The sequence below is a fragment of the Oncorhynchus tshawytscha genome, linkage group LG25 (assembly GCF_018296145.1).
Source record: "Oncorhynchus tshawytscha isolate Ot180627B linkage group LG25, Otsh_v2.0, whole genome shotgun sequence".
NCBI classification, from domain to species: Eukaryota; Metazoa; Chordata; class Actinopteri; order Salmoniformes; family Salmonidae; genus Oncorhynchus; species Oncorhynchus tshawytscha.
In genome coordinates this window covers 23444398-23587047 of record NC_056453.1, presented here as the reverse complement: position 1 = coordinate 23587047, position 142650 = coordinate 23444398, and the positions used below count along the sequence as shown (strand labels likewise).

At 43.8% G+C, this 142650-nt stretch overlaps 8 protein-coding genes across 17 annotated transcripts in view; 4 read left to right on the top strand and 4 right to left on the bottom strand.

Moving 5' to 3' along the window:
- The window catches only part of lrrc45 (leucine rich repeat containing 45), a 20105-nt gene extending 13335 nt beyond the window's left edge, over positions 1-6770 (bottom strand). The window contains exons 1-8 of one of the 2 annotated variants that reach the window (XM_024388037.2): positions 6658-6770; positions 5284-5748; positions 4955-5016; positions 4769-4839; positions 4340-4518; positions 2499-2627; positions 2248-2360; positions 2007-2071 (exon numbers count right to left, since the gene is read on the bottom strand). In XM_024388037.2, the coding sequence (XP_024243805.1) occupies positions 2007-2071; positions 2248-2360; positions 2499-2627; positions 4340-4518; positions 4769-4839; positions 4955-5016; positions 5284-5515 (851 nt within the window). In that variant the 5' untranslated portion in view covers positions 5516-5748; positions 6658-6770. The remainder of the gene's footprint in view (positions 1-2006; positions 2072-2247; positions 2361-2498; positions 2628-4339; positions 4519-4768; positions 4840-4954; positions 5017-5283; positions 5749-6657) is intronic. The other variant, XM_024388038.2, reaches the window with a different exon arrangement.
- Positions 6771-36560: 29790 nt separating this feature from the next.
- Positions 36561-46102, top strand: fam20a (FAM20A golgi associated secretory pathway pseudokinase). Of its 2 annotated transcripts, none has more exons than XM_024388043.2 (12): positions 36561-36623; positions 37671-38154; positions 39747-39925; positions 40090-40140; positions 42085-42163; positions 42286-42378; positions 43539-43654; positions 43828-44008; positions 44210-44319; positions 44522-44603; positions 44693-44752; positions 44946-46102. In XM_024388043.2, exons 2-12 carry the CDS (start codon positions 37760-37762, stop codon positions 45223-45225), a joined length of 1626 nt encoding a protein of 541 aa, XP_024243811.1. In that variant the 5' UTR covers positions 36561-36623; positions 37671-37759; the 3' UTR covers positions 45226-46102. The 2 variants fall into 2 exon arrangements, with proteins under 2 accessions (XP_024243811.1, XP_024243812.1); XM_024388044.1 differs by having other exon boundaries at positions 36570-36623; positions 37847-38154.
- Positions 46103-46977: 875 nt separating this feature from the next.
- LOC112224476 (cAMP-dependent protein kinase type I-alpha regulatory subunit) lies at positions 46978-57985 on the bottom strand. 3 transcript variants are annotated; one of them, XM_042306148.1, is made up of 11 exons: positions 57754-57985; positions 54471-54708; positions 53911-54078; positions 53574-53665; positions 53378-53439; positions 53225-53271; positions 52648-52806; positions 52323-52383; positions 49877-49998; positions 49714-49795; positions 46978-49474 (listed from the first exon to the last, which is right to left on the bottom strand). In XM_042306148.1, the coding sequence occupies exons 2-11, from the start codon at positions 54642-54644 to the stop codon at positions 49302-49304; spliced, it is 1140 nt and encodes a 379-aa protein (XP_042162082.1). In that variant the 5' UTR covers positions 54645-54708; positions 57754-57985; the 3' UTR covers positions 46978-49301. The 3 variants fall into 3 exon arrangements, with proteins under 3 accessions (XP_042162082.1, XP_024243823.1, XP_024243822.1); XM_024388055.2 differs by lacking the exon at positions 57754-57985 and adding an exon at positions 56133-56217; XM_024388054.2 differs by lacking the exon at positions 57754-57985 and adding an exon at positions 56063-56214.
- LOC112224474 (WD repeat domain phosphoinositide-interacting protein 1) lies at positions 57248-65658 on the top strand. The gene is made up of 13 exons (XM_024388051.2): positions 57248-57336; positions 57433-57605; positions 60999-61081; positions 61755-61924; positions 62049-62145; positions 62238-62335; positions 62590-62682; positions 63276-63346; positions 63491-63598; positions 63785-63949; positions 64049-64156; positions 64348-64496; positions 64643-65658. Exons 2-13 carry the CDS (start codon positions 57529-57531, stop codon positions 64759-64761), a joined length of 1338 nt encoding a protein of 445 aa, XP_024243819.1. The 5' UTR covers positions 57248-57336; positions 57433-57528; the 3' UTR covers positions 64762-65658.
- On the bottom strand, positions 65478-82584 carry LOC112224471 (arylsulfatase G). 3 transcript variants are annotated; one of them, XM_024388045.2, is made up of 13 exons: positions 82510-82582; positions 78415-78606; positions 74899-75141; positions 74419-74606; positions 74243-74290; positions 73985-74102; positions 68586-68732; positions 67737-67933; positions 67573-67653; positions 67346-67454; positions 67073-67193; positions 66851-66941; positions 65478-66675 (listed from the first exon to the last, which is right to left on the bottom strand). In XM_024388045.2, exons 3-13 carry the CDS (start codon positions 75126-75128, stop codon positions 66395-66397), a joined length of 1611 nt encoding a protein of 536 aa, XP_024243813.1. In that variant the 5' UTR covers positions 75129-75141; positions 78415-78606; positions 82510-82582; the 3' UTR covers positions 65478-66394. The 3 variants fall into 3 exon arrangements, with proteins under 3 accessions (XP_024243813.1, XP_024243814.1, XP_024243815.1); XM_024388046.2 differs by lacking the exon at positions 78415-78606 and having other exon boundaries at positions 82510-82584; XM_024388047.2 differs by lacking the exons at positions 78415-78606; positions 82510-82582 and adding an exon at positions 75956-76051.
- LOC112224468 (monocarboxylate transporter 7) lies at positions 75570-85787 on the top strand. 4 transcript variants are annotated; one of them, XM_024388042.2, is made up of 6 exons: positions 75570-75762; positions 82901-83155; positions 83556-83699; positions 83803-83931; positions 84162-85175; positions 85356-85787. In XM_024388042.2, exons 2-6 carry the CDS (start codon positions 82918-82920, stop codon positions 85664-85666), a joined length of 1836 nt encoding a protein of 611 aa, XP_024243810.1. In that variant the 5' UTR covers positions 75570-75762; positions 82901-82917; the 3' UTR covers positions 85667-85787. The 4 variants fall into 4 exon arrangements, with proteins under 4 accessions (XP_024243810.1, XP_024243809.1, XP_042162080.1 ...); XM_024388041.2 differs by having other exon boundaries at positions 75571-75762; positions 82877-83155; XM_042306146.1 differs by lacking the exon at positions 75570-75762 and adding an exon at positions 76012-76094 and having other exon boundaries at positions 82877-83155.
- Positions 85788-93195: 7408 nt separating this feature from the next.
- On the top strand, positions 93196-95333 carry LOC112224485 (protein FAM104A). Its single transcript, XM_024388065.2, has 3 exons — positions 93196-93930; positions 94443-94566; positions 94653-95333. Exons 1-3 carry the CDS (start codon positions 93914-93916, stop codon positions 94887-94889), a joined length of 378 nt encoding a protein of 125 aa, XP_024243833.1. The 5' UTR covers positions 93196-93913; the 3' UTR covers positions 94890-95333.
- Positions 95334-99214: 3881 nt separating this feature from the next.
- LOC112224475 (neuronal pentraxin-2-like) lies at positions 99215-106684 on the bottom strand. Its single transcript, XM_024388053.1, has 5 exons — positions 105898-106684; positions 104545-104764; positions 102749-102993; positions 102277-102456; positions 99215-100462 (listed from the first exon to the last, which is right to left on the bottom strand). The coding sequence occupies exons 1-5, from the start codon at positions 106351-106353 to the stop codon at positions 100226-100228; spliced, it is 1338 nt and encodes a 445-aa protein (XP_024243821.1). The 5' UTR covers positions 106354-106684; the 3' UTR covers positions 99215-100225.
- Positions 106685-142650: the final 35966 nt, after the last annotated feature.

Sequence of the window (142650 nt, the reverse complement as noted above, 5' to 3'; positions counted from 1 at the left end):
CGTATTTAGACTTGTCATAACAAAAGGGGTTGAATACTTATTGACTCAAGACATTTCAGCTTTTAATTTTCAATTAATTAGTAAAATATCTAAAAAACCTAATTCTACTTTGACATTATGAGGTTTTGTGTGTACGCCAGTACAACAAAATCTCAATTGAATCCATTTTAAATTCTGTCCATAAAACAACAAAATGTGGAAAAAGTAAAAGGGTGTGAATACTTTCTGAAAGCACTGTATGTCTATAGATTGTATGTACAGTGCATTCAGAAAGTATTCACACCCCTTACCCTTTTCCACATTTTGTTACATTACAGCCTTATTCTAAAATGGATTAAATAAAAATAAAAAACTCAATCTACACACAATACCCCATAATGACAAAGCGAAAACAGGTTTTTAGAATTATTTATTTTTTAAACAGAAATACATTATGTAAATAAGTATTCAGACCCTTTGCTCTGAGACTGGAAATCTAGCTCAGATGTATCCTTTTTCCATTGATTATGGAAACAGGATACGTTTCTACAACTTAATTGGAGATGTTTCTACAACTTAATTGAATTTACCACACGTGGACTCCGATCGATTGGACATGATGTAGAAAAGCACACACCTGTCTATATAAAGGTCCCACAGTTGACAGCGCATTTTTTTAAAAAACAAGCCATGAGGTTGAAGGAATTGTCCGTAGAGCTCCGAGACATGATTGTGTCGAGGCACAGATCTGGGGAAGGGTACCAACAAATTTCTGCAGCATTGAAGATCCCCAAGAACACAATGGCCTCCATCATTCTTAAATGGAAGAAGTTTGGAACTAGAGCTGGCCGCCCAGCCAAACTGAACAATCGGGGGAGAAGGGCCTTGGTCAGTGAGATGACAAAGAACCCGATGGTCACTCTGACAGAGCTTCAGATTTCATCTGTGGAGATGGGAGGACCTTCCAGAGGACAACCATCTCTGCAGCGCTCCACCAATCAGGCCTTTATGGTAGAGTGGCCAGACGGAAGCCCCTCCTCAGTAAAAGGCACATGACAGTCCGCTTGGCGTTGGCCAAAAGGCACCTAAAGGACTCTCAGACCATGAGAAACAATATTCTCTGGTCTGATGAAACCAAGACTGAACTCCTAGGCATGAATGCCAAGCGTCTGGAGGAAACCTGGCACCATCCCTACGGTGAAGCATGGTGGTGGCAGCATCATGCTGTGAGGATGTTTTTCAGCTGCAGGGACTGGCAGACTAGTCAGGATCGAGGGAAAGATGAACGGAGCAAAGTACAGAGAGATCCTTGATGAAAACCTGCTCCAGAGCGCTCAGGACCTGAGACTGGGGCGAAGGTTCACCTTCCAACAGGACAACGACCCTAAGTACACAGCCAAGACATCACAGGAGAGAAGTCTCTGAATGTCATTAAGTGGCCCAGCCAGAACCAGGACTTCTCTAATCAAACATCTCTAGAGAGACCTGAAAATAGCTGTGCAGCAACGCTCCCCATCCAACCTGACAGAGCTTGAGGATCTGCAGAGAAGAATGGGAGAAACTCCCCAAATACAGGTGTGCCAAGCTTGTAGCGTCATACCAAGAAGACTCGAGGCCCTAATCTCTGCCAACGGTGCTTCATCTGAGTAAAAGGGTCTGAATACTTATGTAAATGTAATATTAACATTTGAGTTTTTTTATGTCTAAAAACCAGTTTTTACTTTGTCATTATGGGGTATTGTGTGTAGATTGATGAGAAAAATAAATAATTTAATACATTTTAGAATAGGGCTGTAACACAACAAAATGTGGAAAAAGTCAAGGGGTCTGAATACTTTCCGAATGCACTGTAGCTACATGACCTATGTTAGCCTGGGTGCCAGTCTGTTTCTGCTTTTAAGCCAAGTTGTCATTGTCTAGCCAGACAAGTCCTGTTGGCAACACAATAACGTTGCTATTGTTGTTATTATTTTTCTTATTATTGTTGATGCAGAAACAGTCAAGGCTAGTCTTATTGTACCACTCACGCTGACCTGGTGCTTCGGCCCATCTCGTCTCTCTGTTTGTCTATGGTCTCCATCAGACTCAGAAACTAAAGGGAGAGAGGGAAAGGCAACATAAACATCTTGTTCATCTGCACACACATTTCTAAACATAAAATGGTAAATAATAAACCAAGATACAGTATATTATGTGCAGTGCTATTCCCTTGTCTCTCCCCGTCTTGTTCTACATGGAGGAGAAGTCTATTTCCCAGCAGCTCCATACCTGGCGTCCCTTCTCCTCCTTGAGGATCTGGATCTCCTTGCTGAGGACCTGGGTTCTGCTGCGGCTCTCTCTCACAGTGGACTGCCTGTCCGAGTTATGATCCATCGCCTGCTCTATGGAGGGGGGAGACCATAGGTGGGGGGTGGTTACTTCAATCAAAAACATTACAATAACAGACGTTCAGCAACACACAAGCTTAGACAGACTGACTGACACTGAGACAGACAGACACACACACACAAACAGCTTACCGAGGGCTTTGAGTGTGTCGCTGGGGATGTTGTTTCCAGCCATCTCCAGGTGTGTCAGGGTCCTGTTCTGCTGTAGAGCCTCCAGGAAGGACCGGCCACCCAGCAGACCAATGTTGTTCCACCTCACATCTATACAACCACAACACAGGCAACAGACCAGATAAGAGAACCATGACACCTTTGCTGTCTAGGCATCAAATGGTACATTGTTCATGGACCCAGTCTCCCAGAAAAAAATCTAGTTCGAGCCTGTATCCTTGCCCCCAAAAATGTGATATTTTCGGTTCTGAAGGTATTGAATCAGTCAGTGTAAGCAGTATGGTGATGACCTTGCTTTCTCATGGGCTCTGGGGACCATAATGCTTACACCTACCTGGTTCTTTCAAGTTGTGAAGACAGTGACACCGAAGGTGTAGGGGCTAGGAGAATAGCTTCTGGGTTGTTTTCAGACAAGGCTTTGGTCTACTCCACAGGGATGTAATGATTCACAATACCCATTGGTCCCGGTTCAAATGTTTAAGACATGAGTGCATCGGTCCGGACCCCAAACCGATAGAAATGTAGCATGCATCAGTCAGGAAATAGATTCAAACATTACAAATCGCCAGTTCACTAAAATGTTTTGGACAAATGACTTTCTTTCTACCTTCTGAAAATACCGCTCATCTTTTGTGACAACTGCATCCTCTTCTTCAGTGTGGAACTAAGCATGTCATTGTGTTAACAGTCATTGATCTACAAGTCATTGTGTAATGCCGAACACCCCCAGGCCATATCAGTAGCCTGGTCAAACTACGCGTTAATTTCAGTTTATGTGACAAAACAAGCAGTCATTGTGTAGAGAATCATTGTACCATCTAAACAGCTGCGTTTCCATAACCAAAAATATTGTATTTTCAGCTGGTGTACAAAACCGAAAGTAAAAGACTCAAAAATGAAACTAAAGAACGGGAAGCATAGAAATAGTGCGCATACAACCAATCTAGCGCTTCTTAGACTTGCTTTCAATGAGAATGACAGATCTACACTGAGTATACAAAGCATTAAGAACACCTGCTTTTTCGAGGACAGACTGACCAGGTGAAAGCAATGATCCATTATTGATGTCACGTGTTAAATCCACTTCAACCAGTGTAGATGAAGGGGAGGAGACAGGTTTAAGAAGGATTTTTTTTAGCCTTGAGACAATTGAGATATGGATTGTGTGGGTGAATGGACAAGACAAAATATTTAAGTGCCTTTGAACGGGGTATGGTAGTCGATGCCAGGTGCACTGGTTTGTGACAAGAGCTCAACAGTTTCCAGTGTGTATCAAGAATGGTCCACCACCCAAAGGACATCCATAGACATACACAGTACATAATTTACACACACACAGAAGTCAGATCAGACAGATACAGCTCAGAGGCTCAACCTATGAGCTCCATCAGCAGCTGATTTTAATTTAGAATGAAAAATGAATGTGTTTATGCAACAAATATTAGTACATCGAATCGTATCGCACCGAATCGATTCTTTCCTCTAATCAAATCGCATTGAATCGCTTCAAACTAAAATGTATTGTTCCCGTATCGGTGCCCATGCATCTAGATACATATTGAATCGTCCTGAAAGGGAAAGATGCACACCCCGACTACTCTAGTTGAATCTCAACTCTAGTGATCTTGGCTGTATTGAGTCATTTCCCAATGCGTGGTGCTCCTTTGTGAAGTTTTCCCTACGTACAGATGTAGGATCAGCTTCCTCTACCCACATCCTAAACTTAACTATTTGTGGGGGAAATGCAAAAACAAATCTGCATCTAAAAAGTAACTTAACCCTACACCTGCAAACCCACTGACCCAGTTCCTGCAGGGTGCTGTTCCGCTTGAGGGCCAGGCAGAGCTCCGAGGCCCCCTGGTGGTTGATCTGGTTGTTGCGCAGGTCCAGCTGGGTTAGACAGGCGTTGGTGGCCAAACCCTCACAGAACACTGAGAACGCCTCCTCCCACATCCCCAACGCATTCCACTCCAACACCAGCCTGTGTCCAACACAACAACCTTAGCTTGGGTTATGGTTCCCTTAGCAATGCAGTATCGTTGTGTATGCACAACTCATGCTGGTCCCAGAAGAAAAGAGGGATTCTTTTTATTTATTTAAAAAAATATAACTGAAATAATCTTAACATACCTGAACGCTTAGCCACATTTTATAGACATTTCAATAGAAATTTCAAACAAAAAGTTTTCATTGAATGATCTAGCTTGCTACTAGCTCACTAACCAACTCACCTGCACAGTGTCTTGTTTCTCACCAACAGCTTCCCTAAAGCCTCAGCTCCTGTTGATCTCAAGTTATTTCCCTGACAACAAATAGAAAATATATGATCAAATTGAAATTTGTCAAGTCAGGCTGGCCACCCCATCTCAGACTGGTCAAGTGGTCTGTGGTGTGTAGAGGCCTCTGATGGTCCTTACCTTCAGATCCAGGACTTTAACAGTAGTGTTGGCACACAGCCCATTCAGGAGCAGCTTGGCACCTGGACATGACAAAGACAAGTGGCAGTCAGGAGCAAGTGTTATCAAAGCGTTGCTATAAAAAGTGTTATCTAAGCATTATAACAATGTAACTAAACTGCAGCAACAAAGCAAACAGTTCTAGCTATATAATCTCTGTGCAGCAGTAGCAAAAGCCCTACAGGATTCATAGTACATCCATGGCTCAAATATACACAGTATCACACAGTCAGCACAGTAACAAAAAGACAGAAAGATCCCCACACGACTACCACCCAACAAACACATACCTTCCTCAGTGAGCATGCAGTCACTGAGGGCCAGCTCGGTGAAGAGTGTGTCTTTGTGAAGGACCCTCCCCAGCACGGCACAGGTGTCTACAGACAGGCTGTGTCCCCTCAGGTCCAGCCTGGATCCTGCTGCGGCTCCCCTGGTCTCCTGGAGCTGAGCTAGCACTGACTCCTGGGGATCCACGCCCCCCTCCTTACACAGACGCAGGTAGGTCCGTCTGAAATCCTCCATACTGGGCCGTACACTGTCTCAGAGCTGTTTGGATTCCTTTTGAGCTCCTCTGTCGTTTGTTACTAGTATTCTCCTCCTCTCTTTCAGTCCCTCTGTTCCTCTCCGGGTTCTCTGTGCAGCTTCAATCCCTCATCCGCCCACTCACCCCTTCTTTTCCTCTTCAGTTTTTCTTTGTTCCTTCCCGGACCCTCCGATCCTGCCCAGCACTGTGCTGTCGCCCTGGCCTGATGGAGCTGTGGGGTGAATTGGGAGACAAGTGAGGAAACCCAGCTTAGACTATGTCTGTCTGACATTCAAAATAAATTACTTATAATTTCTAGGCTCTTTACTCTCTCTCTGGGGTTTGGATGTCTTTAAAAAAAATCAGCTCAAGAGCTTTGTAAAGATGGTCATTTACATCATTGAGTAACTGGAACTGGCTACAATAATCAACATTGCATAAATTACAGCAAGAACTATGATTAACAAGCTAGCAGCTGGTGCAGAATTGTCAAAGCCTACTTTTGACCACTACATCAATTAGGATGCATTCAGAGCTAAAAATGACATCAGGCAGGCAGCAATCATCTCTTTCAGTGATTTTGGCAGACAATGCATGGCTGAAGAAGATGAAGCAATCCAGTCCACTATCCAATTAGTGATGATGGCCCTTCAGCAACTGCCACTGACACCATTGCTGATTTATCTAGCTAACGTTACCTAGCTATTTCCCTAACTAGCTAGCTATTTAAATAGTAAGACTAAGGTTGCAGCACACTGTCTATCTGGTTAACCAAACCATTGTTGATGAAAATGGTTGGATGAGTAGTAACCCACCTTATTGTTGTTGACAAATGAGCTTATCCATGACTGACAGGCTAGCTGTTACAGTAGTACAGTAAAGTTAGCTAATCTGTTAACATGGGTAATGGCTAATAGACTAACTGACACTGTTTCTCTTAGTAAACAATGAGATTAACGTTAACTAGCTAGCTACATTACTGTAGTTACTGGCAGCTTGTTTAGCTAACTAGCTAACGTTACCTGTTCACCTTCCTGCAATATATTGCTTCCTAGTTTAAAAAAAAAAAAAGTCAAGAGAAGAAACGAGAGGAATTTACACCGTAGATCACATCGCTATAAGGTTTTTGCAAAGATCAAACCTTGTTAGTTGTTGTTGACTGGTGCAAGTTTTCAAGTGACAGTTGAATTAGCTGGAAGGTAACCAGGAAGTGGGATTCACGTCGGATTGATATGTACGTAAGCGCAGTGCATGTCGTTACGTGTAGTTGTGAGAAGCGCGCGCGATGGAGGAGTCTTGGCGCTCAATTTGGAACATTATAGACCCTGTCTGTGCTTGCCTTTCATCATGTTTTCTAAAGAAATGGCTCAGTTGTTGCTTAGTCGCTCGTTTTGTTCAACATCTATAAACTGAAAGTAATGTTAATAGGGGCAGGAAGCCTAGCAGTTAGTGCAGAGAGACAGCAACAGGAGGGTTGCCAGTTCGAATCCCAGGTCTGACAGGAAGAATCTGCCAGGAAGTGAGCTGGCAACCAGAGAGTTGCTGGTATCAAAATCCTAAATGATGTTGCTTGCTGTTGTGCCGCTTGAGCAATGCACTTAACCCCCCACAACAACAGTGCCCAGTGTGGCAGCCCCCGCACCTCTCCAAAAAACATGTATGTGTGTCTTTCAGAGGGGTTGGGTTAAAAGCGGAAGTCAAATTTAATTTGGACCTTGTGTGCAATTCACCAATAAAGTGATCTCATACTTAATCTTAAAACTAGCTAGCTACATTATCAACCAGCCACAGACTGTTGGGCGAAAGCTAGCTATATAGTTCACTGTGGCTGCTTGAATCAGAAACATCTCAAAAGATCCGACTTTCGTCATCTCTTCTGATTAAGTGCTTCAGTTGTTCTTCAGTCGATCAAATCCTGAAAATAATAACACTTAGTGGCCTGTTCTTTGAAATGAATTTAACCTTTGAAAACCGAAGTAACTTTACAACCTTGTAAACAAATGCGTCAGCATGTTGGTGGAAGTTGTGTGTTACAGATGACATATTGATCTGTGGATCTGAGCATTCCACACCTGTCTGAGAATAAGCAGCTTTGTTTGACCTGAAATTGGGTTTGTCCTAAAAGACAGAGGGAGAGAGAGAGGCAAAAACTCTTATTTAAACCCAGAGGAGGAAAGAAAGAGTTCCCAGATGGGGTTTAGGCTGTTGTGAGGAACTGAGTTCAGTTTGTGTTTCAGCATCCTTCACTCGGACACACAAACAGAGGAACTTGGGCCACAAGCTCACGAGGAGCACATCTAAGGAAGATTCCAGAGGGAAAATGTAAATGTATGACTGAGGTTGTTTTTAGAGCTTGGTTCAGAGTGAAATTTCAGTCTGTTTAGCAGCACATAATCGACGTAGCTCTCATTTGAAGGACAGACAGAAAGGTTAGGTGTGTAGGAATGGATGACCTAAGAGACAGCAGCTCTTGGTGAGTTTTTTTTATGTTTTAAGAACAATAAGAAGGAGAATGCACTTTATACTCCATTGTGATTGAGTCTTTGTTAGGCTATCTATTTTTAGTTTAGATCAGTGTTGAAGTTATAAATGCTGTCTAGTCTATATACACATTTCATGTTTAGCATTGTGTTTAGATACCTTTCATCTTCTCTATTCTAGTTCAGTTTTGTGGGTGTGAATCCTGTGATTTCATTCTACAGAAAATCAAGATATCAACATGTTTTTGAAAAACCTAGCTCTCTAAGTAGAGCAAATGTACATCTTAGTTCTAAATCCAAACCCTTTTGGAGTAGAAACAGTTTCATTGTCTCATTGACTGCATATCCCTGCCGGTGAGTTGATTGCGAGAACTGCCCCTGATCTAAAAGGAGCACTCATGCATGCCTAGATTAACCAGGACGAGAGAGGAGAATGTGGAGATGTGACTGATTGTCCCGTGGTTTCCCATGGCAACGGGACCAACAAGCCTGTCCTTATCATGGTTGGCGACACACGAGACGGGGGTTTACGGGCACCCCTATGCCTAGCAGTCTCCCTCACACCGTGAAGTCTCTCTTCAAGTACACTTTAAATACATACAATACAAGGAAACTTGAGTTTCAACCTCAATAAAACAACGCTTTTTACCGCATTTGTTTTTTGTGACTTTCACACAGTAATTTCAAGGAGGCCTACCACATGAAATTGGTTAGTTATCTGGATCCAATTACTCTAGTCTTTGAAATTGGTCACAATGTGTGCAGTCTTACTGCTGCCAGAGGGGAGTGCTACATGTTCATATTCTGTAAGGCATTCATATTATGCCTTACAGAATGGCCACTACAGTATTTATGGAATTTATATCTATCCAATAAACACGTTGTGCCTATCTATAATTGACTGTTTCATATGTATCTAAAGTGTCTACTGCAATGGGACAGTAAATATTTCCCATTTACAGGGATGCAGGCCAGAATGCCTGTCTTCAGGAGGAACTAGAACAAAACATGTTTTACTTGTAACCTTTATTTAACTAGGCAAGTCAGTTAAGAACACATTCTTATTTACAATGACGGCCTACCCCTGCCAACGCTGGGCTAATTGTACGCCGCCCTATGAGACTCCTAATCACAGTCGGATGTGATACAGCCTGGATTCAAACCCGGGACTGTAGTGAAATCTCTTGCACTGAGATGCAGTGCCTTAGACCGCTGCGCCACTTGGGAGCCCTAGAACTAGACTAGAACACTTGCTGTTGCTGAGGGACGCAGTTACCAATCACACACCCTCGGACAAGGGTCCCGGCGGAGTTGGAGAGGTGCATGGAGAGACGGAGGAGGAGAAGGAGGGATGAGTTCTGTGATTGGTCCAGACAGCCAGGGCAGATGGATGGAAAGGGTCTTTAATGAGGTAACATGTGAAGCCGTGCTGCTGCTCCAGTTTCAACTGTTCTGCCTGTGAGTGGGATAATGTGTGAATGAGTTAGCAGACACACACACCACACACACATAATCTTATGTATGTCCCCAGCTGGCTGGAGACCCTGCAGAGGAAGGGGTTAACAGAAGGAGGTTCAGGGGCTGGACCACTGATTCGTCTACATGCTCATTGTCCACAAGGACGCTGTAGCAACCAGCAGCAGGGACCTCCACTTTGTTGACGTGTCCATGACCAGCCGCTTTAAGGACGTCCACTTGTTTGGTGTCTAGCTGACTTTTAACTGTTAACTTTTTTTAAACTCAAAGTGTAACTTTTGCTTTTGATTTGATAAATTGAAGTTCCATTTTTGACTGAGTGTATCTTGTTGTCAGTAATGTCCCAGTCTCTCTCTGCTACTGGTATGACACAAATGTACAGCTGAAATTCCTAATTCTCTTTGTGCTAAAATAAATGTCCCATCTGAACATTTGACCAATCTGGCCACTATTCCTCCCAGTCACCAGGGCTGCACTGTTTGCTGCAATGGGGAGATGAGAGGGGAGGGGTTCATCTGTTATGGTTCCTCAAACATCACACTGGGCTGTTTGAGAGCCACTTCAGTAAGGACAACCACCGAAGAGAATCTACATGCAGGTAGGCCTCATTATCTCCATTTACTTAGTGCTGGGCTAGAACAAAACCCTGCACACCTTGCAATGACTGTATAATTGCTTGCTGCATTACAAGCTCTTCCAAGGGAGTTATTTGTCTTGGCACTGTGGTTAGCATGCCTTCCTTGGGACCAAAAGGGTATGGTGTTTTTCAGGCTTCTTTCCTAAGTGAGCTACACCCCATAGTTCTCCCGGACCAGGGTTGGTGACAGGATACAAATTGGTTAACTGGCATTATGGGTGAGAACATGTCTCCTACCAGGATATTGGTGACTTCTACCAAAAAATCTCTGCAGTCCAACAGGAACCAATCAACAGGATCAGCGAAGCCTCCTCAGTATTCATCATGCATGTCTCACTCAGGAGCAAACCCTAAGTGTGGAAAATCAATAAGGTAATAATATTACATAGTATCTACATTATTATGCATATTTATTGTGTTGTTACTATGGAGTAAGCAAGGTAGAAAGTGCCACCATTTCTATTGGATGATACAAAAAGCAGTGGGTAGCTGTTATTGTACCACACAGCCTTATTCTTTATCAGATTTTGACAGCACTCAAGGTTGGGTTTTAATAGACAGAGAAGGTCTGAGTGACCTTGACCCAGGTCAAGTTGAAATGTCAACTCTGACATAATCAGATTCTCTCATGGTAGCAATCTACACGTAGTCATGGAGAGTAATGAATAACATCAGAGATCAACCGTCACACCGCAGAATGATGAAACTCACCTGGTCAGAATTATTTAGAGTAATAACTGTGTTTTATCTAGGAATTAGATGTTGCTCACTGTCGTTGACTCCCACCCTATAACCAATGTAATATATATATAATGGCTTTTACTGGGGAGAAAACATGTGAAGAAGTCATTCAAGTGGGAGGGGATGTTTTCTATTAGTCGTTATGGCTTCTGAGAGGGCACATTTTGTGCTGCAATAAACTGTCTAGCTTTGGTCAGTTGAACAATGAAGCCATCCTCAACAGTTCCCAATTATAAACAAATAGGAAAGGAAGTATTTTTAGAATTTTTAGTTATGCTACATTTTATTAAGTAACCCATAAATCCTAACCTCCCTTTCCCTATGTCTGTCTCTCTTCTGCTGTTCTCTCTCTCCTTCGCCCACCCTCTCTCTCCCTCTCCTCCCCACCCTCTTTCCTGCTCTCGCTCTTCCCCCCCTCTCTCCCTCCTCTGCAGGGTGTGACCTGTTTTGACTTCAGCAGATCTCTTAACCAGTTGGTGACGTGTGGTCTGGACCCTACGGTCAGACTGTGGAACCGCTTCATTGTAGTTAATTATTAACTTTTCTGTGCTAAACCATGTAGAACATTGGCCTGTTGGAAACTACAACTCCTTACTAAATCTCAAAGTTCGGCAATGATCTGATTTATCTCTAGAGAAACTGCAGCGCAATGTGAGCATTGAGTTCAGAAAAAAAGGAAAGAAATGGTTTCAAATAATTGAACCGACGTAGGAAAATAACTGACATTTCAGTTAATTGCTCATGTCACGATCGTCGTAAAGAGGAGACCAAGGCGCAGCGTGATATGAATACATGTTCTATATTTAATGAAGAAAGAACACTGAAACAAACTTACAAAAACAACAAACAAACGTGACGCTATATAATCTAAATGTGCAGACACAGGCAACTAGACATAGATAATAACCCACGAAATACCCAAAGAAGATGGCTGCCTAAATATGGTTCCCAATCAGAGACAACGATAAACACCTGCCTCTAATTGAGAACCAATCTAGGCAACCATAGATATATATAAACACCCAGATGATAAACAACCCCATAAACCTACAAAACCCATGTCACACCCCGACCTAACCAAAACAATAAAGAAAACAAAGAATACTCAGGTCAGGGCGTGACAGCTCAGCACTATTAGAGACAAAAGGGATTTGACACTATCTTTTGTGAAGGGTTCTTTTTCAGAAATTTGCTAAAAACCTGTATGCCACCCAGCCAGCATAGATGTTATCTGCATATGAGAGTTTGGGAGCCCCCCTCTCCTGTGCCCTCTACAACCACATACTGAAACAGGAGTGTATGGAATCTTATACACATATACACTGTCACATGTACACATAAACACACGAGAGTGTGCATACTGTATGTGTGTGTTTATGTCTGTGTGTGTGTGTGTGTGTGTGTGTGTGTGTGTGTGCGCGTGCCTGTTTACATCTGTGTGTGTGTGTATCGTGTGTTTTTCTATGTGTGTGTAGGTCATCGCCGGATGTAATGACTTGTCTGTATCACTGTGGGACGTAGAAATAGGGACTGAAGATCACCAGTGTTCACGGAGAGGAAGAGATGGGGATAGACTCCTCCCACAGAAGACTCATCACTGGAACACACAACAGAACCAGAACTTCTCAAGGACCCTGTTTGCAAATGATCAATTAATCTCTCTCCATATTTTTTTGTTATCACTGAACTGACAACCTGGATTGGTAAAAGCAACTGTAGCTTTATGCAGTGGAGCCTGTGCTTTCACCCATCCAACCATGTTACTGATGTCTGATAACTATTTTAAGAAAAGGAGAAAAGCAGGATACATTCTCCAAGTATCTTTTAAGACCTCCTTTATTATTTTTATTTTTATTTAACCTTTATTTAACTAGGCAAGTCAGTTAAGAAGAAATTCTTATCTACAATGACGGCCAACCAAAAGGCAAAAAAGGCCTCCTGCGGGGATGGGGGCTGGGATTAAAAATAAAAAATGTATTGAATATAAATATAGGACTAAACACACACCACGACCAGAGAGACAACACAACACTACATAAAGAGAGATCTAAGACAACAACATAGCATGGTAGCCACACAATATAACAACAACATGGTAGCAACACAACATGGTAACAGCACAAAACATGGTACAAACATTATTGGGCACAGACAACAGCACAAAGGGCAAGAAGGTAGAGACAACAATACCTCACACAAAGCAGCCACAACCGTCAGCAAGTGTCCATGATTGAGTCTTTGAATGAAGAGATTGAGATAAAACTGTCCAGTTTGAGTGTTTGTTGCAGATCGTTCCAGTCACTAGCTGCAGTCAACTGAAAAAGATGCTTTGGGGACCTTTAACAGAATGTGACTGGCAGAACGGGTGTTGTATGTGGAGGATGAGGGCTGCAGTATATATCTCAGATAGGAGGGAGTGAGGCATAAGAGGGTTTTATAAATAAGCATCAACCAGTGGGTCTTGCGACGGGTATACAGAGATGACCAGTTTACAGAGGAGCATAGAGTGTTCTATAAGGAGCATTGGTGGCAAATCAGATGGCCCGAATGGTAAAAAAACATCTAGCAGCTCGAGAGGACAATCACCTACCGATCTATAAATTATGTCTCTGTAATCTTGCATGGGTAGGATGGTCATCTGAATCAGGGTTAGTTTGGCAGCTGGGGTGAAAGAGGAGTGATTACGATAGAGGAAACCAAGTCTAGATTTAACTTTAGCCTGCAGTTTTGATATGTGCTGAGAGAAGGACAGTGCACCGTCTAGCCATACTCCCAAATACTTGTATGAGGTGACTACCTCAAGCTCTAAACCCTCAGAGGTAGTAATCACACATGTGGGGTAGAGGGGCATTCTTCTTACCAAACCACATGACCTTTGTTTTGGAGGTGTTCAGAAGAAAGATTGTTGGACACTAAGAAAGCCTTGTCGTAGAGCATTTAACACAAAATCTGCGGAGGGGCAAGCTAAGTATAAGACTGCATCTTCTGCATATAAATGGATGAGAGAGCTTCCTACTGCCTGAGCTATATTGTTGATGTAAATTGAGAAGAGCGTGAGGCCTAGGATCGAGCCCTTTGGGTACTCGCTTGGTTGACAGACAGTGACTGAGACAGCAGATTTTTTTTACTTTATACTAGAGGTCGACCGTTTAATCGGAATGGCCGATTAATTAGGGCCGATTTCAAGTTTTCATAACAATCGGAATCAGTATTTTTGGACGCCGATTTTGCCGATTTAAATTATTATTATTTTTTACACCTTAATTTAACTAGGAAAGTCAGTAAGAACACATTCTTATTTTCAATGACGGCCTAGGAACGGTGGGTTAACTGCCTTGTTCAGGGGCAGAACGACAGATTTTTACCTTGTCAGCTCAGGGATTCAATCTTGCAACCTTATGGTTAACTAGTCCAACGCTCTAACCACCTGCCTCACGAGGAGCCTGCCTGTTACGCGAATGCAGTAAGAAGCCACGGTAAGTTGCTCGCTAGCATTAAACTTATCTTATAAAAAAACAATCAATCAATCATAATCACTAGTTATAACTACACATGGTTGATGATATTACTAGTTTATCTAGCGTGTCCTGCGTTGCATATAATCGAAGTGGTGCGCATTCGCGAAAAAGGACTGTCGTTGCTCCAACGTGTACCTAACCATAAACATCAATGCCTTTCTTAAAATCAATACATAGAAGTATATATTTTTAAACCTGCATATTTAGCTAAAAGAAAGGTTAGCAGGCAATATTAACCAGGTGAAATTGCGTCACTTCTCTTGCGTTCATTGCACGCAGAGTCAGGGTATATGCAACAGTTTAGGCCGCCTGGCTCATTGCGATCTAATTTGCCAGAATTTTACGTAATTATGACATAACATTGAAGGTTGTGCAATGTAACAGCAATATTTAGACTTAGGGATGCCATCCGTTAGATCAGTGGTTCTTAACCTTGTTGGAGGTACTGAACCCCACCAGTTTCATATGCGCATTCACCGAACCCTTCTTAATTGGAAAAATAAAATATGATTTTTTTCAAATTCAAAACATAGGTATATATTTTACTGGTGCACAAAATGAACCGTGCATCAACATCACTGTGTTCAAAGAACAAAATCTTCAAAACATGATTTTCACACAAAAACAAAAACATAATAATGAATATTTACTGCAAATCAGTGTGACTTCTGCTGTTGCCTTTCAGAGACCAGTTCAGAAATGCGCGGCTTCACCTTGGCAAGTGCCACTCTCATGTCTCATGATGTCATGTCTCTCATGTCATTTTCACAACAAAGTCTGTTACTTTTCTTCGTTTTTATGTCCAGCAGCCTCAAAAAGGATTGCTCGCAAAGATATGTTGTAACAAACGGTATGAAAATCTCCAGAGCTTTCTTAGCAATAACAGGGTACGTTACCATTTGTTGACACCAAAACGTTGAAAGCGTTGTTGTTCTGAAGAGCTGCTATTAAACCTGGCTCTGCTGAATTTCAATGATTTCATCGAGGTATTCATCATTGACATCTGTTGTCTCAACACTAAACGTGAACGGCTGTCTCACCCATGCTGGATATGACTCTCTTGTAGGGAAGTATCCGTCGAGAGACTTTGCAAGCTCATCTAAGTGCGTGGCAATTGCTTGCTTCAGTTCCGCTGGTACAGAAATGTCTCCGATTCCAGATACATCTTCGATCTTACTTACACAGTCGTCCAGCAGGGGAAAGTTTGCGAAGTTATCGTTCTCTGTTCATCGTTTCCATAACAGTAGCTTTTTTTGAAAAGCCTTCAGGTTTTCCTCCGCTTCGATGATGTTGACTCCACCGCCCTGCATCTTTATCACGTCGTCTTTCACATAGCGCACGAATACAGCAAGCTGGCTTAGATTGGAAACGTCTGTGGTCTCATCGAGTTGAAGGCTGAATTTTGCCGGGCTTGAAATCAGATCTGCAACTACTTGAGCCAAGATGTCTTAGCTCATGTCCTCTATTCTGTTGCTGATAGTGTCATTTGAAAGAGGAATTTGGGATAACTTAACTTCAGCCTCTTTTCCCAGCATGATATTCGCCATCTTCAACACAGCTGGTTTTATGAGTGTTTCACCAATGGTGTGTGGTTTGCCATGCTTTGCGATCAGGTAAGCAACTTCGTACAATTCTGTGAGGATCAGTTTGTTGATAGGTACAAAGCCAAGAACAGGCAGAGTAGCCTTTTCATCGAATCTGGCTCTCTTCACCTTGAATTCAGCGAGCGTTGTGTTCTTGTATTTTCCATCTCCACGCAGCTTAAGGAAGTGTTCTCTTAGTTTTGCCGGTGCTAGACTAGAATTGCTCAACTTGGCATTGCAAATCATGCAGTTAGGACGCTGACTCCCATCACGGTCCGTTATACATGTGAATCCATATTGTACATATTCGTCCGACCACTTTCTTTTTTTGCTCGACATAGTAAGTATGAAGGGATTAAAATATTAATAAAGAAATCACAAGACATACCATCACGACAGTCACAAGTCGACTACTGAGCGCACCAAATTCCCTGCAGCACAGATAGGCCAAGCGATGTAGCGTGATCACCTGCAGCCAATGATGGCGAAGCGGGGCGTGTCATCACGAATCATATGAGTCCGATGTGTGTCTTGACCTCCGCCGAACCCCTGAGACTGACTCACCGAACCCCTGGGGTTCGATCGAACCCAGGTTAAGAACCACTGCGTTAGATAAAATACGTAATGGTTCCGTATTTCACTGAAATAATAAACATTTTGTTTTCGAAATGATAGTTTCCGGGTTTGACCACATTAATGACCTTTTTATTTTTCCTTCATTTAACTAGGCAATTCAGTTAAGAACAAATTCTTATTTTCAATGACAGCCTAGGAACAGTGGGTACTGCCTGTGCAGGGGCAGAACAACAGGTTTGTACATTGTCAGCTTGGGGGTTTGAACTTGCAACCTTCCGGTTACTAGTCCAACGCTCTAACCACTAGGCTACCCTGCCGCTACCCTGCTGACCTAAGGCTCGTATTTCTGTGTGTTATTATGTTATAATTAAGTCTGATTTTACAGAGCAGTCTGACTGAGCGATGGTAGGCAGCAGCAGGCTCGTAAGCATTCATTCAAACAGCACTTTCGTGCGTTTTGCCAGCAGCTCTTCGCAATGCTTCAAGCATTGCCAGCGAGATTAGGCTGGTGTAACCGATGTGAAATGGCTAGCTAGTTAGCGGGGTGCGTGCTAATTGCGTTTCAAACGTCACTCCCTCAGATACTTGGAGTAGTTGTTCCCCTTGCACTGCATGGGTAACGCTGCTTCGAGGGTGGCTGTTGTCGATGTGTTCCTGGTTCGAGCTCAGGTAGCGGCGAGGAGAGGGATGGAAGCTATACTGTTACACTGGCAATACTAAAGTTCCTATAAGAACATCCAATAGTCAAAGGTATATGAAATACAAATCGTATAGAGAGAAATAGTCCTATAATTCCTATAATAACTAAAACTTCTTACCTGGGAATATTGAAGACTCATGTTAAAAGGAACCACCAGCTTTCATATGTTCTCATGTTTTGAGCAAGGAACTTAAACATTAGCTTTCTTACATGGAACATATTGCACTTTTACTTTCTTCTCCAACACTTTGTTTTTGCATTATTTAAACCAAATTGAACATGTTTCATTATTTATTTGAGGCTAAATTGATTTTATTGATGGATTATATTAAGTTAAAATAAGTGTTCATTCAGTATTGTTGTAATTGTCATTATTACAAATAAATACAATAAAAAATTGGCCGATTAATCGATATCTGCTTTTTTTGGTCCTCCAATAAATCGGTATCGGTCTTGGCGTTGAAAAATCATAATCGGTCGACCTCTACTTTATACACTGCACTCTTTGAGAGAGGTAGTTAGCAAACCAGGCCAAAGGCCCCTCAGATACACCAATACTCCTTAGCCGGCCCACAAGGATAGGAATGGTCTACCGTATCAAAATCTTCGGCCAAGTCAATAAAAATAGCAGCACAACATTGCTTAGAATCAAGGGCAATGGTGACATCATTGAGGACCTTTAAGGATGCAGTGACACATCCATAACCTGAGCGGAAACCAGTTTGCATACCCGAGAGAATACTATAGTCATCAAGAAAGCCAATCAGTTGATCTTTGACAACACTTTTGATAAACAGGGCAAAATAGAAATAGGCATATAACAGTTAGGATCAGTATGATCTCCCCCTTTAAATAAAGGACAAACCGTGGCTGCCTTCCAAGCAATAGGAACCTCCCCAGAAAGGAGAGACAGGTTAAAAAGGTCAGAGATAGGCTTGGCGATGATAGGGGCAGCAACCTTAAAGGAGAAAGGGTCTAAACCATCTGACCCAGATGTTTTTTGAGGATCAAGTTTAAGGAGCTCCTCTAGCACCTCGGACTCAGTGACTGCCTACAGGGAGAAACTTTGTAGTGGGGTAGGGGAAAAAGAGGGAGAAGCATCGGGATAGTCGCATTAGAAGGGGTGGGAAATTAGGACATTCTGGACGGGCAAGGAGGCATGGCTGAGTCAAATAACAATCCTGAGTTAATGAAGTGGTGATTAACGAGCTCAGCCATGTGCTTCTTGTCAGTAACAACCACATCATCAACATTAAGCGACATGGGCAGCTGTGAGGAGGAGGGTTTATCTCCAGGTCTTTAACCGTTTTCCAGAACTTCTTGGGGTTAGACCCACAGAGAGAGAACTGCTCCTTAAAGTAATTAACTTTGTCCTTCCGGGTAGCCTGAGTGCACTTATTTCTCATTTGCCTAAACGAGAGCCAGTCAGTCTGAGTATGTGTGTGCCGAGCCTTTCGAAAAATTTAATTCTTGCGGTGGAGTAACTCTACAAGTTCACGGTCAAACCAGGGGCTGAACCTGTTTTTAATTTCAATTTTCTTTATGTGGGCGTGCTTGTTAACAATAACACTGAAAATATCAAAAAAGAAGGTTCAAGTGACTTCGACAGAGGGGATCAAGCTGATTCTATATACCATTTTACAGAGGCCAGTTTATGACTGAAGGCTTTTTTATTAAAGTTTTTTAGCATGCGTCTATGACAAATCAGGACAGGTTGTTTCACTGAGCAGCCATTACGAACACAGGCTGTAAAACAGTGATCATTACAGAAAACACCAGACTGATACCTATCAAGATTATTTGTGAGGATACATCGAGGAGAGTAGCCTTTTCTGTGTGTTTGGAGTCACACCTTGTGGGATTGGTAATAATCTCAGAAAGATTTAGGGAGTCCCATTGCTTTAGGACTTGGTCAGGTGATTTAAGCATGTCCCAGTTTAGGTCACCTAGCAGGACAAATTCAGACTTAGTGTAAGGGGCCAGAGAGCTCTGCAGTGCTGATTTATGATATCTGAATGTGCATCAGATGGCAACAAGATCATATTGTACAGCAATTTCATCAGGTAACATGAATACAAAGCCGGTGAGACATGGTTAGAATAGGATGGGAGGCCAAAAGTCTATGTAACCAATAGAGTGTCAGAGTCCTGAGTGTGGGAACAAACATAGTCTGTCCCACAGTTGGGTAAAGAAAGTTTGTAGTCAACGAAGCATGCAGGAGTCATAAGGCAAACAGCAAAATGCACAAGAAAAAAATAAAATAAATAACAACTTGGGGCTAGCCATTGTAAGTTCAGAGTCACTCGCCCCAACAGTGTGTGTCTGCTGGAGGCGAGCGAAAGCTCAGGAAAGAGGGGGGAGTGTGGTGGGGGTACCTGTACCAGACAGAGGGAGACAGGCCAGGGCAGATGGTGAACAGATCGCCAGGTGGAATCCAATCGAGAAGCTGTTATTTCTGGAGGCAGATGTCTTGTAGAAAATGCCAGTGAATGGTCTTTGAACAGCAGGAGGGGGCTTCAGAGGATGCTTCAAAGATTCCTGCCACTTGTTGGGCCCAAAGGCCTCGACACCTTTTACTTCACACCTCAGTGCTAATTGAAGTTATATCTGGTCTGTCCTTGCAAGCCTGGCAGCCTTAAATAAGCATTCAGTCCCTATAAAGTAAAATATATAATTGTAATGTACTTTATTTTTCATTTTTTAAATGTCTTTTTCTTCTTGGCTTTCAAAATAGCATCAGACCAAACACTGCTCACTCAGTCCCAGGTTGGATGGTGTTCTCAGGTTTCTGCTGTTTGTTTGCTTGAGCACCCTCCGTATAGCTTGGAAAAAGGAAACCTTGGTAGCAGTAATCTCTCCGGTTAATTTTGGTCAAAATGAGGTTGTAGGTTTGGAGTTTTGATCTGGAGCGAAGGCCATGCTGTGGAGGGTAGCATCCTGCACATGTCCTTGCTGAAAAATCCAAGTTTATCTAACTCCAAATCTATCCTTTTGTAAAAAACATGCTGAAAAATATGAGAGCTCACATGCAGCTGTGTCTTTCTCTCTGAGGGGGGTGATTTGACTAAGATTAAGTTAGAACAACTTTAGATGGACACAGATGTAGTTTACTGTGATGTGATTTTTCTGTCTGTTAAAAGGTGTGGAACCTACTGAGCGGCCTCAACCTACACAAGCTAGAGCATGCCACCTTCTCAGAGGTCACAGGGATCACCTGTCTCTATGACAATTAGCTCCTGGCTGTGGGTTGGAGCCAACAGATCGCTTAGTATGACATCACAGGGGCTAAGGTACATTCACACACACATTTTCCTTGTCAATGAAAAGTGCATGTGTTCCAGCCAGTATAAACACCTATACTGCACTCTCTGGTGAAAGAGTCCACCACACCTCAACACCAGTGTTATCTTACACTACCGCCAGACCATGTCTGCTCCATGTGGTTCCACTCAGAGGTACCAGACACATACCTTCCTTACAAGAGAGCTTTCATGAATGAATATCTATTTATATAGCATATTTAGTTCTGAGGTTTCTTATTGTAAGACATCAGCAGAACCTGGTGGGGTTTTGAGAACAAATCATTTTTATGCTATAACAACTTGGCTAAGAGGTGGTGTATGTAAACTATATCAGTGAATCAAATCAAATCAACCTTTATTTGTAACATGCGCCGAATACAACAAGTGTAGATCTTACCATGAAATGCTTACTTACTGGGCCTCCCGGGTGGCGCAGTGGTTAAGGGTGCTGTACTGCAGCGCCAGCTGTGCCATCAAAGACTGTGTTCGCGCCCAGGCTCTGCCGTAACCGGCCACGACCGGGAGGTCCTAGTGTCGTCCTAGTGTCGTCCCGGTTAGGGAGGGTAGGGATGTCCTTGTCTCATCGTGCACCAGCGACTCCTGTGGTGGGCTGGGTGCGGTGCGCGCTAACCAAGGTTGCCAGGTGCACAGTGTTTCCTCCGACACGGCTGGCTTCCAGTTGTAGCGATGAGACAAGATAGTAGCTACTAAAACAATTGGATACCATGAAATTGGGGAGAAAAAGGGGTCTAAATAAAAATAATAATAATAAAGAAATGCTTTTAACCAACAGTACAGTTGGTTGATTCAAAGTACGATTTCTGGGTCTTGTTATACTCACAGTATCACTCACTAGATGGGTAGATATAAAGTCATACTACATACAGAGGCAAACCTGGTTTGTTTTCCAATTTTAATGGATGCCATGTTGGCATGTTGGCACCAAGGTTCAAATTAGTATGTTATTTTGGTGAACGTATGGTTCCAATATGGCGTCCAATATGTAGGATGTGTATGTGAGGGCGGACATGTTGTTATATGGCCTCTTTTGTGTGGTGTGTCATATGGGATGTGTAATCTAGTCTTGGGAGTTGGGTCAGCAACACAGAGCTGACATCCTGGCGGTTGACCACTGCCCTGCCCTGGGGGTCGTTGCTACGGGTAACCAAGATGTAGAGGTCATCATCTGGAGCTGGGCCACACAGAGACCTTTGGTTTGCCTGCAGAGGGACACACACTCACTGTGAGTCTGCTGTGTGTGTGTGTGTGTGTGTGTGTGTGTGAAACAATTGACCATGTTTTCCTTTGTACCTCAATGCTTCATCGTAAATGTAAATCAAATTTTCATAATGTGTTTGCTGTCTGTGTATGTGATGTGTGTGCATATGTGTTCAGGACAGCGCCCCTCATAGGGAATAACCTGGTCACACACTCACTGTAAACTGGTCGCCCACACGGTAACCAGAACACACACAGAACACACGGTGAGAGAGGGAAGGAGGGAGAGGAGGTGGCAGAGGGACAGGGATCAGGGGAAAAAAGGAGTAGCTAAGGAAGGAGAGAGAGAGAGTTTAGTGGTGGGCTGTAGTAAATCTGAAAGTGATTATGATGACAGTTGTGTGGTGGTGCGGTGTCATCCAAGTGGAGGCGAAGAGGAATGGGGAGTCAAGACAAATTATATTACTCATGATATCAATCAACTTATTTATTAGAGCTGGGAATTTCCAGGGACCTCACGATACAATATTATCACGATACTTAGGTACCGATACAATATGTATTGCGATTCTCAAGATTCTATACGTATTGGGACTCGATACTGCGATTTTATTGCTATTCGATGTTCCAAAAATATTGATCACCAAGTCTTCTGCAGGGATGTGAGAGCCATGAGAAAGTGAGTTTTAATCAGTCATGGAAATAAAAGGGCTAAAAACATGTTAGCTTGTCATTTAGAAACAAGATGGCGAACAAGCTATAGAAGGAAAAATACCTGAGTTTTGGCGCAGGTACAGCCAGCTAGCCCAAAAATATATTGCGATATTGTCAAAAATAATACTCCCCCATCTCTACTGTAGTGGGAATTTCCAGGTGAACAAAAGGAGAGCAGTCATTGATCTAATTAATAAAAAAATATCTCGGATTAATTACAAGTTGCAACAGGGAGACAACCTCCAGCATAGAATCATAGAAAAAGTCTAACTTGCCTTCTCTAAGCAGGCCCCTTATATTGTAATCTCACAGCACCAATGTTCTGTGACACCCGCCTAGAGACTTGCAGGAAGTCACAACATCAGCTGCTACATAATCACAATGTGACAGAATACAAAAACATAAAGTGTCCTCGGTCCTTGTACATCCAGTCCAGTCTAGCGTTAATCACTATCAACAGATATGAGAACCCATCAGGCATGGCGCTATACCGGGGCTAGGGGGGCCCCTCAAGCATTTTTGTATTTTTAAATAAGGAAATATGTAAAAATGAATAACCAGCCATTCTGTTCCCAATCTGATCCCTGGCTGCGTGCTCGTGCCGCGCGTGTGCCCTATGGCATGTGTGTGTGTGTGCGCACGTGTGTGTGTGTGTGTGTGTGTGTGTGTGTGTGTGTGTGTGTGTGTGTGTGTGTGTGTGTGTGTGTGTGGGGGGGGGGAATCATGAAAATGACAGAAAGAGGGGGAGGTATGCTAAGCATTGTGTTAATTACTCTAAAATCAATAAGAACGTTATTCACCTTAAATTTCACAACTACAGCTAGTATTTATGTTCTCTGTCCTTGTGTGGGTGTGTGAATACTGTATGTACCAGTGGAGACTGCTGAGGGGAGGAAGGTTCATAATAATGGAATTCATTCCATTCACCCCATTCCAGCCATTATACTCCGTTCTAGCCATTATTATGAGAAGTCCTCCCCTCAGCAGCCTCCACTGGTATGTACTGTACAGTATGTCTCTCTCTGATCGGGGGTACACAGTATTATCAGGATCATCACCTCTGTTTTTAGGACAGTACATGCAAGTTTAGGATACATCTCTTTATTCATCTCTGTTTTATGTGTTTTACACTGTACTCTATCTTCAGGTGTGTCTACCTGTCTGTTTCACCTCCCCAGCCCTCCTCCAGCCACCCTCCTCCCCTGCAGTCCTGGAGGGCCCACGAGTGTGGAGGTGCTGGTGTACACAGAGTGACTTTTCTTCCTCTCTGGCCCTGTGAATGGGACCACCAGACTGTTGACGGGGGAGGGAGGGCATGTAGGTTCCTTCGGAACAGTAACTACAGTAACTACAGCCTCAATGACGCGGCCACTTACCATACTTACAGATACTGAACTGAAGTGGTCTTTAGGTGCTGTGCAGTACTCTTTCTGTCAGTATTCCATAAATGGCCCATTTGGATACACATCACTCACAAAGTTCTTAACATCTACTGTTTTATGGATCTTGGAGAACATTATGTGCTGAATTTAAGTGATTGAATAGTTCCCCCATTACAACTGTACAAACCTTTCCCTGGGAGATTGAGTTGGATCCATTTTTTGTAACTTATTTTTGTAACCTCTAGGCCTACCACAGTCTTTCTCAATCTGCTCCTTTTGCAGAGGATTGTAGTCTTTTATATATAACCCTAAAAAGGCTGCCATCATATATCACTAAATACCCCAGAACAAAGCAGTCTGGTCTGGTGTGCCGCTGTTGGCTGGAGAGTATTTCTGTAAGACCGTGGTGTATTTAAAGGCACTGGGAAAAACGCACAAAATTAGAGATTTGCATCAAATAAATGAGGATGTTGGAATGTTGGAGAGGCTTTGTCGGGGGCATAGAAAACAGGGCTAGGCTGAACTGTAAAGACTCACTGTATACACAGTGTGTGTGTGTGTGAGTGTGTGTGAGTGCGTGCATGCGTGGGTGGGTGTGTCAATTCTGATGGGAAGCAATGAGAAAGACATCCTGATGAATTGGCTAACTGTTTCAATAACCACAATGGCTGACTTCTGTTGATAGTTTACTGTAAGCACAGCTGAGTTAAACCAGATGGAGTTTGGTTCGGTTTCGACAGTTTTCAGTAGGTGTGTGTGTGTGTGTGTGTGTGTGTGTGTGTGTGTGTGTGTGTGTGTGTGTGTGTGTGTGTGTGTGTGTGTGTGTGTGTGTGTGTGTATGCATGTGTGTCTTTTTGTGTCTGTCTGTGTGTGTGTGTGTGTGTGTGTGTGTGTGTGTGTGTGTGTGTGTGTGTATGCATGTGTCTGTGTGTGTCTGTGTGGACAGAGAGAGTCACCCGTAGCGACCGTTTGTTGTTGTGGGGATGTGGTGAACAGAACATCATCAATCTTCCCATGATGTTGAAACCCAAGGAAAAGACACACACATGCACACACATGCACACACACACCTACTCATCAATATGTTCTATGAGGGCATAATGACTACCATTTCTGAGAACAGACCTGATGTGAGTGACACTGTGTGTGGTGCTGGTTTTAGTGGTTATGAGGTCACTGTGGTGCAACCCCAGTATAGGCTGTGTAGGATAAAAAAACATGTCATTATATGTCTGCTGGCCAATTAAGCTCCCTAGAAACATAGGTTTTCAAAAAAGAGATCATTATTCTAAATGTTTTTCACAAAGTCTCTCTTGAAAGTGATTTATATCAATGATAATTAAAGGTTACATGTAAGTTTCATCAAACTTTTCAACAGCTATGTTTTCTATACAAAGACCAGCTGAATGACATGAGAGAGGAGGAGAAAGAGAAACTGAAGAAGAAGAAACTGTACTACGAAACAAAGATTAATGATATAAAGAATGATAGTAAAGAGCTTTGGAGCACCTAAATTACATTTTAGGCATGACAACAACCAATTCTGAACCTACACATCTATGCATAACTGACCAAATTCCTTAAAGTGATTGTGGAAGATGTGAAAAAATACTTGTTGTCTATCAACAATAACAAGCCACCTGGGTCTGATAACTTGGATGGAAAATTACTGAGGATGATAGTAGACAAGATTGCCACTCCTATTTGCCATCTCTTCAATCTTGCCTACAGGAAAGTGCGTACCCTCAGGCCTGGAGGGAAGCATAAGTAATTCCGCTATACCAAGAATAGCAAAACATCCTTTACTGGCTCAAACAGCCGACCAATCAGCCTGTTACCAACCCTTAGTAAACTTTTGGAAAAATTGGTGTTGGACCAGATATAATGCTATTTCACAGTAAACAAATTAACAACAGATTTTCAGCACACTTAAAGGGAAGGGCATTCAACATGTACAGCACTTACACAAATGACAGATGATTGGCTGAAATAAATGAATAATAAAAAGATTGTGGGAGCTGTTATTAGACTTCAGTGCAGTTTGACGTTATCGATCATAATCTGCTGCTGGAACAATGCATGTGTTATGGTTTTACATCACCTGAATATATTGTGTATCGGGAGTTACCTGTTTAACAGAACACATAGGGTGTTCTTTAATGGAAGCCTCTCCAAAATAATCCAGATGGAGTCAGGCATTCCCCAGGGCAGCTGTCTAGGCCCCTTATTTTTTCAAACTTGACTAATTTCCTGCTAATGACTCTTAGTAAAGGCTGTGTGTCTATTTATGCGGATGACTCAACACTATACACGTCAGCTACCACAGCAAGTGAAATCACTGCAACACTTAACAAAGAGCTTCAGTCAGTTTCAGAACAGGTGGCAAGAAATAAGTCCTAAATATAATATTAGTTAGTCCTAAATATTTCTAAAACTAAAACGCATTGTATTTGAGACAAATCATGCACTAAACCCTAAACCTCTACTAAATATTGTAATGAATAATGTGGAAATTGAGCATGTTGAGACTGTCATGGTCAAAACATCTTGATGCAACAGTAGATTGGGAGAGGTCTGTCCATTACAGGAGGTTGGTGGCCCCTTAATTGGGGAGAACAGGCTCTTGGTAATGGCTGGAGTGGAGTTAATGGAATGGTATCAAACAAATAAAACACATGGTTTCTATGTGTTTGATGCCATTCCAATTACTCCGTTCCTGTTACGGTTTTCTTCCGTCGAAGGAGAGTCGGCCCAAAATGCAGCGTGGTAATTTACATACATGTTTAATAATGAAGAAAAGCGAACAATACAAAAACAACAAACGGAACGTGAAAACCTATACAGCCTATCTGGTGAACAATAAACACAGAGACAGGAACAATCACCCACGAAACACTCAAAGAATATGGCTGCCTAAATATGGTTCCCAATCAGAGACAACGAGAATCACCTGCCTCTGATTGAGAACCGCCTCAGGCAACCATAGACTATGCTAGAAAACCCCACTAAGCCACAATCCCAAAACCTACGAAAAACCCCCATACATAAACACAACACAAAATAAACCCATGTCACACCCTGGCCTGGCCAAATAAAGAAAGAAAACACAAAATACTAAGACCAGGGTGTGACAGAACCCCTCGCCAAGGTGCAGACTCCCGGTCGCACACCAAAACCCATAGGGGAGGGTCCAGGTGGGCGTCTGTCCACGGTGGCGGCTCCGGCTCTGGACGTGGACCCCACTCCAACCAAGTCTTAGTCCCCCTGTAACGCGTCCTTTGATTGGCGACCCTCGCCGCCGACCTTGTCCTAGTAAACCTCACCAAGGACCCCACTGGACTGATAGACCGCTCGGGACTGAGGGGCAGCTCGGGACTGAGGTAGAAGCTCGGGACTGAGGTAGAAGCTCGGGACTGAGGGGAAGCTCGGGACTGAGGGGAAGCTTGGGACTGAGGGGTAGCTCGGGACTGAGGGGTAGCTCGGGACTGAGGGGTAGCTCGGCACTGAGGGGAAGCTCGGCACTGAGGGGAAGCTCAGTACTGAGAGGAAGCCCAGTACTGAGAGAATGCCAAGTACCGAGAGGTAGACCAGTACTGAGAGGAAGCCCAGTACTGAGAGGAAGCTCAGGCAGGTAGTTGGCTCTGGCAGATCCTGGCTAGCTGGTGGTTCTGGCAGATCCTGGCTGACTGGCGGTTCTGGAAGATCATGGCTGACTGGCGTATCTGAAAGATCCTGGCTGACTGGCAGATCTGGAAGATCCTGGCTGACTGGCAGATCTGGAAGATCATGGCTGACTGGTAGATCTGGAAGATCATGGCTGACTGGCGGATCCTGGCTGACTGGCGGCTCTAGCTGCTCTGGCTGCTCCATGCAGACTGGCAGCTCTGGCTGATCCATGCAGACTGGCAGCTCTGGCAGCTCCATGCAGACTGGTAGCTCTGGCTGCTCCATGCAGACTGGCAGCTCTGGCTGCTCCATGCAGACTGGCAGCTCTGGCTGCTCCATGCAGACTGGCAGCTCTGGCTGCTCCATGCAGACTGGCAGCTCTGGCTGCGCTGAACAGGCAGGAGACTCCGGCAGCGCTGGAGAGGAGGAAGGCTCTGGCAGAGCTAAACAGGCGGGAGACTCCGGCAGCGCTGGAGGAGAGGAAGGCTCTGGCAGCGCTAAACAGGCGGGAGACTCCAGCAGCGCTGGAGAGGAGGAAGGCTCTGACAGCGCTAAACAAGCGGGAGACTCCAGCAGCGCTGGAGAGGAGGAAGGCTCTGACAGCGCTAGAGAGTAGAAAGGCTCTGGCAGCGCTGAACAGGCGAGGCGCACTGAAGGCCTGGTGCGTGGTGCTGGCACTGGTGGTACTGGGCCGAGAACACTCACAGGAAGCCTGGTGCGGGGAGCTGCCACCGGAGGACTGGTATGTGGAGGTGGCACTGGATAGACCGGACCGTACAGGCGCACTGGAGCTCTTGATCACCGAGCCTGCCCAACCTTACCTGGCTCGATGCCCACTCTAGCCCGGCCAATACGAGGAGCTGGTATGTACCACACCGGGCTATGCACCCGCACTGGAGACACTGTGTGCTCCACAGCATAACACGGTGCCTGCCCAGTCTCTTTATCCCCCCGGTAAGCACAGGAAGTTTGCGCAGGTCTCCTACCTGGCGTAGCCATACTCCCTGTGAGCCTCCCCCCCAATACATTTTTGGGGCTGACTCTCGGGCTTCCATCCGCGTCGCCGTGCTGCCTCTTCATACCAGCGCCTCTCCGCTTTCGCCGCCTCCAGTTCTTCTTTGGGGCGGCGATATTCTCCAGGCTGTGCCCAGGGTCCTTTTCCGTCCAATATCTCCTCCCACGTCCAGAAGTCCTGTGATCGCTGCTCCTCACGATAAACAGGGGGAGATTTGATTTGAGTTGGCTCAGGTCTGAAAACTGACTCTGCCACACTCTCCCTGAGCCCCCCCCAAGACATTTTTGGGCTGACTCTCTGGCTTCCTTCTGCGCCGCCGTGCTTGTCTCTTCGACTCCATTCTTCTATAACCCTCTTCGCACTGCTCCAGCGAATCCCAGGCGGGCTCCGGCACTCTCTCTGGGTCGACCGCCCACCTGTCTATTTCCTCCCAAGTCGTATACTCTAAACTTCGTAGCTCCTGCTGCCGCTGCCTGTCACCACGCTGCTTGGTCCTGTTGTGGTGGGTGATTCTGTTACGGTTTTCTTCCGTCGAAGGAGAGTCGGACCAAAATGCAGCGTGGTAATTTACATACATGTTTAATAATGAAGAAAAGCGAACAATACAAAAACAACAAACGGGACGTGAAAACCTATACAGCCTATCTGGTGAACAACAAACACAAAGACAGGAACAATCACCCACGAAACACTCAAAGAATATGGCTGCCTAAATATGGTTCCCAATCAGAGACAACGAGAATCACCTGCCTCTGATTGAGAACCGCCTCAGGCAACCACAGACTATGCTAGAAAACCCCACTAAGCCACAATCCCAAAACCTACGAAAAAAACCCATACATAAACACAACACAAAATAAACCCATGTCACACCCTGGCCTGGCCAAATAAATAAAGAAAACACAAAATACTAAGACCAGGGCATGACAGTTCCTGTTACGTCCGTCATTGGAATGAGACCAAAGCGCAGCGTGGAAAGTGTACATCTTTCTTTATTTTAGATGAACACCAAAAAACAACAAAAGGTAAATGAACGTAACGTTCTGCAGGCTACACAGTAACTAAACAAAAACAAGATCCCACAAATTCAGGTGGAAAACAGGCTGCCTAAGTATGATCCCCAATCAGAAACAACGATAGACAGCTGCCTCTGATTGGGAGCCATACCTGGCCAACAAAGAAATAGAAAACTAGAATGCCCACACAAATCACACCCTGACCTAACCAAATAGAGAAATAAACAGGCTCTCTAAGGTCAGGGCGTGACAGTTCCAGACATTATTATGAGCCGTCTTCCCTTCAGCAGCCTCAACTCCTGTCCATAATAAATCACGCCTCTGCTTTCTTAAGAACGCTATCAACAAGGCAGGTCCTACAGGCTCTAGTTTTGTCACACCTGGACTACTGTCCAGTCATGTGGTCAGGTGCCACAATGAGGGACTTAGGAAAACTACAGTTGGCCCAGAACAGGGCAGCACAGCTGGCCCTTAAATGTATACGGAGAGCTAACATTAATAATATGCATGTACATATCTCCTGGCTCAAAGTAGATTAGAGATTGACTTCATCACTACTTGCATTTGTGAGAGGTTTTGACATGTTGAATGTACTGAGTTATCTGTTTAAACTATTAGCACACAGCTCAGACACCCATGCATACACCACAAGACATTCCACCAGAGGTCTCTTCACAATCCCCAAATCCAGAACAGACTATGGGAGGTGCACAGTACTACATAGAGCCATGACTACATGGAACTCTATTCCACATCAAGTAACTCATGCAAGCAGTAAAATCACACAATGAAAACCTGCACACCCAGTGGCCCTATGACAGGAGTCTAACATACAGTGGCAGTATTGAGGAAGGAGAAAGGTTACTGTAAAGCCAGACAGGTCATAGCCAGACCCAATAAAACCTGATGCTATAATTCAATCACCCTCAGTTTAACTGATTTATGAAGCATGGAATCTGTACATTCTTGACATTCTTGAACAGGAATTGGAGCAGGAGTTTAGTACATTTGGTCAACGTTTTACTCAGGACCCAGAGGCTGAAATTGAAGTGAAGAAATGAGCAGGTGTGTGTGTGTGTGTGTGTGTGTGTGTGTGTGTGTGTGTGTGTGTGTGTGTGTGTGTGTGTGTGTGTGTGTGTGTGTGTGTGTGTGTGTGTGTGTGTGTGTGTGTGTGTGTGTGTGTGCTCATGTGTGTGTAGAACATTTCCTACACTTTCCTCTCCCAGTCTGTCTATTTCCTTGTCCCTGCCAAAATAAGCAATTAGCTGTGCTCCCCTTTCCAGACACACAAATACACACACACTCATTCACACACTCACACACACGGGCACACACACACATTAAGCAGTTTCCTCCCTGCAAGTCCTGTAGAGTTAGCCCCAACACCAGAGAACCAGACAGGGCCTGTAGAGGAAGCCCCAACACCAGAGAACCAGACAGGGCCTGTAGAGGAAGCCCCAAAACCAGAGAACCAGACAGGGCCTGTAGAGGAAGCCCCAACACCAGAGAACCAGACAGGGCCTGTCGGCACCCAAGAAAGCCCTGCTTTCCACACACTAAGGTAAGGCTGACTCCAACACACACACACACCCTGCATTATTCTGCTTTCAGGTCATGTAAACTCAGAGATTGTTCAGACCATGTTGACATATTCAGGAGAGGGTAAATCATTGACTACCAGATATGTTCTCATGTCACTAATACTGACACACACTGATACTGACACTGACACACACTGATACTGACACTGACACACACTGATTCTGACACTGACACACAATGACACTGACACACACTGATACTGGCACTGACACACAATGACGCTGACACACACTGATACTGACACACACTGACATTGACACTGACACACACTGATACTGACACACACTGATACTGACACACACTGATACTGACACACACTGATACTGACACACACTGACACACACTGACACTGACACACTGAAATTGACACTGACACACACTGATATTGACACTGACACACACTGATATTGACACTGACACACACCGATATTGACACTGACACACAGTGATAATGACACTGATACTGACACTGACACACAGTGATACTGACACTGATACTGACACTGACACACAGTGATACTGACACTGACACACAGTGATACTGACACACACGGATACTGACACACACAGACACTGACCCACACTGATACTGATACTGACACACACTGATACTGACACACTGATACTGATACTGACACTGACACACACGGACACACACTGATACGAATACTGACACACACAGACACTGACACACACGGATACTGACACACACAGACACTGACACACACTGATACTGATACTGACACACACTGATACTGACACACTGATACTGACACACTGATACTGATACTGACACACACTGATACTGATACTGACACACACTGATACTGACACACTGATACTGACACTGACACACACTGACACACACTGACACTGATACTGACACACACTGACACACACTGATACTGACACACACTGATACTGACACTGATACTGACACTGACACACACGGATACTGACACACACAGACACTGACCCACACTGATACTGATACTGACACACACTGATACTGATACTGACACACACTGACACTGACACACACTGATGCTGACACACACTGACACACAGTGACACTGACACACACTGACACACACTGACACTGACCCACAGTGACACTGACACACACTGATACTGACACTGAAACTTACACTAGTAACAAACAATAACAGCACTACAGACACAGCATGACACAAAGGAGCTTGGAACTCTCTCTCCCCCCACTCTCTCTCTCTCGTTCACTGTCCTCTCTCTCTCTCTCTCTCTCTCTCTCTCTCTCTCTCTCTCTCTCTCTCTCTCTCTGTTTGCCATTTACAACCAGAACCTTATTTCCCTCCCTCCTGTCCCTCTCCCCCAGGTGTCTCTGTGTCACCAGCTGTATGGGGACATCCAGAGGATGATGAAGGCGAGAGGAGGCAAGTGTTTGGGAGTGTGTGCACGACCTTCCAAGCCCTGGCTGTGCAGGTGAGTCAAGGTCAATTGTCACAAACCAGCATTCCCTCCGAGCTATAGTTGATTAATGTATTGCATTACATTGTATTGTTACTGGGTTTATACACATTTGGTTGCTAAGGGACTTGACATTTAAATCTGGGTTACTTACACCAGTATTATAATAGCTATTACCAGTAATATAACTGAAAAAGACCAATGATCAATGCAGAAGGAATTTTACAGCATAACTCCACATCCTTTAGGCAAATATTCCGTGATCAGAAGGACTGGAGTAGAAAAGGGAGCGGAGGAGGAGGAAGAACATTTCTGTTCTATTTCGGAGAGGTTTTTGGGGAGAAAATGTATTTTTCTGCACTGACGGAGTTTGGATGCAGTTTCTTCTCTCTCACCATATTTCTTTATTTCTCCTTCTCTCTCTTCCTCTATTTGTTTCTCCCTCTATTTCACTCTGTCTCCCTGTGTTTGTTGTGTGTCTGTTGCCATGCTCTGCCTGAAGTGAGGGATTTTGACCTGCTGACTCAGTGATGGTCAGTGAGGGAGGAATGGAAAGAGCAAGATAAAGAGAGGTTTGAAAAGATTCTCAGGCTTAGAGGGAATTATTCCAACAAAGAATGGCAGAAATGTTTTGTTCTTCGAACGTCAGTCCTCAGCCTGCATGACAAATGTATTCTCAACCTGAACTTTGAACCTCACACTCTTCCTTTAACCTCCTCCCATTCCCTCTCATCCCCATATCACGCTTCACCTGGCCATGCTGCTGCTCCAGTTTCAACTTCCACCTGACTGTGCTGCTGCTCCAGTTTCAACTGTTCTGCCTTATTATTATTCGACCATGCTGGTCATTTATGAACATTTGAACATCTTGGCCATGTTCTGTTATAATCTCCACCCGGCACAGCCAGAAGAGGACTGGCCACCCCACATAGCCTGGTTCCTCTCTAGGTTTCTTCCTAGGTTTTGGCCTTTCTAGGGAGTTTTTCCTAGCCACCGTGCTTCTACACCTGCATTGCTTGCTGTTTGGGGTTTTAGGCTGGGTTTCTGTACAGCACTTTGAGATATCAGCTGATGTACGAAGGGCTATATAAATAAATTTGATTTGATTTGATTTGACTTTACCCTCCTCCCCTCTTTTTCTCCCTCTTCCCTGTCATCCTTCTCTCCCAGGACTGTCAGGTGTTCTAACCGGAGGATTTGCCTATGAGCCAATGATCATGGCTTTTCCGTGCCACTAGTGTGAAGTGAAGTAGCTAATTTGATGCATGGCTTTCAGATCACAGACATTATAAATATAACACAACGTCCAGGATACATATAGATATAGCGAGTTACAACTAAATAGCTAAGCGAAATGTTACATTGAAATGAAACAAACCAATGCATGGCATAGTCAGCTAGCTAGCTGCTAACGTGGTCTGAAAACAACAATGAAAACAAGTATTCCATAGTAGCTATGACACTTGCATACATATTTGCAACTAAATAGCAAACGCAACATATCACTTAAATATCTAGCAAGATATATAAGATATGTCTTACCTTTTCAGCCGGTCGGTTTTTAAACCCTAAATTTAGCTAGCTAGCAAGCTCTCTCCACTTTGTGAATGCAAATACGAGGTTCACACTTGACACTGACACAAAAAGTAATTCCCATTCCTTAAGTCCACAAAGCAAAAGTAAATGTCCAAGATGTGTAAAAGTCTGGGTAAAAAGTATTAACTGATAATGACTTTTCAGACAAGTGGACAATCTAGTACTCATTTCTTTAATGCAGTTTAAGCACATTTTTAGATTTTTTTTCCATAAAAACGACCAGAATCAAAAAACATGAAATAAACCATAAAGTATTCAAATGTGTTATATAATGTAAAAAAATATTTGGCTTTTCATAACAGCTTTTTTTTACGAGATTATCACAGGGTAAACACAGTCTACCCTTACTGCACGTCACAGGGTAACGTTACTATGCTATGGCAGGGCTGGCGTCCATAAAGGGTAATGCGATATCACTTTGACCAAACTACTGCAAGGAACTCTAGAGCATCCAAGGTCAGTCGCTGTGTCCTTTTTTTCTCCTCTCGTCCTTTCTCTACTTCTTCATTGGTTTTTATCTGTCCCATTTCTCTGTCCCTTTCTTCCCCCACTATCTTATCTCTTTCTCTCTCTCTCCCTCTATCCCTCTCTCCCTCCCTCCCTCTCTCTCTCTTCCTCCCCTTCTTCCTCCCCCCTCCCATATTTTTCCCATCTCTCTGTCTGACCTGTTTGGCACTATCATCTCCCACAACATGTTCTGGTTCTCATGACATCATCGCAACGACCAAATAACAGGAATCAGGATGAGTTGTGATGACAGGTGTACATAAAATACAGCACCCACTGGGCACAGATGTCAATTCAATGTCTATTCCACGTTGGTTCAACGTAATTTCATTGAAAGGACGTGGAAACAACGTTGATTCAACCAGTGTGTGCCCAGTGCGCAGGCTTCACTGTGTAAGAAGAAAAGGGTAGAGACTAAACCTTTATCAGCACAATTACATGTTTTACAATATTATCCATCCCATCCTCATCATGGCACATTTTAATTATAGAAGTAAAAACAATGACGTACAACCTGGGGTAGTTTTGTTGTGTTGTTTTCTTATTCTATTTTCCCCCTATTAATTGCCTGTGTGTGTCCTCCTTGTGTATGTTCCCCAAAGCCAGAGTTGTGCTATTATACACTTGGTTTTCTGGAGAGAGAGGGAAAGGACATTTCTAGTAGGTGTAGAGCAGTGTTTGTGTCGGGGATAGAACACAAACAGACAGGGTCATCTTAAAGCAAGTAAACAACTCACGGTTCATACTAACACAGACATTATATGTTGATTTCAGGAATTATCAGATGATAATCTGGAGGTATTATGAATTGAACCCATATGATCATTTAAAAAAGGATTTCTCTCTATCAGTGTCAGGCTACCAAGGTTTATTTTAGGGGGACTGTGACAATAGCCTTTTAAGGAGTCACATGCAAACAACAGTTTAATTAAATGGAAAGCTCAGTCTGTTATGAAAAAGAGTGGTCGTCGTCTGTCTAAATAAAATGCTTATTTTTACATCAAACATTTAGGTTTGTTAGAACAACAATAGCTGCTCATATTTTCATAGTTGTGGTATTCCTAGCACTTCTAGGGAGTGTTCACTTCACTCATTTTAGTGTCTTCACACAGAAGCACTTTAACAGCTAAAAGGTCAGGTTACGGACACGTTTCGCTAATTTCCAACATCAATCAAGGAGAGTCTGGGTCCATTTTCTCCTTCTCAGAGAGAGAGTGAAAACCCTCAGAGAATGAGTTCCACACACACACACACACACACACATACACCCAAACACACGACAGATGTTTCTAAAATACCACAGTAACAACAACACACAGATGGAGTCTGGGAAATACCCTCTGAGTTTCTTGCTGCTCAGGGAATTAGAATAACAAATGTTGTCTACTGTGACTTTTAGTAGTGCCATTGAAGAACCTTTTCACCCACTGAAACAGCAGAAGCATAAAAAGAGTGTATGAGTGTGAGTGTCTGTCAACGCTGTCTTACTCTGTGTGGGTAGACGTATTCTAGCTCTCTTCACCATGCTCTCTCTCTCTCTCTCTCTCTCTCTCTCTCTCTCTCTCTCTCTGTCTCCCTCTCTCCCTCTTGCAAGTATGACAGAGTAAGGGAGGAGTGTGTCCGTGTGTGTGTGTGTGTGTTCATGGGAAGTGGGATGGGGAGGAAAGTGCTGTTGGAACAGTGCCTAGGAGCTGAACATAGTGAAGCAGAGACGAAAGGAGGGAGGTGTGTAGAGGAGAGGAAGAGTGCGGCAGCAGTGTAGAGGAGAGGAAGAGGGCGGGAGCAGTGTAGAGGAGAGGAAGAGGGCGGGAGCAATGGAGAGGAGAGGAAGAGGGCGGGAGGGTGCAGTCTAGAACAGAGGAGTAAAGGAGAGAAAGACCGAGAGGAGCAGAGGGGAGAGGAAGAGGGGGAGTGGATCTGACTAAGGAACAGGTGAGAGGAGTTGAGATTACAGGAGATGGGTGGAGAATAATAGAATAAAAGAGGTGGAAAGGGGGAGGAGTGGAGAGAGACGAGAGAGAGGTGGAGAGGAGAGAGAATGGAGGAGAAAATAGGAGAGAGGGTGTTGAGAGTGTTGTGTTCACACCCGACTCACCCAACGGAAGAGAAGAGAGCAGGAGACAGATGACCAGAGACAAGGCAATCCAACTGAGACGGTTGACTTAACACACCCACCAACGCATACACATGCCACACACACATACCACATATACACCACACACACACACACACACACACCACACATACACCTAAAGAGAGCAACTCAGCCACATGCACAAAGACTTGTAAATCTGTTCAGACACATGTACAAGCAAACACACAGACAAACACACAGACAAACACACACAGACTTTCACTTTTCTCAGAGAACACTGTTTGCCAGGTCCAGATGAAGAGGAATGTGTTCAGGAGGACGAGAGGCGACCAGGAAACACACACTGGACTTGGATCTGCAATCTCCCACCAACAGGCGTGTAACAAACACACACACACACACCGTCAGAGCAAGACCAGGAGGACAGAAGCTGGACTGCACTCTACATTCTGCTGTGACAAGAGATAGACACACGCTCTCTTCACACAGCCTCTGCTTGGAGCCACTAAACAACCTGTCACTTGGAGTAACACACTGTCTCTCATCTGATCTGAGCCAGAACGGAACCAAGCACCTGGAACATTGACTGTGTCCAGCACATGCTTTGGGCATAGACCACCTTCATCCAGGAGGATTGCACACAGACAGAGACCTGGATCTAGCCTCTGACCTCTCACCTGCAACCTGTGGCTGGCGGTGTGACGGCTTGTCTACTGTGGAGCAGCACCTACTCTATTTCTCTGTTCTCTCTGGTCTCGCTCCTTACATGGTCTCGTTCTTTAGCCTCACTGTCTAGTTTATTATATTTGTCTCTCTCTTCTGTCTTTTAAAACTTCTTTGGTTACTCTCTACATCTTCTTGTTCTCTCCCGTGTCTCTCCCTAGCCACTATCTCTCTCCTCCAGTCTTTCTCTCTAGTCTCGCTTCTGTCTCTCCCCTCCATCTTCCTCTCTGTCTCCTCACATCCTCCCGCTATGATGCTGAGGAGAGACCGTCTGCTCCTGTCTGTGACCCTCACAGCCATCTTCACTGCTGACCTCTACTTCGTCCTGCTCCCCAAGCTCCGCCACAGACAACCAGGACCAGATGATGGAGGCTGCATTTGTCCCTCCTCCAGGGGGACTAACTTCACCCTTGCTGGGTACAGCGGCCTCACCACCCCCTGGCCCTCCAACACCACCTCCATGGACCTCCAGGGGATGGGGGTCAGAGCTACGGACAACCTTACAGAGTTGGGCTCGAAGCTGGAGAGGCTGTTTGCTCAACCCCTGTATAACATCCAGACACCGGAGCTGGTGCGAGAAGAGAGGCTGTTACAGTCTGAAGAGGTAATGGGGTATTACAGGAGGAAGGTCTCGCGCTGGGAGAGGTGAGTACACTACACACAGCCCTGAGTTTAGATAAATCTCAATGTTTTGTTATGGTTGTGATTTAGTTTTGGTGGGACTAGACATGTTATGAGACGTGTGTTTCCCTACTGTGGCTTCGATGTGGTGGAGGGGTAAGGTCCCTGACATTACGGCTGTGGATCCCTGGCACATGCATAAACACACCGTTCTCTTTCTCCCTCTTTCTCTTATTCTCTCTCACACACACACACACAGACACGCACAGACACTCAAGCATAAGCACGTCGACGTTTTCTCTTAGGCAAGCAATTTTTCCATAAAGACTAACCCCATAAAATGTCTTTAAAGTCGATGTTGTAAACAGCATTTAATGGTGGTCTGGAACCAGTACTCAAACATCATTTGAGAGCCTATGTCTGGATCTCCCTGTGCTAGGTAAACAAGACCCTTAAACCTGATGAAATCCTTTAAACCTGTGAGAGCTGAACAGACTGTAGCTGTCTTGGCTCCTGTCTAACAGTGTCCATCACAGCTCAGTGCATTCCCCTCAGAGAGATCCTGTTTGGGCTTCACTGGTGGAAAAACAGAAGAAATATGAAGAGAGGAGATTTCTACCCCCTTGGCTTACTTCTAAATGGCACATAACAATAGATACCCCAGGGCTTAGGGTCTTGCAAAAATCTTGCAGCAGCCTGTTAACAGAAGAGAAATGGACTTAACAAGAGGATGGATGGTTTTCATAGGGACATCTGGGGAAATTTTTGACTGTTTTATTTGGAGGCTGATATAGAGCAGTTATAGTTTACTGGCTTACAAGTCAACCACTACGATTTATGGTGTGTGTGTGTGTGTGGCATACAACAATAGTTTGAATCAAGACCACTGAAAGAGGAAGGCGATGTGGTGTTGCAGCCAGCCGCTTGGTTCCTAGTTTCTAGTTTCTGGGTTTGTGGTCTCTGGTTGTGGTCTGTGGTCAGCCTTCCTGTGACGACCCCTCCTGTCATCTGACCACAGCAACTGATGATGTTTGAGCGTAGAGAAGCAACCAACCCTCCCACCCACCGCGGTCAGAACTGGCACAACGGTGCACCAATGCCACATGCTTCCCAAACCTCCTTAATGGTTTGTATGTTTGCTTTGGATCCGGGGTGATTCCTGCCCTTACTTTAAGTGTATGTTTCTGTGGGGAAGTGTCAGGAGAGGAGGAGAGGAAGGAAGGGGGATTTCTAAGTGAGGGCGAACAGCTCGGAAGCTTCGAGAGGGAGTCAGAGAGTCCAAGAGAGAGGTGGCGACTGTTTACTAGGCTTTAGTTTGTCTGGAATGCTGCCACTACAAATGTTTTCCTCTGAGAATAATCTGCATATGTCTTTGACTGATTACCGCTGACTCTATTCTCCTCTGTGGAGATACCCTAAAGGTTTGGATGATTGTTTGTCCGGTGAAGGAACTGTTGTCCTCACCATGGTTGTTGCAAGTGTATTTTTAAAGGCGCTTTCAATAAAGTATTATTTGATTTGATACTGTATGTGTCTCACAGGCTTTCAAGGATAACTCCACTGTTTTGCATACCCTAACTCTGACCTCATTTTGACCGCTTCTCTCACCCCCCCAGGCATATGAAGCTGTACAGCGAGGCAGCAACGTTGCTGGAACACCAAGCGACCTTTGACCCTGAGGCCAGCTGGCTGAAGTTCCACCTGGGCATTAATCGCTACGCTCTGTATGCCCGCGAGGACCCCACAATCACCCGCCTGCTGAAGGACATGCAGTCCAACGCCGTCATCAGCGCAGGTTGGACCTGTTGTATGAGCGTTATAACCATTCATATAAGCGGTACTCATATGAGTGTTGCATTATAGTCACTGTCAACAGTGCATGCAGGTGCTATAGGACCCGAAGCTTGAACCATTTATATGATTGTTATAGGTATTCATTGCAGAAATGTCTTTATGCAGATTACACTCAAGACGAAAAGGCCCTCAAAGGAGCGTGTGACTGTACCCGGGGTAAGGTCCAGTGCTGTCTTGTCTACGTATCTGCTCTGTTTTGTTCCTCTATGATTTATGTGTTTTGTGTTCTGTGGAGGAATATTCTATTCAAGTGATAGAGACTTGTTCATTTCTTCAAACAATCATCTTTATTCAATATCGATTAATTATTGCAATAATTACACTGTCGACTCAACAATCTTGACTGTTGGGTCGAGATCGTACCCTTTACAGACCATGCTGTTCCTTATATACCAGATACCAAGATTGCTCAGTCATAGCTGTTTCAACTCCCCCATATAGATTGGGGGCACCATAAGCCACTTTGGGTTCATCCTGTGGTCACCTGCTTCTGGTATTGTCTCCCAGATGCCAGGATAATTAGGACTACTGAGGCATTTGTTCTGTTCCTCCAGGCTATCTCTATCTCAGTGACACCCACCACATCTGATCTATGGTACGCCAGCTGTAGGTTTTTATCACCAAGCCATCACTTAATCAGTTGCCAGCCCAAGCTCCATAAAGGCTCCTCTCATTTAACTCAGAAAGGAGGGAGAACCTTACTCTATTAAATAAAACAACCATTTGGTGCATAAATATAACATCATCTTACAATCCTGCTACCACAGTTCTAAGATGCATTCCATTTGCCTAAAAAAGTTTCCCATGAGGACAGGGAGAGAAAAGGGAGAGAAAAGAGAGAATCAGTTGACACAGTCATCTTCATGACTGGTTCTTTTGTAGTTTTGCTCCCTCTGTTATTTCCTTTGGTGCTCAGCCGTGCTATCAGAACCGAACACCCAGTCGCAGGACTGACAAGACTTTTGTTTTCATCTGGTTCCAAGCCCCATAAATTAGCATCATTTTAATTTCTCACACTCTCCAGATCTTTATAAGTCACATCCCTGGAGACAGAGAGCAGAGACCGACTCATTTAGTTCAAAGGAAGAGTGTTCTTTAAAAAGCTTTATCTCATGAAGCAGGAGAGTGGGGAGTTGTTACAACAGCCCACACACCGGCAATCTCCACAGCTTTGCTATACCTTCCAGCAACAAACAACTCAGACCATGGATACACACTCACACGCTCACAGAGAGACAGACAGACACACACACACAGCAATCTCATCTAACAGGGCCTGCAGCCGGCTGCATTCCAAGATTTGTAGAGCCTCCAACCACACTCCCTAAAAACACACAGGTGTCTCCAACCTCAGCAACAACACAAACACACTTCCAAGAACCCAAAATCCCTCTATTCCTCTGTCCCGCTTAAAAAAATAAAAATAAAATAAAGGCTTTTTCAACCACTTCTTCTTGAACAGTTGAAATAGCGACAATGTTCCCTTTGCACTTCAAAGCTTGTTTGTGTCTGTTTGATTTCCCTCCAGTTAAACACAGCGGAAAGAGATTGTAAACTATTAATAAGCCAGAACTTCAGAAGACTGAGCTGAGTCAGCTGGAATCAGGAGGAGAAGTGTGTATCTTTATGGTTACTGGTTAGCCTTGCTTTCTGCCACGGTATGCTAAATACCTTGACATACTAGAGAAACCCTACTGAGTGTAGTTCTCCATCTGTGGAACCATTACAGCCTCTGTCATGGTCTTATCACTGGGAACAGGTCCAGGCTGAAACAGATCTAGTGCAGAGAAAATAATATCCAACAGAATCAAATAGAAACCCCAAGGATTCGAGCTGCAAAATAAACTTGGGTCAGATTTCCGGCCAACTATGTGTTTTTTGGATAGGATTTTTAGCGAGCTTAGCTTTGCCAAGCTTTATCTCTGTACGAGACGAAGAGCTGCCGAGAGAGACACAGAAACTGAGGGCAGGTGGTTGGCTGAGTGATTGGTTAGAGAAAAGGCCTTGTTTAGTTAATTTAATTTCTGATCCATCACTGTCTCTCTCTCTTTATCTTTCATGTTCTTTCTCTATCTCTTTCTCTCTCTTTCTCGGTATCAGTGGTAAAGCCCAGTGGATACCACCTCAAGCTGGCCCTGAAGATGCAGAACTATGGCAAGGCCATGTTCAAACCCATGAGGTGATTGTTTTTTGAGGAAATCAATCAGGGGGAGTGCTCTGGTTTGTAGTGATATTTTGAACAGTACTGTAGTTATATGAACCACTCGTTAGCAACTCTCTCCTCTCATCTCCTTCTCTCAGACAGCAGAGAGACCAGGAGACTCCTGATGATTTGTTCTACTTCGTCGACTTCCAGAGACACAATGCTGAGATTGCTGCCTTTCACCTGGACAGGTAACCTTGGCAACCTGTACTCTCCTCATATTTATTTAACTTTGTTTTATTCAACCTTATCTTACCTGGAACTCTCTCGCCGATTCAATCTATTTTCTCAGAAAGCATATAAGAACCCTTCAAATTGAATGATTTTCAAGCATACTGTATTTCCCAAGTTGCCTCCCAACAAACAGATCCTAAAATGTGTACCTCTGTATACCTTTGACTGTGAAAGAGTGTCCTTGGGGAGATTAAGGCCTTTCCACTATTTCAACATGTCTCCTTCCCAAGCCAAGCATTTCATTTCCACAGACTTAGGTGTGATTACTGCTGTCTACTGTAAAGCCTCTCTAACCTCCATGCCTCCAGGTTACTGCACATTAACTGAAGTGAGTCATCAGTCACATACAGTCATTTGAGTCACAGCTTATCAACCCAAAACCACACAAGACAGCAAGTCAACGTGGTTGATATACCTTAACGCACGACAACATTATGGATGGGTGTACATGGGTGTCGGCAAATAAAGCTCAAAGAAGTTATCAAGTTATTACGTTCCATACATTTTTACCTCACAATATACCATTTAGTCCATTTCAAATTTCACAAAGTGGAAAGGAAAATAAATAAAACAAAGACTAAATGCTCGGTTATCATTCATGAATTGAACACTGTGACTGTACACTACAGTACTGTCTAAAACTAGATACTGTATGTCTAGTATGTCTGTGTGTTGTGTCTCTGTCTCTGTGTTGTACCAGAGGCTTTATCATTATAAGGCCCAATCAGCACGTGAGATATGCAGCACCTCAATAACATCTCCAGTATTTAGTCTCAGATACACACACTGATGACTGTTACTGAGACACACAATTCTGTCAGACAGTAAATATGGCCCTGGGGGCTGTTGCCACATGTCAACAACTGCTAGACTACACCGCGGGGAACAGAGGCAATTACATAGGCGTTATTATGGATAGAAATCTGTAAAATTCAATTCAATTCCTGTGACTTTGTGTATGTCAACTGAGGTGAGAGATTGCAGCAGCTATGAGTTCATCTGACTTTCTATTGTTTGTTCTGTTCAGAATGGAACTCTTTCTTCTCGAACTCTGAGTAGTAGAAGATGTATGAGTTTGCGTTCATCAGAATGGGACGCTTATCTTTCTTTCATCTAGAATCCTGGACTTCCGGAGGGTACCGCCGGTGGTGGGCAGGCTGGTGAACGTGACGGGGGAGATTCTCCTGACCACTCACAATGAGGACCTAAGGAGTGTGTTCTTTACCTCTCCAGGTAGGCATTACCCTACTAGAGCAATATAGTTCCATAATAAGACAATTTGGCTTGAGAGTCTACACACCTGCTACTTAGATCTTAATGAATCAGTCTGTGATTAAAAGGTGAGGATGAATACTGATGGTTTAAACTAATCTACAGTATATCTATGTATATTCTCTTTCAAACAGCGAACAACACGTGTTTCTTTGCTAAGTGTCTGTACGTGTGTAAGACGGAGTATGCAGTGTGTGGGAGCCCTGACCTGCTGGAGGGCTCCATGTCAGCCTACCTCCCCGGTCTCAGCATTGCCCCTCGTATCTCCATCCCCAACCCGTGGATACGATCATACACCTTCACTGGCAGGGAGGAGTATGCATACAACCCTTACTTAACCCTGAGACCTACTGTCATCTCTTCCCATAATACCAATTTGGAGCCTCTCATTTCCGTTTTGAAAGTTATCCATTTGACTGTATTTTGATAAGGTAATATGACAGACTGAACATCTTGGTACAATGAATATCTTGTTATACTATCTTGTTACAATCTGCATGTGTCTGTCTCTACCAGGTGGGAGGTGAACCCCTTGTACTGTGACACCATAAAGCAGCTGTATCCCTACAACTCAGGGAACCGACTGCTCAACATCATAGACATGGCCATCTTTGACTTCCTTATTGGTATGTACGACCACCCATCACCCCTGATGGATCCCTGTCCTTGTTCCATATGACACCCTATTCCCTATGTAGTGCACTGCCTTTGTCTATACATTGAATAAACACACTGTGTCACAAATGACTCCCTATTCCAAATTACAGTGCACTACTTTTGTCTGTAACCCTATGTGAGTGAATATTTGTTCTTGGCACTCTCCCTCAGGTAACATGGACAGGCACCATTATGAGATCTTCACCAAGTTTGGCGATGAAGGTTTTCTTCTTCACTTTGACAACGCCAGAGGGTGGGTACTAGAGTTGCTTTATAACTTCAGTCATTGCACAATGGAATATTTCTAGTTCTCTTATGATGACATCACTTTCTGTGTTTCAGGTTTGGGAAGCATTCTCAAGATGAGATGTCCATACTGGCTCCACTGTCACAGTGCTGCATGTAAATATGGAGAGCATACACTATAGTCACTAACACAGATGAACTAACACCAACATTGAACCTGTATTCATATTTAACTTGGCATGGCAACTCTCGAGTCAAGTCTCACTCTCTGCCTATCTCTCCCTCATTCTCTCTCCCCCTCTTCACCTCCATCCCTCCCCTCCCTCTACCCCCTCTCCTCACCTCTCAGTATAAAGCGTTCCACGTTACTGCGGCTGCAGCTCCTCTCCCAGGACCGCTACAGGCTCAGTGACGTGATGAGGGAGTCCCTGGGAGGAGACGCACTGCAGCCGGTCCTTACTGAGCCCCACCTGCAGGCCCTGGACCGCCGGCTGCAGCGCGTCCTTAAGACAGTCCACAGGTGTGTGCGCAGGCTGGGAGAGGCTCAGGTGATCACCACAGACTTTGTTGATACCTCCGTCATGCCTGAGTCTGTTAAACCAGTGTCTGCGCCCAACAAGGAGAGGTAACTAAGGTTAACAAGGAATTCAAAAGAAGTGCACTATAATAGGGGAATAGGATGACATTTTGGACGTATCCCCAAGTCCTACAAGGGGAGGTAACATAAGACCAAGGACAGCCTGAGGACCATGATGGCAGGTGACCTCGTCGTGTAAAAGCAGGAACCACAGGGTCTGGTCCCTCTCACTGAGTAATGCATTCCGAACTAGTCTTTGAAGTCAAACCTTTGGAATGATACGGTCTGCTTTGACAATAGACAGCAGCACTGCTTTCCTGCACTGTCAAAATGTCACACATGGCCTTGGGCTATGAGGTCACCTGAGGTCACCTTCCACCCTCTCTGGAGATCCCCTCTGCCTTGCAGTGCATTGAAATGGACCTACTGTATCAGTGCGTCAAAGGAGCCAAATGACTGTGGAAGAAGCACTGGATAATTTAAGATGATTTCTGCTTTTTCACGATTTCACACCCTTCTTCAGTACTCTGTCATTTCAATTTCATTTCAATGATTGCACATCAGTTCTGTGAAGTAACCCTTGTGCCAACAGATATTTAATCAAATATACATTTGTAAATAAAGGTTTTGATTTGGGGTGATCCATTGAACAAAACTTTAATAAGAAGAAATGATGACACTTCAATACTCCTTACATTTCTACTGCTTTCTGTTGTGTAACTGTTTTGATTGATCTGGATTCACATTAGACACACATAGTGAAAGTTAAAAGGAAAGACAAACTGAGAGAAAGTGCATGGATGAAAAAGAAAGTGTGTGTATGAGGTGTTTCTTCCTACAGGAAAGTGTTACCTATTAAACCTCCATTGAAACGGCCCATGGTTTTTCCAGATAGCACGTAGATGTCTAATGCCCGTCTGTCTGTCTCATCAGGAGGTGTCTGTCTGTCTTTCTTTCTGACTCATCAGGTGTCTTTCTGTCTCATCAAGAGGTGGCTGTCTCTATTTAATCAGGTATCTGTCTGTCTGCCCTTTAAGCACTTTCACAACCATAACACACCATGCCATAAATACCTCATCATCACAGCTACAGTACTGTATGTGTACATGCAGCTTATACTTTGTTCTAACTAGTCTGAAACAAAGTATTGTCTTCAAACAACATTCTGTTTGATGCCATTTCATCTCAACATGTCTGGACCTTTTGCTCCGAGCTGTTCTCATTGTTGTCCTGACTACAAATCCAATGCATCCTGATGTTTTTGAAGAGGGAGAATAACCACAACTATTTTAAAGAGCCTGAGTAAGTGAAATCACACCAAATGAAGTTGGGCTTCTGTCCAACAATGCTGGAGGGAGCTTATGGAAGACTGTTTTATAAGGTGTCAGCAGCAAAAACGCTCAGAACATTTATTGGTTGTGCAACAGTGACTGATCTTAAATGCATGCAGGAGTGAGTTCTGGGTTTACTAACTTTATGAGCTCTCCAATGAAGTGGGTGGCTTTCTTTCATCCACCGACAGTTAAACATCTAATTTCACCAAACACCAATAGGCTACAGTGGAGTCCTTTTCTCATCTCTTTTCTTCATATGCACTGAACCAATAAAACAGAATGTCAAGAGGCCCTCCTGGAGATTTGCCTTCACCTGTCCTGTTCTGTCGGATCAATGTGGGTATAGTGAGTAAAGGAAACCACTGAAGAATATTGAGAAGAGGTACTACACTGCCCTCCAGAGTTAGGACTATTCATTAATATTATCGTATGGACATATTCAGACAACCAATGAGTAAATGACTCAGCCGGTGATTTTACCTTTTATTGCTTAAACTGCCATCTGGAACAATCTATACCAAAAGGATAAATGTCTTTGCACATACAGGAAGTCAAACCGAGTACAGTCATTGGGTAGAATATAAAAAGAATGGTCCTCAGATGACCTGCAGCTCTCAGAGCCTGCTGCAGGCCGCACAAACTTGCTGAAGGGCTAGCAGGAGTGCCTACGCCCAGGTTACATAAGCTAAGGCAAACTGGGTCAATTGCAGTGTGCCTACTAGTTAGTAGTAATCTTGTGGTGTGTTTTACCACATCAGTACTTCTATGTTGATTGCTATGTGACAGAAGAAACACAAGCAAATCATTGGTGGGAGTTTGAACAGTCAGCAAATAGACGACTGCAAAATTCCATAACATCAACGGAATCTGAAAGCACGACAAAGGTTTTGGACCAAGTAGGCAACACTGCAATCGACTCAGGATCATGTTGATTGGTTTGGACATACAAACAAACGGTTACACAAGTCAATCCATCCATCCTATCAGCCATACTGTTTTGTACACAAGATTAAGATTGGAAACATGACAGAGCCTAAACAAGGAGAACACCTCAGAAAGGGATAATAGCATTACCGTATGTAAAGGTACTTTCTGTAAGAAGGGGGTGAGGGGCAAGCTGTGGGGCAGGAGTGCAAAGGAATACAACCTTGAGACTATATATTTCTGCAGGAGTTAATAGGGGAAAAAAATGCTAAATACATGTCAGAATTACATTGCATTCTTAAGATTGAAGGGGTGAAACTGTTTGACCAACACAGGGAATACCAGTTTGAGAATACGCTTTCATTCACACCATCTCATCACCTTACATTATGCTGTAGGTGAGCATAAAGTAGATCACAGATTGCTTCAAAAACACATTCAAATCATTCTCACAAAGCTTTAACAGCGAAGCCGCTTTAAAATAAATATATAATCTTAAAACGCAAGACAATTTCATCTGATGTCTGAGTCACCAGTCACTGGGATTCTTTTGCTTGTTTAACTTCAGTGCTCAAATACATAAATAATTGAAAGTCTTAAACCCATAAAACAATCTACAATTTGGAGACTTAAAATGCTAATTATTTTAAAGCCCTTTCGCCTACTTTTAAAAGGTTAACCCCTTACATTTTTCACAATACAACTACATACTGTTTTGTCAGTTGACAAGAAGCATTTATTTACGCTGTGGCACTGAACACCTAAAATAGAATTTATGGAAAAATAAGCATTTACAAAAAGACATTTAAAACGTACTTAAGATTACCATCACTCCAAACCATATAGCGTAACATTAGTTTGTTCAGTCAATAAAGATAATAATACCTTTAATAATAATTGAATAACTATAGAATAATTCTGTTTAAAGAATTTTAGTGATGAAATTATTTGGTGTATACTGAAAAATGATGAATACTGAAATACACTAATACTCCATGTTTTCCCCCCATTGTAGCCAATAATGTACCAACCAAACAGAGGTGAGTGTTAACATGGTGATAGATACTTCCTGTTTTGAGTTCCACTGTTTCGGACTATAGAATAAGAATCTTCTATGGGTTCCGAGTTGTGAAAAGAATTATCAACATTTGGCACTAGTTTGATAGCTGTACAACAGAAAACCTTCTGGTTGCATTAAGTTGTACAAACGCTCTCAAACTAGATAAAACAATAGTGAATTAGATTGATGGCACAATCAATGGAAACAATATGAGAAATGTAAAAAATAAATTTGATTTAATGTAGCAATGGAGGATAAACAGGAGATCATAACATGAAAGCTACATAAGAAATTAGATGGAATCCTTATGCTTCCAGCATTCTTTTCATTCTGAAAGGAAAAATGTGATAATTGTGTGAGAATGCCAAACTTGACACTTTTATATGGAACCAAAATACCTGCATAATATTCATCATGGATCCTTACTTCACCATGTTTGATTGTCCCATCTTATCATTGGCCTGTCCTAACCTCGGCCAATCCCCTACTAATCACCGTTCGTGTTTAAATTAGAGTAAAAAATATATATAAATATCAGTGAATGCAGTGAAGGCATACTGTATGAAGCTGGTATATGTAACAAACTAACATAACTGTTCCTGTATGGGTGACTAGGATGGCTAGCTGATGGGTAGCATAAAATGAATATGAGTTTAAAAAAAAAGCTGAAGCAAATGGATGACCAAATTAATTAACATTGAAGTAACATTGCATTGGTGGAACCTGGGTCTAAAAGAGGGGGGGGTTATGGGGTTACATAGGGGATTAGGGGTTACAGGGGATTAGGGGTTACAGGGGAGGGGAAACCCCTCAGACAGACAGTGAAACAAAGCTGTTGTACTGTTGGATGTTGCGTTTGAGAATGTCCGAGCAGGGTCCAAGGACGCGTTCGAACCGTGGTCGGTCCAGCTTCACACACTTCAGAGGACCGCGGGCGACCACAGTGGCAGCACGGGGACGGTTCATCAGCAGGGCAATCTCACCTGGACGAACGGAGTACATGGTCAGTACAAAACAGGCGTCACAAATTGGGTTAATTTCTGCTAATATAACATCTAAATATTTAAGAGGCTTGCCAAATCAGGTTAGAGCTTTGTGCTTTTCTCATCATATCACCTTAAAAATGTGAGATTCAGGCTTATATAGTGCATATACAAACAAATGAAGAAAGACAGTTGATGAGAAGAGAGGGAGAGCTGAAGCCTGAGCAGGTTCTTCTTACCAAAGTAGTCAGAAGGTTGTAATCTCCCAACCTCCACAAACTCCTCGTTCTCAGAGCGACGCTGCAACACAGCTGCAGAGCCCTACAGAACACGGACATCAGGGTAGTGTTCAGTAGGGAGAACCAAAACAAACTAAATGAAACCCTAGAGTGACGTACATACCTCCAGTATGATGAAGAACTCGTCGCCAGGCTCTCCCTGCACCACGATCTTCTGTCCGTCATCAAACTGCACCGGCTCCAGAGAATCTGCCACCGTCAGACGCTCCCATTTGTCCAGAGACTCTAAAGGGATGGAATCATAAGACAGGGACATAAGTGACATCACAATAAAGAAACCACACACTGTACAGTACACCTAGGTGGTGGACGAAGAGTTGTTAACGTGTCTTGAAAGCCACTGTATGCATGTGGCTATAATCAGGGCCTAAAATTAACATCTGCCACCTGCTAAATGGAGGGTAGATTTGGGCATTGGTGGGTAAGATGTCCATTTCACTAATCACGTTGCCGGGTGGTCAGTCCTCCACAATGCAAGCATTTCACTTGCATTTGTGAATAAAAATGGTCAAGTATGATCACATTTATAGTCAAATGCTGCAGTAGATTTTATCAAAGTATTTCTGCCATGTTTCATAGATGGGGAAAATAACTTTAAAAAGTAAAAGTACTATGAATCCTATATAGCCTATCCCACCTCGCGCTGCAACACTGCCTGGCTAGGGGCTGTAAGCACATGAAGAGCTGAGTCAAATATTCATTTTTAGAAGCGCAGGCATAAAAGTTGGTCTAATTTACTTGAAACGAAAGTCTACTGAAGTGAGACTTTGTCATTGTGTTTCTTGGCTATTTACATAGTTTTGTTCACAAGCTGGGTTGTTTTTCCAATGTTTGAGTTTCAACTGCTAGGGAAAAAAAGATAACGTTATTACCTGTCAGACTCAATCTCACAGGCACAAACATGACTGGAGTTGCATTACCACGGTAACATCCTGCCTTTTTGTGTCATCTAATATTTTGGTTAAAAGACAGGTCACAAAAAAAATGTATGAAACAAATACCACATTTCTTCTTACGAATAATACATGTATTATTTTAGAAACATTACAAAGCATGCTCATCTGTTTTTTGTGTAACTTTAGCAGAAAATAATATATTTTGGCTGGTAAAAAAATCTGAGTGAATGGTAGATTTAAAAAATATATATATTCTTGGGTATGATGCTACAAGCTTGGCACACCTGTATTTGGGGAGTTTCTCCCATTCTTCTCTGCAGATCCTCTCAAGCTCTGTTCTGTTGGATGGGGAGCGTCGCTGCACAGCTATTTTCAGGTTTTTCCAGAGATTTTCGAATCCGGGCTCTGGTTGGACCACTCAAGGACATTCAGAGACCTGTCCGAAGAAAACGCAGGTGTGGCTTGGCTGTGTGCTTAGGGTCGTTGTCCTGTTGGAAGTTGAACCTTCACCCCAGTCTGAGTGCTTTTTCCATTAAGGAGCTCTCTGTACTTTGCTCCGTTCATCTTTGCCTCGATCCTGACTAGTCTTCCAGTCCCTGCAGCTGAAAAACATCCCCACAGCATGATGCTGCCATCACATGCTTCACCGTAGAGATGGTGCCAGGTTTCTTCCAGATGCGACGCTTGGCATTCAGGTCAAAGAGTTCAATCTTGGTTTCATCAGACCAGAGAATCTTGTTTCTCATGGTCTGAAAGTCCTTTAGGTGCCTTTGGCAAACTCCAAGTGGACTTTCATGTGCCTTTTACTGAAGAGTGGCTTCTGTCTGGCCACTCTACCATAAAGGCCTGATTGGTGGAGTGCTGCAAAGATGGGAGAACTTTCCAGAAGGACAACTATCTCCACAGAGGATCTCTGGAGCGCTGTCAGTGACCATCAGGTTTTTGGTCACCTCCCTGACCAAGGCCCTTGTCTCGCGATTGCTCGGTTTGGCCGGGTGGCCAGCTCTAGGAAGAGTCTTGGTGGTTCCAAACTTCCTCCATTTAAGAATGGATGGAAGACAATGTGTTCTTGGGGACCTTCAATGTTGCAGAATTTGTTGGTACCCTTCCCCAGATCCGTGCCTCGACACAATCCTGTGTCGGAGCTCTACGGACTATTCCGTTGACCCCATGGCTTAGTTTTTGCTCTGACATGCACTGTCAACTGTGGGATCTTATATAAACAGGTGTGTGCCTTTCCAAATCATATCCAATCAATTGAATTTACAGGTGGACTCCAAGTTGTAGAAACATCTCAAGGATGATAAATGGAAACAGGATGCACCGGAGTTCAATTTCACATCTCATAGCAAAGGGTCTGAATACTTATGTAAATATCTGTTTTTTTTTTTTCATTTTTAATACATTTGCTAAAATTTCTAAAAACCTGTTTTCGCTTTGTCATTATGCGCTATTGTGTGTAGACAATTTTAGAATAAGGCTGTGACATAACACAATGTTGAAAAAGTCAAGGTGTCTGAATGCACTGTACATGCCAGTGGCTGGTGGACCAATTTTTGTTAACAGTGGCTATTATTATTATTATTATTATTATTATTATTATTATTATTATGAGCAGAAATGTCAAAAAGCTAAATAAACAGTGAACCTTACCTAAGATGGAAACTTTGCTGAGGAACTCCTCGTACATCTTCCTCTTCCTCAAAGTGCTTCCCTGTAAAGAATAACAACAAGTCATAATGTTTATTCCTGAGTTCTGACAATTGTTGTAAGCCTTCAAACATCATGCATAAACTGGTCATACGGCTTGCCTTTTGTAGTTGTCTGTATTTTCAATTCGTAAAATCCAGCAGTTATAAAAATACAATTTAAAAATCGCAGCAATTCTACATGTCCCTACTCATCGTTAATCACTCCAAATGTAAATCAAAGCATGTCAGTCAGGTGAAGTGTCAGAGCAGAGCAGGGCGAGGCTCACCATGAGTATCCTCCTGTAGCTGTCTCTGTCGATGCCCCACAGTTTGACGTTGCTCTTGGCACGGACAGTGGCAGCCCTGGGGGTGCCGTAGATCAGGGCCAACTCTCCGAAGCTGCCCCCCTCCCCGATACTGGTCACACACTCGTTGTTCACATACACCTGGCAGGAAGGGGGAGAAGAGTATTTAGACATTAAGATCAGGTAACGTCGGCGTGTCACTGTCTCTATTAGATGTTGTTCACTGCCTATGTGTAAGTTGTTTCTTGTATTATATAGAAATATTGCGACGTAGCCATACAATTAGAATGCTAGATCTATGAGAGTAGGCATCGCTAAGGTAACAGATAATAGGGATCTGAATAGCAAAGTAACATATGACAACAACAAAAAACAGTCTAAAAAGACAGTTGCAAAAATAAGCCTGTCACATTCAGGAGGGAAAAAAACAAGGCAAGCTTTCAACTTAGGGGCCTGTTTTCTATCAAACTGGAATGCTTGTGTGAGAATGTTGGTTTATTAATACAAGAGTCATTGTGCAAAAAATGTGTGTGTTCCTAAAATACATCAAGAGACTTACATCCGTCTCTCCTTGGTCGATGACGTAGAAATTATCTCCCTCATCACCTGAGAGAGAAGGAAGACATTGTTCATCTTTTCTCCGGAATAAAAAGACACTTCAGGTCTACTTGAATTTCCACTGAATCTAAAGGACAATGAGAACCTACTGTACCTTGCATAATAACAGTCTCTCCAGCGATGTAGGTAACTGAAAACATGGCGTCAAAGATGTCGCTGTGAATAAAGATTGTGTTTGTAAAGTTTCAGGTTTGTGTCATGATTAGTGGGATTGATCTAAACTCACATTGACAACCAATCTTCACAGACAAATCAAGGAAAATTAATAACAAATCCTGTTAACAACATACCTCCTCTCATTGTCATCCAAGTGAGAGAAAAGCACATTCTTTTCGATAGCTTTAGCTAGGGCAGCCATTGTTTTGTAGTCTTTAGGAATGACCTTGAAAACAAAAACCATCCATGTTTAAGCAAATCACTCTAAGTATTCACAAAATCTCCAGCCAGCCTATAGATATGACTGTAAGTAGAGAATATTGTTTTGTGGGCTGGTCTAAATGACTGCATTTTGTCAGATGCTTTGTTGTTTTAGTAGAGCCATGCGTTTCAAGATGATGTAAGTTTTTATGTGTGCAGTTGTGTGATGTATGCGTACGGCATGTTGTATGAGTGTGTGTGCATCCTCACCTTTCTGACATAGGATGCAGCGTCCTCCTCTGTGTAGACCTCAGCACTGATGGCTCCTCTCCGCCGGCGACCCTTGACAACAGGGTTCATGGGAGGAGATACCTCCTCATCCCGGGAGTCAGAACGGCTGCTGGCCTTCTGCTGGTTCAGGATTTGCTTGGCCTCCTCCTGCATGGTTCACAGGTCAGAGGTCACACACAGCCAATCAGCTGCCAGGGCAAGACTTTACAATATAAAGGCACTACAATTTTAAAACTAGTTTCATGTAAGGCTATGGGCCTGGAGGCACACAGCTGGATGAAGCACACAGCTGGATGAAGCACACAGCTGGATGAAGCACACAGCTGGATGAAGCACACAGCTGGATGAAGCACACAGCTGGATGAAGCACACAGCTGGATGAAGCACACAGCTGGATGAAGCACACAGCTGGATGAAGCACACAGCTGGATGAAGCACACAGCTGGATGAAGCACACAGCTGGATGAAGCACACAGCTGGATGAAGCACACAGCTGGATGATGCCCACAGCAGGACACACACTACCCGCCCAGACTCACCTTCTCCAGCCTCTCGAAGTACTCTCTGAGGAAGGCCATGGGTCGTTCAGGCCTAGAGGTACACAGCTGGACGATGCAGTCCTTCAGCAGCTGCTGGATGTTGTGTTTCTGCACGTACAGCTCACACTCCCTCAGACTCCTCTCCTCCTCGCTGCTCGTACTGCCCGACGCCATCACGATTGAAGACACGTTACTGCTCTGCTACGACCTGGTGAACTGGCGAATTCTGGCCTCGAAACTAGAGATTGAGAGAGACAACTTGGATTGCTTCTATTACACGTGTGTATATATATATATATATATATTTATTTTAAATAGTTACAATCTTCTTCTAATGTGGTTGTTATAGTCTTATAACATCTGATAACTGGCTAAAATGCAGATGCGAGAGAGAGGAAGAGAGGGAGGGACTAATTGGAAGGGGTTAGAGGAAGGGAGGGAGAGTGTGAGACAGAAAGAAAAAGAGATAGGCATTTCAGGGATGCTTGAGGGTAACTTGGTCATATGATGTGATTAAGTCTTAAGTGGTGGTAAACAGATAAGCCCAAACAACAAAACAAACTGTATCCTTGTTTGATGGGAGAAGAAAAGTTACATTTCTTATCAGTTTCATCATGCTGAGGTCTGAATTACTGTATATCATTTGCCATTTAAATAGGACCATGTCATTACTAATCTGTCAAAGTAGATTTAGATTTATAATATTGACCAAAAAAAACGGAGCCAGTAGCAAGTATGACATGCTGCTTTACTACAAACGAGAGGATCTGGTGCACAATGCAACCCTTTGGTGGTGTACCCAAGTACATATCATGAAGAGTCAAATGATAGAAACAACCATTTACATCAAGTATCAATAAAATAAATAGTTAACCGAGCTACTGCTGATTAGGATTTCAGACAGTTCTTGAATGTCCTGCTATCTAGCAATGCTTTTTGCTCTGGCGTTTTCAATACTGCCCATGAACTGTCTCCTGGAATAATATGACAGATCCCCCACCAAAAAGAAAAACATTCAAAATGACCTTGCTTTCAAAACGTTGACTGGAGCAGTAACGTTACAACTTCGTTAAATTAGAAGGCAAACTATGGTTGGCTACCAACAAACATGGAAAACAAGGTACATTTCGGTTGCATCAATGCTAGCTAGCCAGGCAACTCTGATAATATAGTTGTTAAAGATACAACGCTACGTTAGCTAGGAGCATAAGAGATGACAGCAACCAATACCTAACTGGCCTGGCCTATAATACTCTACCGTTAGCCATCTAACGTTACTATAGTTAGTACGCATCAGATGGCTGTTTGATCGCACCTTACTGGTACGTTAGCTAACTTAAATAAACATAATCATGACGAAGCTAGCTTGCTAAAACTGTATTGATGGATATCAAATCTATCAACCAGCTAGGTAGCTAGAAACCTAGTTGGCATTTTGGCCTGCAAAGCCAGTCAGTCCAGAGATACTTCAGTTCTGGCCAGTCTTGCCAATGACGCCATCTTGAGCTCTATCATAAACAAATACAAGGCGGAGGCTACATATCCCGCGATCGCAATGGCATCAATTTCAAACTATGTGGCGCAATACTTACAAGAATCCGCAAATTATTGGCGAGCACTTTGACACTAACTCGGATTTGGATGTTATTTCCACAAGCTCACCAAATATCTCCCTTCGATTTTTCCAAAAACTTGGACCGCTGCCCCACCGGATATGGGTTTAGAACCAATCACGAGCCGTCATTGACGTCAATTCGCCTCATTCTGACACGTGAGCCGTAACCCTTGGCAACATTAAAGGGGAACGCATGGAAATCATGACGTCAATGGGAAATCAATAGCAGATATAAGGACCTGATAGCCTCATATTAATTTCCCATGAACGGTGGAGCGTCCTCTATTCAAATAGTACTGTAATGAAACAGGCAGGGAGCAGGTCTCGAACCCTCGACCTTCTAGCCCGAGGTCCGGCGCGCTATCGACTGTGCCGCAAAAGCATGCTCCTGTCGATTTCCGCGCTTATAAACCTAGGGTCATTACAGTACTCGATGCATGAATATTTTGGGAGGATATTGTTGTTTTATGAAGATGTTCTGCACATTGTGCTTCAGCAGTTTAACCTTAATATAAACAATAGATGGCTGATCGCAGTGCCATTGGATTAGATTATGTTTAATGACTGATCAGCCAAGGAATATGTCAAATGCAGTGTTGTACAGATGTAGGATCTTAATTAGAGCCAGTTTGGTACAGCAGTAAAATAATCATGGAGCAACAGGAAATGTTAATTATTCAGTGGATTATAATTCAAGTACATTTTTGTAGGGGTCGACACCCTTTCGTTAGGGCACATCAAGTCTGACATTTCAAAGTGGAAATTACAAACTTTAGAAGCCTTTTTAAAACTCAAATACACTACAAATTTGCATTTCCTGCATAGCAGGAAAATTCTCTGCAACAAAACAGTGATCAATTTAAGTAAAATCCTATATATGTATGTATTGCTTTTGTGCAAACTCTGCAAAACTTCACAGAGAGATGTAGCAAAAATGCGGTCAGCAAAACACTTGATGGGTCCATCCAATCAAAACAATCAAAACAATTCCTCGTGCCCGAAGAAGGTAAAGTGAACCAATCGCAATCGTGTAATGGGCGGTGCTCTCTGCACTGTTTTCTTGTAAACCAATCAGATACAAGCTATGAAAAGGTCGGCCAATCTGAGTGATGCAGAGGTAATGTTCTAACCAGCCAATAGAAAACGAGGCAAAAGTCACGGATACAGCCCTCAGCGGTTTTGTTTCACTTGTTGGTCTCCTATTGATGTTAAGGATAAAAACAGAGCAATTACAAGCGCCTTCCTCAAAAAGTAAAAAACAATAACAGGGAATTATAGTTTCAGGATTCAAACCAACTGTTTGTAATTTGTATAGCATTTATTACATTGTATTAACTCATCTCTTAGCGCATACGTGTGTAGAGGAGCTGGGTTACAGAGTGATCGATCAGGACCCAGCTCTCCAAACTAGGGCAGTGGAGCTGGAGAATAACCGTGGACGAGATGGAGGACCGGGAGACCTTCGACGGTCGAGGAGGGCCTCAAGACTTGATCAGCTCCTCGTTCAACCAGGACACCACGTAATCTAGCGGATTCTCCTTGTCATACTGCTAGATATATTCTAATTGCATAATCTAGGGCCGAAGTAAATCCTTATGCTTCCAGCTATAATATGGTCTGTAGCAGAAATATGTTAGTGTGTGAATTGTATCTTCAAACCTCACCCACTTGTGCAGTTTGTTTATCGCTGTTAATCCAATTGTCCCATGGCGTCTCTTCAACACTGTTCCTAAAATATAGGTTACTAGCTTGTGAAGTAGGCCACCACACTACTAAGGCCTATTGATAGCCAGATAAAAGTAGCCAATCTAGATTTGACCTACAGTGGAGATACTGGTCAGCAGACTACACACTAAAAACACATGGTTCTATATAGTGCCAAATCAGGGTTATTTGGCTTCTAACATATCCACCTCATTCTCGAACGCTTTTAAAACACTGAAGCCAAACGCGGAAACTATGGATACAACTCCACGCTCGTGCATTATCATAATTAATATGTGCGCCACTAGAAAGGGGATAAGGGATTTTAGAATCACTTAAAATAAGGGTTGTGTTTCCTGTAGACTTATCCTGGCGTGACGTTTTGATAACCATGTAAATCTCTCTCGGATAAGGTGATTTATCAATATATTCGTCTGTATTTACTCTCAGATTCGAAAATGCTAATTAGCATCAAAAGAGACATCATGCAAAACTACAAATCCATGTAAGCTCCTGCACGTCATCTCTAGCTGACACTTTTGCTAACATGTATTTTGTCAATTTAAAACTTGCACGAGACAGTTCACAGAATTTTCCATGTAAAGAAATGTAATCAATGTATTGATTAATACATTAGCTACCATATTAGATAGTTAATCCAGAGATTTTTACCTTTGTCTCGATTCGGCAGTCTTGTTGTCCAGATCATCATGGCATTTTTAGTTCTTTATGATAGCCACATTAGCAGCTAATCAGCATTTAATGTTTTTGTTTTTTATGGGGGGGCCAATATCATGCAATCTTGATAAAAGTCACCTTGCCCTGGAGAGATTTACGTGGTAATCAAAATGTCAAGCCAGGGTAAGCCTACACGAAACACAGCCCTTATTTTAAGTGTTTATAAAATACCATATGGGAAAAATGAATGGTGGAAAAACGATTGGAACCATTTCCCTGTTTGACTGCTATGTTTTATGGGCATTATGACTCTTACTGTGGTACTCTTTTATGCTGTAATTTACTTGAATGGAGACGCCTGTTCTATTCATTCTTATTTCAATTTTAGAGCCGTACAAGTTTTTTACATTTTGGTTTAATAGCCATATTATATTATAAAATTCCACAGGTTTTATTATGTTTATTAACAAGTTAAATTAGGTGTGCTAGCTGTGGAACTGCTGGGGGTCCCTGGGGAGAAAATTGAGAACTACTGACTTAGGCAACTGTTCATAAAACACGGTCACTGGCCTAAGTCATATACTGTATAACATATGATAGCATAACACAACATTTTAGATAAACTGCAATGACACTCACTCATGGTTGCACAGAAATATCTGTGAGCAAACCAAGCCCCAAAATATTCAAATGAGCTGCCATCCCTACATTTTAATTATCACAAAAAAAAGGAAATAACCTTTTTTTGAACAGCAAATAACTATTGAAGGGCTTAAATGGTTCTTTGGGTCAGTATGGTTCCACTTAGAACCATCACTCTTCGCCAAGAACACTTGAGGAACCCACATTTTTTGTGTGTATTGTGCAAGTCTGGTATTTGTCTCAGATGAGGACACATGCAATGAGTTTTGGAACTGTCAATTACTTAGGCTATCACAACTGCATGCATGGGGCGGTTGGATGTATTGGATAATGGCAACATTAGTGTGAGTGAGAACGGAGCATCCAGACATTGTTGATCTACAGGTCAATTACAGGTGTAATAACAGCTGTTTGGCTGGGGTCTGGTGTCATAAACAATCCAGGTGGTCAAACAGACACATTGACATTAACTCTCTCCCATTTTCAATCATTCTCAGCAGTTAGGCTATTTGTTGCCTGGCTGGGCAAGCCTATATCCCACTGAACCACACACCTGATCAACTCTGGGTAGCAGTTGCCCTCAGGCACACATCTAGGATCAGCTCACCCTCCCGATAGCGCAACCTAAACAATAAGGGAGGAAAACATTAAACTAATCTTAAATCAGTGTCTATTCTAGAATTAATATCCTATACTCCATCCTATTCCATCTGTTGACAGATGCCAGCCCCTCCTTTTCTCTACACAGTATTTATGTGTATGCCCATAGATAGTGTGCTTGATTATCAGTGCTGTTTGAAGTGCTTAGGGCGATCACATCCTTTCGCAACAGCGAATGGGGATCCTAAAAAAAGATATAATAATAATACATGACCTGACCAACTCTTGATTCAACTCTTGTTGTGTTGGCTATACAGCACACTGTGTATACTTAATTTCCCCATGACTGCTATATATAGCTCACTGGGTAGTGAGGCATTGCACGTATTGCCTACACTTCCCGGTTAGCCAAGTGTGTGTATGACTGTCCTTAGAAAACAACATCCTCTGCCTTCAGTGGTACGATCAGCCTTTCCACTCATAAACATTGTGTCATCTCATTTTTTATTGTATGGTTTTTCTGTTATATGTGCATTTATCTCCGTAGCTTAAGACCCCTATGGTATATGATTTACATAGATTATGGCACCACAAGTTAACATCTACAGTACCAGTCAAAAGTTTGGACACCTACTCATTCAAGGGTTTTTCTTTATTTTTACTATTTTCTACATTGTAGAATAATAGTTAAGACATCAAAACTATGAAATAACACATGGAATCATGTAGTAACCAAAAAAGTGTTTAAACAAATCAAAATAGATTTTAGATCCTTCAAAGTAGCCACCCTTTGCCTTGATGACAGCTTTTCACACTCTTGGCATTCTCTCAACCAGCTTCATGAGGAATGCTTTTCCAACAGTCTTGAAGGAGTTCCCACATATGCTAAGCACTTGTTGGCTGCTTTTCCTTCACTCTGCGGCCCAACTCATCCCAGGTCATCTGATGCAGCACTCTATCACTATGAGCTGTTCTTGCCATAATATGGACTTGGTCTTTTACCAAATAGGTCTGTCTTTTGTATACCACCCCTTCCTTGTCACAACACAAAGGATTGGCTTAAATGCATTGAGAAGGAAAGAAATTCCACAAATTAACAAGGCACACTTGTTAATTGAAATGCATTCCAGGTGACTATCTTATGAAGCTGTTTGAGAGAATGCCAAGAGTGTGCAAAGCTGTCAAGGTAAAGGGTGGCTACTTTAGTTTGGGAAACTCTGATAAAGAGTAAACACATAGTGGGCGCCATCATGGATTTGTAATAACAGTTGGGTCTCTTTGTGTCTCAGGTCTCTATCAGTGGGCACTAAGTCAGGCTACAGACTCTTCTCTGTCACCTCGGTGGACAAGATGGACTGCATCCATGAAGGAGGTGAGTGAGTTTCCTTATAGCCTGTGTGTACTGGTAGCTAGTAACTACAATTAAACACTGGCAGATGTTCACTAAACTGGTATCATAAGGACAGGGGCAAAACAAGCACCTAGTAAGCTGTGGTCAGGTCAACCAGCGTGGTTGTACAGTAGTCTCTGTAACCAGAGAACAAGTTCTAAGCTGACACAGTCCACCCTCTCCCACTTATGTAAACAATGCTAGTGAGTAATGTGTTACACCATAAACCTGTTCCCAGTAATGCATTCTACAAGTATTTTATCAGTGTTTCCTATCACGGTGAGAGGAAAGTGTCAGCGTATTCATGTTTTGGCTTGAGTGTCAAATACAAAAATCAAATACAATTTTGTCACACGCGCCAAATACAGCAGGCGTAGTAGACCTTACGGTGAAATGCTTAATTACATGCCCTTAACCAACAATGCAGTTTTAAGAAAAATAAAAGTTCAGAAAATATTAAACTATGAAATGAATGTGATGGAATGTGCGCCTGCGGAGTGTGTACGTGTTTGCGTGTCTGTGCATGTGTGCTCTATGCACATGTTTACCTGTGTGTGTGTGTATTCAATGCAAAGTGTTGTTTTTATATAAGCACATCTATGTGATTTAACCCTTCCCGCCCACTTCCTTCCCTCCTTCCCTCCCACTTTCCCAGCGGAGTCTCCAGATGTGTACATCGTGGAGCGGTTGTTCTCCAGCAGTCTGGTGGTGGTGGTCAGTCTCTCCATGCCCCGACGTATGAACGTCTACCACTTCAAGAGAGGAACAGAGATCTGCAACTATAGCTACTCCAACAACATCCTCTCAGTCAGGCTCAACAGACAGGTAATGGCCATCGGAGGCCCCATTCCAAACCCACTCCTCACCCCAGATTGAGGCCCACCTGAGAGGGATTCCCATTCCAAACCTTATAGCTCTGCAGTAACGTTTCTCTCTCCGTCCCCTGTAGAGGATGGTAGTGTGTCTGGAGGAGTCAGTCTACATCCACAACATCAAAGACATGAAGCTGCTCAAGACACTGCTCAACATACCACACAACCCCTCAGGTACTGAATACACACGTAGGCACACACAGACACGATGCGTACCCTCAACTATGCTCCGTTTTTAAACACAGACACACCCTCCAACCCGTCAGGTCTCTGTGCCCTCTCTGTGAACCATGGTAACTCCTACCTGGCGTACCCTGGCAGTCAGACCATCGGGGAGATCATGGTTTATGACGCCAACAACCTGGTAAGACCTGACATTCAAACTTCTTCTGCCACTGCTGCTATTCAAGTCAGTCTACACAGCACAACGCAGGGGGTATTCATGTTGATCTCAATGGCAGCTTGCGATTTATGAGTGGAAAGGCTGACTAGAGTGTTTGCAGTGGTAGTGGAAATGCCTTAATACTTTTGAGTACATGGAGTACAGTCATTGCATGTCACAGCTGTTGAAGTGGTCACAGGTTAATGTCAATGACGTATGACCTGTGTGTTCCTCAGAGCACGGTGACGATGATCCCAGCCCATGACAGTCCCCTTGCAGCTCTCACATTCAACGTGTCAGGAACCAAACTGGCCAGTGCCTCCGAGAGGGTGAGTCTGACTGTTCCTCCCTCTGTCTTTCTGTTTATCTCTGCATGTCTTTCTACTGTATCTCTCTATATATACACTGAGTATACCAAGCATTAGGAACACCTTCCTAATATTGAGTTGCATTCCACAGGGATGCTGGCCCATGTTGACTACAATGCTTCCCACAGTTGTGTCAAGTTCGCTGGATGTCCTTTGGGTGGTGGACCATTCTTGATACACACAGGAAACTGTTGAGCATGAAAAACCCAGCAACGTTGCAGTTCTTGACACAAACCGGTGCGCCTGGAACCTACTTCCATACCCTGTTCAAAGGCACTTAAGTCTTTTGTCTTGCCAATTCACCCCCTGAATGGCACACATACACAAGCCATGCCTCAATTGTCTCAAGGCTTAAAAATCATTCTTTAACCTGTCTCCTCCCCTTCATCTATACTGATTGAAGTGGATTTAACAAGTGGCATCAATAAGGGATCCTAACATTCACCTGGTCATGGAAAGAATAGGTGTTCTTAATGTTTTGTACACTCAGTGTGTCACTCCCTTTCTCTGTGTACAATAGTTCTGTCTGACCATCTCCTCCTCCTCCTCCCCAGGGTACAGTGATCCGTGTGTTCACCATCCCAGAGGGACAAAGACTGTTTGAGTTCCGCAGAGGGATGAAGAGGTCAGTTTATGACAGACAGACTACAGAAACACACACAATAGTACAGCTGATAGACACAATACTTTAGAATGTCTCAACAAGGTTTTGTAGGGGTAGGTTTGGTCTCTTGAGGATGATGACTTTTACCATGTGTGTTTGTCTCAGGTACGTGAGTATCAGCTCATTGTCCTTTAGTTCAGACGCCCAGTTCCTCTGTGCCTCCAGCAACACCGAAACGGTCCATATCTTCAAACTGGAACGTCACAGCCCCAGGTACACACTGTTTACTCTCTTTTGAGTTTGTTGTGTTGATTGTGTTACAACCTGGCCCTTTCTGGACCTCAGTGTTTCGTTGTCAGGAGTGGAAGATGCTTTGTGTTACAGTTGTCTTTGTAGTCAGTTGGGAAGAGGAGTGTGATTGACTTGTTGAGTGTGACTATGTCTCTTCTGCCTGTCTAGTCGAGAGGGGGGATGTCCTACGTGGGGTGCATACGTGGGAAAGCTGTTCACAGCAGCCAGCACCTACCTTCCCTCCCAGGTCTCTGACATGATGCACCAGGACCGGGCCTTCGCCACTGTACGACTTAACATGTTCGGTCTCAAGAACATCTGCGCCTTGGCCACGTAAGTTTGTGTGTGTTTGCGGGGGGATGGTGTGTGTCTGTGTGCATTTCGATGTTTGGTAACTCTTTATTTGACAGTCCTATTTGTTATGATTTTCAGGGTTCAGAAGCTGCCTCGTCTGCTGGTGGCGTCATCAGATGGACATATCTACATCTATAACATCGACACACAGGAGGGAGGAGAGTGTGTGTTGGTCAGGAAACATAGGTGAATAAGTGTATGAGCCTCAGGGTTGGGGTCAATTCCATTTAAATTCCAGTAATTTCTCTTCATTGCTTTTCAATCAGAAATTTGGTTTACTTTCTGAATTGACTGGAATTTAAATAGAATATACCCCAACCCTGGTGTGTGTGGAAGCATGTGTGTATTTGCTCTCAGGCTCTTTTTGTTTGCTCCAGACTATTTGAAGGAGATAAGGAGCCACAGGAAGAACAACAGGAAGAGGAGGAGCTTGAGGATAGAAGGTCCCTCCCACCGTCAAACAGCCCATCATACGCTGCCACTGTGGCTCTCCCCTCGACCCCACCCTCTTCTACCACTCTCACAGGTATTACGTGGATGTTTGGTTATGTGTATGGTTTGTGTGTATGGTTTGTGTGTGTCTTACCTTGTGTAATTTAGTCTGGTGATGTGACCCTTTGTCATCTCTCCTCTCTTTCCATCTTCTTCTCCATCCCTCAATCCTCCTCCCAGGCTACTTAGATGGAGGGGCTAAGAAAGGTAATGTGATCCCTGAACATGAGTTTACCAAGGGACCCGTCTGTCTGGATGACAAGAACGAGTTTCCTCCAGTCAACAACCAGAGCAACTGACCCAACTTTTCCCGGGAACCAATCAACTGGAGCCATTCAAGCTAGAAGGGATATCAGTATTCAGAGAACTCCCCCCCAGGTCCCACCCCCATGTCCCCAATGAGGCAATCAGATGGGAGAAATGTAGAAGCCACAATGGTGATTGGTTACTATCATGCGCCACTCAGAAGTAGAGTATGGATAGACAGTAGACCTGTCTCTGTACATTGTCTTATACCTGGCCCTGAAGGTCAATATGAATACAAACATTTCATTCCCTAACTATCAGAAGGAAAGGAGGTCTGGGCACTGAAGTTGTAGCCTACCTCTAGTCTAATATTAACCAATATTAACATGGTTAAAAAGGGACTTTAATATTTAATTGCATTCATATACAGCTATCGATAAGTGTTCAAAGTGCTTAACATTGTCAAAAGGGGAAGAGGCAAAACCATTCAATTGTACTTTTATAACCTCTTAGTATCGTTAAGTGATATATAACACTGACTGGATAGTGAAGTCTGAGTCCTATTTTGCTGCTTGATGCAGATTGGCTAGAACCCAGTGTAGGGTGGCAGAGAGGGGCCCAGAGACTGAGGCTTATCAGTGGGCTCTAGCTGTGGCACACCCTGAGAGAGAAGGGGGAGGGAAGAGAAAGAAAGAGGGGGGGCTTCTATCATGTCTGAAGCGATAGTTTTCGAACAGCGCTAAGAAAATAAGAGTCAAATACTGAAATGTGAAAAACTGAATAGAGAACTGTATTATAGGATCGTACAGGTCCTTTTATTTAATTGATTTCATTATTAACACCATTGACTACATAATATTGAATATTGTAACATTTCAGACATGACAGATCTTTTTACTTTGTAAAAAAACTATGTTGACTTGTATTAAATACTCTTTTGGAAAATGAAATTAGTATTATTCATCAATAGATCTTTTGGTTTTGGCGGAAAGTGATTATTGTTTGTGTATATATACATTTATACATATAGTATGTAAATAGCACACCTATTGTTATGATCCTGTGACTGATTTGCCAAAGGGTGGTGCTTTTTGTTCTTCAGATGTTTTGATTTTGGGTTAAAGTGAAGTTATTCGTGGGAGAAACTAAACTGGTCTTAGATCAGTGTATTGGCAACTTCATCCTACTTATTGCATGGTCATATACTCCCCACCAGAGAGTGCTAGAGCAACCCAGAAGCCTCTGTTATATAACTGTACAAAAAGCCTGTGTACAGGAAAACACTTAATATTGGTAATAATACAGTAAATTGTCCTTGCTACGCAACAGCAGCTGTCTTCCCATGTTTCCCCTCAGAGCAGCAGTGAGCAATGTGTCTCAGTCAATCCCCAGTACTGACCTCCAGGAGAATGACCCACAGTCCGGCCTCCTAACAACAGGCTGATGCTAGTTCTAATATTTGCTTTTCTTCTTCACTCTGGCGAATGTTTCTGGTTGGTCTCTGGGGTTGTTTACATTAACCCAGATGTAGGCTACAGGTCTGTGATTTCTACATTCCCATGGGCACGCATATACCTCCAAGAGCAAACAATTATTGGACTAAAACTAAAGTGTGTGTGTGTCTGCGTATCAGTCGGACTTTCTGTGAATGTCAAACTGTGTGTAACACTGAATGTGTGTGTGTCCTCAGCCCAGGGTGAGGCAGCGGCAGGCTGTGTGCCGGGGGTCACAGCAGGGGGCTGCTGATTGGTCTGTGGCGTAGTCGGCTGTGGACACTGATTGGTCAGTGGCAATGTCATAGAGCAGCGCTTCCCTCCACCTCCTCACCCTCTCATCCACCTCCTTGTACTCCTCCGTGGTGGGGTCCAGGGGTGTCTCCTCGCCCTTGTCCCCAGACAGGTCAAATATCATAGGGGGGTCGTGGAGCTCCTGCCTCCCTTTAGACCCCCCACATGCCTCAGCCGCACCTGTAGGGGCAACATGTACTACAGTAAACTAAACTATCAATACTACTATTTCACTAAACTTTCAATACTAAAGCAGACCAATCAAATCTCAGTCAGTCACTCACTGCACCTGACCAAGCATACCAATGAAGTTTATCCATATCCCTTTTAGCCGTTACTTTAACGGCTGTATTACCCGTGATGTAGAAGGCCTTGTGGCACCCCAGTCTGACAGTCTGCAGGTCCCCATACTTCCCTGCAGCGCCACTGTTGGGGTGGAAGAGGAACTGCAGGTAGGGAGAGGAAGACAAATGAGAGACTCGTTTCAGAAATCCATCCGATCATATTCCTGTTTCAGAGTAGTTCTACGTCACTACATTTGTGTTAAGACTAGCTCTTATAGCTCAGTGGGTCATACCTCATTTCCTGTTTCTTTGCCGTGTAGGAGGACGTCTGTGGCGTCGATACCGTCATAGCGTCTGTCTGATGGGGGGTTCACTCCAGCTAGGGAGAGGAGGGTGGGGAAGATATCCAGACCACTTGGAGAATGGAGAGGGAAGAGGGAGGGAGATCAGGAGAAAGAGGGGGTCAAGTTTGCACGAATAACGCAAAAGTGTAATGTTCATTCACCTGTGTTTTGTATCTGAGCTGGGGGTAGCTTCAGATATATCTACTGTAATGATGACCAAACCTGAGCAGGGCAGAGCTGGTGCTGTTGGCTGGTACTCTGCCAGGCCAGTAGGACACTGTGGGCACCCTGTGCCCCCCCTCCCAAGTGGTCCGCTTGGCAGAGCCCCCACCTGACAGACAGGTAACCGACCAATACATGGACCATTGATGTCAATATCCATAAGGTTCGTAATTTAGTTCAGTGAGTTGATGCACTAGAATGCAAGTGCTGACCCCGGAAGAACTTACCTCTGCTGGTCTGCCACTTCCCCAGGAAAGGACCCACACTTCCTGCATACTGGCACTTTTGCTCCCAGGGACCATTATCACCTGAAGAAAAACACATAAAAAAATACAGTGATGTTCAATGATCCAAATGGAAACATGATCGCTGGTAGTTAGTGATCACTCACCAGTGAACCAGATGAGAGTGTTCTCCTTGTCTGAGGCATCAGAGGCATTCTTTATTGCCCCCACCAGACCGTCCATCTCCCGCAGACTGGCAGCGTAAACACCGCCCTCTGAGGGGTGGGGGGCGTAGGAAGGGGGGGACAGGGGGACGTGCATGTGTGCCAGAGCTACATAGAGCAGAAAAGGTTGTCCCCGTTCCCTATGAAGAAACATGATATCATGATATTGATAACATAAAAGATCCCACATTTAAACTTTTGAGCACTGTGAAGAAAGGTATATTTGAGCTATGAGTATGGTAGGCTACTGTATATGCCTATAGATAGCCACTTGACTTGCTAGAGAAAGGGCAAGCTCTTCTATTTGGCAGAGTGAGAGTGTATTAAGCCACCACGAAACCTGATACTGTAAGCGATGGGCACTTCAAACAGGTGTGATGCAAAACGAGAGAGTCAGACTTACAGAATATTGTTCAGCCCAAATAACCCCCCCTTAACACACATTTCTTACTGTTTAGGCAGCTGTGCTCTGACATGCGAGAACGGAACACCATCTTTGCTTTCTGAATCAGAATGTTGCCACAGACCGATTGTGAAATTGGGTTCTGAAAATAAACAGCACGCGCACTGACAAAAACATGTTGTTCTAACAATCTGGGCTACATTCGTTCAGAACTATGTTCCCTTTGCACTAAACTGTAAACATATCACGCCATGACCAACATACAACTGTCTCACTGAGTATGTAGGCTATATCACCCAAGTTACAGTACTGCATATGAGGGTTTTGTTCTATTAAATAGCTGGATGTTTTTTTCCTGTCACATATATGTTTTTATGGGCATATTTTACCTGGCTGTGTGTATGACATTGAGTGCAGTGGATGTGTATCGCTGCGTTAGCCTCCACAGGTCCAGAGGCTGCTCTACAATGGTCCTGTTCTCAAACAGAGGCAGAGCCACTTTGGTGTAACAGCTGCTGTAGCCACTCCTCTTCAATCTGTAGACAACACAAATATTCAGTATTAGGAGAATGCAGAGTTCTGACTAGGGCTGTTACGGTGACCGTATTACCTCCACACCAGCGGTCAAGAGTCATGAAGGCAGTCAAATTCCACGTGACCGTTTAGTGGAACATTCCCGCTAATAGCCTACTGCCATGTGCTCATTGCTGCGCTTATAATGTGAAGAAATAGCCTTATAGTTTATCAACATTTAAGCTAAAAGTTCTGATCTGTTGCATCAGCCTCATTGGTTACATTTTTTTATGCTAGTGGTTGTATTCATTTGGGATATGTCACATCCCACAACTGTCCCAGACTATGTTTGGAATATGTATTTCTCGCACAGAACAGAATAGTTCAACTCTTGTACTATGGGGGATAGTAGATTGACATAGGCTAGTGCTTTTGCTGTTCGTTAGGCCTACTCATCTAGTTGGCTGACAAAAATTAAAGACTCCCCGATGAGTCCCCGATGTGTCTGTCATCACTTGTAGCCTGTGAGAAAGACCCGATCACGTGACGAGCCATGTGAGTGAGAGGTGATTCGGAGCAAGCAGCACATAGGGAGAAGGGAATTAAAATGATTATATTCAGCCCAAGGGCACAATGGCCACTGGCCATAAAATGCATAGATTTTGGGGGGGGAATTAGAGTCAAAGGGGATACCGCCGGGAAATTCGAGGCATTATGAAATGTTTGTCACATTGTGAATGAGAGACTGATGAAGTGTGTACAGCCTGCGCAAAAAAACTAAGCAGAGCTCATGCCTTTCATGCTACTTTTTTCCAAACATCACTAGAGTCGCATAATGCAGCCTTAGAATGTATAAACATCATTCAGCCTTAGAATGTATAAACATATGGCCCAATGTTTGTATCACAACTAAAGTTACATTAATAACTCTAAATTAAGCGTATAGGAGTAGCTGTTTCTTTGTTAACCGCTCAACACAGAATAACCGCATGTGTTCACTCCCTCAGATCGTTTGGAGAACATATCCTTCCTATTTTATTCAGCTTTGTTCAATTGTATTCTTCATGCTATAAAATACTATAAAATAATGCAATGGAATTCTTAGCAAATATTGTCTGAAATAGACTACATTTTCTTCATATAACGTTTATTTTTTATCTTTCTTTTTGTAAATGTAACCTTTATTTAACTAGGCAAGTCAGTTAAGAACAAATTCTTATTTACAATGATGGCCTACACCGGCCAAACCCGGACGACGCTGGGCCAATTGTGCGCTGCCCTATGGGACTCCCAGTCACGGCCGGTTGTGATAGAGCCTTAGACCTGTCTAAAATAAATAATCAAATCAAATTGTATTAGTCACATGCGCCAAATACAACCTTATAGTGAAATGCTTACTTACGAGCCCTTAACCAACAACGCAGTTTAAAAAAAATACAGATAAGAATAAGAAATAAAAGTAATTAAAGAGCAGCAGTAAAATAACAATGGCGAGACTATATACAGGGGGGTACCGGTACAGAGTCAATGTGCGGGGGCACCAGTTAGTTGAGGTAATATGTACATGTAGGTAGAGTTATTAAAGTGACTATGCATAGATGATAACAACAGAGAGTAGCAGCGCTGTAAAAGAGGGGGAGGCTATGCAAATAGTCTGGGTAGCCATTTGATTAGGTGTTCAGGACTCTTATGGCTTGGGGGTAGAAAATGTTTAGAAGCCTCTTGGACATAGACTTGGCACTCCGGTACCACTTGCCGTGCGGTAGCAGAGAGAACAGTCTATGACAAGGGTGGCTGGAGTCTTTGACAATGTTTAGGGCCTTTCTCTGACACCGCCTGGTATAGAGGTCCTGGATGGCAGGAAGCTTGGCCACAGTGATGTACTGGACTGTTCGCACTACCCTCTGTAGTGCCTTGCAGTCGGAGGCCGAGCAGTTACCATACCAGGCAGTGATGCAACCAGTCAGGATACTCTCGATGGTGGAGCTGTAGAACCTTTTGAGGATCTGAGGACCCATGCCAAATCTTTTCAGTCTCCTGAGGGGGAATAGGTTTTGTCAAGCCCTCTTCACGACTGTCTTGGTGTGTTTGGACCATGTTAGTTTGTTGGTGATGTGGACACCAAGGAATTTGAAGCTCTCAACCTGCTCCACTGCATCCCTGTCGATGAGAATGGGGGCGTGCTCAGTCCTCTTTTTCTTGTAGTCCACAATCATCTCCTTTGTCTTGATCACGTTGAGGGAGAGGTTGTTGTCCTGGAACCTCACGGCCAGGTCTCTGACCTCCTCCCTATAGTCTGCCTCGTCGTTGTCGGTGATCAGGCCTACCACTGTTGTGTCATCGGCAAACTTAAGGATGGTGTTGGAGTCGTGCCTGGCTGTGCAGTCATGAGTGAACAGGAGAGGACTGAGCACGCACCCCTGAGGGACCCCTGTGTTGAGGATCAGCATGGCGGTTGTGTTGTTACCTACCTACTTAGTGTTCTTGGGCACAGACACTATGGTGGTCTGCTTAAAACATGTAGGTATTACAGACTCAGATAGGGAGAGGTTGAAAATGTCAGTGAAGACACTTGCCAGTTGGTCAGCTTATGCTCGCAGTACACGTCCTGGTAATCCGTCTGGCTCTGCGGCCTTGTGAATGTTGACCTGTTTAAAGGTCTTACAAACATCAGCCGCAGAGAGCGTGATCACACAGTAATCCACAACAACTGGTGCTCTCATGCATGTTTCAGTGATATTTGCCCCAAAGCGAGCATAGTTTGGGCAGCTCTTGGCTGTGCTTCCCTTTGTAGTTTGTAATGGTTTGCAAGCCCTGCCACATCCGATGAGCATCAGAGCCAGTGTCGTACGAGAGTACGATCATATCTTAGTCCTGTATTGACGCTTTGCCTTTTTGATGGTTCGTCGGAGGGCATAGCATGATTTCTTATAAGCTTCCGGGTTAGAATCCCACTCCTTGAAAGTGGCAGCTCTAGCCTTTAGCTAAGTAGGGATGTTGCCTGTAATCCATGGCTTCTCGTTGGGGTATGTACGTATGGTCACTTTGGGGACAAAGATATCGATGCACTTATTGATGAAGCCAATGACTTATGTGGTGTACTCCTCAATGCCATCGGGGGAATCCCGGAACATATTCCAGTCTGTGCTAGCAGAACAGTCCTGTAGCTTAGCCTCTGCTTCATCTGACCACTTTGTTATTGATCTAGTCACTGGTGCTCCCTGCTTTAATTTTAGCTTGTAAGCAGGAATCAGGAAGATAGAATTATGGTCAGATTTACCAAATTGAGGGCGAGGGAGACCTTTGTATGCATCTCTGTGTGTGGAGTAAAGGTGGCCCAGAGTTTTTTCCCTCTGGTTGCACATTTAACATGCTGATAGAAATGTGGTAAAATGGATTTAAGTTCCCCTGCATTAACCTCTCCAGGGTATGTGGGACGCTTCCCACCTGGCCAACATCTAGTGAGATTACAGAATGCCAAATTCAAATACAGAAATACTCAGAAATATTATAATAATTCAGAAAAGATACAACCATTTTTTTAAAACATAGGTTTAAAGATTCACTTCTTGTGAATCCAATCACTGTGTCAGATTTTTAAATGCTTTACGGCGAAAGCATACCTTACGATTATTTGAGAACATCGCCCAGCAGACAAATCATTACAAACAGTAACCAGCCAAGTAGCAGAGTTACACAAGTCAGAAATAGAGATAAAATGAATCACTTACCTTTGATGATCTTCATATGGTTGCACTCAGAAGACATTCATTTATTCAATAAATGTTCATTTTGTTCGATAAAGTCTCTTTAAATTCAAAAACCTCAGTTTTGTTCGAGCGTTTTCTTCAGCAAACCACAGGCTCAAACGCAGTCACAACATGCAGACAAAAAATCCAAATAGTATCCGTAAAGTTCGTAGAAACATTTCAAACGATGTTTATAGTCAATCCTCAGGTTGTTTTTAGCCTAAATAATCGATAATATTTCATCCGGAAAATAAAGTCGTCAATATAAAAGGTAAACAAGAAAGGCACTCTCTCGGTCGTGCGCATGAAAAAGCTCTGTGACACGGCAGGGTCCACTCATTCAGACTGCTCTTACTCCCTCCTTTTTCAGAATACAAGCCTGAAACAATTTCTAAAGACTGTTGACATCTAGTGGAAGGCATAGGAACTGGAATTTGAGTCATAAGTCAATGGATACTTCAATGGCATTGAATAGAAAACTACACACAAAAAATCCTACTTCCTGGACCGATTTTTCTCAGGTTTTCACCTGCCAAATCCGTTCTGTTATACTCACAGACACCATTTTAACAGTTTTGGAAACTTTAGAGTGTTTTCTATCCAAATCTACCAATTATATGCACATCCTATCTTCTGGGCCTGAGTAGAAGGCAGTTTAATTTGGGCACGGTTTTCATCCAAAATTCCAAATGCTGCCCCCTACCCTAGAGAAGTTAAAGTCCCCGGGTACTAGGAGCGCCGCCTCTGGTGAGCTTTTTCTTGTTTGCTTATGGCAGAATACAGCTCATTCAATGCAGTCTTAGTGCCAGCCTCTTACTGTGGTGGTATGTAGTAAACAGCTACGAAAAATACAGATGAAAACTCTCTAGAATTCTCAGCGGCCAGCCAGTTCCCCTGCCCCCTTTTCTCCACCTCCTCTTCATGCAAATAACTGGGATCTGGGCCTGTTCCCGAGAAAGCAGTATATCGTTCGCGTTGGCCTCGTCAGACTCGTTAAAGGAAAAAAAGGATTCTGCCAGTACGTGGTGAGTAATCGCAGTCCTGATGTCCAGAAGTTATTTTCGGTCATAAGAGCCGGTAGCGGCAACATTATCTACAAAATAAGTTACAAAATAAGTTACAAACAACACAAATAAACTAACAAAAAAACACAATCGGTTGGGGACACGTAAAACGTCTGCCTTCTTCTCCAGCGCCATCTTAATAGCCTACAATATAATGGCTTTATTGTGAAGGATTGTGAAGGTGTAGGCTATATTACCTGGATTTATTAGACTTGTTAAAATGTAGATGCTCCAAAGGTCTGCATCAGCGGCTTGTAGGCTATGTGTGGAAGACAAGATTTTGTGGCCACCACAGCCCTAGTTCTGTCAAGGAAATGTATGATTCATGCAGGAAAAATAATATTTCTGGGTCTCAAATTAGAATCTGGCTCAGTCTGTATAAACTCATCTGTCTATGAGAGCAAGCAAAGACCCCTGTGTATGTTTGTGTACCTGTGTTAACCATGAGCATACAACCCCCACCTGTTGTGTAGTATCTGTGGTCCAGGGTAACAGGGAGGGCAGGAGGGCAGGTCGTAACCAGGCAGGTCTGTACAGCCCATATCATTGCTGTATGGGATCCCCAGGTAGTAGTCAAAACCTGCCCACAGAAAGCAATAAGAAACTCATTGTTTTAGACCTCACATTCACTGTAACACCTGCACTACTGTGGCTTCATGCAGATAGATATAGTAGATATAATATGTCAACCATTTAACTCAAGAACTCAATGCCTCTTACCTCTGTTGGTGGGACTGTACGGACCATTGTGCCCTAGATGCCATTTACCTACACTTACAACAGAGAAAACACAATGGGTTAGAACAGAATAAAATAGAATAGAGCAGGATAGAATAGAACAAAACATAATCAAATATGGAATAGAATAAAATAGAAGAGGTCTCTTTGTTTCTCACCAATCATGGCTGTGTAGTATCCACCCTGGTGCAGTATCTCAGCCAGGGTGTTCTCAGAGAGGGGTAGCCCCCCCACGGACCCCACAGCGAAGTTGTGTGTGACCCCGTTCCGCAGGCCGTGTCGGCCTGTGAGGAGAGCAGCACGGGACGGGGAGCAGGTGGAGGCTGGGGAGTGGAAGTCTGTCAACCTGGAGGATACAGATGAAAGGGGTTATGGAGGACAAAATGGTGTTTTGAACAAATAAAGTGGTGGTGACCAACACTGGTTCTAGACTAGACAGTTACAGGGTGTGCAAATACTTGTTACAATACATAAGTAAGAAATGTGTATCTCATGATTCAATAAAGGTATTTGACACCAGGACTGGAACTAAAGCCTCTACCTCCTGTTGCAGTTATCCATGACAGTTCTATCCTGTGAGAAAAAGCCTACTTTAAGTTAGTCTAGTTGGTTAGTGAACAGGCTAACAAGAGCTGTACCTCATTCCTTGCTGGGCCATCAGATCCAGATGAGGGGTTTGGCTTGAACTCTGACCCGCCTGCTGGTTGGCACCTAGGTCTCCCCATCCAATATCATCTGCCAGAATGATGATGAAGTTGGGTCTCCTGGTGCGGGTCCTGTCCCCAGCTTCATTATGGCTCACTGTGTGGAACAGTAGCCCACAGAGCAGGGTCCCAGCTAATAGAAGCAGGAAGACACTCCCTGCCATTCTGGTTCAAGACCTGGGAGAGTGACAGAGTAAGACAAGGCAAAGAACTGATCAAAACTAAGGTCCCAAGAGACACTTTTATAGCAGCTTTGGGTTGAACAATGTATTATTCATTATTATAACAATTATAACAATCATGGTCAACTGCACACAGACAGCACTCTGACAGTTATTAGGTGCAGGGGGCTGCAGTAGACTGATATAGGACCGAGCTGACTGATTGTAACCCAATCCCCTTAACCCCTGTGTTTCCTCATGAGTGTGTGTGTGTGTGTGTGTGAGTGAGTGAGTGAGAGAGTATGTGAGAGAGAGCGAGAGAGAGAGTGAGAGAATGTGAGAGAATGTAAGAGAGAGAGAGAGAGAGAGAGAGAGAGAGAAAGAAGAGAGAGAGAGAAGAGAGAGAGAGAGAGAGAGAAAGAAGAGAGAGAGAGAGAAGAGAGAGAGAGAGAGAGAGAGAGAGAGAGAGAGAGAGAGAGAAAGAGAGAAGAGAGAGAGAGAGAAAGTGAGTGCCACAGTAAGGTTGTCACTGGTTTCACCGGTCATAAACTGAACAGCACACAGGATTACCACACAGCACAATGTGAAAAACATTTGGGATAGAGACAGATCTTTTATCTCTAAAACTGAAAAACAGGTAAGATTTATGCAATACTAATTTTACTATCTTGAAGTAAATATTCTGTATCTGACTGAGAAGTATTGATTGAAAAGGAGCAACAAGTGAGCTGGCAAAGAGTAAACCTACAGTTATCTACAATCCACGTTGCCAACAGCATGAGACCTATACAATGGGTAGTTTAATGCTGTCCTTCACAAACTCGTGCTACCTTTAAATTCAAGACGTGGGCTTTCTTCTCCTCAGCTCTCCTCTCCTTAATTCTTCAAAATATTGGAGAAGTCGCAGCAATATGGCAGAGGCCCACCTGGGGTATTTGCTTTCACCGGTGGTTATTCGGTCCACTAAAGGTGAGGAATAAGGTTAGGAGCCTAAAGTTCTGTTCTGATTATAATAATTATTCGGACAGTTCCAAATTAGTGAGATTTTTCAGTTAGAAAGTGAATGTTATTTATAATAAGGTTTACCTGTAGAAAATGGATGGTCCTCTCTTCAGCAAAATATAGTTTAAAAAAATAAGAAGACCCTCCCCTACAGCTAAATTAATAATTAACACAAAAGTGGACAGCGTTTACCCGCACTTCTTGGACAGACCAGGCAGAGCCTCAGATATGAGAAACTGTTCTTCGTCCTGTAGCCTACATGGCAATGTGGAATTTTGATAGTGCACAGGGCTGCGGGTCAGGAGGTTGTGGGTACGCAGACCGCCGTGGACATGAGTAGGGATGCAAAGATCTCCTTTATAGTAAAAGCATTGCATTAATCTATCAACATATGTAGAAAAAATAGCATTTTCTAATTAATTTGACATATTAGAGGAATCTTTTTTTATAACACACAAATTACAGCCTAAGAATGGACAGAGAAATAGTGTTAATGTGTTAATTTTATCACATTTCTCCCATGCCAAATCAGTCTGTCTTGTTTGCAACGAAACTGTCCGTTTGCAAATAATTACATCCAAGACGTCATTAGGAATCTTAGCATTGTACTTTCAAAAGTTAGGCCTACATTTCTAACCCAGACAGAGTAGAACCACTGACACAGAAAAGTGTAAGCTTTAACTGCTGGCTACTCTTCTTCCGTGGCTTAACCCAACGAGAGAAGGTCACAAGTGTTTCCCTAAAAGCTGTCTGGGTTTAAACATCTTCTACTGTACAGAAAGTTAATAGCTTAATCAATTGATAGTGAAAGGATTAGATTACTTCCCAAGCAAAGTCAGCCTCTGAAGGTCAACGAAACGAAACAATGATTGAGCCCCATTTGCATCGGAGTCACGTCTTTCCTGGGTATTTTACAGCTTGTTTCTAACATAAAGCATCGCAGACCAAAGTGCTGTTATAGATCACTTTATAGAATCGGATACATTTGATATTCTTCAAAATCATTTGCCATTTTCAGTAATAAAAAGGTATCCTCTCATCATACCTCCTCAATTTGAGTCTTAGTTTTATGGTGGGTGGAGGAATTGACGAACAAATCTATGGATATAGCAGCCTATAGCCTAAACATGAAGGCCCACCTATTATTTCTTAAAATAGGAAGGAATAGGCTCCAACACAAAACACTCGTTGTTAGTAAGAACCCCATGAAATGAAAAAAAATGAATGGCAACTTATTGGCATTGGGAGAACCATATACACAATTACAAATACCACTCAAATGGACGGCAGTTCATCAAAACCATACTGCAACCGGGAACATTGCAAATGCCAAGTGTGATAAACCAAAATTCCCATAGGGGGTGAGCGCGTTCCACCATAGATATATGGGAAATGGTCACAAAGTCAGGTCCCAAGGGTGAAATGTTCAAAATCTCAATTTTTTGAAAATGTTAAAACCTCATAAAAAGTGTTTGTTTTTTTGCCAATTATACATATTTTATGGTCAATTATACATATGTAGTAACTGTACGGCCACACATTTGTCTTATTTTATTGAGTTTGTCCATAAGGCCTATGTTTTGTCCATTTGCAATATATGATCATAGGAAGTCGGCTTCCGAACCAAAAAGTCAGTGTACCATGTCCAAATGGCATCAGAAATGTCCAAATGGCATATATACTGACCAAATTATATATATCACTATGTTAAGCCCTGAATCAACCTAGAAGGTTTAGTTGACATGTTTGATCATAGGAAGTAAGAATTTCTCATTGATGTTGATTCAGCATGTCCATTTCGTAATGGGAAGTCCTTATGGATATACATTGGCAATGGACACTGTCAACTTGCAGAAGAGCATGTTCACACTGCTCATTGGTGTTGATTTCAGCCTGTCCATTTGGTGATGTTAAATCCCTCATTAATAACCTCTTAAGGATCCGCCCCTTTTTTTAAATTTTCCATTGCATTTATGCTCTGTCAGAACTGAACCCGCAGCTAGAACGTAACTATGTGTTAAATTATTTTTTTAAATGGTTTTAACAGAAGGCACTGTGAATTTTGAGCAGGCTCTGAAGTATGTGATAGTTGGCTTCTAAACGAGTTGGACAAAGTGGGTTTGGTTTCAGTATGTATCAGTTTGGTGTCAGAATGATATCTTATTGACTGATGGACGCTGACTTGATGGCTGACTTTTGTCTGTTTCCAATAAGTTTAAACAGTGATGAACCATCACCAAATGGACAGACTGAAATCAACACTAAAAGTGTTGGCAAAATGCATCACCGTAGTCTCTAGGCCGTGCCGGGTTCAAGGAGATGCGCCACTTGCCCGTAGCTCGCTCAGCCTGACCGCAGCGACGTTGCAGAAAGTCGGCCTGGAAGGAAGCCTTGGGTTTACAGGTTATGCTCTAACTTTTCTTCAGTGCAGGCCATTTTCAAAATGTATTTTGCCACGTGTTCAGGGTCACCTGTACCTCTATAGATAAACATAAAAAGATTTGAATAGTCCCCTTCATATCCTAAAGGGTAAATGTGAACTTTACCATCAAATGGGGAGGCTTAAATCATCACAAAAAGGAAAACAAATGGCATCACCATAGTCTCTAGGCCATGCCGAGTTCAACGAGAGGCCCCACTTGACCGTAGCTCACTCGGTCTGACTGCAGTGACCGTGCAAAAAGTAGGCCCAAAATTAAGCCTGACCTAAATTTGAGGTGCTTTTGGGTGACAGCGGCAGAACCGTTGAGGCTAGAAACACAATTCAACCACAGGAACGTTCCTAAGGTCCTCCCGATCTGCGCAAACATAACATTGGCCATGTAGTATTAACAATTAACAGTGAAAACATGGTGTTTTCTTCTGACAGTTTTCAATGTCATCTCTCCCCATAGGAATACATTGCCTCCTTCCCTAAATTCAACCTGTTGTTTACGTGGGTAATGATTGCCAAATCAAACTGTCATCAATGACAATCCATCAGGCCACTATGAGGATTACCTGTGTTGATTCTAAGCTTCCTGGAGCAACCGGGAGTGGTTAAATTCACCCTAAAAGTGGTTTTGATTTCACAACCTGTAGTTAGTGAAAAACACTGCATTCAACCCTCTATAAATCAGTCAGTTCTTAACGTAAAGACTTGAAACTCAGGAACGTCTATCACTGCTCGGCCATCCTGAGTTCAACGAGCCATTCAATTGGGCATTTCTGCAGTATATTAGAGCATGTCCAATTCGGACAGTGTACAATTGTACATTTCCAATGTATTTAAAAACTCTGTTTTTCACAATTCCTGACATTTAATCCTAGTAAAAATTCCCTGTCTTAGGTAAGTTAGGAACACCACTTTATTTTAAGAATGTGAAAATGTCAGAATAACAGTCATTTCTTTCATCACATTCCCACTGGGTCAGAAGTTTACATACACTCAATTAGCATTCGGTAGCATTGCCTCTAAATTGTTTAACTTGGGTCAAATGTCTCAGGTAGCCTTCCACAAGCTTTCCACAATAAGTTGGGTGAATTTTGGCCCATTCCTCCTGACAGAGTTGGTGTAACTGAGTCAGGTTTGTAGGCCTCCTTGCTCGCACATGCTTTTTCAGTTCTGCCCACAAATTTTCTATAGGATTGAGGTCAGAGCTTTGTGATGGCCACTCTAATACCTTGACTTTGCTGTCCTTAAGCCATGTTGCCACAACTTTGGAAGTATACTTGGGGTCATTGTCCATTTGGAAGACCCATTTGCGACCAAGCTTTAACTTCCTGACTAATATCTTGAGATGTTGCTTCAATATATCCACATAATTTTCCTTCCTCATCTATTTTGTGAAGTGCACCAGTCCCTCCTGCAGCAAAGCACCCCCACAACATGATGCTGCCACCCCCGTGCTTCACGGTTGGGATCGTGTTCTTCGGCTTGCAAGCCTCCCCCTTTTTCCTCCAAACATAACGATGGTCATTATGGCCAAACAGTTCTATTTTTGTTTCATCAGACCAGAGGACATTTCTCCAAAAAGTATGATCTTTGTCCCCATGTGCAGTTGCAAACTGTAGTCTGGCTTTTTTATGGCGGTTTTGGAGCAGTGGCTTCTTCCTTGCTGAGCGGCCTTTCTACCCTCCCGATATAGGACTCATTTTACTGCGGATATAGATACTTTTGCACCTGTTTCCTCCAGCATCTTAACATGGTCCTTTCCTGTTGTTCTGGGATTGAAGTATGTTCATCTCTAGGATACAGAACGCGTATCCTTCCTGAGCGGTATGACGGCTGCGTGGTCCCATGGTGTTTATACTTGCGTACTATTGTTTTGTACAGATGAACATGGTACTTTCAGGCGTTTGGAAATTGCTCCCAAGGATGAACCAGACTTGTGGAGGTCTACCATTTTTCTCTGAGGTCTTTGCTGATTTCCCCATGATGTCAAGCAAAGAGGCACTGAATTTGAAGGTGGGCCTTGAAATACATCCACAGGTACACCTCCAATTGACTCAAATTATGTAAATTAGCCTACCAGAAGCTTCTAAAGCCATGACATCATTTTCTGGAATTTTCCAAGCTGGTCAACTTAGTGATTGTAAAGTTCTGACCCACTGGAATTGTGATACAGTGATTTATAAGTGAAATAATCTGTCTGTAAACAATTGTTGGAAAAATGACTTGTGTCATGCACTAAGTAGATGTCCTAACTGACTTGCCAAAACTACAGTTTGTTTACAAGAAATTTGTGGAGTGGTTGAAAAACGAGTTTTAATGCCTCCAACCTAAGTCTATGTAAACTTCCAACTTCAACTGTATATATGTTTTGGCTTCTTGCAGTCAATTTGCAGTCTACAAATGATTTATAATTATGTTCTGGCCCCGACCATCCTCTCAAGAAAAAAAATCGGTCCGCAGTTGATGATAGTCCGTAGTTGATTATCCCTGGACTATAGGCTAGTCCGTGCACATTTTTTGGACTAGACCTAATCAAAAATTATTTTAGAAGAAACCTTTGACTCTCCTCGTAAACTGCCACGTAGCATTACACAGTGCAGCCATTGGTTAAGCAGCACACAAAACCGTTTTTGCTCAGCAGAGCAGGCCAGACTCAGGGTTTGAATATCCATTGATGTGTGTAATGCAGCCTTGTTTTATTTACACCATCCCAGCAGCTATCTTACTAATTAAACTTTGTTCTGTGCATCTTCGAGCATGCACTTCCTAGCCTATAGCCTATAGATCATTTGATTGAGACCACACTAAATAGCCAGTTCGCAGTTGTAAATGAGAACTTGTTCTCAACTGGCCTACCTGGTTAAATAAAGGTGGAATTTTTTAAAATCTAAAAATAATATGATATTGAGTGCCCAGTAGAGAATCAGAGATGAGGGGCGGCAATCCGGCACACATCTATATGTAGCCTAATAATCAACTCATTATAAAACACTCTGAAATATTGAAATGTAATTAATGACATGACCCTTCCTTCCCCTGGACTAGATTTAAATAATACTAACCCCTCCCCTTGACTGAAATTGAAAAAGCATGACCCTCCCCCATTTTCCTACTGTAAATACAGGTTTTTCAAGAGGCCCAATAATCACCTCTGTAGCCTAGTCATAATAATTTTAATTGTGGTCTAACATTAATTACTGATTAAAATACTTGGGCAGCTTATAGCTTACAGCTTATAGCCAAATCGGTTAGATACAAAATATCTAGAAGGCCCTAGAATGTAAGAGAACATGATGCCATGGGATAAGACAAGTAAAGTAGTATTGGTGTTGTACTTTAGGTCAAGTCTATAGAGGGCCTAACTTTATCTGCTGTTTGTATTTCCTTTGGCCACCTCTGGCTGAATGAGATAACATGTTGGCACATTAAATATTGGTGTGGGTCGACCCACAGATCTATACACACACTTTTGGTTATAAGACAGACAAGTCAGAGAAGACAAGTGCAGCATAGGTAATGACCTTTGGAATGGATGAGTTACCAATGCCATAGGCTATTCACCACTAACATCAAGGGATGGCATTGCTCATTCATTCGTTGAGAAAAGGCAAACTAGATATGTAGAACGACAATGAAAAGGCAGTGAGTGAAACAGGTTTATGTGTGTGTGAATTGTGGTTATTGTTGCGTAATTGAAGATGTGCTAATTACGCTGCAGGACCGATTAGGATCCTTGATACAAAGTAACAGTTGCGTTGATATAGCAAGCAACGTGTCCTGAAAAGCTACATTGTTCCGGATGTAAGCAGCAACAACTTTCATCATAACATTACCTAAAACGACATTAGTTTGCAAGCTGCAACTATGTACCTAACATATGAAATTGATAAAGGATACTTTTTATTGAAATTTTCCCATGTAATCCACAGGTAACAGTAATTGTATTACCGCTTTACAGTGACGTCTTGCTTGCAGAGGTATTGCAGACTCGAAGAACGTGCACGTTCACGCCAACAATGCGCGTTCACACATACCCACAGTTACCAGAGGGTTCGTTACAGTTGGGAGGGACTGACTCAGAAAGTCACATGTAAACTGCAAAAAAAATTATTTGCTCTTCATAAATAAGCTAATCCTAGCCTTATATATACACACACACACACACACACACACACACACACACAATGTTAATGTTAATATATTAACCTTATACCATACCAATAACATTTACATTATTAACTATGTATTTATTTTCTTCCCAATCACAAGCGTTGTTTACTTGTTACCTTTTCTAAAAGTTCTCTATTCCCTACAGCAAAAAGTTTTCCCTTCCCTACAGCATCTTCTGCTCCAACTATGACAGTGTGGGGGTCCAGAGTGAAGCGCTACATGGGGCCTAACGTCTACACGGCTCCCCCAGATGGTGGCTGGGGCTGGGTGGTGGCGGTCTCCTTCTTCCTGGTGGAAGTGTTCACCTACGGAGTCATCAAGAGCTTGGGTATCTTCCTCCAGGACCTGATGGGGGAGTTTGGGGAGAGCAACAGCCGAGTCTCTTGGATCATCTCCATCTGCGTCTTCACTATGAGCTTCACTGGTGAGACTGGGGATGGGGGATGGGAGGGTCTAAGGCAGGGGTTCTTAAGCTTTTTCAGATCAAGACCCAAATGAGAAATTGACTGTCCTCTCGTGAGCCAAATGGTTCTCCAAATTAAGAAGACATAGTGCATGATTATAGATGTATTCTCATAACTTGTGACCCACCTCTCACATGCCCATGGCCCACTTTGGGTCCAGACCCATAGTTTAAGAAACCCTAGTCCAGGGCAATTCTGGTTCTGAAGAGCTGCTGAATGTGAAGGCTTGTGTTACTGTGCCAGAATGCTTGATCTCATAATAATGTTTTTAGGGTGATATTAACTGAAAAAGGTCAGATGCTCTATAGTGTGTCATATCTTAGTGCTAACAAGATATACCTATCCCCTCTCTCCTCACAGCTCCTCTTGCTTCTATAATGACCAACCGATTTGGGTTCCGGCCAGTTGTTATGATTGGTGGACTCCTCATCTCCATAGGAACCATTGCCAGTGGCTTCACCAACTCCATCAACGAGATGTACATCACCATCGGACTCGTTGCAGGTAAGACAAACAAATACACACAGGATATTGACCATCATAACTGTCACAGCGGCACCAGCGTTGTCACCAGTGGGTGTGCATGTGTGTCCTCTCCCCTCCACAGGCCTGGGGTACTGTCTGACCTTCCTGCCCACCGTCACCCTACTGTCTCAGTACTTCTCCAAGCGACGTTCCCTGGTTACAGCTGTCGCCTCCACGGGAGAGTCCTTCTCTGTGTTCGCCCTCGCCCCAGGTAAGAGGTCACAGTGGGACTAAAAGCCTCTGCTTACTAGCAAAGTTTCTCTTTAAAAAATACAATGTTTCAGTTTACCAACCTTCCCATTACCTTAATCTCACTTTTCTCAATTGCTTTTTCTTTTAAAATTAACCCGCATTTATTTTGAGGTTGGATTGCAAACCCTGACCACTATAGTCTTGTATTTCAAACACTCTTCTCTTTGTTCTCCCCCATCTGCTCCTCAGCATTCTCTGCTCTGAGGGACTGTATCGGCTGGCGTTATACTCTGGTGGTGATCGGAGCTCTGCAGGGCATCATCATCATCTGTGGAGTTTTGCTAAGACCCATCTTCATCAGACCTGGACCAGCCACGGAGACAGAGACAGGTGGACTGGCTGACCAAGAGCTGAAGGCTCTGAACACACAGGAGGAGTCCTACACTAAGGAGAGACTGTACACTAAGGACATTTCATATACTAAGGATAGCTATTACACACCGCAGAGTTCCTACTCTCAGGAGAACAAGCTGACTCATTGTTACTCCCTGAGCTCTGGAGAGTCTGAGGACTCTGGGGTCCAGTCCCTCCATCACCAGGTCCTGGATGATGGTAGCAAGGCAGGGATGGATATTCCTCTGAATGGGAAAGAGAAGAAGGGAGAAAAGGAGGGAAAAGAGAGAAGAGAGAAGGAGGTGTCTTCACAACTGTGCTTAGGAAGCAAGAAGGAGATGGAGAAGGACGAGGAGCAGACACGGACAGTATCTGCCCAAAAGCCCAAACTCCTTGACTTCTCCGTGCTGAGAGAAGGCAGCTTCATTTGCTATGCTCTCTTCGGCCTCTTCGCCACATTGGGTTTCTTTGCCCCTCAGCTCTACATCATTGAGCTGAGCGTGAGCCGTGGCGTGGAGCGTGACCGTGCAACCTACATGCTCTCCGCCATGGCGGTTGCAGAGATCTTTGGTCGCCTCTCCATTGGTTGGGTGCTAGGCAGGAAACTGTTTAGAGGCAGGAAGCCCTTGGTGCTGCTAGGATGTGTAATCCTGCTGTGCCTGGTGCTGGTGGCCTTTACCCTGGTGTGGGAGTTCTGGGGCCTGGCGATATGTTGTGGGTTCTATGGTTTTTTTATGGGCACTGTGTCATCAACGCATATACCCATGCTGGCAGAGAAAGATGTGGTGGGCATAGAGAGGATGGCGTCGGCCGCGGGAGTCTATGTGTTTATACAGAGCTTCGCTGGGCTGGCCGGACCACCTCTAGGAGGTAAGAGATGCATTCAGGTCTCATATTTATTCACAGCTCTCTGTCATGGCATGTCTCTTCTTCTCTCTCTCTCAATAATGATATTGGTTTTATTTTCATTATCATCAAATTAAATAACTTGATTAATTTGTGCATCATTTTTATGAATTCGTTTAACTTTTAACATTTTTATTCTCTCAGGTGTTCTGGTGGACCTGACTCAGAACTACGGCTCAGCTTTCTACTCCTGTGCGGTGGGTATGGGTTTGGGAGCTGTGTTTCTGGGACTGGTACGACCAGCCAAGAGAGGCTTGCCCTGCTGCAGCAAGAGGGGGCCTCAAAATTGCCCAGAACCCCTGCAGGTGGGGCCAGGGAACCCTGTACCTCAGCGAGAGGGGAAGGAGGCCCAGGACAGAGACAGTCTTCAGGACTTCCTAGAAGTTGACCTTGATTTGGACCAGAAACAGGAAATCATTACTGAAAAAGGCCAACTGATGACAATCTCTACTTGAAAAGACATCACACAGCTCAGAAGGAAACCCCATAAGAGTCTGAACTGAAGTCTTGGCTAAGCTAGTGCTGATTGAGACAAATCAGACAAATATGTGAATAAAGAATGCCATGGACGGATAAGGAATCTCTATCGTGTGATTTCAGATCTGGTTTCGGGAGTCTGGCGAGGTTTCATATCTCCAGTCACTCACACTGAACAAAGGAAAGGGCATACTGAACATCCTGGATGTAAGGGGTGAAATTAGCACTACAAACCTTGTTGTAAACTGAGACAACAATGTTATTATTGCTTCCCTGAATATCAAAACACTGTGTTTTAGCTCATGGTACTGTTAGAGAGGATATACAAACAATATGTAGAGGCCAGTTATTAGATTTATGAAGTCAGCTGGGAAACCTTATTATGCTCACACTTGATTTCAAAGGTCAATTGTAAGGCAACTAGCTGCCATAGGATTTTGAGTTTCCTCCCAAAAATAACATTAAAGTTGATTCAACTTACAATTGTATCTCATTTGGGAGTAAAGCTGAACAAACATACATTCTCAAGTTGAATTGTATGCTCACTCAACTTTTAATTTTAGGTTGAGTGAACATACGCTGAACAAAAATATAAACGCAACATGTAAAGTGTAAAGCCCATGTTTCATGAGCTGAAATAAAAGATCTCCTAAATTGTCCATACGCACAAAAAGCTTATTTCTCTAAAACGTTGTGCACAAATGTTTACATTCCTATTAGTGAGAATTTCTCCTTTGCCAAGATAATCCATTCACCTGACAGGTGTGGCATATCAAGAAGCTGATTAAACAGCATGATCATTACACAGGTGCACCCTGGGGACAATAAAAGGCCACTCTAAAATGTGCCGTTTTGTCACACAACACAATGCCACAGATGTCTCAAGTTGAGGGAGCGTGCAATTGGCATGCTGCCTGCAGGAATGTCCACCAGAGCGGTTGCCAGAGAATGTCACGTTATTTCTCCACCATAAGCCACCTCCAACATTGTTTTAGAGAATTTGGCAGTACGTCCAACTGGGCCTCACAACCGCAGACCATGTTTATGGCGTAGTGTGGGCGAGCAGTTTTCTGATGTCAACGTTGTAAACAGAGTGCCCCATGGTTGTGGTGGGGTTATGGAATGGGCAGGCACAAGCTACAGAAATCAAACACAATTGCATTTTATTGATGGCAATTTGAATGCACAGAGATACCGTGACGAGATCCTGAGGCCCATTGTCGTGCAATTAATCTGCCGCCATCACCTCATGTTTCAGCATGATAATGCACGGCCCCATGTCGCAAGGATCTGTGTACAATTCCTGGAAGCTGAAAATGTCCCAGTTCTTCCATGGCCTGCATACTCACCAGACAAGTCACCCATTGAACAGGTTTGGGATGCTATGGATTGATGTGTACGACAGCGTGTTCCAGTTCTAGACAATATCAAATATAACTTTGCACAGCCATTGAAGAGGAGTGGGACAACATTCCACAGGCCACAATCAACAGCCTGATCAATTCTATGCGAAGGAGATCTGTCACGCTGCATGAGACAAATGGTGGTCACACCAGATAATGACTGGTTTTCTGATCCAAGCACCCCATTTTTTTTAAAGGTATCTGTGACCAACAGATGCATATCGGTATTCCCAGTCATGTGAAATCCATAGAATAGGGCCTAATTCATTTATTTAAATTGACTGATTTCCTTATATGAACTGTAACTCAATAAAACATTTGAAATCGTTCCATGTTGAGTTTATATTTTTGTTCAGGATACAATTCAACTTGAGAATGTATTCTACCCTATTCGCATAATTTTACACTAGGAAATATGAGAACACAAGAATCACAACCCCTTTCTTTGAGGGCCTAATTACACACTAAAGCAGTGGTTTAAAACTCCTGGTTTACAGGCTACGTCTGCAATTCACATAATGCTGACTTGGAAAGGAGTACCAACAACTGGAACTTTTAATCACCTGCAACCTGCGTTCAGAATGACTGCCATCATAAGTAAGATTGTTTAGTGAGACAACCTAAATCATTAACTGGAACAGCCACCTCAGTGATGGGTCAAAAAGTCCAACCAATAACAGATTGAATTAGTTTAGAAATGTTATGTTTGTGTGTCATAAGATTAAATCAACAAACATGCAAAAACAGGTATTGAAACAAACAATTCTGAAATTCAACCTGCAATAGAGCATGCTGGGAAATGTGATACTGATGGGCATGGTTGAGTGGTTGAGCAAACATAAATTTATAATTTTACTCAACAAGCTTGTTCAAATTCAGCTCACTTCAAGGAGAATTTGTTGAATCAATGTACAACTGTAAGGCAACCAGCTGCAACAGGATTGGGAGTTTGCTCAACATTTGGGCATATAGCTGAACCAACATACAGTGCTGCCTTCCAAAGGCAAACATGAATTTGACATTTTACTCAAAAGTTTTTTTTAAATTCAACTCACTTCGAGTTTGTTGAATGAACAAACTTTAAAGGGTGACTGCTCTTCCGGAGTTGGCCTCGTTTTAGATTTGGCTAATTAAGAAGTGATAGCAGCCATGACTGAATTAAAACCTGGGACATGATTTGACGTGGATGCCTCTTGTGTGTGTTCACAGGTGGGAAAAGTTAGCTAAATGATTTAGCCAATTAGCTTCAGCCGGTTGGTATGCGACTATAGTGAAATTGGTTTAACTTTGGATAGCCCATCTCTGGGTATAGTTAGCGACGGTCAGTAAATGACAATGTAAATGGGACAGCATTTTCATGTTGCACATATTTAGTTGTCTCATTAAATGCTTTCAATATTTGTATATGAATTTCTACAATTTCTAGTTGGTTTGAGGTGTGTGTAAAGTCAGTAAAGTACTTTGAATGGAAATGTACATTCTAGGATCTTCATCTCATCCTTGTGTACATTCATCAGTCATATCTATTTCCGCAGTGTGACCATTCTAGAATCTAGAGGTAAATCTGCCACTGTCTGGAGGTCTGGAAGGCCATGGTGGGTTTGAGACAATGTGGCTCAGAGTCAGACTGGGAGACAGTGAGGTGTCCATGGCTAGCTGCTCCCTCCTCCTCTATCCATCACAGCAAGGCCTGAGAGAGAAGTCACCCCATTATACTGTACCTTGGGAAATAGACTTGCAACCAGGCTACAGAATATAGTAGTGTATCAAAGTTTATGCAAATTATGTGCTTAACTTGCGGAGGCAGAGCGGGCAGGGGTCCATGGGCTGGGTGTCTGACTCCTCCAGGTGGTTGGAGCCCTGCATGACATACTGCAGCCACTGGCATTGCTTCACTCCAAAGATTTGCCCTATCGCATGGGTGACCGTCTGGAAGCAAACATAGGGTAGGAATAGACATAAAAGTGGAAGCAGCAAGTAGCCTAGCGGTTAGAGCATTGGGCCAGTAACCGAATGGTCGCCAGTTCAAATCCACAAGCTGACAAAGTGAAAAACCTGTCAATGCTCCAGGATCTGTAATTGCTCCACCTCGAAGAAGTGGAGTGACATGAGAGAACTTAAGAAGGTTGAACACCAGGCAGGCTGTGGCATTCTGGATAAGCTGCAGGGTTTTGATGTTCCCACCTAATCAGGGACTTATTTTTACCTGTGACACCAGGTGGGTGCAATTTAGTATCAGGTAGAAAAGAAAACGAGCAGGACCTTGTAAGGTAAGAGTTGAATACACCTGTTGTAGCGCATTAACCAGCAAGAGCGACTCACTGCTTTGATGTTTGCAGAGAACGAAAGGATGTTGTCCAGGGTCATGCCAAGTTTCTTTGCACTCTGGAAGGGGGACACCATGGATTTAGCAATGTTACCTCTTATGCCGGAGCTCCAAGGCACGCAAAGCAGTGTACTTAGAAGCGGTGTTCCGATGCCTGTATCACTTTATCAGAAGCACGTGATCAATGACATTGGGAGCTTTGTTTAGTCTAACAACCACCTGATTGGATTGGTATTGGTTTGGTAGAAGACAAACAGTCTATGCTGCGCACACGCTACGTGGTGGTAAGTCATCTATAATAATTTGGCTACTCTAAATTCTTTTGACCAGCAGGTGCCACTAGTGTACACTGTGTTGATTGATTAAAGCCTTGAGTAATGAACCTTTTCGACACACTTGGCTGGAAAACCTCAATGCTTCAGGAAGCTTTGTTTCCCCATCACTATGTGGAGTTATCAACCGTGGTGGAAAGGTCTTGGAGTGGGCAGGCCTTTCCCGGGAGGAAGAGCAGCTCCATTTTGTCGAGGTTGAGCTTAAGGTTGTGGGCTGACATCCAAGCTGAGATGTCTGCCAGGCACACAGAGATGTGTGTTGCCACCTGGGTGTATGAAGGGGGGAAGGAGTAGAGTAGGTGAGTGTCTTCCGCATAGCAATGATAGGAGAGGCCATGTGAGGATAAGACAAATGTTAATTTATTTCAGTATATTTTGTACTCAAAGTGACCCTTTGGGGGCCATAGCACCTGGAAACATCCCCAAAGGGGAACCCTGGCCCATGCCCCTGGGTATGCCATGAGGTGGTTTCTCTCACCTGTGTGGATCTGTAGGTTGCGTGAACTGCAGTTGACCCTGTAGGCACAGACCATAGCGGCAGTGGTCACCAGAGACAATAGCTTAACCATCAGCCCAAAGAAGGCCTGGCAGTAGTCCCTCAGCCACTCCACGTACTGGCCTGTCTCTCCCTCCCCATAGGAACCTGTGAAATAACGCATAGATGGGTGAAATCAGCTGAATGGTACCACTCAATGTTTAACCTTGCATATCCTCTCCCACATAGCTCTGTAAAATGGGTTCAATGGAACATTCTGGTGTTTGTACTGTAGCCCTGAATGCTGTTTCTGTGGTGTTTGTGCCTGGCTCAGAATGAAAGTAAAACCAGGAGATCCACTGGCAGTGTATGCCCTATCCGGCCACTTACAGTAGCTGCTGTGTGTGGCTCAACAGTAGTGGTCAGCTCAATCACACACTAATTAGTTTGTTGTACATGGTGCGCCAGCTTATGGCATCTTGATTCACTGTTATTTTCAGAGGATCTTGCCACTGCAGGGAAACTGTATCCCTGTACAATATTAGGCCATAGGGCTTGAGAGAGGACAAAGACAGAGATTGTGGACCCACCTACCGATGGTCTATGTGTAGATGGTACTGTGACCCTTGATGGGCGTGCTGCGGTAGGGGTTGCTATAGAAACTAGAAGTCCAGCAGCTCCTCTGTGTGCGAGGGGATCCAATCCGAGTCGGAGTACACAGTGATGAGCCGGAACCAGGACCCATCCCCCGGATGGAGACTCCCCCTCAGGAGCCTCCTCTCTTGTCGGCTATACTTACAGTAGCGATCACTCAGGTCACAGCGCCTGGACACAAGGGCGGTGCGACGTGTCTCCGGGGGTGCTGCATCTGTGGAGCAGCCAGGTGGAGGTGAGGAGAGGACACAGGTGGGACGCAAGTTGAAGTTAGAGTAGGATGAAGTTGCCCTAAAGGCCTAGACACTGTACCTCCCTCCTAATGGCACTGGTTAGGGTTTGAGAAGGATGTTTAATATTTGTACCTTAGAGCATCTTCCAGAGCCTTGTATGGCACAGCGACAAGTGAGACTAAGACTGCACAGGTAAGACCCACCTTATATGTGGGGCTCAGACAACAGAAACTAAAGCCAACTGAAACATAACATTCTGAGAACTAAGAGTTGGTAACAGGCTGCTTGGTTGGCTATTTGAGCCAGTAAAGGGGGCTATTCTTAGGAAACAAAATCACTTTTGCTTCCCTCCAGACCTGGGGGCATACACTTGCTAGTAGGCAATATCATCTGCTATTATCCTCAGTAATTTTCTATCAAAGCTGTCAGTCCCCAGTGGCTTGTCATTGTCTATAGACAAGAACAATTTTTTCACCTCTTCCATGCTCACTTTATGGAATTCAAAATTACAATCAAATTGTATTTGTCACATGCGCCGAATACAACAGGTGTAGACGTTACAGTGAAATGCTTACTTACAAGCCCTTAACCAACAATGCAGTTTTAAGAAAAATATTTTGGGTACCGGTACAGAGTCAATGTGCAGGGGCACAGGTTAGTCGAGGTAATATGTAGGTAGAGGTAAAGTGACTATGCGTAGATAATAAACAGAGTAACAGCAGCATAAAAATGGGGGGGTAGAAGCTGTCAAGAAGCCTTTAGGACCTAGACTTGATGCTTGCCATGCAGTAGCAGAGAGAACAGTCTATGACTAAGGTGGCTGGAGTCTTTTTTTAGGGCCTTCCTCTGACACCGCCTGGTGATGCAATCAGTCAGGATGCTCTCGATGGTGCAGCTGTTGAACTTTTTGAGGATCTGAGGACCAATGCCAAATCTCCTGAGGGGAATGCGTAAGTGACAATGTTTGTTGCTGGCATGTCATGCCTAAGTTTACTAATCTTGACAATGAGACATTTTAAATTAAAGTAGTTGGTAATATCCGTTGGTTTTGTGATGAATGAGCCATCTGATTCAATGAATGATGGAGCGTAGTTTGACTTTTTTCCAACAATGTCATTTAAGTTGCTCAAGTTGTTTTACTATCATTCTTTATGTAATTTATCTTTGTTTGTGTAGTTTCTTCTTTTTATTCTGTTTAGTCACAGGATTTCTAAATTTGAAATATGTTTGCCAATCGGTTGTGCAGCCAGACTTATTTGTCATTTAATTTTGACTCATACTTCTCAACTATACAATTTTTCAATTCCTCATCAATCCACAGGGATTTAACCGTTTTTAGTATTTTTCTTAATGAGTGCATGCTTATTAGTAACTGGAATAAGCTATTTCATAAATGTGTGAAGCGCAGTATCGGTTTGCTCCTCATTACACACCACGGACCAAGAAATATTCTTTACATCAACAACATAGGAAGCACCACAACACTTCTTGTATGATCTTTTTAAGTGGACAAAGATTGATGCAGGGTCGCAATAAATGTGTTTGCATTATTCATGCATAAGGAAATTAATTTCCATTGGTCCTATCTATGCTTGGCGTTAGCCCAAAATAAGATAGCAGTGTTATTAAAAGGCTTATTGAAACATTCAATAAAATGTTTAGGGAAGTTATAGTACCAGACAAAATGTTCACTTCTGTTCTCAGAATGTTTGGTAAAACCTATATTTTTTTAGTCAGGAAATGCATGACGTCGTTCCCACAACCAACGCGAAGCAAAAAACATACGTTCCCACAACTTCCAAAAAACCAAATGTGCTAGCTGGGAACGCCTCCTGATTTTGGTTTTTTTTTTAAAGCTGCACTATGCAGAAATCATATAATTCAGATACGCAAAAATCGAATTATGGCCCCTATAATTCTAGAACTGGCGGAGGAATAAAAGTAACTTCTAAATGTCAACTTTTGCAACCACTAGTAACACAACACAAAATGACACAGTCATTATTTTTCGTCGGTGACCCAGGTAGATAGAACAATGAGGGTTAGTTCTAAAAAATATATTTGGTATTATATGTGATTTGCAAAAGGTACTGTAGATTTTGCAGATGGCATTCGGTCGATTTCTGCTTCAAGTGGATCGAACGTCATCGAACGTCATGTAAATACTATCAGCTGGGTCTTTTTCCTAGCAGCAGCAGCTCACTCGTTAGCTTGGATTCCTGGTACTGTACTTCTTTTGGATCTGTCATTTCACCAAGACGGAATGATAGTCTTATTTGAGATCAGTCAAACTCAACACTCGAGTTAAATTGACGGTTTGAAGGAATTTCTCGTTTCGTTATAGTTTAGCCAGTTTTCTATGCTAGCTTGTTAGCAAAGTAGCGTAGGCTATACGTTAGCTAGCTAACAACGGTGAACGGTAGCCAACTCTAGCAGAGAGAGACTGGAAATAGACTTCATTGCATAACGTTAACTGAGAGAGAAGCTAGTTTACTGACATAATTAGCATCCATATTCTGGGACAGTGAATGATCAATTCTCAACCAGTCAAGAGTTGTTACCTTGCTAACCAGGGCAGGGAGGCTATTCAACAATATAACGTTAGCATTCAGATAGATCAGAATGCCCTGACTGAGCTTGTGCGGTAAGTTTGGGGAGAGCTGCTGTGCGTACGATAATAGATTTTCTGCCAGGCTGAAAGCTTCCAGGGAGAGGAGTTGTTTTCATTCAGACGTGTCCAGGGCAGGGGCCTTAACGAACGTCTTTCTCACTAAAAAGAAGCCATAGATAGTCGTCTCCCAAATGTTGACAGAAAACAGGTGAGTTTCTTTCTTAGAATAACGCCTTATTGAATTACTATCGACCTCAGTGACTGTTAGCCTACAAGAGACAAATACAGCTAACTGATCTCACCGTATCAGTTTAATATCTCACTTGGTGGTTTTCTTCCCTGTGTGTACTGATCAATAAGTTGTCTTACCCATGGCTGATCATTTGAGCACGTCTGCTCCTGTAACTAGGCTGTGCCTGAGATCGCCTATTTCTCTATTTTGGGTACTTGGCGTTCTCTCACACATACACCTGCTCTCTCAAAATAGTCATAATATATGCCATTTAGTAGTAGTATGCCATAATATATGCCCTTTTATCCAAAGGGACTTACAGTATACATTTGAAGTGTGGGTGGCACCAGTGGGAATCAAACCCATGGCCTTTGTTGCAAGCACCGTGATCTTCCTACTGAGCCACACAGACCACAGACTTCCTCTCTTTCACTCTAAGATGGTCACTCTCTCACTTTTTACTCCCTGGCCTCTCTCACTGTGTACAGGAAGCGGCGGCGTGGTGGAGACAATGAGGGGGACCAGCTGAACCCCCAGGCCAAAAGGTCAGGAGGGGGGCAGGAGGGTCACGTCATGGTGTCCAAGCTGGGCCAAGACGTTTGGGACTCTGAGGTGACAGAACACACACATACTTGTGATGGTTTGGGCAACAAGTATTTTCTGTAAGTCATACCTGTTCTTCTCTTTCTGTCCTCCAGTCGTCCAGCAGTGACAGCAGTAGTGGTATCAGTAGTCCTGAGAGGGCAACGGGAGGAGGTACCACATACACAAAGAACCGCACATCCCAGGGTCTCCTCAGACCCTTGCCAGAAGACCCTTCCATTTCCTCGTTGAGTCTTTATGGCAACGACACCCCCTATGACCACATCAACAGTGTCCTGAGGGAGGCCCACTTCAGCAGTCTGCAAACCAGAGGTCAACCAGGATCTACGTGACATCACCCCACCGAGACCCTTGTTACCCCACTGGAACAAGCCCCTGGGTAGGATCCAGGAAGAAGTTGCCCATAGGCTCAAATCTAGAATAAACTTACCCCAGATTTGTGTCCAGGAGCAACTTCATCCTACCTGGATTCAGGATGTGACAAAATATCCTTTGGGCTCTGGACCCAATCCATACCATTGTCCCTGTGCTGTACACCTTGAAATGTGCCATACGTAAAGCACACCTACATATCCAATGGCCCACCCACTGTGGTACTACTATATGCAGTATGTATGTACTCCAGCACTTTACTGAGGGGTCTACTATTCTGTGGTGGTCTCCTTACATGAGTGAGTTGTTGGACATTATCATCGCCACTGGTGCTATCTACTACAGACAGACATATGCGTGTCTAAGTGCTTGCTGTAGCCTAATTAATAAAGTGAAGCACTTTATCCTGCCTGTTATATTTTCTTGTCTAGCCCAGTACTCATCATGCTGTTTCTATGCATAGCTGAGTGTGAGTTGGTGTTGATTAGTCTCTGTGGTTACTTTCTATTTTTTTTTAATGTATATTTTTTTTACCTTTTATTTAACTAGGCAAGTCAGTTAAGAACAAATTCTTATTTTCAATGACGGCCCAGGAACAGTGGGTTAACTGCTTTGTTCAGGGGCACAGGTGGGCAGAACGACAAATTTGTCGTTCTTTCGATTACTAGCCCAACGCTCTAACCACTAGGCTACCCTGCCGCCCCAAATCATCACATTGGCCTTGAGGAAATCCAGAAAGAGAATTTCAAGCCACACTGTCAAGCTTCTTGTACTGATAAGGTGAGGTTCTTTGCAGAATAAAGGCTGAAGTTTGGGTTTGTCCTTGTGGACACATGTCGGCAGGTTTCTGTGGAACTGGCATTTCCAGCAGCTGCAGTGACCATGAACTGCTCATCCTTCCACCACGAAAAAAGTAGAGGGAACCATGAGTACACTCACTTGCACAGAATACATTTCTCTATGACAATAACAGGCCACATTCTCCATTGTTCAGGGGAGTGAAATGAACATTACAGAATGTTCCAATGGAAATTGTATTTTTTTGTTTCTCTCTACCACATTGTTTAATGGAACACACACCACTCAATAGTATACGCCTCAGACCCAGGGGTGTGGGAAGGTCAGTGGGTTCACTGTAATGAGACAAAATCTACATTTTGCCATACCTCTGCTATTTTCCAGATACCATCACAAACATTGAGTTGTAGGGGCCTTTGAGTTTGTTTTCATACAGCCTCTAATAACCTTTTCTTTATCCTTCCCTGTGCTGGGATCATCTTGGCAATGCTTACCTTCATCACTGTTATAGCCAGTCACCCTAGGAAAGTAAACAAAACACAGGTGGGAGACTGACATCTCTGGCCCTGTTTGAAAATTTTGAAAAAAGCATACTTTCTTCCTCTCTTCAAGTAAAGTCACTGCTTGATTACTTAGGAGTCTGTTCTACTGTTCTACACTATCCACAAGGGGGCAATCTATACCTAGACTTAAGGATGGCTGCAGTCCGCAGCCCTGTCAAGTGACAATTTCGCAGTGTATGTACTTGTTCAGTTTGAAATTGCTAAGACACAATTTATTATGTTCCAGATGTCTGCGTACAGTAACGCCACTTACTCCAGCATTAAAATGGAACTGCAGCCCCATCAGGACATCCCTGATATCAGTAGTGATCTGAACAGTTTAAGTGGGAAGTTTACATACACTTTGGTTGGAGTCATTGAAACTTGTTTTTCAACCTCAACAAATTCCTTGTTAACAAACTATAGTTTTGGCAAGTCGGTTAGGACATCTACTTTGTGCACGACAAAAGTAATTTTTCCAATAATTGTTTACAGATTATTTCACTTATAACTCAGTTTCCAAACGCCTGAAGGTACCATGTTCACTCGTACAAACAATAGTACACAAGTATAAACACCATGGGACCACGCAGCCATCTTACCGCTCAGGAAGGAGATGTGTTCTGTCTCCTAGAGATGAACGTGCTTTGGTGCGAAAAGTGCAAATCAATCCCAGACAACAGCAAAGGACCTTGTGAAGATGCTGGAGGGAACAGGTACAAAAGTATCTAAATCCACAGTAAAACGAGTCCTATATCGACATAACCTGAAAGGCCGCTCAGCAAGGAAGAAGCCACTGCTCCAAAATCACCATAAAAAAGCCAGACTACGGTTTGCAACTGCACATGGAGACAAAGATCGTACTTTCTGGAGAAATGTCCTCTGGTCTGATGAAATAGAAATAGAACTGTTTGGCCATAATGACCATCGCTATGTTTGGAGGAAAAGGGGGAGGCTTGCAAGCTGAAGAACACCATCCCAACCGTGAAGCACAGGGGTGGCAGCATCATGTTGTGGGGGTGCTTTGCTGCGGGAGGGACTGGTGTACTTCACAAAATAGATAGCATCATGAGGATATATTGAAGCAACATCTGAAGACATCAGTCAGGATGTTAAAGCTTGGTCGCAAATGGGTCTTCCAAATGGACAATGACCCCAAGCATACTTCCAAAGTTGTGGCAAAATGGTTTCAAGACAACAAAGTCAAGGTATTGGAGTGGCCATCACAAAGCCCCGACCTCAATCCTATAGAAAATTTGTGGGCAGAACTGAAAAAGCATGTGCGAGCAAGGAGGCCTACAAACCTGACTCAGTTACACCAGCTCTGTCAGGACTGGGCTAAAATTCACCCAACTTATTGTGGGAAGCTTGTGGAAGGCTACCTGAAACGTTTGACCCAAGTTAAACAATTTAGAGGCAATGCTACCAAATACTAATTGAGTGTATGTAAACTTCTGACCCAGTGGGAATGTGATGAAAGCTGAAATAAATCATTCTCTCTACTATTATTCTAACATTTCACATTCTTAAAATAAAGTGGTGATTCTAACTGATCTAAGACAGGGAATTTTTACTAGGATTAAATGTCAGAAATTGTGAAAAACTGAGTTTAAATATATTTGGCTAAGATGTATGTAAACTTCCCACTTCAACTGTATGTGTCCAGGGCAGAGAAAGGAGAGGTCCAAACCCTTCTGTTGGAGCACGGGACTAGAGCTGACACCTACTTGTACCGCAACTAGTCTTCATGTACACGCTTTTTATTTGGGCTTTGCTTGTCTGATTCAAGTCAAATATTGATCATTTGTTAGAAATGGATAGTTCAGGATGAATAATGTAACATTGAACTATTGATTAATTCATTATAACTTGATACCACTGCAGTTTACATTTCCTCTGTTTGTGTGCATTTTACAATTTTACTATTTGCCTTAATGATCCCAAGACCCAGCCAGAAGTCTGACCCCTAACACAAAGTATCCATCCAGGGTATTTTAGAGGATTGGATCCACCTATGATGATAGATGAGAGCTGCCAGTAACACTGTAGGGAACGGTCCTAATGGCTGTTACCTAAAGGCCCCACCAGCACAGCAGCCAGCCACCTCTCTGTCTGGGCTACAGAGCACCAGAGATTAATTCATCAGTCACATGACTAATGACCTCGAGCTGAAAGACATGGACTTGATTGAGATGTACCATTTTATTGCAGCAACTGAATTCGAATTTGGGGTTGGGTGTGACTCACCAACACAATAACAAATGTTTTTATGGAGCAGAACATCTATACAAATCAATTCTTTGTTAGCAATTTAACTTGTTACATTTTGGGGAACATAAGCATGTAAATATATGTATTTGTTAGGCAATAGACCTCTGTGGCTGTTATTTCTTTGTATGTATCTTGTTAGTTACAATTGTACTTGCTGCTCACGACTGTACCAAAACATATGTATTTGAATTGTATCTTACAATGCCATCAAGTAACTTGATTTGTACTTCAGTAATGTTACTTACCCTGACTTTGAATTCCAGACAGAAACTGGCCTTCAACTAAATAGTCTCTGGTAGAATAGAATAAAAAGTGAATGATTTTGATAAGTAATACATGACTGCATTGCATGAACATGTGGATACAGTGAAGACTGTGTGGACACTGACCCTGTCCCACTTCTATTCACAACCATATTCCATTTATTTTGCTGAAGAGTCAGGGAGATGTTTTCACATTAGTTTGTATGAGTCGGTAGGAGTTGGTGTGTAGGAGTGTGTAGGAGTGTACCTAAATGACTGTGATGTCACCGTTGATCTTTGAGCTGCTGTCATGTCTTAATTAAGCATTACTAATGCCACCTAGGCTTTGGTCACTTGTTGGTTAAGGCTACTGGTCTATGAAATGTAACTGCTATATAAACAGTAGACAGTAGACTGCTTTTCAATAGTGTTTTATTTTTCCTACATTTTCACATTCTTGTTCATTTTCATTGGCAAAGCAAAGGTTAGGTTTGTAAAGCACATCTGGCACAAAATCCTTAAAAGAAGGCCACATGAAAAGTCAGCAGTGTAATAGCTTTACACACATTACACACCCAACATTGTTTTCATGGAAAGAAACACTTGTACACATTAACGTATTGTTCATATCATACATAAATTGTTCTTATCTGCTTAAAAAATTACATGTAACACATTTAACAGTAACAATGCTCCCATATAAATTAGTCTTTGTTTGTACTTAAACTATGCACTGCACACATTGTAGACCTAAACAAACCAACATGTCCCAAACAACAATATGATAATTATGGAATAGTTTTGTGAGACAACAGCATATCCCGCTGCAGGCATTGAGGTGGACTTGGGGTTTTGAAAACAGTATGGGTAAAACCTTATTAACATTATAGTACAACAGACATGCCACAAGTACAAGAACACCAACTTCCACACATAACTATGAAATGTTTACCAGTACTAACTCAAAGATCATAGCTAGTCACTGATCATCTCTGCTATAGGTTGTACCATGGAAACCTGGCTTCCAAGTTTGATTTGATATTTGCCTAGATCTGCTTAGGCTCCGGTCAAGGTGGAGAGGCTATATTGACCTCTATCAGGAGACCAGGAGACTTAGGCTACTGTACTGTATGTGAGTCCTGGGACGGCTAATCTGTGCCTTACACCGCCCACGCCACACGCAAGCCTTAGCCAGCCTCACATGTCAAATCCAGTGTAATTAAGTCTGTGTCTGCCGGTGTGTAAGTCTGTATGTGAGTGTCAACACGTGTGTGAGTATAACTGTCTCGGTGTTGTAGAATCATCTCGAATTAGGTCAATCAAAGCCTTTCCTTACACGAACAGCCAAACAAAACATGACAAGCATTACACGTAACATGTACAGTATGCGTCAAATCAAGAACATGAATCTGAACAAGTCATAGACAGACTGAGACAACCATCCTAAGACTCAGTCTCAGACAGCCGGTCCTGGCATAGCTCTAGAGGCAGTTTGGCTGCTCCACCGCCAAACACCTCCACGTCACTGTCCAGCCAGGACACCACGTTCCCGGGGGTGTAGGAGGAGCAGTTGGCCATGGTGAGGATGTCGGATGGCTTCAGGACATTGTCCCAGATGTTAACCTGGCTCAGCTCACCCACAAAGGCCTGCGTGGCGTCAAAGCGCCCACCCACTATGTCCTGTTGAGGCCATAAACGACAGGCCTCGTTAAAAACAACAATAATAACATCATCCTCCTATTCGCTGTGTACCACCAGGCTCAACCTGTCACACTCAAGGATGCTGTACTCTCTAGACAATGTTTTGCTTTTAAGTCACTGATGGTTAGAATTTTATTGGCGATTGGGCTATTAATATTTGGACCACACTCTACAGCACGGTTTCCCAATAGGTAGCCTATTGGTTACAGCACGGTAACTTTCTGAGTCCAAAAGCAAGCCGATATCTACCACTCAGATTTTTTTTTTTTAAACAGGACTTAAAAACATAAGCCTATGCAACATTAACATATTCAAAACAGTTCTGTAGCAATGAAGTTTGTGCAGTAGGCCATAGGCCCAATTATTATCACTGCATATTGGCTATGCTTGAATTGCCCTGCCAATGTTGTTCTTCTCAGACCATTTTGAAATTATATTTCAACATGTTAGGTAACTCAGGTAATATATAATTTGTCGTATTACTTGTGAGGCACAGCTGAGTGTACATCATCATTTGCTTTTTAAATTTTATTGGACTGATGGCCTGCATCTGATGGTCAGTCTGAGGGGAGGGAGCATCTGATGGTCAGTCTGAGGGGAAGGAGCATCTGATGGTCAGTCTGAGGGGAGGGAGCAGTGGTGTGGCTGCCTCTCACCAGACTCACCGTCCCTCTGCTCTCCCTCCCGCCGCTGAGCAAAGGGGACACAGTCTTCCAGCTGATGGCAAAACATAAGTCGCACTGCATTATCTCTGCCTCATGCACCAATTCATGTTGTTACTCTTATAACCAGAAAAAGTTAAATATTCCTCAATTATGGCTTATAAAGGTGTTGGAAAAGTGTTGACAGTGCTGAATAACAACTTACACATGAACTTATAAAAACAGCAGCTCTTTGCTGTATTCGTTGAGCCTCTCTCTGGTTTTAAACGTTTTGAAATCTCACAGTATTAACATTTCTGTGCACTCCAGGTTTCTTTTTACAATCTATGGCTCGAGGAAACTGTGCAGACACTTTGGTCTGAGCAATCTTATTGGCCAGCGGTAGACCTATAGGTGCACTTGTTTTGCTCTCTGAGCCTGCTGGGTATGCGGCGTTCTCAAATGAAATCGTATTTGTCACATGCACAAAATACAACAGGTGTTGACCTTATCGTGAAATGCTTACTTACAAGCCCTTAACCAACAATGCCGTTCAAGAAATAGAATTAAGAAAATGTGAGTCAATGTGTGGGGGTACAGTTAGTTGAGGTGGGGGGGGGGGTCAATGTAAATAGTCCAGGTGGCCATTTGATTAATTGTTCAGCAGTCTTATGGCTTGGGGGTAGAAGCTGTTAAGGAGCTTTTGGTCCTAGACTTGGCGCTTCGGTACTGCTTGCAGTGCGATATCAGAGTGAACAGTCTGACTTGGGTGACTGGAGTCTTCTACCTTCAGACTAAGGAAATGGTTCAAACTGGGAACACTTTGACTTCCCAGCGATAGGGCTGCTGAATCAAGTGCACCTAACACCAACAGTGCAACATAATATTTTTTAAATAGAACGAAAGGCTTTATCATTGTCTTTTACAGAAATATTCGGTGATCGACTACGAATACCTTGGCGATCGACCGGTTGGTACCCACTGCACTAGAACCTATAGGTCAGGACTCATGGTCATGGCTAAGCTACTGTACAATTAAAATCTGTGAAAACCTGAGGATGCAGTTTAGTAAACCAAGAGTAAAATAGGTAAAAATATTTCACATACAAATAATATATACTACAGATAGGAGGCACTAGCCAGCAGATTCACCTGTTCCTGCCCCAGTATGATGGCTCCTCCAGGCTTGATGGGGTGCCAGGGGGCCAGGTTGTCCCCTGCCCCCAGCCTCTGACCATCCTGGTAGGCTTCCCACAGACCATCCCTGGTGGTCCAGGTGATACAGATGTGGTGCCACCTACCGTCACGCACTGACAGAGGCAGCTGAGCCACCTGGACAGGTAACAAAATAGCAGAGAAGTGTAAGGAAGGTAACGATGCTTACAAACAGAAAGAAGAAGTGCATATTAGAGGGAGGAAGGTTAGGGTTTGGTTAAGGACGTATAAAACACCAGACACTGTTTTAGACCATGCATGCAAAAACAAAAAATCTGCAACCTCATTAAAGCCAGATCTAGTTTAAAAGTAAGAACTAAGACTCCTGTCAAGCAAGGTAAGCTCCCCCTCAAATATCAGCACTACTGAGAAACACATAGAGTTATTGAGTCTTTTAGAGTGCCCTTACCTTGTCATTGATGAGCAGTTCTATGGGGTTGTTGCCCCACTCGATGAGCACAATCTCATTGGCCTGTCCTGGCACCCCGTAGGAGAAGGGGGTGCCTATGCCAGGGCCGGCGCTGGACCGGAGCCACATGCAGAGCGTGAAGGCGTACATCTCAGGAAGGCTCTTGGTCATGCGGCCGTACAAGTAGTTAGTACGCAGGGGGAGGACCAACTTAAACTGCTCAGGGGACTTGAAACCACCGCCACCTACAGAGAAAGCAATGGGAGAGCTGTCTATGAAGTCAACTCTATACTGTATACGCAGTATGCATGTAGTAAGACAATATAAGACAGGGTTTCCCAAACTCGGGAACACAAGGGCTGCACATTTAGTTTTTTCCCCTCGCACTACAGCTGATTCAACCTGTCAACTAGTCGTCAAGCTTTGATCATTTAATTCAGCTGTGTAGTTTGGGCAAAAACCTAAACTTGCACCCCTTGGGGTCCCGAAGACTAAGTTTTTGAAATGCTGGTATAAGAGAACAAAATGATAAGCCAATGTTTGTCAGATTTGATCTAAAGCCTCAGTCTTCTACTACTTCTACTAGTAAGTGAGTGACAGTTAGTAAGCAGGTAAATAGAAAGTAGATTGAATGACTCGTTGTGTTTACAATATGTGAGTCTTCCTGTTTCTGCTGCATGTGTGTATACTTCTGTCATCTGATTGTGTACACAGACGTTTGTGCGTTTTATTTTTACCCCGTAAGGTGACTGAAAACACATTCTCTTTTACAGCAACAACCTGGGGAATAGTTACATGGGAGAGGAGGGATGAATGAGCCAATTGGAAGCTGGGGATGATTCAGTGCCCATGATGGTCAGATGGGGAATTTAGCCAGGACACCGGGGTTAAGACCCCTACTCTTACAAAAAGTGCCATGGGATCATTAAGGATCCTCCCCTTTTTTCAATTTTTGCCTGAAATGACATACCCATATCTAACTGTCTGTAGCTCAGGTCCTGAAGCAATGATATGCATGTTCTTGGTACCATTTGAAAGGAAACCCTTTGAAATGTGTGGAAATGTGAAAGGAATGTAGGAGAATACAACATAATAGATCTGGTAAAAGATAATACAAAGAAGAAAAAAAAAAGCCTTTTTTTTGTAACATCATATTTGAAATGCAAGAGATAGGCCATAATGTATTATTCCAGCTCAGGTGCAATTTATATTTTGGCCACTATATGGCAGCATTGCATGTAATACTTTTAGACTGATCCAATGAACCATTGCATTTCTGTTCAACATTTTGTATCAAGACTGTCCAAATGTGCCTAATATGTTTATTAATAACTTTCCATGTTCAAAATAGTGCACTCTCCTCAAACAGTAGCATGGTATTCTTTCACTGTAATAACTACTGTAAATTGGACAGTGCAGTTAGATTAACATGAATTGAAGCTTTCTGCCAATATCAGATATGTCTATGTCCTGGGAAATGTTCTTGTTACTTACAACCTCATGCTAATCACATTAGCATATGTTAGCTCAACCATCCCGTGGAAGGGACACTGATCCCAAAGAAGATTAATGACCACATAGAGTCAGGATACCCATTTAACATCCCATCCAAAAGATGGCATCCTACTCAGGGCATTGTCCCCTACCTGCCATCCAATACCATTTCCATCAGCATCTGGTCTCCCATCCAGGGACCAACCGGGACCAACCCTGCTTAGCTTCAGAGGCAAGCCATGCAGGGTGGTATGCTGCCAGGCATGTGTGAGTGGGTCTGTCATATATTTCCAGTTATTTACCTTTCTCCAGCTCGTTAATCCTGGTCAGCAGGGAGTTGAGGGTGCTCTCAGTCTTCTGCCTATGGGCTGCGGTCTCGTTGTAGAGCAGAGACTTCTCTTCCTCCAGGTTGTTGACCTTACTGAGAAGCTGTTTCTCCAGATCTCCCAGCCTGCTCTGCAGCAGGTCTCTGAGTTCGCTGGGGAACGACGTTCCCGATGTGTTGGCTCTCTGCTGCTGTTGCTGTGGGGTAAGATGAAGATGTCACAAAACAATTAAATAAGTGGAGGAAACCCAAGTTGGTCAAAGACAATCAGTAGAGGTTTATGCAAAGAGTGTAATTTTCAAAGATCATTGCCTGAGTGGAAATCGAGTGCACTGTGTGTAGACCAGTATGTCTTCAGAAGGGCCACATGAACTGACAAGGGAAAACTGGAGGGGACATTGAGAGGAAACTTCTTCAAAGGGAATCTTTTTTGGATCTACAGGCTCAACACACTGTCTCCTCTTGGCCTTAACGAGGAGTTACTTAACTTAAAACCGTTTTTATAGTTTCAAAATGTCCAAATTATTGTCTTTTTTAAAATCCTAATTGAATATTGTATGTGTATATATATATATATATATATATATATATATATATATATATATATATATATATATATATATATATGTATATTACTGTAAATATTGATCACATTCCTTGTGTATGATCATATAATTTGACAGATTGAATGTTAATATTGGGAACCTATGTTATATATTTTTTACCTCCTGTTTCAGGAAGTGATGTCATTGAGTACTGCCCCTATATATAGGACCTTCCACCCCAACCTGGGACATGGATGCCTGATGAAGACCTAATGTTCGAAACATTGTTATAAATAAATATCACCAGGGAGCTTGAGCAGCAGTGTGTGGTATTTTCCATCTTTGTTTTTAGCTCATCAAACATGGGACCAACACTTTATATGTTTTGTTTACATATTTTGTTCACTGTAGTTGTTACTGTGCCATTAAGAGGAAATACAACATTTGTTGATTAAGGTGACATAGGGAACTTAATCACTGGAGGGTAAATGAGATAGAAGGCTAATCCATTTAGGGTACGCCTCCACATGGTGGCAAAAATAGATGGATAGGCTACAGGTCAAAATAGGAGCAAAGTTAATGGCTACTCAACGCTGACCACAGGAACCGGTGTTCACTTTAGATTCAATGACTTAATAAGCAGACAACTAAGCAAGGGCCAACAATGTAAAACAAACATTAGGCCTATTTCAGATGTATTTAATTCACACCGATCATTTTCAGCATTCCCTTTCCATTATTTAGGAACCAGAGTCATGTGGTTACTATCCACTCATGCGCCTTACCTCTAGGTTTTCTAGTCGGTCCTTCAGACTCTGCATGGTCTTCCCGAGGTTGTCGATTGTATCATTGGGATCTCTGGGTAAATCTCCCATTGTGTTCTGATTATCTTTGCTTTTACTCCAAGATCCACCGTTATCATACTTCCCTCCATCTGAGGCAGACTCACAAAGGGAGAGCTTTGCGGTCAGCTCGTTTATGGTCCCAAGTTGGTTGACTATATTCTCTTTCTGTTGGAGAATCGTTTCCCGGAGCTGCATGACTGTGTTCCTCAACTCTTCCTCCTGTGCCGCTGCGTTAGGTTCGGGACCCACGGGGACCAAACAAGTGTCGGCGCCGACGGGGATGACTCGGCATAGGAGCCGGGTTCCCGTGCCCGGGGTGTCATCCTGTCCACGTACAAGCTTCCCATAGCCCAGTCCCAGTGCGTAAAAACACAACAATCTCAAAAGAAATAACATATCTGCGGCAGTATTTTGGTCGTTAAGCTTTAGTGGAATAAGGTTATTGGGTAATCGCGGGGACACCTAACCGATGATTAAGCGTTTCAAATCCGGTGCGTAAAGCACACCGAGAAAGCGGTGTCTACTAGAATCTACTAGGAATACCATAGTCAATAGTCTCGGATTAATCGATATATTTAGTTTCAAAACGTTCTCAATCCATACGACAGAAAACTCTGAAAAATAAAGTTTTAGGAAATGGTAAAACCATCTGAAGTCTGGGTTTACATTAAGTATCCCTGGCTTTACGCACGTTAGTGCTGAAAAGACAGCGACCGTGTGTTAAGAAGAATACCTTCAGTCGTATGGCGCGATTGGATTGGTTGTAGCATGTTGACGTAACTACAGTCCATAAAGGTAGGGTCTGTATGATGGACAGGTCATTTTTGAGTTGTGTGTTTACCTGGTACTAGATTATCATTGACCAATCAATTGAAATAGATGAGCTAAACAATGTCCACTAAGTCCAAAATTCTATATCCTTAGAAAAACAATAGTATTAAATAAATTAGGAAAAGGCTTCACACATATGGTTCAGTTCCATCAAACCTGTACTGGCAGGCTCTTTATCCAATAGCCTAATAACCCTGCGCTTAGACGGTTACTTCCTCCAGTTCCTGATTGGAGGAAAGTTTTTGACTTACATGCTGCTGGGGCCACGGGTGAAAGGATAGGTCGTTTATTATACAGACAAGCACAGCGAGAGGGTTAGGAATAATCTTGATACCACCCATGGACAAATTGAGAACCGCCTGGTGTGATAAAACTAGACACTGCCGGAAAGATGATGGAAAGGAGGATAGGAAAGTCGATGGAATGATGGAAAATGAGGTGAGTAGAGTTGACAAGGGAACAGATGTCTAACCGGACTATATAAGGATATACACTGTTGCTCGTTTAGCATTTCCACCATCCACACTGATTATGTCAGCCTGCCTTAAGAACACTGGTGATCTACCAATGTTCATGACAAAGGATGTGCGGGTAAACCATTACATTTACATCATTTAGCAAACACGATTACCCAGAGCGACTGCATTGATTTTAATATTTTTTTTGTACTGGTCCCCTGTGGGACTCGAACCCACAACCCTGGCGCCATGCTCTACCAACTGCGCTACACAGGACAACAATTAGCAGAATCACATGCATCGTCTGACTGGGAAATCTGAAAGGCAATAGCACCTTAACAGCAAGAGAGGAGCATGGACAGGAAGACAGGAAGCTATGTACCACGGGTGGGATTGGCTTTGGATGTGGCATCCAAAACAGTCACTAACCAGCCAATTAGTGATCTATGACACAGTGTGGCATACTGACATTATGGTTCAGAGCTCAGCTGGTGAAGATAGAATATCTTTGTATATATACTGAACAAAAATATAAGCGCAACATGTGAAGTGTTGGTCCCATGTTTCATAAACTGAAATAAAAGAACCCAAAAATGTTCCATACACACAAAAATATGATTTATTTCAAATGCTGAGGACAATAAAAGGCCACTCTAATCCAGCCCAGGACCTCCACATCCGGTTTATTCACCTGCGGGATCATCTGAGACCAGCCACCCGGACAGCTGATGAAACTCTGGGTTTGCACAACCAAAAAAGTCCTGCTCAAACAGTCAGAAACCGTCTCAGGGAAGCTCATCTGCGTGCTCGTCGTCCTCACCAGGTGTCACGTTCTGACCTTAGTTCCTTTGTTATGTCTTTGTTTTAGGTTGGTCAGGGCGTGAGTTGGGGTGGGTAGTCTATGTTCTTTTTTTTATGTTGTGGTTTTGTGTTTGTCCTGGTATGGTATGGTTCTCAATCAGAGGCAGGTGTTGTTCGTTGTCTCTGATTGAGAATCATACTTAGGTAGCCTTTTCCCACCTGTGTTTTGTGGGTGATTATTTCCTGTTTAGTGTTTTTTACATTCACCTTACCTCACGTTCGTTTGTCGTTTATTGTTTTGTTCAGTGTTCAGTTATTTTATAAAAAATATGAACACTTACCACGCTGCGCTTTGGTCCTCACCTTCTTCCACCACAGACGATCGTTACACCAGGGTCTTGACCTGACTGCAGTTCAGCATCGTAACCGACTTCAGTGGAACATGCTCACCTTCGATGGTCACTGGCACACTGGAGAAATGTGCTCTTCGTGGTATAAACCCTGTTTCAACTGTACCGGGCAGATGGCAGATGTTGTGTGGGACAGAGGTTTGCTGATGTCAACATTGTAAACAGGGTGCCCCATGGTGGTGGTGGGGTTATGGTATGGGCAGGTATAAGCTACGGCCTACGAATACAATTGCATTTTATCAATGCAATTTAATGCACAGAGATACAGTGACGAGATCCTGAAGCCCATTGTTGTGCCGTTCATCCATCACCTCATGTTTCAGCATGATAATGTACGGCCCCATGTTTCAGGATCTGTACACAATTCCTGAAAGCTGAACATGTCCCAGTTCCATGCTCTGCATTCTCACCAGACATGCTACCCATTGAACATTGACGTGTACGACCGCGTGTTCCAGTTCCAGCCAATATCCAGAAAATTCGCATAGCCATTGAAGAGGAGTGGGACAACATTCCACAGGCCACAGTCAACAGCCTGATCAACTCTATGCAAAGGAGATGTGTCATGCTTCATGAGACAAATGGTGGTCACACCAGATACTGAACGGTTTTTTAAAGGTATCTGTGACCAACAGATACATATTGGTATTCACACTCATGTGAAATCCATATATTAGGGCCTAATGAATTCATTTCAAATGACCAATTTCCTTATATGAACTCTAACTCATTAGAATCTTTGAAATTGTTGCATGTTGTGTTTATATTTCTGTTCAGTGTATATATATAAGAAGACACTACCATCAGTTGCTACCTCAATCATGGAAAGCTTGCCGTAAATGTGACAGTCTTGATTCAAACTCATGAAGTAGATATCCTCATGAAGTAGATGCCTTCCTCAACATCTTAAATAAGCAAAATCAAATCAAATCAAATTTTATTTGTCACATACACATGGTTAGCAGATGTTAATGCGAGTGTAGCGAAATGCTTGTGCTTCTAGTTCCGACAATGCAGTAATAACGAACAAGTAATCTAACTAACAATTCCAAAAAAACTACTGTCTTATACACAGTGTAAGGGGATAAGGAATATGTACATAAGGATATATGAATGAGTGATGGTACAGAGCAGCATAGGCAAGATACAGTAGATGATATCGAGTACAGTATATACATATGAGATGAGTATGTAAACCAAGTGGCATAGTTAAAGTGGCTAGTGATACATGTATTACATAAGGATGCAGTCGATGATATAGAGTACAGTATCTACGTATGCATATGAGATGAATAATGTAGGGTAAGTAACATTATATAAGGTAGCATTGTTTAAAGTGGATAGTGATATATTTTACATCATTTCCCATCAATTCCCATGATTAAAGTGGCTGGAGTAGAGTCAGTGTCATTGACAGTGTGTTGGCAGTAGCCACTCAATGTTAGTGGTGGCTGTTTAACAGTCTGATGGCCTTGAGATAGAAGCTGTTTTTCAGTCTCTCGGTCCCAGCTTTGATGCACCTGTACTGACCTCGCCTTCTGGATGACAGCGGGGTGAACAGGCAGTGGCTCGGGTGGTTGATGTCCTTGATGATCTTTATGGCCTTCCTGTAGCATCGGGTGGTGTAGGTGTCCTGGAGGGCAGGTAGTTTGCCCCGGTGATGCGTTGTGCAGACCTCACTACCCTCTGGAGAGCCTTACGGTTGAGGGCGGTGCAGTTGCCATACCAGGCGGTGATACAGCCCGCCAGGATGCTCTCGATTGTGCATCTGTAGAAGTTTGTGAGTGCTTTTGGTGACAAGCCGAATTTCTTCAGCCTCCTGAGGTTGAAGAGGCGCTGCTGCGCCTTCCTCACGATGCTGTCTGTGTGAGTGGACCAATTCAGTTTGTCTGTGATGTGTATGCCGAGGAACTTAAAACTTGCTACCCTCTCCACTACTGTTCCATCGATGTGGATGGGGGGTGTTCCCTCTGCTGTTTCCTGAAGTCCACAATCATCTCCTTAGTTTTGTTGACGTTGAGTGTGAGGTTATTTTCCTGACACCACACTCCAAGGGCCCTCACCTCCTCCCTGTAGGCCGTCTCGTCGTTGTTGGTAATCAAGCCTACCACTGTTGTGTCGTCCGCAAACTTGATGATTGAGTTGGAGGCGTGCATGGCCACGCAGTCGTGGGTGAACAGGGAGTACAGGAGGAGAGGGCTCAGAACGCACCCTTGTGGGGCCCCAGTGTTGAGGATCAGCGGGGAGGAGATGTTGTTGCCTACCCTCACCACCTGGGGGTGGCCCGTCAGGAAGTCCAGAACCCAGTTGCACAGGGCGGGGTCGAGACCCAGGGTCTCGAGCTTGATGACGAGCTTGGAGGGTACTATGGTGTTGAATGCCGAGCTGTAGTCGATGAACAGCATTCTCACATAGGTATTCCTCTTGTCCAGATGGGTTAGGGCAGTGTGCAGTGTGGTTGAGATTGCATCGTCTGTGGACCTATTTGGGCGGTAAGCAAATTGGAGTGGGTCAAGGGTGTCAGGTAGGGTGGAGGTGATATGGTCCTTGACTAGTCTCTCAAAGCACTTCATGATGACGGATGTGAGTGCTACGGGGCGGTAGTCGTTTAGCTCAGTTACCTTAGCTTTCTTGGGAACAGGAACAATGGTGACCCTCTTGAAGCATGTGGGAACAGCAGACTGGTATAGGGATTGATTGAATATGTCCGTAAACACACCGGCCAGCTGGTCTGCGCATGCTCTGAGGGCGCGGCTGGGGATGCCGTCTGGGCCTGCAGCCTTGCGAGGGTTAACACGTTTAAATGTCTTACTCACCTCGGCTGCAGTGAAGGAGAGACCGCATGTTTTCGTTGCAGGCCGTGTCAGTGGCACTGTATTGTCCTCAAAGCGGGCAAAAAGTGATTTAGTCTGCCTGGGAGCAAGACATCCTGGTCCGTGACTGGGCTGGGTTTCTTCCTGTAGTCCGTGATTGACTGTAGACCCTGCCACATGCCTCTTGTGTCTGAGCCGTTGAATTGAGATTCTACTTTGTCTCTGTACTGGCGCTTAGCTTGTTTGATAGCCTTGCGGAGGGAATAGCTGCACTGTTTGTGTTCAGTCATGTTACCAGACACCTTGCCCTGATTAAAAGCAGTGGTTCGTGCCTTCAGTTTCACACGAATGCTGCCATCAATCCAAGGTTTCTGGTTAGGGAATGTTTTAATCGTTGCTATGGGAACGACATCTTCAACGCACGTTCTAATGAACTCGCACACCGAATCAGCGTATCACTGAATCAGCGTATTCGTCAATGTTGTTGTCTGACGCAATACGAAACATCTCCCAGTCCACGTGATGGAAGCAGTCTTGGAGTGTGGAGTCAGCTTGGTCGGACCAGCGTTGGACAGACCTCAGCGTGGGAGCCTCTTGTTTTAGTTTCTGTCTGTAGGCAGGGATCAACAAAATGGAGTCGTGGTCATGCCCCTCTCAAAAAATGTAGAACTAGGAATAAATATAGTCCTTGGTTCACTCCAGACCTGTCTGCCCTTGACCAGCACAAAAACATCCTGTGGCGTTCTGCATTAGTGTAACAGTATAACTGATAGACCGTCCCTTCGCCCATCCCCGGGCGCAAACCAGGGACCCTCTGCACACATCAACAACAGTCACCCACGAAGCATCATTACCCATCGCTCCACAAAAGCCACAGCCCTTGCAGAGCAAGGGGAACTACTACTTCAAGATCTCAGAGCAAGTGACGTCACCAATTGAACCACTATTTAGCGAGCACCACCGCTAACGTTTCACATCCATTACACTCACCCCCCTTTTCCACAGCAACCAGTGATCCGGGTCACGGCACCAATGTAACAGTATAACTTTAAACCGCCCCCTCGCCCATACCCGGGCTTGAACCAGGGACCCTCTGCACACATCAACAACAGCCACCCACGAAGCATCGTTACCCATCGCTCCACAAAAGCCGCAGCCCTTGTAGAGCAAGGGGAACTACTACTTCAAGGTCTCAGAGCAAGTGACGTCACCGATTGAAACGCACACCACCGCTAACTAGATAGCTGTTTCACATCCGTTACATTAGCATCGAATAGCCCCCGTGATATGCAACTTTTCAGGGAAGTTAGGAACAAATATACACAGGCAGTTAGAAAAGCTAAGGCAAGCTTTTTCAAACAGAAATTTGCATCCTGTAGTACTAACTCAAAAAAGTTATAGGACACTAAAGTCCATGGAGAATAAGAGCACCTCATCCCAGCTGCCCACTGCTCTGAGGCTAGGAAACACTGTCACCACCGATAAATCCACTATAATTGAGAATTTCAATAAGCATTTCTCTACGTCTGGCCATGCTTTCCACTTGGCTACCCCTACCCCGGTCAACTGTCTGGCACCCTCCACAGCAACCCGCCAAATCCCCCACCATTTCTCCTTTACCCAAATCCAGATAGCTGATGTTCTGAAAGAGCTGCAAAATCTGGACCCCTACAAATCAGCCGGGCTAGACAATCTGGACCCTCTCTTTCTAAAAATATCTGCTGAAATTGTTGCAACCCCTATTACTAGCCTGTTCAACCTCTTTTTCATATCGTCTGAGATTCCCAAAGATTGGAAAGCTGCCGCGGTCATCCCCCTCTTCAAAGGGGGTGACACTCTAGACCCAAACTGCTATAGACCTATATCTATCCTACCCTGTCTTTCTAAGGTCTTCGAAAGCAAAGTTAACAAACAGATTACTGACCATTTCGAATCCCACCATACCTTCTCCACTATGCAATCTGGTTTCAGAGCTGGTCATGGGTGCACCTCAGCCACGCTCAAGGTTCTAAACGACATCATAACCGCCATCGATAAGAGACATTACTGTGCAGCCGTATTCATCGACCTGGCCAAGGCTTTTGACTCTGTCAATCACAACATCCTTATTGGCAGACTCGACAGCCTTGGTTTCTCAAATGATTGCCTCGCCTGGTTTACCAACTACTTCTCTGATAGAGTTCAGTGTTTCAAATCGGAGGAACTGTTGTCCGGTCCTCTGACAGTCTCTATGGGTGTGCCACAGGGTTCAATTCTCGGGCAGACTCTCTTTTCTGTATACATCAATGATGCTCTTGCTGCTGGTAATTCTCTGATCCACCTCTATGCAGACGACACCATTCTGTATACTTCTGGCCCCTCCTTGGACACTGTGTTAACTAACCTCCAGACAAGCTTCAATGCCATACAACTCTCCTTCCGTGGCCTCCAACTGCCCTTAAACACAAATAAAACTAAATGCATGGTATTCAATCGATCACTGGGGCGGCAGGGTAGCCTAGTGGTTAGAGCGTTGGACTAGTAACCGGAAGGTTGTGAGTTCAAACCCCTGAGCTGACAAGGTACAAATCTGTTGTTCTACCTGTGAACAGGCAGTTAACCCACTGTTCCCAGGCTGTCATTGAAAATAAGAATGTGTTTTTAACTGACTTGCCTGGTTAAATAAAGGTAAAAATATATTAAAAAACTGCCCACCCGTCCAGCATCACTGCTCTGGACGGCTCTGACTTAGAATACGTGGACAAATGTCTGGATAGACTGTAAACTCTCCTTCCAGACTCACCTTAAGCATCTCCAATCCAAAATTAAATCTAGAATCGGCTTCCTATATCACAACAAACATCCTTTACTCATGCTGCCAAACATACCCTCGTACCGATCCTCGACTTTGGGGATGTCATTTATAAAATAGCCTCCAATACACTACTCAACAAACTGGATGCAGTCTATCACAGTGCCATCCGTTTTGTCACCAAAGTCCCATACACTACCCACCATTGCGACCTGTACGCTCTCGTTGGTTGGCCCTCGCTTCATACTCGTCGCCAAATCCACTGGCTCCAGGTTATCTACAAGTCTCTGCTAGGTAAAGCCCCGTCTTATCTCAGCTCACTGGTCACCATAGCAGCACCCACTCATAGCACACGCTCCAGTAGATATATCTCACTGGTCACCCCCAAAGCCAATTCCTCCTTTGGTCATCTTTCCTTCCAGTTCTCTGCTGCCCATGACTGGAACGAATTGCAAAAATCTCTGAAGCTGGAGAGTCACATCTCCCTCACTAGCTTTAAGCACCAGCTGTCAGAGCAGCTTACAGATCACTGCACCTGTGCATTGCCCATCTGTAAACAGCCCATCTATCTACCTACCTAATCCCCATACTGGTATTTATTTATTTATTTATTTTTGCTCCTTTGCACCCCAGTATCTCTACCTGCACATTCATCTTCTGCCAATCTACCATTCCAGTGTTTAATTGCTATATTGTAATTACTTCGCCACCATGGCCTATTTATTTCCTTACCTTATTTGCACTCACTGTATATAGACTTTTTGTTTTCTTTTGTTCTACTGTATTATTGACTGTATGTTTTGTTTATTCCATGTGTAACACTGTGTTGTTGTATGTGTCGAACTGCTACGCTTTATCTTGGCCAGGTCGCAGTTGCAAATGAGAACTTGTTCTCAACTAGCCTACCTGGCTAAATAAAGGTGAAATAAAAAAATAAAATAAAAATATCATCATTATTTTTGACTGACCAGCACCCAATATTTTCTTAACTCTTCTTGAACTGCACTGTTGGTTAAGGGCTTGTAAGTAAGCATTTCACAGTAAGGTCTACACTTGTTGTATTCGGCGCATGTGACAAATAGTTGGATTTGATTTGATTTGATATATATATATATTAGTACCTTCGGAAAGTTTTCAGACACCTTGACTTTTTCCACTCTTTGTTAGGTTACAATCGTATTCTAAAATTTGTTCAATTATTTTTTTTCCCCCTCATCCATCTGCAAACATAATATATAATAATAATATAATATCAAAGCAAAAACAGGTTTTTAGACGTGTTTGCTTATTTATATATAAAAAAACGGAAATATCACATTTACATAAGTATTCAGACCCTTTACTCTGTACTTTGTTGAAGCACATTTGGCAGCGATTACAGCCTTGAGTCTTCTTAGGTATGACGTCATAAGCTTGGCTCACCTGTATTTTGAGAATTTCTCCCATTCTTCTCTGCAGATCCTCTCAAGCTCTGTCAGGTTGGATGAGGAACGTTGCTGAACAGCATAATTTTCAAATAAATTCATAAAAAATCCTACAATGGGTTTTTCAGGATTTTTTTCCCTCATTTTGTCTGTCATAGTTGAAGTGTACCTATGATGAAAATTACAGGCCTCACTCATCTTTTTAAGTGGGAGAACTTGCACAATTGGTGGCTGACTAAATACTTTTTTGCCCCACTGTAGATATTTGGTAAAATATCTTATCTGCCAAAAAGCACAGAGAAAATATCACAGTGAAGTGATTGGCAGAGCAAGTACAGGAGGACATTGCTATAGCTACAGTGGTCCGCCATCAACACCTTGGCTTCACAAGGTGAAGAAGAGACAATCAGGTAGGTATAGGCCTAGTTCTAGCAACTGGGGATTGGCTGCTGACCAATTATTACTCCTGTTTTGAGTCTCTCCTCTGTCCTCAACACCTAGTCACTGCACAGAGTCGACACCCAACAGTTACTTATGGGGTGAGGGGGGCATCAGGATCGGTCAGAGCTGCCTTCTGCCAATCATTTATGGATGGAAAAATAACACCTCAGAGACGGAGAGAAAAGAAAAGCCGCTAGGAAAAAGTTATTCAGAAAAATCACACATAAGAAATCTAGTGTAGACACTGCCATATCTGTATGAGATGTGCACAGTGCACATGAAGGATTGAGCACACAAGAAGCCTTTCAGGATGACATCACTCAGGGGATCGAAGCTGAGCAGAGTCTCTCAACAAGAGAGACATCTACAAGGTTATACCATAGGCCTACTCACCAGAGGGTATATAGGCTATTGCACACTGAAAAGGTGCACTAATGTAATGGAGTGATGAGTGTTTTTTGAGAGCAGATGGATAGCGAGCTATTGAATCACCCACTCCAGGTAGGATAGAGCCTTCACAACAAGTCTCATTATGAGATGAGATGAGCTGAGCACAACACCACAATGAGCTTCAGTCAAAGATCTTTACAGGTCGACATCACTGTTGAAGTTAGTCAATGTTATATAAAACCATATTAGGCCCTATAGTTCACATTCATTCATAGGAATCCCCCCCAAACCTTGTTTTTCTCTGTGCACCGACAGCCCATCCACGCCTGATAAAGTGCTGAATGGATCCTGAACTAAAATCCATTTGAAGCCTGTGTGCTGAGTCCGAGGCCTCCTCCTCCGCTGCACTAAAACAGATGCGATTGTACATTCAGACTAATTAAAAAGCCATTCACAAAGCCAGATACAAAAACCATTTAGCAAAGGCACATGCAGGGAACCATGCTCAAGACAAAGATAATCCCCTTTCAAAAATCTATTAATTACTGGTAGATACTGTAGCATACATCAATGGCTTAATGGTGGATAATGGCTAATATAAATATCTAACCAGAGGTGGAAAAAGTACTCAATTGTCATGCTAAAATTAAAGTGACCTTAATATAAAATGACTCAAGTAAAAGTGAAAGTAACCCAGTAAAATACTACTTCAGTAAAAGTCTAAAAGTATCACATTTTAAATGTACTTAAGTATGGTGGTGGAAAAAGTACTGAATTGTCATACTTGAGTAAAAGTACAAAGTAAAAGTAAATGCTACACATCAAATTCCTTATATTTAGCAAACCAGACGGCACAATTTCCTTTCGGTATTCCTTTTTTTTGACAGCTAGGGCCAACTCCAACACAGACATAATTTACAAAGGAAGCATTTATGTTTAGTGAGTCTACCAGATCAGAGGTAGTAGAGATGACCAGGCACATTCTCTTGATGAGTGTGTGGATTGGACCTTTTTCCTGTACTGCTAAGTATTCAAATTGTAACTAGTACTTTTGGGTGTTAGGGAAAATGTATGGAGTAAAAAGTACATCATTTTCTTTATGAATGTAGTGTAGTAAAAGAAAAAGTAGTCAGAAATATAAACGGTGAAGTAAAGTACAGATACCCCAAAAAACTACTTAAATAGTACTTTAAAGTATTTTTACTTAAGCACTTTACACCACTGTATGTAACAACCAGGTTCTTGGTGTAGGCCTAACCCTTGAAATGACTGTTTGTAGGCTATTTCAAATAATTAAAGGGTTCTTTGATTTTAAAGTACAGTAACTGTCAAGGGAAAATCACACTTTTAAAAGTTCATATTCTGTTAACTCATACCCAAATAATGCTCGTATTTGTAGCCAAAGCATAAATTGGAGAAAAAATACTTCAAGAGCAAGTGCCCCTAAAAGGTAAATAATCCCTTTTAAATGGCCTACATGTGGCATTGATATGAGTCAGAAATACTTGTTCTAGTGTCAAAATTGACTGTTTAAATTTAAATTTGTCTCTGTGAATGGTTTGTCCTCTGACAAATCAACTGTAAATGATGGTGTTCCTCAAGGTTCCGTTTTAGGACCACTATTGTTTTCTCTATATATTTTACCTCTTGGGGATGTCATTCGAAAACACAATGTTAACTTTCACTACTATGCGGATGGCATACAGCTGTACATTTCAATGAAACATGGTGAAGCCCCAAAATTGCCCTCGCTAGAAGCCTGTGTTTCAGACATAAGGAAGTGGATGGCTGCAAACTTTCTACTTTTAAACCCAGACAAAACAGAGATGCCTGTTCTAGGTCCCAAGAAACAAAGAGATCTTCTGTTGAATCTGACAATTAATCTTGATGGTTGTACAGTCATCTCAAATAAAACTGTGAAGGACCTCGGCGTTACTCTGGACCCTGATCTCTCATTTGATGAACATATCAAGATTGTTTCAAGGACAGCTTTTTTCCATCTACGTAACATTGCAAAAATCAGAAACTTTCTGTCCAAAAATGATGCAGAAAAATGTATCCATGCTTTTGTTACTTCTAGGTTAGACTATATCTCTCCAAGATGGCGTAGCAGTAAGTCGTCCTGTCTCGTGTCCCTTGTATATACCATATATTTTTCGTTTTTTTACATATTTTTCTTCGCATATCTCTTCAAAAACATTTTGCTAAACCTAAGCTTCCAAATACTCTCCTGCAACCCGCCTCACCCAATGTAGCTATTTTTCCTAAAGTATTTATATTTACTTCGGAACCGGAACCCCTCAACTGAAGCTAGCCAGCTAACCACCAGCTATGCTAGCGGTCATCAGCTAAGCTAACCTTTAGCTCGGAAAGCTCTCACCAGCTCGAACAACGCGACTCTAACCAGAGCATAACGGACCTATTTATTTTTCATCCCCGGATTCATCCCCGGATTCCCACCGCAACCGGAACATTTTTCAGCTGGATCTTCACAACTAGCTATCTAGCTAAACCGCAACCCCAGATGATTACTCCTGGCTAGCACTTCCACCCACTTAGCGTGAAGCTAGCGTGAAGCTAGCCCGGCCAGCGCACCTGTGCTACCACCGTAGCATACTACTGGGCTACAATACCCGGGTCCACGACCGGTCTATCGATGTCACCGCATGAAGAGGAATAAACAGACTCACCCCATCGCGACGTCCCCCCAAAGGCCAACTCTCTAGCCCTCGCTATCTCCCTGCTTGCTAAACTCGGCCTACGAACTGTTAGCTTGTTAGCACGGCCTGCTAACCGTCTGAATCGCCACGTCCCAAACACGCACCGGACCCAGACTCACTTTCTATCTCTTTTTGATTTTTAATCTGTTTATACCTTTCCGGAAACCTGCCTCACCCTATGTGACACGGAATCGCTATTATTTTTTATTTTTAGAACACACTCAAGAACCTCCAGAAGCTAACCAGCTAACTAGCTACAAGCTATTTAGTCATTGTTAGTTTTTTTCAACCTGGATAACACTCGCCAGTCCAGCTTCCCTGCCCCATCCACCGCTGCCCCCTGGACACTGATCTCTTGGCTACATAGCTGATGCACTCTGGACTGTCCATTAATCACGGTACTCCATTCTGCCTGTTTATGTTTTATCTGTCGGCCCCCGCTGCCTAGTCAACGCCATTTTACCTGCTGTTGTTATGCTAGCTGATTAGCTGTTGTCTCACCTACTGTTTTAGCTAGCTTTCCCAATTCAACACCTGTGATTACTGTATGCCTCGCTGTATGTCTCTCTCAAATGTCAATATGCCTTGTATACTGTTGCTCAGGTTAGTTATCATTGTTTTAGTTCACAATGGAGCCCCTAGTTCTACTCTTCATACCCCTGATACCTCCTTTGTCCCACCTCCCACACATGCGGTGACCTCACCCATTACAACCAGCATGTCCAGAGATACAACCTCTCTCATCATCACCCAGTGCCTGGGCTTACCTCCGCTGTACCCGCACCCCACCATACCCCTGTCTGCGCATTATGCCCTGAATATATTCTACCATGCCCAGAAACCTGCTCCTCTTATTCTCTGTCCCCAACGCTCTAGGCGACCAGTTTTGATAGCCTTTAGCCGCACCCTCATATTACTCCTTCTCTGTTCCGCGGGTGATGTGGAGGTAAACCCAGGCCCTGCATGTCCCCAGGCTCCCTCATTTGTTGACTTCTGTGATCGTAAAAGCCTTGGTTTCATGCATGTCAACATCAGAAGCCTCCTCCCTAAGTTTGTTTTACTCACTGCTCTAGCACACTCTGCTAACCCTGATGTCCTTGCTGTGTCTGAATCCTGGCTCAGGAAGGCCACCAAAATTCAGAGATTTCCATACCCAACTATAACATCTTCCGTCAAGATAGATCTGCCAAAGGGGGAGGAGTTGCAGTCTACTGCAGAGATAGCCTGCAAAGTAATGTCATACTTTCCAGGTCCATACCCAAACAGTTCGAACTACTAATTTTGAAAATTACTCTCTCCAGAAATAAGTCTCTCACTGTTGCCGCCTGCTACCGACCCCCTCAGCTCCCAGCTGTGCCCTGGACACCATTTGTGAATTGATCGCCCCCATCTAGCCTCAGAGTTTGTTCTGTTAGGTGACCTAAACTGGGATATGCTTAACACCCCGCCAGTCCTACAATCTAAGCTAGATGCCCTCAATCTCACACAAATCATCAAGGAACCCACCAGGTACAACCCTAACTCTGTAAACAAGGGCACCCTCATAGACGTCATCCTGACCAACTGGCCCTCCAAATACACCTCTGCTGTCTTCAACCAGGATCTCAGCGATCACTGCCTCATTGCCTGTATCCGCTACGGAGCCGCAGTCAAACGACCACCCCTCATCACGGTCAAACGCTCCCTAAAACACTTCTGTGAGCAGGCCTTTCTAATCGACCTGGCCCGTGTATCCTGGAAGGACATCGACCTCATCCCGTCAGTTGAGGATGCCTGGTCATTCTTTAAAAGTAACTTCCTCACCATTTTAGATAAGCATGCTCCGTTCAAAAATGCAGAACTAAGAACAGATACAGTCCTTGGTTCACCCCAGACCTGACTGCCCTCGACCAGCACAAAAACATCCTGTGGCGGACTGCAATAGCATCGAATAGTCCCCGTGATATGCAACTGTTCAGGGAAGTCCGGAACCAATACACGCAGTCAGTCAGGAAAGCTAAGGCCAGCTTCTTCAGGCAGAAGTTTGCATCCTGTAGCTCCAACTCCAAAAGTTCTGGGACACTGTGAAGTCCATGGAGAACAAGAGCACCTCCTCCCAGCTGCCCACTGCACTGAGGCTAGGTAACACGGTCACCACCGATAAATCCATGATTATCGAAAACTTCAATAAGCATTTCTCAACGGCTGGCCATGCCTTCCGCCTGGCTACTCCAACCTCGGCCAACAGCTCCTCCCCCGGCAGCTCCTCGCCCAAGCCTCTCCAAGTTCTCCTTTACCCAAATCCAGATAGCAGATGTTCTGAAAGAGCTGCAAAACCTGGACCCGTACAAATCAGCTGGGCTTGACAATCTGGACCCCCTATTTCTGAAACTATCCGCCGCCATTGTCGCAACCCCTATTACCAGCCTGTTCAACCTCTCTTTCATATCGTCTGAGATCCCCAAGGATTGAAAGCTGCCGCAGTCATCCCCCTCTTCAAAGGGGAGACACCCTGGACCCAAACTGTTACAGACCTATATCCATCCTGCCCTGCCTATCTAAGGTCTTCGAAAGCCAAGTCAACAAACAGGTCACTGACCATCTCGAATCCCACCGTACCTTCTCCGCTGTGCAATCTGGCTTCCGAGCCGGTCACGGGTGCACCTCAGCCACACTCAAGGTACTAAACGATATCATAACCGCCATCGATAAAAGACAGTACTGTGCAGCCGTCTTCATCGACCTTGCCAAGGCTTTCGACTCTGTCAATCACCATATTCTCATCGGCAGACTCAGTAGCCTCGGTTTTTCGGATGACTGCCTTGCCTGGTTCACCAATTACTTTGCAGACAGAGTTCAGTGTGTCAAATTGGAGGGCATGCTGTCCGGTCCTCTGGCAGTCTCTATGGGGTACCACAGGGTTCAATTCTCGGGCCGACTCTTTTCTCTGTGTATATCAATGATGTTGCTCTTGCTGCGGGCGATTCCCTGATCCACCTCTACGCAGACGACACCATTCTATATACTTTCGGCCCGTCATTGGACACTGTGCTATCTAACCTCCAAACAAGCTTCAATGCCATACAACACTCCTTCCGTGGCCTCCAACTCCTCTTAAACGCTAGTTAAACCAAATGCATGCTTTTCAACCGATCGCTGCCTGCACCCGCATGCCCGACTAGCATCACCACCCTGGATGGTTCCGACCTTGAATATGTGGACATCTATAAGTACCTAGGTGTCTGGCTAGACTGCAAACTCTCCTTCCAGACTCATATCAAACACCTCCAATCAAAAATCAAATCAAGAGTCGGCTTTCTATTCCGCAACAAAGCCTCCTTCACTCACGCCGCCAAGCTTACCCTAGTAAAACTGACTATCCTACCAATCCTCGACTTCGGCGATGTCATCTACAAAATGGCTTCCAACACTCTACTCAGCAAACTGGATGCAGTATATCACAGTGCCATCCGTTTTGTCACTAAAGCACCTTATACCACCCACCACTGCGACTTGTATGCTCTAGTCGGCTGGCCCTCGCTACATATTCGTCGCCAGACCCACTGGCTCCAGGTCATCTACAAGTCCATGCTAGGTAAAGCTCCGCCTTATCTCAGTTCACTGGTCACGATGGCAACACCCATCCGTAGCACGCGCTCCAGCAGGTGTATCTCACTGATCATCCCTAAAGCCAACACCTCATTTGGCCGCCTTTCGTTCCAGTACTCTGCTGCCTGTGACTGGAACGAATTGCAAAAATCGCTGAAGTTGGAGACTTTTATCTCCCTCACCAACTTCAAACATCAGCTATCTGAGCAGCTAACCGATCGCTGCAGCTGTACATAGTCTATTGGTAAATAGCCCACCCATTTTCACCTACCTCATCCCCATACTGTTTTTATTTATTTACTTTTCTGCTCTTTTGCACACCAATATCTCTACCTGTACATGACCATCCGATCATATATCACTCCAGTGTTAATCTGCAAAATTGTAACTATTCGTCTACCTCCTCATGCCTTTTGCACACATTGTACATTGTATATAGACTCCCCCTTTGTTTTCTACTGTGTTATTGACTTGTTAATTTGTTTATTCCATGTGTAACTCTGTGTTGTCTGCTCACACTGCTATGCTTTATCTTGGCCAGGTCGCAGTTGTAAATGAGAACTTGTTCTCAACTAGCCTACCTGGTTAAATAAAGGTGAAATAAAAAAAAATAAAATAAAAAAGACTACTGCAATGCTCTACTTTCCGGCTACCCGGATAAAGCACTAAATCAACTTCAGTTAGTGCTAAATACGGCTGCTAGAATCCTGACTAGAACCAAAACATTTGATCATATTACTCCAGTGCTAGCCTCCCTACACTGGCTTCCTGTTAAGGCAAGGGCTGATTTCAAGGTTTTACTGCTAACCTACAAAGCATTACATGGGCTTGCTCCTACCTATCTTTCCGATTTGGTCCTGCCGTACATACCTACACGTACGCTATGGTCACAAGACGCAGGTCTCCTTACTGTCCCTAAGCAAACAGCTGGAGGCAGGGCTTTCTCCTATGGAGCTCCATTTTTATGGAATGGTCTGCCTACCCATGTGAGAGATGCAGACTCGGTCTCAACCTTTAAGCCTTTACTGAAGACTCATCTTTTCAGTAGGTCATATGATTGAGTGTAGTCTAGCCCAGGAGTGTGAAGGTGAACGGATAGGTTGTGCCGTGGCAGAGATCTTTGTGGGCTATACTCGGCCTTGTCTCAGGATGGTAAGTTGGTGGTTGAAGATATCCCTCTAGTGGTGTGGGGGCTGTGCTTTGGCAAAGTGGGTGGGGTTATATCCTGCCTGTTTGGCCCTGTCCGGGGGTATCATCGGATGGGGCCACAGTGTCTCCTGACCCCTCCTGTCTCAGCCTCCAGTATTTATGCTGCAGTAGTTTGTGTCGGGGGCTAGGGTCAGTCTGTTATATCTGGAGTCTTTCTCTTATCTGGTGTCCTGTGTGAATTTAAGTATGCTCTCTCTAATTCTCTCTCTCTCTTTCTTTCTTTCCTCTCTTTCGTTCTCTCTCTCAGAGGACCTGAGCCCTAGGACCATGCCTCAGGACTACCTGGCATGATGACTCCTTGCTGTCCCCAGTCCACCTGGCTGTGCTGCTGCTCCAGTTTCAACTGTTCTGCCTGCGGCTATGGAACCCTGACCTGTTCACCGGACGTGTTACCTGTCCCCCGGACGTGTTACCTGCTGTTTTCAACTCTCTAGAGACAGCAGGAGCGGTAGAGATACTCTTAATGATCGGCTATGAAAAGCCAACTGACATTTACTCCTGAGGTGCTGACTTGTTGCACCCTTGACAACTACTGATTATTATTATTTGACCATGCTGGTCATTTATGAACATTTGAACATCTTGGCCATGTTCTGTTATAACAGTTTGTACCTATCAACAAACTGATCCTCACAGCATTGTACGAAGTTGCTTACCTGATCGCAAAGCATGGCAAACCACACACCATTGGTGAAACACTCATAAAACCAGCTGTGTTGAAGATGGCGAATATCATGCTGGGAAAAGAGGCTGAAGTTAAGTTATCCCAAATTCCTCTTTCAAATGACACTATCAGCAACAGAATAGAGGACATGAGCTAAGACATCTTGGCTCAAGTAGTTGCAGATCCGATTTCAAGCCCGGCAAAATTCAGCCTTCAACTCGATGAGACCACAGACGTTTCCAATCTAAGCCAGCTTGCTGTATTCGTGCGCTATGTGAAAGACGACGTGATAAAGATGCAGGGCGGTGGAGTCAACATCATCGAAGCGGAGGAAAACCTGAAGGCTTTTCAAAAAAAGCTACTGTTATGGAAACGATGAACAGAGAACGATAACTTCGCAAACTTTCCCCTGCTGGACGACTGTGTAAGTAAGATCGAAGATGAATCTGGAATCGAAGACATTTCTGTACCAGCGGAACTGAAGCAAACAATTGCCACGCACTTAGATGAGCTTGCAAAGTCTCTCGACGGATACTTCCCTACAAGAGAGTCATATCCAGCATGGGTGAGACAGCCGTTCACGTTTAGTGTTGAGACAACAGATGTAAATGATGAATACCTCGGTGAAATCATTGAAATACAGCAGAGCCAGGTTTAACAGCAGCTCTTCAGAACAACAACGCTTTCAACGTTTTGGTGTCAACAAATGGTAACGTACCCTGTTATTGCTAAGAAAGCTCTGGAGATTTTTATACCGTTTGTTACAACATATCTTTGCGAGCATTCCTTTTCGAGGATGCTGGACATAAAAACGAAGAAAAGTAACAGACTTTGTTGCGAAAATGACATGAGAGTGCACTTGCCAAGGTGAAGCCGTGCATTTCTGAACTGATCTCTGAAAGGCAACAGCAGAAGTCACACTGATTTGCAGTAAATATTCATTATTATGTTTTTGTTTTTGTGTGAAAATCATGTTTTGATGATTTTGTTCTTTGAACACAGTGATGTTGATGCACGGTTCATTTTGTGCACCAGTAAAATATATACCTATGTTTTGAATTTGAAAAAAATCATATTTTATTTTTCCAATTAAGAAGGGTTCGGTGAATGCGCATATGAAACTGGTGGGGTTCAGTACCTCCAACAAGGTTAAGAACCACTGTGTTATAATCTCCACCCGCACAGCCAGAAGAGGACTGGCCACCCCTCATAGCTTGGTTCCTCTCTAGGTTTCTTCCTAGGTTTTGGCCTTTCTCGCGACTTTTTCCTTGCCATCGTGCTTCTACACCTGCATTGCTTGCTGTTTGGGGTTTTAGGCTGGGTTTCTGTACAGCACTTTGATATATCAGCTGATGTAAGAAGGGCTATATAAGTACATTAGATTTTATTTGAAATCTCGGGATTTCTCGGGATTTTGGAACCTCAGTGAGTCCCAAATAGGAAATTTCTTATTTTTTAAAATTCACCTTTATTTAACCAGGTAGGCCAGTTGAGAACAAGTTCTCATTTACAACGGTGACCTGGCCAAGTTAAAGCAAAGCAGTGTGACACAAACAACAACACAGAGTTACACATGGAATAAACAAACGTACAGTCAATAACACAATAGAAAAGTCTATATACAGTGTGTGCAAATGAAGTAAGATTAGGGAGGTAAGGCAATAAAAAGGCCGTAGTGGCGAAGTAATTACACTTTAGCAAATAAACACTGGAATGATAGATGTGCAGAAGATGAATGTGCAAGTATAGATACTGGGGTGCAAAGTAGAAGAAAAAAAGTATATGGGGATGAGGTAGTTGGAAGGGCTATTTACAGATGGGCTATGTACAGGTGCAATGATCTGTAAGCTGCAAAGATAGCTGATGCTTAAAGCTAGTGAGGGAGCTATGAGTCTCATGTTCAGTGATTTTTGCAATTCATTCCAGTCATTGGCAGGAAGGAACTGGAAGGAAAGGCAGCCAAAGGGGGAATTGACTTTGGAGGTGACCAGTGAGATATACCAGCTGGAGCGTGTGCTATGGGTGGGTGCTGCTATGGTGACCAGTGAGCTAGGGCTTTACCTAGCAAAGACTTATAGATGACCTGGAACCAGTGGGTTTGGCGACAAATATGAAGCGAGGGCCAGCCAACGAGAGCATACAGGTCGCAGTGATGGGTAGTATATGGGGCTTTGGTGACGAAATGGATGGCACTGTGATAGACTGCATCCAATTTGCTGAGTAGAATGTTGGAGGCTATTTTGTAAATGACATCGCCGAAGTCAAGGATCGGTAGGATAGTAAGTTTTACGAGGGTATGTTTGGCAGCATGGGTGAAGGATGCTTTGTTGCGAAATAGGAAGCCAATTCTAGATTTCATTTTGTATTGGAGATGCTTAGTATGAGTCTGGAAGGAGAGTTTACAGTCTAACCAGACACCTGGGTATTTGTAGTTGTCCACGTATTCTAAGTCAGAACCGTCCAGAATAGTGATGCTAGGCGAGCGGGCAGGTGCGGGCAGCGATCGTTTGAAGAGCATGCATTTAGTTTTACTTGCATTGAAGAGCAGTTGGAGGCCATGGAAGGAGTGTTGTATGGCATTGATGCTCATCTGGAAGTTAGTTAACACAGTGTCCAAAGAATGGACATACAGAATGGTGTCGTCTGCGTAGAGGTGGATCAGAGAATCACCAGCCGCAAGAGCGACATCATTGATGTATACAGAGAAAAGAGTTGGCCCAAGGATTGAACCCTGTGGCACCCCCATAGAGGCTGCCAGAGGTCCAGACAACGGGCCCTCCGAGGCTGCCAGAGGTCCAGACAACAGGCCCTCCGAAGTAGTTGGTGAACCAGTTAAGGCAGTCAATTGAGAAACCAAGGCTGTTGAGTCTGCCGATAAGAATGCTGTAATTGACAGAGTTGAAAGCCTTGGTCAGGTCAATGAATATGGCTGCACAGTATTGTCTTTTGTCGATGGCGGTTATGATATCGTTTAGGACCTTGAGCGTCGCTGAGGTGCACCCATGACCAGCTCCAGGATACCCGGGCCAGGTCGATTAGAAAGGCCAGCTCGCTGAAGTGTTTTAGGGAGCGTTTGACTGTGATGAAGGGTGGTCGTTTGACCGCCTACCCATTGCGGACCCATTACGGATGTAGGCAATGAGGCAGTGATTGCTGAGATCCTGGTTGAAGACAGCAGAGGTGTATTTAGAGGGCAGGTTGAGCAGGATGGTATCTTTGAGGGTGCCCAAGTTTACGGATTTGGGGTTGTACCTGGTAGGTTCCATGATCATTTGGGTGAGATTGAGGGCATCTAGCTTAGATTGTAGGACGGCCGGGGAGTTAAGCATATCCCAGTTTAGGTCACCTATCAGTAAAACTCTGAAGATTAATGGGGGGCCATTAATTCACATATAGTGTCCAGGGTACAGCTGGGGGCTGAGGGGGTCTGTAACAAGTGGCAACAGTGAGAGACTTATTTCTGGAAAGGTGGATTTTTAAAAGTAGAAGCTTGAACTGTTTGGGCACAGACCTGGATAGCATGACAGAACTCTGCAGGCTGTTTCTGCAGTAGATTGCAACTCCACCCCCTTTGGCAGTTCTATCTTGACGTAAAATGTTATAGTTGGGGATGGAAATTTCAGAATTCTTGGTGGCCTTTCTAAGCCAGGATTCAGACACGGCTAGGACATCAGGGTAGGCGGAGTGTGCTAAAGCAGTGAATAAAACAAACTTACAGAGGAGGCTTCTGATGTTAACATGCATTGACAGAAGTCAACAAATGATAGCGCCTGGGGAATAGGACTGCAACTGGAGGCTACAGGGTCTGGGTTAACCTCTACATCACCAGAGGAACGGAGGAGGAGTAGGATAAGGGTATGGCTAAAGGCTTTAAGAACTGGTCGTCTAGTGCATTGGGGACAGAGAATAAAAGGAGCAGACAAGGGTGTGGTAGGATGTGAGTACAGTGGAGGTAAACCTACGCGTTACGTGACGATGAGAGAGGTTTCGTCTCTGGAGGTGAGGTGAGGTCTCTGCATGTGTGTGGGGTGGGACGAAAGAGCTATCTAAGGCATTTTGAGCGGTACTGAGGGCTCTACAGTGAAATAACGAAATAAAAACTAGCCAAGACAGCAGTAGACGAGGCACATTGACATTAGAGAGAGGCATAAAGCAATTGATCAGGAGAGCGGGTAAATGGCGATGAAAGGGCAGAGCGGGGAAGGTTGAAGGTTGTGTTTGGATTACAATTATGGATTACAATTATGTCAACAAATTGGGCTCGTTTTGGCCAAGGTCCATGTGCAAATTGTCTCTGCCCACGTCGCTTTCCTTCATTGAACGGGGCTCTGTTGTTTCATTGCCCTAATGCGTTCAAAGGATCATGGCCGTTTAAGACTGAAAAGCCCTATACGGATTGAGCATGCCTCCACAGACAAAGTTCTATGTCTTGCAAGCCCTGCTGAAGGACCTAGCATGCTGTTACGCTCGTTGTCGAATGATAAATGACCAAGGTGCAGCGTGGTAGGCGTACATTCTCTCTTTATTTGAAAACGTAACACCTGGAAAAAACAATGAACACAAACGTAAAGCTAGTCGTGCATAAAGCAACAAACAAAGACAAGATCCCACAAAACCCAAAAGGAAACTGACAACTTATATCTGATTCCCAATCAGAGACAACGATAGACAGCTGCCTCCGATTGGGAATCAAACACACCAACATAGAAACAGAAAACCTAGAATGCCCACCCTAATCACACCCTGACCTAACCAAATAGAGAAATAAAAAGGCTCTCTAAGGTCAGGGCGTGACACATGCGGAAAAGTGGTGGTAGTTCGTCGGTCCCCAACTCTGCAACATTAACGCTAGCTTGGTGGGCAACGGTTACATTTAAAATCACATTTATGACTTTGTGGCTGTGGTAATTAGTGACGACCTAGAATTAGCTTGACCTGAGTTGCTGCCATGAAGACACAGATGGCTTCATCAACAATGGTAATGTCTGTTATGTGAAAGGTTGCATAAAAAATACACGGTTTGATAAATTAGTAGGGTAATTACCCAAACAAGCAGATACAAGTAGTAGAGTCATTTTGGTTGTGAAGTGCGGTATCAAAAAGCATTTGCCTTTCTTAATAACAAAATGCAATTTACCACTTCGCTGTCTATTGTTTGCAACATAGAGAAGACCAGTAAGGAGCCCCTCAGCATCACGCAGACATGGCCTCGCTGTGAGCATTCCTATAAATGGAAGAGGGAGGACACTTGAGTCGGGTTGGTGACATTTGACCTGGAGTTTTATCCCAATTCACCTTCATAACCTAGCCTAGTGGAACCAGTCTGATCACTGTGTTTAACATTTTACCAGTCTCTCTTGTTGTGATGTGTGTCTATATTTATATTGTATTTATTTATATTTTTATTTAATCCCAGAGCCCATCCCCGCATGACGCCTTTTGCCTTTGATAGGCCGTCATTGTAAATAAGAATTTGTTCTTAACTTACTTGCCTAGTTAAATAAAGGTTAAATAAAACATGAATAAATAGAATCTATGGAGCCAGCACTTGGAGACTTGCAAGAGGATGTGATGGAGTCCTGACAAACAGACAGGCTTGAGACTGACGTCTCTGAGTCGAGAGAGACCTGGCACTCAACACATCCACAATGTGCGACTGAAAGTGATTACTAATAATACAGTACAGCAGAAATATCCAGTATTTGCAACACTCTTTTCATTCCATGTGTCACTGATGAACTCTGCCCCAACTCTGCCTATTTATACAGATAGACTGTAGATGCCAGACTGCAGCCTCAGTTGTTTGATGGAGGGACCATAATTGGGTAGGTTTTATCTGACCTATTTAAACTTCAACATTGTACCTGTTTGTGTGTCAGAAATGCAGACACATCGATGGCTCTGAACAAACTTTATTTGACTCTTTGCAAACTGGAATCCATATATCCTGAGGCTGCATTCATTGTAGCTGAGGATTTTAACAAGGCTAATCTGAAAACAAGACTCCCTAAATTGTATCAGCATATCGATTGCGCAACCAGGGCTGGAAAAACCTTGGATCATTGCTATTCTAACTTCCGCGACGCATATAAGGCCCTGCCCCGCTCTCCTTTCGGAAAAGCTGACCACGACTCCATTTTGTTGATCCCTGCCTACAGACAGAAACTAAAACAAGAAGCTCCCGCGCTGATCTGTTCAACGCTGGTCCGACCAATCTGATTCCACACTCCAAGACTGCTTCCATCACGTGGACTGGGATATGTTTCGTATTGCATCAAACAACAACATTGACGAATACGCTGATTCGGTGAGCGAGTTCATTAGAACGTGCGTTGAAGATGTCGTTCCCATAACAACGATTAAAAATTCCCAAACCAGAAACCGTGGATTGATGGCAGCATTCGCGTGAAACTGAAAGCGCGAACCACTGCTTTTAATCAGGGCAAGGTGACCGGAAACATGACTGAATACAAACAGTGTAGCTATTCCCTCCGCAAGGCAATCAAACAAGCTAAGCGTCAGTATAGAGACAAAGTAGAATCTCAATTCAACGGCTCAGACACAAGAGGTATGTGGCAGGGTCTACAGTCAATCACGGATTACAAAAAGAAAACCAGCCCCGTCACAGACCAGGATGTCTTGCTCCCAGGCAGACTAAATAACTTTTTTGCCCGCTTTGAGGACAATACAGTGCCACTGACACGGCCCGCAAACAAAACATGCAGACTCTCCTTCACTGCAGCCGATGTGAGGAAAACATTTAAACGTGTCAACCCTCGCAAGGCTGCAGGCCCAGACGGCATCTCCAGCCGCGCCCTCAGAGCATGTGCAGACCAGCTGGCTGGTGTGTTTACGGACATATTCAATCAATCCCTATCCCAGTCTGTTGTTCCCACATGCTTCAAGAGGGCCACCATTGTTCCTGTTCCCAAGAAAGCTAAGGTAACTGAGCTAAATGACTACCGCCCCGTAGCACTCACTTCCATCATCATGAAGTGCTTTGAGAGACTAGTCAAGGACCATATCACCTCCACCCTACCTGATCTCAACCACACTGCACACTGCCCTAACCCATCTGGACAAGAGGAATACCTATGTGAGAATGCTGTTCATAAACTACAGCTCGGCATTTAACACCATAGTGCCCTCCAAGCTCGTCATCAAGCTCGAGACCCTGGGTCTCGACCCCGCCCTGTGCAACTGGGTACTGGACTTCCTGACGGGCCGCCCCCAGGTGGTGAGGGTAGGCAACAACATCTCCACCCCGCTGATCCTCAACACTGGGGCCCCACAAGGGTGCGTTCTGAGCCCTCTCCTGTACTCCCTGTTCACCCACGACTGCGTGGCCACGCACGCCTCCAACTCAATCATCAAGTTTGCGGACGACACAACAGTGGTAGGCTTGATTACCAACAACGACGAGACGGCCTACAGGGAGGAGGTGAGGGCCCTCGGAGTGTGGTGTCAGGAAAATAACCTCACACTCAACGTCAACAAAACTAAGGAGATGATTGTGGACTTCAGGAAACAGCAGAGGGAACACCCCCCTATCCACATCGATGGAACAGTAGTGGAGAGTGTAGTAAGTTTTAAGTTCCTCGGCGTACACATCACAGACAAACTGAATTGGTCCACCCACACAGACAGCATCGTGAAGAAGGCGCAGCAGCGCCTCTTCAACCTCAGGAGGCTGAAGAAATTTGGCTTGTCACCAAAAGCACTCACAAACTTCTACAGATGCACAATCGAGAGCATCCTGTCAGGCTGTATCACCTCCTGGTATGGCAACTGCTCCGCCCACAACCGTAAGGCTCTCCAGAGGGTAGTGAGGTCTGCACAACGCATCACCGGGGGAAAACTACCTGCCCTCCAGGACACCTACACCACCGATGTCACAGGAAGGCCATAAAGATCATCAAGGACAACAACCACCCGAGCCACTGCCTGTTCACCCCGCTATCATCCAGAAGGCGAGGTCAGTACAGGTGCATCAAAGCTGGGACCGAGAGACTGAAAAACAGCTTCTATCTCAAGGCCATCAGACTGTTAAACAGCCACCACTAACATTGAGTGGCTGTTGCCAACACACTGACTCAACTCCAGCCACTTTAATAATGGGAATTGATGGGAAATGATGTAAAATATATCACTAGCCACTTTGAACAATGCTACCTAATATAATGTTTACATACCCTACATTATTAATCTCATATGTATACGTATATACTGTACTCTATATCATCTACTGCATCTTTATGTAATACATGTATCACTAGCCACTTTAACTATGCCACTTTGTTTACATACTCATCTCATATGTATATACTGTACTCAATACCATCTACTGTATCTTGCCTATGCCGCTCTGTACCATCACTTATTCATATATCTTTATGTACATATTCTTTATCCCCTTACACTTGTGTCTATAAGGTAGTAGTTTTGGAATTGTTAGCTAGATTACTTGTTGGTTAATACTGCATTGTCGGAACTAGAAGCACAAGCATTTCGCTACACTCGCATTAACATCTGCTAACCATGTGTATGTGACAAATAACATTGGATTTGATTTGATTTGAAATGACCTATCCGAACTGCCATTGGTAATAGAACAGTGACTATGTGTGTATGTGTTCACAGAAACATGTATGAAGCAAATCAAATCAAGATTTATTTATACAGCAAATGTCAGACATGGAATGAAATGCAATATGCTTTACAGGAAAAACAAATATGAACATTTAAATAAAAGCTGAAATATTTACTATACAACAAACATAAGATTAAAAAAAGAAAATAATGACACAGACACAAATAATGACACAAACGGAACTAAAAAGCACCCTAAAAGTAAAGCTATACAGATGTATTTTAAGATCTCTTTTAATTATGTCCACAGTTTCGGCTCCCCTCAGTTTCTCTGGCAGGCTAATCCAAAGACTGGGTATATAATAACTAAAGGCTGCCTCTCCATGCTGTCACGTCCTGACCTTAGTTCCTTTTTTATGTCTCTATTTTGGTTTGGTCAGGGCGTGAGTCGGGGTGGGCATTCTATGTTTTGTTCTGTGTGTTGTATTTCTATGTGTTTGGCCTGGTATGGTTCCCAATCAGAGGCAGCTGTCAATCGTTGTCTCTGATTGAGAACCATACTTAGGTAGCCTGTTCCCACCTGTGTTTGTGGGTAGTTGTTTCCTGTTTTGTGTTTTTTTTTCACCTTACAGGACTGTTTCGTGTCGTTCAATCTCTTTGTTGTTTTTTGTCATTCAGTGTTAAGTTTATTTAATTAAATTTACAATGAACACTTACCACGCTGCGTGTTGGTCCAATGATTCCTATTCCTCATCATCAGACGAAGAGAAGAGTCGTTACACATGCCTCTTGGTACTACGCTTTGGAATAGTTAAAGGCCAGTGCCAGAGGAACTGAGGGACCTACTGGGTACAAAACTTAACTTAAAAGCATGTGTGACATGTATTGGTGTTCATAATTGTGGATTGATTTTAAAAACGAAAATGAATTCTAAAACTCGCAGGCAGCCAGAGCAGAGACCTTAAACCCGATGTGATGTGTGCTCTACGTCTGGTCTTTGTCAGTACCCGTGCTGCAGCATTCTGTATGTTTTGCAGTTGACCAATGGCTTTCTTGGGTAGGCCAGACAGGAGAGCAGTACAGTAGTCAAGCCTGCTTGTAATAAAAGCATGGGTGAGTCTTTCTGTATCAGCCTGAGAGAGAAACGGCCGCAACTTGGCAATGTTCCTCAGGTGGTTAAAAGCTATTTTGGTCACATTCCTAACGTGTGATTTCAAATTGAGTTCCAAATCTAAAATAACACCAAGATTTTTTACGTGGGGTTTTATCTTTGTTTCCTGTGAATTAAAATGTGCGGCTATATTCTCTCTCTGTGCTTTGGCTCCAACAATAAGTACCTAGGCCTTGTCTTGATGTAGCTGGAGGAAGTTGTGAGCCATCAAAATTTTTCAATCACTAATACAGTCTAATAATTTATCCGTGGAGCTAAAATCCTCTGGTGACACAGACATGTAAACTTGTGTATAGTCTGCGTAGCAGTGAGAATCAATGTAGTGCTTTCTGATAACACTGCCAAGGGTTAACATATACAGTGCATTCGGCAAGTATTCACAGCCCTTGACTTTTTCCACATTTAGTTACTTTATAGCCTTATTATAAACTTGATTGAAAATATTATTTTCCTATCTTCACACAATACCCCATAATGACAAAGAAAAAAACATTTTTCTGAAATGTTTGCACATTTCTTAAAAATAAAAAACAGAAATATCACACTTACATAAGTATTCAGACCCTTTACTTTTTCGTCCTTTATTTAAAGAGGGAGATCAAGCTGATCCTAACTGTTATAGGCCTAATTCTATTTTGCCTTGTTTATCAAAAGTGTTGGAAAAACTTGTCAATAATCAACTGACTTTCTTGATGTCTATAGTATTATCTCTGGTATGCAAGCTGGTTTCTGCTCAGGTTATGGATGTGTCACTGCAACCTTAAAGGTCCTCAATAATGTCACCATTGTCCTTGATTCTAAGCAATGTTGTGCTGCTATTTTCATTGACTTGGCCAAAGCTTTTGATACAGTAGACCATTCCATTCTTGTGGGCCGGCTAAGGAGTATTGGTGTTTCTGAAGGGTCTTTGGCCTGGTTTGCTAACTACCTCTCTCAAAGAATGCAGTGTATAAAGTCAGAACATCTGCTGTCTCAGCCACAACCTGTCACCAAGGGAGTACACCAAGGCTCGATCCTAGGCCCCGCGCTCTTCTCAATTTACATCAACAACATAGCTCAGGCAGTAGGAAGTTCTCTCATCCATTTATATGCAGATGATACAGTCTTCTCAGTCTTAGGTGGAGAGCATCCTCACGTTCAGTATGATAGTCTGGTATGGTAATCTGAGTGTGAGGAGCAAAATCAAACTGACCAGAATAGTAAACACAGCCAGTAAAGTAATTGCTCGACCACAGGCACATTTGAGCATTCTGTTCCACAAGGCAACCAAAAAGAAGGCACTGGCTGTCGTTGGCGACCCCTCCCACCCTCTACACCCTCAGTTCGAGAGGCTTCCCTCTGGCCGATAATTCAGAATGCCCATGGCCAAGAAGAATGTGTTCAAACATTAAGTTGTTGCTTGTGCTGTTGGTCCACTAAATGCAAAGTAAATTGTATCGTATATGTACTTATCTATCTAGTGCAGTTGGGACAGTGGTCGTTTGTGAGTGAATGTATTAATGTCCTCTATGTTGTTAGTGTATGCAACATGATGGACTGACTGGTTTAAATGTGTCTGATGTGAGAATGTATGTGTATGTGATTCTTTTAATGGAAGGTGATGCCAAAGAAAAATGTCCATCCTGGATGGACAATAAAGTTTTATTCTATTCTATTCTATACGCTCTACAACAAAGCTTTCTTAGTGTCCAACAAGCTTTCTCTACCCTTAACCTTGTTCAGAACACCTCCAAAACAAAGGTCATGTGGATTGATAAGAAGAATGCCCCTCTTCCCACAGGTGTGATTACTACCTCTGAGGGTTTAGAGCTTGAGGTAGTCACCTCATACAAGTACTTGGGAGTATGGCTAGATGGTACACTGTCCTTCTCTCAGCACACATCAAAACTGCAGGCTAAAGTTACATCTAGACTTGGTTTCCTCTATTGTAATCACTCCTCTATCACCCCAGCTGCCAAACTAACCCTGATGATGACCATTCTACCCATGCTAGATTACGGAGACATAATTTATAGATAGGCAGGTAAGGGTGCTTTCGAGTGGCTAGATGGTCTTTATCATTCGGCCATCAGATTTTCCACCAATGCTCCTTATAGGACACATCACTGCACTCTATACTCCTCTGTAAACTGATCATCTCTGGATACCCATCGCAAGACCCACTGGTTGATGCTTATTTAGAAAACCCTCTTAGGCCTCACTCGCCCCTATCTGAGATATCTATTGCAGCCCTCATCCTCCACATACAACACCGGTTTTGCCAGTCAGATTCTGTTAAAGGTCCCCAAAGCACACACATCCCTGGGTCATTTGTCTTTTCAGTTTGCTGCAGCTAGCGACTGAAACAAGCTGCAACAAACTCTCAAACTGGACAGTTTTATCTCAATCACTTTATTCAAAAACTCAATCATGGACACTCTTACTGACAGTTGTGGCTGTTTTGCGTGATGTATTGTTGTCTCTACTTTCTTGCCCTTTGTGCTGTTGTCTGTGCCCAATAATGTTAGTGCCATGTTTTGTGCTGCTACCATGTTGTGTTGCTACCATGTTGTTGTCATGTTGTGTTGCTACCATGCTGTGTTGTCATGTGTTGCTGCCTTGCTATGTTGTTGTCTTAGATCTCTCTTTCTTTATGTAGTGTTGTGTTGTCGTGATGTGTTTTGACCTATATTTTAATTTTAAATCCCAGCCCCTGTCCCCGCAAGAGGCCTTTTGCCTTTTGGTAGGCCGTCATTGTAAATAAGAATTTGTTCTTCTTCGGGATCGGTGTCCCTTCCACGGGGCGGTTGAGTTAACGTAGGTTAGAGGTCATTTGCTGTTCCCCAGTTTCTGTGTTGTGGTTTTGTATGTGTGTGTTTCAGGATGACTTAGATGAATAAGTAGTGGGTAGGCAGGTAAGGTAGGAGAGGGGGCTTTGACATTTACTTTCTTTGCTTTGGTTCTGTTCCCCTTTTCCCCAAAATTACCGGTGTGACGGAATAAATTCCCGGTAAACGGTAAATTCTCTGCCTTTGTCATCCTTACTCGCACCTACAATTCCATACCTCTTTCACTCCACGGGAAGTTGAGTTGTAGCAGGGTGTTGCGTTCCCTCTTCCTAACGGCATATGTAACATTTGTACATGTAGGTAGGGGTAAAGTGACTATGCATAGATAATAAACAGCGAGTAGCAGCAGTGTACAACACACATGGTGGGGGGTTGTCAATGTCTGGTGGCCATTTGATTAATTGTTCAGCAGCCTTATGGCTTGGCGGTAGAAGCTGTTAAGAAGCCTTTTGTTCCTAGACCTGGCGCTCCGGTATCGCTTGCCATGCGGTAGCAGAGAGAACAGTCTGACTGAAGTGTGACAAATTCATGGGCTTTCCTCTGACTCCACCTATTATATAGGTCCTGGATTGCAGGAAGCTTGGCCCCAGTGATGTACTGGGCCGTACGCATTATCCTCTGTAGCGCCTTATGTTCAGATGCCGAGCAGCTGCCATACAAGGCGGTGATGCAACCGGTCAGGATGCTCTCGATGGTGCAATACCTCTTGAGGATCTGGGGACCCCTGCCAAATCTTTTCAGTCTCCTGAAGGGGGGAAAAGTTTTCTGCCCTCTTCATGACTGTTTTGGTGTGTTTGAACCATGATCGATCATTGATGTGGACACGAAGTAACTTAACTCTCGACCCGCTCCACTACAGCCCCATCGACGTTAATGGGGGCCTGTTCGGCCCGCCTTTTCCTGTAGTCCACGGTCGTCTCCTTTGTCATGCTCACACTGAGGGAGAGGTTGTTGTCCTGGCACCACACTGCCAGTTCTCAAACCACCTCATCGCTGTCGGTGATCAGGTCCACCACTGTTGTGTCATCGGCAAACTTAATGATGGTGTTGGAGTCATGTTTGGACACAGTTGTGGGTGAACAGGGAGTAAAGAAGGGGACTAAGTACACACCCCTGAGGGGCCCCAGTGTTGAGGATCAGCATGGCAGACATGTTTTTGCCTACCCTTACTACCTGGGGGCAGCCCGTCAGGAAGTCCAGGATCCAGTTGCAGAGGGAGGTGTTTAGTCCCAGGGTCCTTCGCTTAGTGATGAGCTTCGTGGGCACTATGGTGTTGAACGCTGAGCAGTAGTCAATTAACAGCATTCTCACATAGGTGTTCCTTTTTGTTCAGGTGGGAAAAGGCAGTGTGGAGTGCGACTGAGATTGCGTCATCTGTGGATCAGTTGGGGCGGAATGCGAATTGGAGTGGGTCTATGGTATCCGGGGGGATGCTGTTGATGTGAGGCATGTCCAGCCTTTCAAAGCGCTTCATGGCTGCAGACGTGAGTGCTACGGGAGGGTAATCATCTAGGCAGGTTACCTTCGCTTCCTTGGGCACAGGTACTATGGTGGTCTGCTTGAAACATGTAGGTATTACAGACTTTGTCAGGGAGAGATTGAAAATGTCAGTGAAGACACTTGCCAGTTGGTGCACACATGCTTTGAGTACACATTCTGGTAATCCATCTTGTCCCTGCGACTTTGTGACTGTTGACCTGTTTAAAGGTCTTGCTCACATCGGCTACCAAGAGCGTTATCACACAGTCATCCAGAATAGCTGGTGCTCTTGTGCATGCTACAGTGTTGCTTGCTTCGAAGTGAGCATAAAAGGCATTTAGCTTGTCTGGTAGGCTTGCGTCACTGGGCAGCTTGTGTCTGGGTTTCCCTTTGTAGTCCGTAATAGTTTTTTAAACCCTGCCACATCTGACGAGAATCAGTCCCGGTGTAGTAGGATTCAATCTTAATCTTGTATTGCCTCTTTGCTTGTTTGTCTGAGGGCATAGCGGGATTTCTTTTAAAGGTCCGGATTTGTGTCCTGCTCCTTGGAAGCGGCAGCTCTAGCCTTTAGCTCAATGCGTATGTTGCCTGTAATCCATGGCTTCTGGTTGGGATAGGTACGTCCGGTCACTGTGGGGACGATGCACTTATTGATGAAGCCGATGACTGAGGTGGTATACTCTTCAATGTCATTGGATGAATCCCGGAACATATTCCAGTCTGCTAGCAAAACCGTCCTGTAGCATCCGCTTCATCTGACTACTGTACTGAGCAAGTCACTGGTACTTCCTGATTTAGTTTTTGCTTGTAAGCAGAAATCAGGAGGATATAATTGTCAGATTTGCCAAATGGAGGGCGGAGGAGAGCTTTGTATGGATCTCTGTTTGTGGTCTAGAGTTTGTCCTCTGGTTGCTGTTGTGCACTTGAGTGAGGACCCAAAAGCGGTTTAACAAAAACAGAGTCCTTTAATGTAAACACAGGGAAGACATAGATCCTCTTCAGATGTAGATAATGGAAAAATAGACAACCCGCAGAGAGGGCGACAAATGAAACAAAAAGTCCTTCTGATAATTACAAAAGAGCCCCCTTCTTAGCAGCAGAGGAGAATAGCTGGGTTAGCGGTGACAGGCTGCAGGTCTCTCTGGGTAGGCGCGGGTCGTAGAGGAACAGTGGTACCTGATCTCACGTAGCATCAGATGAACTGGACACAGTACAAACGATAAGACAGTTAGCTGAGTACAGGATGCACTTGCCAGGCAGATTCCGACAGGACGGGACGGGACAAGGGTGAAGCAAACGAGACGATAGTTTGTTTCTGGCATGAGAAACTCAAATGAGAATCTGACAAAGAAAGAAGCAGGAACAGAGAGAGAAATAGAGACCTAATCAGAGGGAAAAAGGGAACAGGTAGGAAAAGGGTGAACGAGGTAGTTAGAGGAGATGAGGAACAGCTGGAGGAGGAGAGAAAGAGAAGGTAGCCTAATACGACCAGCAGAGGGAGACAGAGTGAAGAGAAAGAACAGGAACAAGACATAATATGACAAGACATGACAGTACCCCCCACTCACCGAGCGCCCCCTGGCGCACTCGAGGAGGAAACCTGGCGGCAACGGAGGAAATCATCGATCAGCGAACGGTCCAGCACGTCCCGAGAGGGAACCCAACTCCTTTCCTCAGGACCGTACCCCTCCCAATCCACTAGGAACTGATGACCACGGCCCCGAGGACGCATGTCCAAAATCTTACGGACCCTGTAGATAGGTGCGCCCTCGACAAGGATGGGGGGGGGAGGACGAGCGGGGGCGCGAAGAACGGGCTTAACACAGGAGACATGGAAGACCGGGTGGACGCGACGAAGATATCGCGGGAGAAGAAGTCGCACTGCGACAGGATTAATGATCTGAGAAATACGGAACGGACCAATGAACCGCGGGGTCAACTTGCGAGAAGCTGTCTTAAGGGGAAGGTTTTGAGTGGAGAGCCATACTCTCTGACCGCGACAATATCTAGGACTCTTAGTTCTACGCTTATTAGCGGCTCTCACAGTCTGCGCCCTATAACGGCAAAGTGCAGACCTGACCCCCTTCCAGGTGCGCTCACAACGTTGGACAAAAGCCTGAGCGGAGGGGACGCAGGACTCGGCGAGCTGAGACGAGAACAGCGGAGGTTGGTACCCGAGGCTACTCTGAAAAGGAGATAGACCGGTCGCAGACGAAGGAAGCGAGTTGTGGGCGTATTCTGCCCAGGGGAGCTGTTCTGACCAAGACGCAGGGTTACGAAAAGAAAGACTGCGTAAGATGCGACCAACAGTCTGATTGGCCCGTTCGGCTTGACCGTTAGACTGAGGGTGGAAGCCGGACGAGAGACTGACGGAAGCCCCAATCAAACGGCAAAACTCCCTCCAAAATTGAGACGTGAACTGCGGGCCTCTGTCCGAAACGACGTCTGACGGAAGGCCATGAATTCTGAAAACATTCTCGATGATGATTTGTGCCGTTTCTTTAGCAGAAGGGAGCTTAGCGAGGGGAATAAAATGGGCCGCCTTAGAGAACCTATCGACAACCGTAAGAATAACTGTCTTCCCCGCTGACGAAGGCAGTCCGGTGATAAAATCTAAGGCGATGTGAGACCACGGTCGAGAGGGAATGGGAAGCGGTCTGAGACAGCCGGCAGGAGGGGAGTTCCCGGACTTAGTCTGCGCGCAGACCGAACAAGCAGCCACGAAACGACGCATGTCACGTTCCCGAGTGGGCCACCAAAAACGCTGGCGAATGGAAGCAAGCGTACCCTGAACGCCGGGGTGGCCGGCTAACTTGGCAGAGTGAGCCCACTGAAGAACGGCCAGACGAGTAGGAACGGGAACGAAAAGAAGGTTCCTAGGGCAAGCGCGCGGCGACGGAGTCTGAGTGAGTGCTCGCTTTACCTGCCTCTCAATTCCCCAGACAGTCAACCCGACAACACGCCCCTCAGGGAGAATCCCCTCGGGGTCGGTGGAGACTACTGAAGAACTGAAGAGACGAGATAAAGCATCAGGCTTGGTGTTCTTAGAGTCCGGACGATAAGAAATTACGAACTCGAAACGAGCGAAAAATAGAGCCCAACGAGCCTGACGCGCATTAAGTCGTTTGGCAGAACGGATGTACTCAAAGTTCCTATGGTCAGTCCAAACGACAAAAGGAACGGTCGCCCCCTCCAACCACTGTCGCCATTCGCCTAGGGCTAAGCGGATGGCGAGCAGTTCGCGGTTTCCCACATCATAGTTACGTTCCGACGGCGACAGGCGATGAGAAAAATACGCGCAAGGGTGGACCTTGTCGTCAGAGAGGGAGCGCTGAGAAAGAATGGCTCCCACGCCCACCTCTGACGCGTCAACCTCGACAACGAACTGTCTAGAGATGTCAGGTGTAACAAGGATAGGTGCGGATGTAAAACGATTCTTGAGAAGATCAAAAGCTCCCTGGGCGGAAACGGACCACTTAAAGCACGTCTTGACAGAAGTAAGGGCTGTGAGGGGAGCTGCCACCTGACCGAAATTACGGATGAAACGACGATAGAAATTCGCGAAGCCGAGAAAGCGCTGCAGCTCGACGCGTGATTTAGGAACAGGCCAATTAATGACAGCTTGGACCTTAGCGGGATCCATCTTAATGCCTTCAGCGGAAATAACAGAACCGAGAAATGTGACGGAGGGGGCATGAAAAGTGCACTTCTCAGCCTTCACATAAAGACAATTCTCTAAAAGGAGCTGGAGGACGCGTCGAACGTGCTGAACATGAATCTGGAGTGACGGTGAAAAAATCAGGATATCGTCAATGTAAACGAAAACAAAGATGTTCAGCATGTCTCTCAGGACGTCATTTACTAATGCCTGAAAGACAGCTGGAGCGTTTACGAGGCCGAAAGGAAGAACCCGGTATTCAAAGTGCCCTAAGGGAGTGTTAAACGCCGTTTTCCACTCGTCCCCCTCCCTGATGCGCACGAGATGGTAAGCGTTACGAAGATCCAACTTAGTGAAAAACCTGGCTCCCTGCAGGATCTCGAAGGCTGAAGACATAAGAGGGAGCGGATAACGATTCTTAACTGTTA

Coding starts and splice junctions, on each gene's coding strand:
- fam20a (XM_024388043.2), top strand. CDS start 37,760: ATGATGCTGAGGAGAGACCGTCTGCTCCTGTCTGTGACCCTCACAGCC. Junction 42,164..42,285: donor GCCATGTTCAAACCCATGAG/GTGATTGTTTTT, acceptor TCCTTCTCTCAG/ACAGCAGAGAGACCAGGAGA. Junction 44,753..44,945: donor CCACTGTCACAGTGCTGCAT/GTAAATATGGAG, acceptor CTCACCTCTCAG/TATAAAGCGTTCCACGTTAC.
- LOC112224476 (XM_042306148.1), bottom strand. CDS start 54,644: ATGGCGTCGGGCAGTACGAGCAGCGAGGAGGAGAGGAGTCTGAGGGAG. Junction 53,666..53,910: donor CTGCATCCTATGTCAGAAAG/GTGAGGATGCAC, acceptor TTTGTTTTCAAG/GTCATTCCTAAAGACTACAA. Junction 52,384..52,647: donor GCTACAGGAGGATACTCATG/GTGAGCCTCGCC, acceptor TATTCTTTACAG/GGAAGCACTTTGAGGAAGAG.
- LOC112224474 (XM_024388051.2), top strand. CDS start 57,529: ATGGAGGACCGGGAGACCTTCGACGGTCGAGGAGGGCCTCAAGACTTG. Junction 57,606..60,998: donor TCGTTCAACCAGGACACCAC/GTAATCTAGCGG, acceptor TTTGTGTCTCAG/GTCTCTATCAGTGGGCACTA. Junction 63,347..63,490: donor TTCCGCAGAGGGATGAAGAG/GTCAGTTTATGA, acceptor TGTTTGTCTCAG/GTACGTGAGTATCAGCTCAT.
- LOC112224471 (XM_024388046.2), bottom strand. CDS start 75,128: ATGGCAGGGAGTGTCTTCCTGCTTCTATTAGCTGGGACCCTGCTCTGT. Junction 67,455..67,572: donor GAAGTGGCAGACCAGCAGAG/GTAAGTTCTTCC, acceptor CCTGTCTGTCAG/GTGGGGGCTCTGCCAAGCGG. Junction 66,942..67,072: donor GCAAAGAAACAGGAAATGAG/GTATGACCCACT, acceptor CCCTACCTGCAG/TTCCTCTTCCACCCCAACAG.
- LOC112224468 (XM_042306146.1), top strand. CDS start 76,037: ATGGCAGAGGCCCACCTGGGGTATTTGCTTTCACCGGTGGTTATTCGG. Junction 76,095..82,876: donor GGTTATTCGGTCCACTAAAG/GTGAGGAATAAG, acceptor TATTCCCTACAG/CAAAAAGTTTTCCCTTCCCT. Junction 85,176..85,355: donor GGCCGGACCACCTCTAGGAG/GTAAGAGATGCA, acceptor TTATTCTCTCAG/GTGTTCTGGTGGACCTGACT.
- LOC112224485 (XM_024388065.2), top strand. Junction 94,567..94,652: donor AAGACGTTTGGGACTCTGAG/GTGACAGAACAC, acceptor TCTGTCCTCCAG/TCGTCCAGCAGTGACAGCAG.
- LOC112224475 (XM_024388053.1), bottom strand. CDS start 106,353: ATGTTATTTCTTTTGAGATTGTTGTGTTTTTACGCACTGGGACTGGGC. Junction 104,765..105,897: donor ACCGACTAGAAAACCTAGAG/GTAAGGCGCATG, acceptor CTTACCCCACAG/CAACAGCAGCAGAGAGCCAA. Junction 102,457..102,748: donor AACTGCTCATCAATGACAAG/GTAAGGGCACTC, acceptor TTACCTGTCCAG/GTGGCTCAGCTGCCTCTGTC.